The 141395-nt window shown below is 44.3% G+C and overlaps 10 protein-coding genes across 28 annotated transcripts; 6 read left to right on the top strand and 4 right to left on the bottom strand.

The window, feature by feature from the left end:
• The first annotated feature begins 65216 nt into the window (after window positions 1–65216).
• LOC120666274 (ureide permease 1-like) lies at window positions 65217–70063 on the top strand. 6 transcript variants are annotated; one of them, XM_039946091.1, is made up of 8 exons: window positions 65217–65560; window positions 67094–67384; window positions 67481–67619; window positions 68269–68428; window positions 68616–68659; window positions 68740–68846; window positions 69046–69420; window positions 69538–70063. In XM_039946091.1, exons 1-8 carry the CDS (start codon window positions 65327–65329, stop codon window positions 69694–69696), a joined length of 1509 nt encoding a protein of 502 aa, XP_039802025.1. In that variant the 5' UTR covers window positions 65217–65326; the 3' UTR covers window positions 69697–70063. The 6 variants fall into 6 exon arrangements, with proteins under 6 accessions (XP_039802025.1, XP_039802024.1, XP_039802026.1 ...); XM_039946090.1 differs by having other exon boundaries at window positions 65538–65560; window positions 68734–68846; XM_039946092.1 differs by lacking the exon at window positions 65217–65560 and adding an exon at window positions 66252–66551 and having other exon boundaries at window positions 68734–68846.
• Window positions 70064–70171: 108 nt separating this feature from the next.
• On the bottom strand, window positions 70172–73550 carry LOC120666273 (DNAJ protein JJJ1 homolog). The gene is made up of 3 exons (XM_039946088.1): window positions 71799–73550; window positions 70664–70722; window positions 70172–70552 (listed from the first exon to the last, which is right to left on the bottom strand). The coding sequence occupies exons 1-3, from the start codon at window positions 73494–73496 to the stop codon at window positions 70483–70485; spliced, it is 1827 nt and encodes a 608-aa protein (XP_039802022.1). The 5' UTR covers window positions 73497–73550; the 3' UTR covers window positions 70172–70482.
• Window positions 73551–77475: 3925 nt separating this feature from the next.
• On the bottom strand, window positions 77476–87861 carry LOC120666268 (deaminated glutathione amidase, chloroplastic/cytosolic-like). Its single transcript, XM_039946082.1, has 9 exons — window positions 87638–87861; window positions 86651–86787; window positions 80371–80499; window positions 79910–79968; window positions 79081–79193; window positions 78845–78937; window positions 78380–78482; window positions 77994–78076; window positions 77476–77862 (listed from the first exon to the last, which is right to left on the bottom strand). The coding sequence occupies exons 1-9, from the start codon at window positions 87839–87841 to the stop codon at window positions 77818–77820; spliced, it is 966 nt and encodes a 321-aa protein (XP_039802016.1). The 5' UTR covers window positions 87842–87861; the 3' UTR covers window positions 77476–77817.
• LOC120666266 (cyclin-A2-1-like) lies at window positions 87737–98679 on the top strand. Of its 11 annotated transcripts, XM_039946078.1 has the most exons (20): window positions 87737–88103; window positions 88254–88381; window positions 88658–88883; window positions 88972–89142; window positions 89223–89328; window positions 89893–89986; window positions 91442–91591; window positions 91669–91722; window positions 91846–94020; window positions 94893–95244; window positions 95346–95640; window positions 96025–96131; window positions 96324–96416; window positions 97004–97137; window positions 97363–97438; window positions 97528–97604; window positions 97699–97732; window positions 97821–97970; window positions 98053–98187; window positions 98324–98664. In XM_039946078.1, the coding sequence occupies exons 10-20, from the start codon at window positions 94939–94941 to the stop codon at window positions 98378–98380; spliced, it is 1464 nt and encodes a 487-aa protein (XP_039802012.1). In that variant the 5' UTR covers window positions 87737–88103; window positions 88254–88381; window positions 88658–88883; window positions 88972–89142; window positions 89223–89328; window positions 89893–89986; window positions 91442–91591; window positions 91669–91722; window positions 91846–94020; window positions 94893–94938; the 3' UTR covers window positions 98381–98664. The 11 variants fall into 11 exon arrangements, with proteins under 11 accessions (XP_039802012.1, XP_039802011.1, XP_039802010.1 ...); XM_039946077.1 differs by lacking the exon at window positions 91669–91722 and having other exon boundaries at window positions 88972–89076; window positions 92331–94020; XM_039946076.1 differs by lacking the exon at window positions 91669–91722 and having other exon boundaries at window positions 88972–89104; window positions 92331–94020.
• LOC120667921 (phosphoserine phosphatase, chloroplastic-like) lies at window positions 87960–92456 on the top strand. The gene is made up of 9 exons (XM_039947904.1): window positions 87960–88103; window positions 88658–88883; window positions 88972–89104; window positions 89223–89308; window positions 89758–89776; window positions 89893–89986; window positions 91442–91591; window positions 91660–91722; window positions 92331–92456. The coding sequence occupies exons 1-9, from the start codon at window positions 87960–87962 to the stop codon at window positions 92454–92456; spliced, it is 1041 nt and encodes a 346-aa protein (XP_039803838.1).
• Window positions 98680–99830: 1151 nt separating the features above from the next.
• On the bottom strand, window positions 99831–102422 carry LOC120666265 (ureide permease 1-like). The gene is made up of 7 exons (XM_039946069.1): window positions 102109–102422; window positions 101783–102019; window positions 101539–101677; window positions 101241–101382; window positions 101003–101046; window positions 100431–100927; window positions 99831–100279 (listed from the first exon to the last, which is right to left on the bottom strand). Exons 1-7 carry the CDS (start codon window positions 102175–102177, stop codon window positions 100121–100123), a joined length of 1287 nt encoding a protein of 428 aa, XP_039802003.1. The 5' UTR covers window positions 102178–102422; the 3' UTR covers window positions 99831–100120.
• Window positions 102423–103312: 890 nt separating this feature from the next.
• LOC120666269 (glycine-rich RNA-binding protein 2, mitochondrial-like) lies at window positions 103313–106470 on the bottom strand. 3 transcript variants are annotated; one of them, XM_039946083.1, is made up of 5 exons: window positions 106322–106470; window positions 105079–105199; window positions 104914–104982; window positions 104713–104819; window positions 103313–104082 (listed from the first exon to the last, which is right to left on the bottom strand). In XM_039946083.1, the coding sequence occupies exons 2-5, from the start codon at window positions 105185–105187 to the stop codon at window positions 103576–103578; spliced, it is 792 nt and encodes a 263-aa protein (XP_039802017.1). In that variant the 5' UTR covers window positions 105188–105199; window positions 106322–106470; the 3' UTR covers window positions 103313–103575. The 3 variants fall into 3 exon arrangements, with proteins under 3 accessions (XP_039802017.1, XP_039802018.1, XP_039802019.1); XM_039946084.1 differs by having other exon boundaries at window positions 105079–105196; window positions 106316–106461; XM_039946085.1 differs by having other exon boundaries at window positions 106325–106440.
• Window positions 106471–106647: 177 nt separating this feature from the next.
• Window positions 106648–110103, top strand: LOC120666271. The gene is made up of 3 exons (XM_039946086.1): window positions 106648–106980; window positions 109502–109658; window positions 109733–110103. The coding sequence occupies exons 1-3, from the start codon at window positions 106747–106749 to the stop codon at window positions 109885–109887; spliced, it is 546 nt and encodes a 181-aa protein (XP_039802020.1). The 5' UTR covers window positions 106648–106746; the 3' UTR covers window positions 109888–110103.
• A 1710-nt stretch (window positions 110104–111813) lies between these two features.
• Window positions 111814–115721, top strand: LOC120666272 (protein SPIRAL1-like 3). Its single transcript, XM_039946087.1, has 4 exons — window positions 111814–111970; window positions 113195–113436; window positions 114235–114543; window positions 115637–115721. The coding sequence occupies exons 2-3, from the start codon at window positions 113218–113220 to the stop codon at window positions 114319–114321; spliced, it is 306 nt and encodes a 101-aa protein (XP_039802021.1). The 5' UTR covers window positions 111814–111970; window positions 113195–113217; the 3' UTR covers window positions 114322–114543; window positions 115637–115721.
• Window positions 115722–133744: 18023 nt separating this feature from the next.
• Window positions 133745–140265, top strand: LOC120666264 (MADS-box transcription factor 20-like). Of its 2 annotated transcripts, none has more exons than XM_039946068.1 (8): window positions 133745–134007; window positions 138486–138570; window positions 138658–138722; window positions 138958–139057; window positions 139141–139182; window positions 139328–139366; window positions 139667–139758; window positions 139844–140124. In XM_039946068.1, exons 1-8 carry the CDS (start codon window positions 133814–133816, stop codon window positions 139932–139934), a joined length of 708 nt encoding a protein of 235 aa, XP_039802002.1. In that variant the 5' UTR covers window positions 133745–133813; the 3' UTR covers window positions 139935–140124. The 2 variants fall into 2 exon arrangements, with proteins under 2 accessions (XP_039802002.1, XP_039802001.1); XM_039946067.1 differs by lacking the exon at window positions 133745–134007 and adding an exon at window positions 136912–137898 and having other exon boundaries at window positions 139844–140265.
• Window positions 140266–141395: the final 1130 nt, after the last annotated feature.

Here is a 141395-nt window from a genome sequence, read left to right as displayed (position 1 = left end):
GGACACCTAGTTTTGATGCGGCAAGGAATACCTGACACAGGAGCAGCTCCGGATGGATGAGGCGGACAGGTCCGCCTTTGGCATGGGAGTGTGTTAGTTAAATGTTAGTCCAAAAATTCGTAGTTATTAATTGTACTATCACAAATCAACATGCCAAGGCACAAAGTAAACCATCAATAGATCAACTTAAATAAACTTTGTCGAAGATGTCACTGCTACCGTCCATGGGCCTTAATTAGTCATTGACAAGTTGTTGACGACCAAAATTGGCAGACCGGTCTGACCGGTGCCCATAAGCGGTCTGATCGGACGAACCTATTTCAGGTCCGGTAAAGCGCCGACCGGTCTGACCGGTGGGTCTGACCGGTCAAACCGGTCCAACTGGAATCCGAGTACAACTAGGATTTTTTGTATATTTTTTTGCAGGATAAGTCCACACCACCCTAAAAAATATAAAGGGTCACGGCCGATTAAGGGTATCCAATCGATCAATTAATACAAATTTTATATTTTTATTTTTCTCTTGCCGTAGCTTTTTCAATCTACTACTTGTTGTTCTTCCTTCGTCTCTACGGCGATTGAAGGCATTCTAGGTGGCCTGCCGACCCTAGAACACCCCTGCGTGCGCCTGCCCTGACGGGTCTTCCCGGGCTAGCGTTCGAAGGTTTCGTCACCGTTCCAGCCGGCGGCGACCGGTCTGACCGGTCTGTGCGGAGGTGCTGCATCACGTGCCTCTGCTCGCTGCACATTCAAGTGCATTCGTGTGTTGGCCCTAGTTTGCGTCAACATGCTTTTTGGCGACTCCGCTGGGGATAGAATCAATCGGCTGCCATGGCCGGTAAAATTCCTAAACCTAATGATGTTGATGCGCCAACATCAAAAGGCCTACTATTCAACAACTTTCGGCCGAACATCAGAAGGCTCTTGATGACATCCAGAAGAAAATCAGAGAGGAGAAGGAGAAGGAGATCTAGAAGCTGGAGGAAGAAGCTATAAAGCAGTACATTTTGCACTTCTCCATCGACCGTCAAGGGAAGGTCACACCGGATGCCGCCTTCGATGCTTCCCAGTTTGAGGTACAATTCGATGAGAATGAACAGCCTGCTCTTTCTTTAGAAATAGCTAATGCTATAGATGATGCTGTTTCTTCTCATGTTAATAATAAGTTGGAATTTATTGGTCAAAATATTCATAATATATTTGATGATCGCTTTAGCCGAATAGAATCACATCTTGGTATGAAGCCTATCGGTAGTGGTAATAATGCATCTACATATAATATCGATAAGTCAATGAATGATTCGGCTAATTGTAAAACTCCAACTAATGATTTAGTAATTAATTCAGCTAACCAGCGTAACCGAATTAATTATAATTCAGCACCTCATGTAAATGTACCACATGGGGCAGCAAGTTCGTTGCAGCATTCTACGCCGCCGAACTTTGCTCAACATCATGATACACCTATTGTAAATCGGCCTATAGCCGATGATTTTGGATCTGGCAGCATTAAAGATGAAGTGATTAAAATTTTTAGACAAACTTTTGGTATAGATCCAAAAGGGAGATGCCGATCATATAAAAGACCATACCCTGAAGAATATGAGCATGTTGCATATCCACAGGGTTTTAAAATTACTGAATTTGCTAAATTCACTGGTAATGATTGTAGAACTACATTAGAGCATATCGGCCAATTTATTATACAATGTAGTAAAGCTAGTACTAGTGATATTTACAAATTGAGATTATTTCCTTTATCTCTATCGGGTGCTGCATTTACTTGGTTTATTTCATTGCCACCCAATTCAGTTCACACATGGGCCGATTTAGAGCAGAAATTCCATGATTATTTCTTTAATGGTGAATCTGAATTGAAATTGTCACATCTTACATCGGTTAAGCAAAAAATACATGAAGGTGTCGCTGTATATATTAGAAGATTTAGAGATATTAGAAACCGATGCTATAGTTTGATAATTTCTGATAGAGATTTGGCTGATCTAGCTTTTGCTGGTTTACTCGATTTTCATAAAGAAAAACTAGATGGACAAGAATTTCTAGATGTTAGTCAAATTTTGCAAAAGGCTCTGGCTAATGAAAGCCGAACCAAAGAAGCTTTAAAAAAATCCAATGGAAAGTCTAATCATCCTGTTTAAGTTCTTGGTTGTGAATCAAACTGTTCGGACGATGAAAACAATAATATTTATGCTGCTGAATTTGCTTGGCCTTCTAATAATAAATCTTGCACTTGCGGTTCTCTCAAGCCGATTCAGAAAAATCGGCAAGATAATATTAAGTTTACTTTTGATGTATCCAAATGTGATCGCATATTTGATGAGTTAAATAAATTAGGACACATCAAATTGTCTCATGTTATTCCGCCTCTTGAGGAATTAAAGCAGCGTGCTTATTGCAAGTGGCACAATTCATTTTCTCATGCAACCAATGATTGCAATGTGTTTAGAAGGCAAATTCAATCGGCCGTTAATGAAGGACGATTGGTTTGTTCCACAAATGCAAATTGATAACAATCCTTTCCCTATGCATTTGACTTACAGAATCCTAAGATTTTAATTTGGCCAAATCAAGCCAAATCAACAAAGGGAAAGAATGTGGTCATTGGCGAACCAAGATCTGAACAGAAGAAGAAGTTCCTCGAAGCTTCATCAGAAAATTCAACACTCGGGGGGGGGGGCAAGACCAGAAGAAGGGCGCTAGGTCTGTACAGACCGGTTTGACCGGTCTAACCGACCCCCTCTGGAGGTTCAGTGCTCGGGGGACACGAGCAGCGAAAAAAGGACGGGTCTGCACAGACCGGCCTGACCGGTCATTCTCAGAGCTCTAGAAAAAATTCCAGAAATGCTAAAAAGAAAAGGCCGAGTTTCAAGCAACTCTTGGCCAAGTATGAAGAGAAAGGAGCTACTCAGAAACAAAAGAAACGACTAGATCAAGATAAAGGTACAAATCCATCATCAGAGTATCGTGAGCCATCGGCTTCTCATGTGCAACAAAGTAATAATACTTTTGCGCCATATTCATTTGGTGGGCCGGTTGCTCCATGGTCCTGGTCGTATCCTTTCTATTACACACCTTTGAATTATAGTAGAATGTATATGCATCCATAAAATACTTTATTCAATATTCTTCTACATATCCAAGTTATGGTGCCTCTCAAAGACCGATTGTTGCTAGCAATAATCTGGTCAAAAGCAAACTTGATTGCAGCAAGGAAAGTGAGAAAGACATGAAGCAAGACAGCCAGTATTTACAGCCGAGGTGGTGTTCCTCAGGCTTATCTCACACCCAAAAGAGGAGGCTACAACGGATGCGCAAGAAGGAGTCCATGGAACAACAAGCGGAGATTGTACCAGCAAGGTCGGTGACCATGAAGTAGGTATGGAGACCTAAGCAAGTTGTTTCGTCATCAGCTTGAAGAAGAAGCAAGATACGGCCGATAGAATTTATCGCCCTTAGAACAAAATATGACCGATGCATGTTTATCATCGTCCTTAGACAATTTTGGTCCAGAAGCTTGTTTTTCAGCATGCTAGCATTACCAAAAACAGGGGGGCATATGTTGACGACCAAAATTGGTAGACCGGTTTGACCGGTGCCCATAAGCGGTCTAACCGGTCGAACCTATTTCAGGTCCGGCAAAGCGCCGGTGGGTCTGACAGGTCAGACCGGTCCAACTGGAATCCGAGTACAATTAGGACTTTTTTTAGATTTAGATCTGTAATAGGATTCCTTGCGGGATAAGTCCACCCCATCCTATAAATATAAAGGGTCACGGCCGATTGAGGGTATACAATTGATCAATCAATATAAATTTTATCTTTTTATTTTTCTTTTGCCCTAGCTTTTTCAATCTACTACTTGTTGTTCTTCCTTCATCTCTACGGCGATTGAAGGCGTTCTAGGTGGCCTGCCGACCCTAGAACATCCCTGCGTGCGCCTGTCCTGACGGGTATTCCCGGGCTAGCGTTCGAAGGTTTCGTCACCGATCCAGCCGGCGGCGACCGGTCTGACCGCTCTAAGGAACAGGTCTAACCGGTCTGTGCGGAGGTGCTGCATCGCGTGCCTCGCTCGCTGCACGTTCGAGTGTGTTCATGTGTTGGCCCTAGTTCGTGTCAACACAAGTCAACCGGTACTAAAATAAATCATGCATAAGCAAGCTACTACAAAAACCCATTCCATGATATTTTAAAAGATTCTCCATTTTTCCAAGCCCCACATCATCTCCTCTTACCACACCCCACAGTTATTTCCTCTTTTTGTCACTAGGTTCTATATAAGTTTGTCATCCTAAATGGCAGCACTGCTCAACTAGTTGGTTCATGTTGCCTCACTTCCATGTACCCACTTAACCCCCTCAATAGACTGTACCTTGCACATATAAGCTAGCGCCCTGCTCGTCAGACATTGTGCATGTTTGCAAACTATAGATAGGTATGGGAAGCATCAGCAGCTTTCAAGCCACAGTAGAACAGTTGCAGCCTGTTTGGCTCGTTTGCTGACCCACGCCTCAGTTTGGGCGCCTCCCATGACCTTTCCTATGTCCTTGGTGTGGAAGCAACGGCGGGGTGCTAGCAAGTGCAGTGACCCCCCTAGCTCCAGTAAATATTTTGAAACCCCTTCGCAGCAGTAACAACTAGCTTCACTGGTCCTCATACGCAAAAGATTGAGTTACTAATTAATCTTGTCAATTTCCATGAGAATGACGATATGAACGAAGTAGTAATGAATGACACCAGACAAAGGGAAATATTTATTTATGTTGAGCAATTGAGTGTGAAAGAGTTATAGTCTATCAGCGTGTGGCGTCTGGAAGGAAGCCTATGTGTGGGCGACCAACCCCTGCGAGGCTGCGACACGAATCCACTAGCATAACTTTTATTGATTCTTCTCTCATGTGAATTGAGTTTCCATCTCTATCATCTGTTGGAAGGCACGTGTTAGGACCTATTCTCCCTGTCACTTTGTAGCTAGGGTTGTGTACCAGTGAATCGTGTGATGATCTTCTCAGCCAACATCAGAGATGTGATGAAGCTAGCTTCCTATCTCGCTGAACAATTCTACACTTAGATTATGAACATTCATGGTATTGGGTGAAAGCAGACCATAGATTCAACAGTAGATAGGATGCATGCCACTTTGTTATTGCATAATTTACGCCCAAGTTAAGTAGAATCAATAGTCTGTCACCAACTGCTAACAACAGCCATCATTTGTTCGGTCAAGAATGTAAAAGGAACCCAATCATTTTGTCTGACGATGCTGAATTGTTTTTTCAACACCATGAAGTTTCTGACCTGTATCTGAATTTTAAAATGTTGAACTTCGGGGACCTGTGTAGATGAATTATACTTCTCAGCTGGTTAATGAGTGCACCCAGTATCCCCCTTATTAGCTGTTATGATCACTTTGCATTGTCACTATTAAAGTCGTCTACTAACAGGAAGCAGCTACGAGATCATAACTTTTAACATTGATGATCCACTAGTTAAATGATGGAAACATTTGTTTTTCGGCAGATAGTAGCATGGAAACTAAGATCTAAAATTTCAATATGCATTGCTTTACAATATTGTGCCCACATAACATACAACAGTTGCCTCTGTCCTAACCAAAAAACACCTTAATGTGTCATTCAAAAAAGCTTTAGATTCAAAAAACCTTTAGTGGGAAATAATTAAGCTGGTTGAGTGACACAACATAGTTGCAAAAATCATGGACGCCTGTCTAAATGACAATAATGATTTTGGACAACACCAATGTAGGACTTTATATACATATCTCTAACATAGAGGTTTGAGCTGACAAGCATTGGGAGCATATCCGGTGGCTTTCCAGTTCAAGCAGCATGGCTTGAGAAATCTTTTATCTAGCACAAATAGTCTTTTTATGGCATCTTGTCATAGATAAGCTCAACAAGATTCATGGATCTTCTTTGGTCATGCAAAACAGTTAGAACCATCACCAACTTCCTTCCTTTGTGAATGTATGGAATGCCCAATACCTGACGTTGGGAATGTGTTTCATTATTCTAGGACCCTAATAGGACTGCCACTACCTTGCAAAGGGCATTATGCTCTACGCGGTCCAAAACCAGCCTTTATGCATATGGCCTTTGAATGTTTGCAATTTTTATTGATTTTCGTAACATTTACTTGAATGAAAGAATAAGCCATGACAGTCGTAATCATCGGAGATGTAAAAGGTGTGAACTCTTTTATTTAATATAACCACAAGTCCCATGCTTCATTCAATCTCTCTAGCCACGGACTCCACTTATTAGTTCTATCCCAGAATATACTACTTGTGATATTGGCAATTTAGTCGGCATGCAAGGCAAGAATTCGTAAACACAACAATTTTTCACCTATTGGAAATGGTAATTTATGCTTGGCAACATGTGCTAAATCATGTAACAGACAGGCTAAAGCAATACTACCAATTAGGCCAACACCGCACCACATGCAGGACATATACATACAAGAAGCAACAAGATATCATGGCTATCATTTCAGTGGTAGATGACATGTTCATCAACAAATGAAGTGCATGTTTAAACTTTGTAAATCTCACGATCTGCTATCTTAGTCTCTCAGGTGCTCATTGCGGTAGGTGTGCATGCTTGTATTCATAAGTCTGTACTATGCTTTGTAGAAAAAAAAGTAAACATGATTACAGGTTGATGCAAGGACCTTATTTCTGCCATTATACTGTCCACCCTTCTCCCTTCCCTTTTATGAGCATTGTCCAAATATAGTCGTTCTTTCCCCCATCTTGTTAGCCAACTACTTCTTGAGTTCTTGCACTACTACAACATCTTCATATTCATATATGTTTCACCTTCATCATAGCACTACACATAAAAAATGTCTCCCTTATTCATATATTCATGAAGCAAGTTACAATTAAGCATTTTCTAGGAATGGGATGTATCAGCAAGTTACAAAAAACCATAATTCCGTAGCTTAGGCTCGCTATAATAGGGGTAGGTGTGCATACTTGTATTCACAGGAATGAGTGTTCATATGTGTATCTGAGGATCTGCTTCTGCACTATGCTTTGTAGAAAAAAAAAGTAAACATGATTGCAGGTTGATGCAAGGACCTCATATCCGCCATTATACTGGCCACCCATGTGCCTTCCCTTTCGTGAGCATTATCCATATATAGTCGTTCTTTCCCCAGCTTGTGAGCCAACTACTTCTTGAGTCGTTGCACTACTACATCTTCATATTCATATATGTTTCACCTCCATCATAGCACTACACACAAAAAATGTCTCCCGTATTCACGTATTCATGAAACAAGTTGTTGATGCAAAAACCCACCGATCGGACCTCCGCGTTCACATACGCTAGGGCCTAGGAGATCTGCTTCATTCTGTAGTACCTTTCTTACCATCTCGCCTACACATCACTTCTAATGGGAAAATAGATATTTTTCTTTTGAAGTAACCCATGGATGAGCCTAAGGTACCGGTTGGTAACATCAACCGGTACCTAAGGCTCTTAAGGTACCGGTTGGTAACACCAACCGGTACCTAAGGCTCGTCCATAGACACCAGTTGGTGGTACCACCCAGTACTAATGTAAAAGTTACCACCCGGTACCTATGGAAAGCCTTAGGTACCGGTTGGTTTTACCAACCGGTACTTAAGGCTCATCCGTAGGTTCCATCCACCCCAAAAGTACCGGACTGGTATTTTTGGGGTGGACCTTTGGCGTGTTTTCTAGTAGTGTAGCATATCTCATGGGACGACAACTCATCAATTACAGCATTATGATGGTGATCATGGCTACCAACACATTGGTGCCCACCCGTCCTTTCAACTCAGTTTTATATGTATAAGTTTTCTCATATATATATATATATATATATATATATATATATATCAGCAGGGACTGCACTATTAATTTAAGTCTGGTTGTTACTTCAATTCTATGCACCTTTCAAAATTATCTCTCTAGCCGAGGGGCACATACCAACAATACAGCTGATCTTCCAGGACCGGTAGTGTTGCATGTCGGCTTGTATTGTGATACTTTTCTACGAATGGGAAGTATTAGTGAATTTCAGAGGACATTCAGATAAAACTATCAAGATTCATTGTACGCTACTTATCTCTACACTCTAATGGCAGTAGTCCATCTCCACTTGTACATCCACCTCCACCTACACCACATCCCTGAACTGAACACCTTTGCGCCCTCTGAGATCCACATTTGGGGTGGCACTGAATTTTGCAAATAATAACTCCTGGTGGACCAGATCATAGAACCCATTTCCATGCCAAGATAGCACGGTCCTCCATCCTGTTCCTACAGTGCCCTCGAGCTTTATGTAGCATTTGACATCCTTAACATTGGAGCAGAGGACGCAATCTATACCAAATTGTTGGCACAGTTGAAATAAATGGCTCTCAGTTGGAGTGGGATTGATTTGGGTCGACGGGTAGAATTTGAGTCACGGAGAGAAGTGTATAGAGAGAGGGAAAAAGGATGGGCAACTCAGGAGATCGAGTTTGGATATAGAATTTAGAGCGACGGTTCTAATTGTTGGAGCTGACGGTGATGATAAAGCAGTATCACCAGAAAATGCCGAAATCGATATAAGACTCCGTTTCGAGTGTGATTTGATCGAGACGAAAGATTAGAGAATAGGAAATTTGATAGGGAAAGACAAGTTGAAACCGGTTCGGGAAGAAAAGAGAAAAGCTTTCATTTGCCAAGAAGGGAAAATGCATCCTACACCTGCTTGTAGCTACACCCATGTCAGATATGACCTGAGAAATAACCAACGGTGCCTACATTCTCTTATCGGGTAGACCCGATAAGGTCATCGGTACCAGACCATCCTATTTTGGCGTCCCCGTCCCCAGATCCAAATTCTGTCCTCATTTGTAGGACGCAGCAAACCAATCGGCAGGTGACGGCGGCGCGACGATGGACGACAACGTACGAGGTGCTGCTTCTAGCAGAAATTGACGAGGTACAGTGCCGGCACGGCGACCACGAGCTGCTGCTTCTAGCAGAAATTGACGAGGTAGGCATCACCGCATCAGTACATGTGAATTGAATCTTTATCGCTCGCCAGTGCTCAATACATCTGCATATTCATGTGTTTTTAGGCTGGGCGAGATGGGATCATGGGAGCGGCAGCAGATTTGTTCTTGGCTTGTTGCCTGTCCGTATTTGTACGAGTCTGCATTGAGGAACGAATTACCATGCCATGGTCGCACATACCTGATTAATTCCGTCAGGCTCCCCTCCGGCAGTTTCTGTCCTTGCGATGGATCGACATGGCAGCTGCCAAATTGCGTGGCGACGACAGCAACCTTCAGGGGTTCGTCATCATCGTTGATTAATTTGTGGTCACGGACATCCCTGACTTCACCTGCATGTGATGGCTCCACACAGCAGGCACGGCTGCTCGATCATCACGTAGTGCAATCTCTGGCGTGTATGCATTTGATGGAGGTTATTATATTGTTCCATACATAGATTATCTGATTAGTATCACTTGATACTTCTTTCATATTGCGGGTATCCACTGATACTTATTCATATTACAGGATCACTTGATGCTGCGTTTTCACACAGTTCCCGAACTATACGATTCACACGGATTGATTCTTTCATGTTCACTACTTCCCAGCGACATGGCAATTTGCAGGTGGGAGCATGCAGGAGTGAGCGAAAGTCAGGTGTTTTCGATCTGGCTGCCGCACGCCTGGGTGGCTTCGACAAGGTCGCCGGGAGATGAGCTAATTTAGATAATATTAGTATGACGTACTAGCCATGGGCACTTCCTCGGCAAGCTGTTACCATTATTGTCTAGCTTGTTGATGACACAATCAATTCTAGTTAGGCTTCTAAACGTATTCATATATATATACTCCCTGTTTGTATGTACCCATACTTCTTATAAACATATTTATGTATGTAAATACTCTCCTTACACATTCATATTTGTCCTCTAACAAAAATAGTTGCATGCTTGTATACTCACCCACTTGGCAAGCACGTACACAATTAATTAGTATATATATTGGCTATTCCCAGTATGTATGTATGTATGTATGTATGTATGTATGTATGTATGTATGTATGTATGTATGTATGTATGTATGTATGTATGTATGTATGTATGTATGTATGTATGTATGTATGTATGTATGTATACTAATCTCAAGAAAAAGTATGCCCGCATACTAATCTCAAATAAGAAAAGTATGCCCGCATACTACCTGCAAATACTTCCATACTCATAAGCTAACATACTACCTGCATAGATAAATAGTATGTACTCATACTTTACTAGATCCGCATATACTATTATTTGGATGTTTATGGCCAGAAATCTTTCGGCAAGAGTGCAGCGCTGAGCGATTAAAATATTATTTTATGTATTCCTCAATTAAATCAATCCGGTAGTTGCATTTGCATGTGCATGCAAACGCTCGCCTCCGATCCTTAAAATTAGCTGAGCTGGTACTTGGTTTGCGGGTGGAACCCATGCACATACAAAACCCGGTAGCAGAAGGGTGTAACTACACGCAAGTGTAGAAAAAATGCGTCCTTGCGAAGAATATATTTTCAGACTTAAAAATAAATCTAGAAAAGTCTAGATAGATTTTTTTAATCCAAATATATGTATATATATATATTCCAAGAATCCAAAAATTCCAAGGAAAATCCTAGGGACAGTTTGGGACAAGAGAAATCCAAATAAAATACTTGAATCTCGTGAAAAAAGATTTTAGAACTTTCCATCCAATAGATTTAGCTCAAGGGAAAAAAAAAGAGAATATGTGCCAAAAATTCTGGAAAAATTCTCAAAATATTCAGAAGATGGATAATTATATTTTAAAAGATGTTCACATCCCAAAATTGAAATTTTGGGGTGTGACAACCGTTATTGGCACCTTATGATAAAAAAAATGCACTAGTATATTGATGAAGTTTGAAAAACATTTGGTAAACCTCCTACATTGTGTGCTCCAAGAAGTCGCCATTCTGTTTTCAACCTCATGCTGTCACCGAGCAGAGAATCCAACCAGTCAGGGTGCATCTATACCCATCTACTGGAAGCTCTATGTTAGGCACCCTGGTATAAAAACTAGTTCACTAATATATATGTCACAAACTTGTATCGTCGAACCCACGGCTTCTACCGTTGAGCTCCATGGCAAGATCAGGCCCTTCTCTAAAAAAAATGGCATGATCAGGCGATTTTGACCTGTCCCCAACCAGCCGTCGGAGCAGAGCATGACGTGACCCCAGACATGGCCAGCAGCCCCTGGATCATGTTCCTTGTCGGTGCGCTGATCCTGTTCGCTAACTTCATGGTCGCTGTGGACCTCACGTCTCAAAGCCACTAGATGATGCCAGTGGATATCGTCCCACCTGGTGATAAACCATGAACACGGCAGTTAACTTGAGTAGTTAGCATTTCTTTATTGATACTCGTGCCCCTTCATTTCTTGAGGAGTCTGAAAGCAAAACTCATTGAAAGAACTGCATCATTCAGGAAGTTGATTCTGGTTTTTGGATTTGGTTCAGAGATTGTATTTTTGGTGCAGGGAAAAAATGATAGTGCCCTAGGCTACATGACACGTTGTGAGCAACACAAATACACAGTGTGAATTAGCAACCAAGTATATACCGCATACGCGGAACGCGGTGCAGACTAATAACAGCGTCAAGGATGAATGGAAACTCACATGGAGCCCATAAATCACACCTGCAATAACAGCGTGGTGATCATATCAAAGCTGTTCTTCACACTCACCCACCCATTACTGCCATTGCCTTATCACCTGCAGCTTCCATATATACGATCCTATTTTCCTATGTAGAACAAAGACACCTACGGGCACTGCAGCACTACTGCCACAATCCAAATATCATGCTTCAGTTCCATGTCAACCAGGTAGTTGAGCGGTTTGTCGCAGTCTAGTCCTAATTGCTAATATTGGAAATATATATGTCGTGCAATTCAGACTAACAAACTCAGTAGATTTGACAATCAACATAACATTAAGCATGGTAGGCATCAGGAATGGTTTTAGGACTCTTCTACTTCTATTGCTAGATGATCTGTACCTATTGGCCACCCAGAAAACAGTTAGAATGATCACCAACTTCCTTTTCCTGTGAATTTATGGAATGCCCAATACTTGACATTGGGAATGTGTTTCATTCTAGGAGCCAAATAGGACTGCCACTACCTTGCAAAGGGCATTATGCTCTACGCGGTCCAAAACCAGCCTTTATGCATGCGGTCTTTGAATGTTGCAGTTTTTATTGATTTTCGTAACATTTACTTGAATGACAGAATAGGCCATGACAGTCGTAACCATCGGAGATGTAAAAGGTGTGAACTCTTTTATTTCATATAAACACAAGTCCCATGCTTCATTCAATCTCTCTAGCCATGGACTCCACTTATTAGTTCTATCCTAGAATATAGTACTTCATATAAACACAAGTCCCATGCTTCATGAGTCCTTGCACTACTACAACATCTTCATATTCATATATGTTTCACCTTCATCATAACACTACACACGAAAAATGTCTCCCTTATTCATATATTCATGAAGCAAGTTACAATTAAGCATTTTCTAGGAATGGGAAGTATCAGCAAGTTACAAAAAACCATAATTCCATAGAGTGCCTCTCATGGATGAAGTTGCAGAACTTTTTCCATAGCTTGGGATTGCTATAATTGGGGTAGGTGTGCATGCTTTTATTCACAGGAATGAGTGTTCATACGTGTATCTGAGGATTAGGTTCTGTACTATGCTTTGTAGAAAAAGAAAAGCAAACATGATTGCAGGTTGATGCTAGGACCTCATTTCGGCCATTATACTGGCCACCCATCTACCTTCCCTTTTGTGAGTATTATCCATATATAGTCGTTCTTTCCCAAGCTTGTGAGCCAACTACTTATTGAGTCCTTGCACTACTACATCTTCATATTCATATATGTTTCGCCTCCATCATAGCACTACATACAAAAAAAAATGTCTCCCCTATTCACGTATTCATGAAACAGGTTTTTGATGCAAAAACCCATCAGTCGGACCTCCGCGTTCATGTATGCTAGGGCCTAGGAGATCTGCTTCACTCTGTAGTATGGAACCCAAATCGGCGCACGTGGTGTTCAGTTTGACCATTTAACTGACAAGGTCTGTAGTAATGTCGTATCGGCTAATTAATAGAACCATAATGTTGAGCCGATACAAAAAAAACATATGAAGATCTATCGGTTAGATAATAGAATCGAAATACACAAGGCCTAAAATCAATGGCTGATTGGATAGTTAAACATGTATGCGCCAATCGGCCGTTGAATAGAATTAATAAATTTAGCAATCACCGATCAAATAAATCATCATAAATATAACCAGCAAACCGATGACAATTAATCTAGCCACCATCAGTCGGATCAGACCTAATCAAGACAAGACAACGCTAGCAGCAGAGCGATAGACTTAAAAGTCACTAGTTGATGAATCTCAAGATGGCAACGGGTAGAAAAAACCCGCAAATCCGCGGACACCGAACCCGTTGGGCGCGGATTCGGGTCTGGGTTTGTACCCGCTGGCGCGGGCACGGGTACGACTTCAAACCCGACGGGTATTTGCTAACGGATTTCAAAATTTGATACCCGAACCCGCAAACCCGCATAGCCGCTGACATGTGGGGCCAAAACCATGAGTATATATAATAGTTTCTAGGGTTAGCGGTTCCCACTCTCACAGCCGCCACTCACCGCGACTCCAAGCCGAAACCCGCAAACCCAATCGCCCCTGCCCCTGCGCCCCCATCCCAACCCCTTGGGTGCTCGGCCTCCAGGGCCGCCGGCTCCCCTCCGTCGGCGTCTCCCCCTCCGGCCGCTGCTCTCTTCCACCTCCCGCTCTCGGCACCCTCTCCCACCCCAACCAGGCCTCCGCTACCGGCGCCGGTCGCGCCGCCACTCACCTTCCCCGCCTCCCCTGCCGCCGCCGCACACCGTCCCTGCCGCCGTCGCTCCCTCCACCCTCCGCCTTACCTGCCGCCGTTCGCTGTCCCCGCCGCCCTCCGCCTTCCCCGCCGCCGCCCTCCGCTGTCCCCGCCGCCGCCGCCCTCCGCCTTCCCCAATCCCCACCGCCGTCCCCGGTCGCCGCCGCCCTCCGCTGTCCCTGCCGACGTCCTGGCCGCCGCTGCCCTCAGCTGTCTCCGCCGCCGTCCCGGCCGCCGCCGCCCTCCGCTGTCCCCGCCGCCATCCCGGCCGCCGCCGCCCTCCGCTGTCCCCGCCACCGTCCTGGCCTCCGTCGTCGGCCCGTCGTGCCCTCCCAGATCCCAGATCCAGCGGCCGGCCTGGTGGGTACGGGCATGCACGCGGGCATTTGTTACCCGCGGGTAGCGGGTAGCGGGCGCGGGTGTAAGGTGGTGCCCGTTGCGGGTGACGGGCGCGGGTGCGGGCACGGTTTTTGCTCCGCGGGTTCGGGTTTACGGAGTCACTATCCGCGCGGATAATATCCGTTGCCATCTTGAGATGAATCTAGATGCAACGAGATAAGAGTTCGGTAAAAACTTAGTACAAGCCAAGAGTAAGAAATTATCGGCTAATAGAACACACTCTGTTGAATTCATTATGACATGACAATTGAAGCAATGTAATAGATGTATAAGATAAACCAGCCGATAGATCTTATTCCAGGTGAGATAATTTGATGGGATAATTGAGTTATTACTCCTATTTTCAACCACAATTGTGATTTTACACCCATTTTCTTTCACTTTGCATTTTTACCCCTACTGTTTGGATGTGAAGCCTCCATTTGGCCCTATTCTTCACTCCATCAGCCGCAGCAAACATTTAGCAAATTAAAGAAAAGAAAACCCTTCATAATGGTTGAAAACACAAAACTACCCCTTATCTCTTTAATCCCCTCCCCTCACCCTCCAGTTTCTGAACCCATTCCCATCTCGAAGACTCAAACCCTAGCTGGCCGGCGCGTGGTGTGAGATGCGCGGCGAGCAGTGCAGCAGGAGTGTGCGGCGCGTGGAGCTCGATGCACAATGTAGCGTCGGCAGCTGCGGCTCGTCCGCGCGCGTGCAGGGGTGCGTGGAGGAGCGCACGTGGAGGTTCTGGTGCCGGGGGCGACAACTGTAGGGGGCGCTGCGGGTGTGGGCGCGTGGTGGCTGGGCTCGGGAGGCGCATTGAGGCAGGTCGTGAAAGCGAGCTACGGCAAAGCAAGCACGCTCATTGCCATGAAGCCGGAGTCCATAGCCATGGATTTGGTGCCCATGTACTAAATTTTTACCTCTGACTGTGTATTTGCCAATTATGGGATGAATTAACCTCAGGATTTAGATAATTGCTCTAATTTGATTTCAATTGCCCTGATTTGTAGGCCAAATTTGATGAGTTTGAATCTTGTTGTTAAGGTTCGGTCCTTCTTCAGTTTGCCCAATCAGGGACCAGAAATATAGATGCAGGGTAAAACTTTGCCAACTCAAACGGTTGACATCTATAACTATAGCTTGCTGCAGTTGGTTGGTTTCATAGCTGAACACTATATGTGGGGATCCAAACATCATATTACTTTGTGGTCTGAGTTAGAATATTCTATAAAGATAAAGTCTGATGAGCAGCTGCTTGAGTGGTTTCAACTTAATCTAGATAAGGGAGTAGTTCAGATCAATGATGTTGAGGGCCCATTGCAGTGTTCACCAACGAAACATAGGTGCCACCTATCTGTAAGAATTAAAGCACCACCACCACCAATGAAAGAGCCACCGAGAGACCTACCAATGAGAGAGCCACATCCACAATTAAAAATCCGGTGTCAACACAAGTTACAAATAAGCATTTCCTAGGAATGGGATGTATCATCAAGTTACAAATAACCATAATTCCACGAAGTACCTCTCATTGATGAGGTTGCGGAACTTCTTCCACAGCTCGGGCTCACTACATATGGTATAGTGGCGAGAGCGGGCCACCTGCAAGAAGAAGCCATAGGTTTTTATCCGGGTTGGGACATAGAGGCCAGTCATGCTTGGATGCAGTCACAGCAATTCTCACAGTATACATAGTGGCGAGAACAGGCCATCGCTGGAAGTTGCATGGCATCATGAACAGCAGGTAGTGAAGCTGTGGGTGAAAACTCAGGTTGAAACTAGTTTAGTGGTGGTGCGTGCACGTGTAATGGTTATTCCTGGTCGCCCTCTAGCTCCGGATGGCAGATTCAATAACATCCAATAAATATAAGTGAAATGTGAATGAAAAAAAAAGAAATATACTATAACGGACCATGGTGCATGCCAAGGAGTCGAATTGGATGGTAAACTAGTACCTTGAAAGAATCTACACTGATCAGGAAAGGCAGTAATCCTGGTTTATGCGGTAGAAAATTTTTATTTTGCTACCCCAAACTCCAACAATGATAAACCGTGAACAGGGCAATTAACATGAGTAGTTAACATTTCTTTATTGATACTCCTGCCCCTTCATTTCTGGAGGAGTATGAAAGCAAAACTCATTGAAAAAGTTGCATCAGCCAGGAAAGTTGATTCTGGGTTTGTGGATTATTTGGTTTGGAGATTATACTTTTGGTGCAGGGAAAATGGCAGTGCCCTAGGCTACATGGCATGTTGTGAGCAATGCAAAAATACACAATGTGCTGAAATAGCAACCAAGTGTGTGTGTAGGACTGGTCTATTTAGCATGTGGGTTGTTGAATAGCTATTTAACACCCACGGCGGAGCAGCCCCAGAACTCCAGCGAGGGGAGAAATTACGGTGCTTTAATTTGTGGGTAGTAAAATCTCTAGAGCGGGTGTATTTAATGAATAGTTTGACTTTGGCGAGTGGTAAAAGCTGGCTGACAGCCAGGTGTTTTAATGCAGATTTGATCGATGGCCACTGATATAGGAATTCCCTGCTGTTGCCAGCGTCAAGCACAATATTTACCCGCAGACTTGATCGATCGGCGGGTGCAGTAATTTGCGTGTAAACCGGAGAGGGATTATAGGCTGCAGTTACTTGCATGTATGCCGGCTAAACATGCGATGTGTCAGGTAGGAATATACTGTTGTGTTTGGTGCAGAGATATAAAACATATTGAAGGAGTAATTTTCTATCCGTTTTGCTCTCCGCTATGGAGTAATTAACAAAAATTGTTATTCCTTTTGTATGTGGTCGTCAATCACTCTGTTTTCTTAGGTTTATTAAGGTTTGGTCAGTAGTACGGAGTAGAAGGTTAACCTTCCGATAGTAAAAAAAATCAAATGCCACCGTAAAAGCTCAATATTAGTACGTTGGATCGTGGAAGGGAAAAAGAAAAAATGACAGTTCCATTTTCTTACGTGGTTTGGATAAGGGTGTAAAAAATTGAAAGGTACATTGGTGCAGTGACTGTTTTCATGTGGAGCTCATGGGTTTGGATTGCATGTGCAGCATATCTTTCTTGCAATCACGTCCAAAATATGGTTGATGTTGTCTCTCTTCTACGGTGACCAGAAGTCTATGGAGTATTTGCTTTCCTATACTAGAGGGGCAATTTTTGTTTTAGATGAGTAATTTTGTACTCTCATTGGAGGAGTGATCTTGCATATAAGATGCAGGTAATTTGCCTTTAATGTTAGGAGTAATTTTCAATATTGGCCACCTTCATGGACCCAGCCCCTTGTAGGTTTAGCAATGTAGCAGCAATAATGTAGTATTAGGCTTGTAGTAATAGTTTCATACACACAACCGTAACAATCAAATCAAAGATCTTAAAAATCAAACTTCTATTTATAGATGGTTGATACAATAATAAACTTAGAGTGCATCGCGCATGAACTGAATACATATTGCTTCTCACAAATCACGTACGTCAATAATTGTGATGAGATCACGTACAGTAGTAACCATGCTTTCATGAGAATTACTTTTCGAGTTGACTAATGGTAATTATCTCTCGAACTTCTCTAAACCATCTCTCCAAATTTAAATTTTATTCAAAATAAATTATTAAAGCACAAAAGTGTTACTCTATATTGAGAAAAATATTAATCTAAATTTTAAAAAATACTACTCAAAGATGGACAGATACTTCTCTATTTGGGATAAACAGAGAGGATAATAATTAAATGTTAAAACACATGCGTAATATTCCATATTAGATGAGAGTATTTCTCTTATTATGTTAGGGGTAATTTTCCATGTTGGCTGGAGGAGTATTTAAAATGTTAGGGGTTTTTATCAAATGTCAAGAGTGTTATCAAATGATTGGAGTATTATTTTTCCTAATAAGAGGAGTATTTTTCAATTCACAAGAATAGTTTTTAGCTAAATTTTTGGAGTATTTCTCAAATTTTAAGAATATTTTTGAATTGACAAGAGTAATATTCTTCAATTATTAAGAGTATTTTCAACTGACCAGAGGACTATTTTTTCCCAAAATTGCAAGGAGCTTTTTTCCCAAACATTAGGAGTATTTTCCTAACTCCTCAAAACCATCCCTCCAAATTTAAACTTGTAATTCAAAATAATTATTAAAGTGTAAAAGTATTACTCTATATTGAGAAAAATGTTACTCGAAATTGTAAAAAAAATACTACTAAAAATGAACAAAATACTTCTCTATTTGGGATAAACCGAGAGGATAAGTTTTACATGTTACAACACATACGCAATATTCCATATTTGACGAGAGTATTTTTCTTATTATGCAATGGGTAATTTTCCACGTTGGCTGGAGGAGTATTTCAAACATTAGGTTTTTTTTCAAATGATTTGAGTATTATGTTTCCTAATAAGAGGAGTATTTTCTAATTAACAATAATAGGGTTTAGATAAATTACTAGAGTCTTTTTCAAATTTTAGGAGTATTTTTTAATTGACAAGAGTAATATTCTTCAATTGTCAAGAGTATTTTCAATTGACCAGAGGAGTATTTTTTCCCCCAATTGCCATGAGGTTTTTTCCAAACATTAGGACTATTTTCAATGGACTAGAGTATATTCAACTGAATACAATAGAAGTACCTTTTTCCAACTATGAGTTCTTTTTCTACTTAAAAAGATTGATTCTTCAGATAGAAACTAATGTTGCAACTAGAAAAATACTTAAAACTATGGGCAACATTTGGATGAAAGAAAAAAATCCCAAATAGTAAAATGGCCATCACCATGCACCATGCATGGCCCCATGAGGGATGACATGCGGTGCCAGCCCGACGACTGCACACGAGCATGCGGCTCAAGATCATGCCCAAAGGAGTCGTCATCGAGGTTCTTCAGGATGGCGCTATGGAGTGTGTAGGTGTGGAGGTCGAGCACCTCAAGCGCGGCGAAAACGGCGAGATGCTATGGAGATTGTGTTGTCGGTGGTTGATGACGACAATGGGTGGCCTCCACCGAGCGAGGGTCCTGATGGGATTTGCATATATAAAGCGATTCCAACCAATTAATCCCCGTCAAAAGTTAATTAGGCCACCTATATGTGAACGTCGAGCAGTAATATTTCTATCGTCCATTGATTTTGGCCAATTTAATGCACGCATTAATATTTCACATGCTGGTGGGAGGAAATAAAAACTTGAGTGGCGTTTACTCGCGGGAGTTGGGCGGCACCGGCAGGGGTGTTAAATAATATTCAACACCCTAGTGTTGAATAGACTATATATATGTGTGTGTGCGCGTGCGCAAACTAATAAAAGCTTCAGGGATGCATAGTAAATCACATGGGGCCCATAAATCACACCTGCAACACACAACATGGTGATCATATCAAAGCTGTTCTTCACACTCACCCACCCATTACTGCCATTGTTGCCTTAACACCCGCAGCCTCCATATATACGATCCTATGTAGAACAAAGCCACCTACGGGCACTGCTGCATTACTGCCACAATCCAAATGTCATGCTTCAGTTCCATGTAAACTAGGTAGTTGAGCGGTTTGTCGCAGTTGACTCCTAATTGCTACAATTGGAAAGATATATGCCGTGCAATTCAGGCTAACAAACTCAGTAGATTTGACAATCAACATAACATTAAGCATGGTAGGCATCAGGAAACGGATTTAGGACTCTTCTTCTTCTGTTGCTAGATGTTCTGTACCTATTGGCCACCCAGAAAACAGGAACGCGTGCAAGTTGGAAAATGCCATCTTCTGTGCCATCGTCCTATGATCTTCTGGTGGTTTCAGTCCTGGCCTGTCTAGTGTCCGAGGAAATTCCAACAAGTGCTGTTGCCAAAACCGCTTCCCCCACAAAGCATCGTCAACGGACTCATGGAGAAGAATCCTTTGGGCATCTATGCTATGAACTATGAAGAACATGTACAATGAGCCGAAATTAACAAGCAGCTTTGAAGTCTTCAACATGGAATTGTAATTAGAAATCATTGTAGAAAAATAGAATCGGTGTAATTGGATGGATTGTATTCCATTGAGGCCTAGGCCAGTATATAGGGGTGCATGACTTGGAGGGAAGCCTCTCTTACAGTATGGTAGAGTCCAGATACAATCCTAACCTACCTATTATACAGATATCCCAAATATATTATAATATCCCCCTGCAGTCATAGTGGGAACACTACAAACGGTGAGACTAGAGAAGAAGCCGAAGATAGGAACCAACAGACTGACACCCCCCTGCAGACATAATGTCGTTGCAGTACAAATGCTATGACTGGAGAAAAACTAGCGAAGCCTCATGTGGATGATAGCCCTTTGTGCCAATGATGAGGTAGCCGAGACGAGGGTGAATAGCCATTGTAGAGGATGCGGTGCGTAGGGTAGTCATGATCGTCAAAGCAATCGAAGGATGCTGTAGTCGAGGACGCTGAACTCAAGTTAGCTACACATGAAGCCGGGGGCGCACCATGGTGGGCGCTAGAGATGGTGGAGCATAAGAGTTAGCGTCGTAGATGAAGACAGAGACACATCGAGGCAGTCATCGAGAAGGAAAATTGATGCCGAGGATGAGGTCAAAGCCATCATGGTGATGCATGCACAAGGTTTGCCAGACCTGAGAAGGCATCAAGAATGAAGGCACGTACCAATGTTGTCAATACCGGCAATGCAAGGTAGATGGCACAACCAGACACACCATTGTCGGTGGGAACAATAGAGAAGGCCTCCTCACAGGCACAAAAGAACGATGGGTAGAAGATGCCCATGTAGACTGCTTGTTGGAGTAGACGAAGTAGTTGGGGAAGAGACGGTGACGCTGGCGATGAGGTTGTGCTAGATGAGAGTCGGAGAGGGTAGACAGACGGTCTGCAGCAGGGCCGGATGATCCATGTGTAGTGGCGGCGGTGCTTGAAGAAGACAACGAAGAACTCGAACATCTTGATGAAGACCATGAGTGCAGGGCGCAGCAATGCGTAATTGATGATGAAGTGTGGATGTGGTTGGCGGCAGTGAGGATGCAACGGCGAAGGAGACCACGAGTGGCTCTGATGCTGCCCGAATAGGCGAAGCAACGACAGCCCTTCATACTCAGGGAAGAGGCGCATAGTATGAGAATGGACGTCATGGGAGCAAGGTGGATCACGCACGTCGGTTGATCAGATCGAGTATGAGTGAAGTGAGACAATGATGGGTGAAGTTGACGGGTCCCGATCAGCGGAGGCGATGACGAGCTGACGAAGAACGATTTGCGGACGAGGTTGTAGGCGCATGTCAAAGATGACAAATGGTCGGTGAAGTCGACACTGACGTCGAAGTAGAGGCATAGAGTTATGGAGGTGTAAAACAACAATATGGGTCTTATCTTACAATAAGCAGTCCAATGGTGCATTCTGATGGAGATAGAGATGGAGATGGGCAGGGTGGTGTTGATTTTGATGCTGACTGGGATGGAGATGTTGAAGGAGACAGCTTAGAAGGATTTGACCCTGATGAGGAGGAAGCTAAAACAGAATCTCATGAAGAATATGTGGATGGTGACAGCTCAGATGTTGATGAAGAGGCAGATGAGTTCAGGACAGTTGCTAGGAATCAAAGATCTAACCCTGCAGTCACTAAACAATTGCTGTTGGAGATGGAAGAGGTTGCAGCTGAAGCAAATGCATTACAGGATGACAATGATGATGAAGCCCCCGTGATGGATTCATGTGATGAGTACAGTTATGAAGAAGATGATGAGGGTGAGGCAATTAGAAGGAAGAGCAGGTTTCCAAGATTTGATAGTGAAGCAGCTTGTCCCACTTTTGCTCTTGGCATGATCTTTGCTGGGAGGGTGCAGTTCAAGGATGCTCTCATCAAGTATGGTTTGGCTACTAGGAGACACCTCAATTCCCCAAAGGGTGAGAAGGATAGGATCAGATGTAATTGTTCATGGAAGGGCTGCCCATGGATGATTTTTTGCTTCTAAAGACAAAGATCACTTCAAGGTGAAGACATTCAATGATGTTCACCAATGCCCACAGAGAAGGGACAACAGATTGGTGACAGCACCTAGAATAGCTGATAGATTTGAACACATCATTAGGGCTAATCCCTCATGGAGGCTTCTCAATATGAAGGAGACTGTGTTCCTTGAGATGGGTGCAGAAGTTTTTTTTGTCGAAAATTAAGAGAGCAAAGTCAATTGTCATGAGAGGGATATATGAGTCATGTAAAGGAAAGTATGCCAATGTCTTTCAGTATCAAGCAGAGATACTTAGGACAAACCTAGGTAGCACAGTTGCAGTTTGCTTGGATCCTGAGTATGATTTCCCTGTGTTTCAGAGAATATATGTGTTGACACAAATCTTGGTCAACACACGAACGCACTAGATCGTGCGGTGCGAGGAAGAGCTCGATGCAGCTTCTCCTGCATGGAGCGGTCAGACCGGTCTAAGGGACCGGTCAGACCGGTCGCCGGTGAGAGTTGGCGACGGCCTAAGAACGCTAGCCCGGGAGGGACCTCGTCAGGGCAGGCACACGTAGGGTTGTTCTAGGATTGGCAGGCCACCTAGAACGCCTTCATATGTCGCGGAGACGAAGGAAGAATAGCAGATGGGATTGGAAAAGCTAGGGTTTGGAGAAGAGGATAAAAATTAGAGTTTGTATTGATTTTGTTCGATTGGATATCCTCAATCGGCCGTGACCCTTTATATTTATCGGGTGGGGTGGACTTATCCCGCATGGAATCCCTATTACAGATCTAGATCTACAAAAATCATTATTTGACTCGGACTCCTTCTAGACCGGTCAGACCGGTCGGACCTACTGGTTAGACCGGTCGGTCCCTGCCGGACAGGCCACAGTGCCTCGACCGGTCAGACCGCTCGGTCATACCGGTCAGACCGGTTGGTACCAATTTTGGTTGTCAACATATGCCCCCCTTGTTTTTTGGTAAAGCTTGCTTGCCAAAAAACATTCTTCTGAGGCAAAATTGTCTCAGGGCGATGATTATCATTACATCGGCCATTATTTGTGCTAAGAGTGATAATTTATCGGCCATAACTTGCTCTAATCAAGTCGATGTTGAAACAACTTGTTTGGGCCGCCACACCATCTTCATTGTTGCTGACGTCTTTGGCACGGCCTCCACTTATTGCTCCATTACCTCCTTCTTGCGCATACGTTGCAGTCTTCGCTTCTGAGTGTGTGTCAAGCTTGAAGGGCACCACCTCGGCTGTAAATATTTTGAATCTTGCTTTGCATCCTTCTCATCCGCGTTGCTGCAATCAACATCTTGTTGGACTAGATTATTGCTAGCAACAATCGGTCTTCATGGCAATGCATGATTTGGATACATAGGAGGATATTGAATATAATATGACTGTATATGCATCGTACTATAATCTATATGTGTATAAAAGTAAGGATACCAGCAATACCATGGAGCAATCGGTCCACTAGACGAAGCATGATTACCTTGACTCGATTGCTCTTGATGTCTTGACGATGATCCCATATCCTTTGCTTCACTTGGTCGCTTCTTCTGTCTCTGAATACTCCCCTCTTTCTCATATTTGGCCAGGAGTTCCTTAAAACTCGGCCTTGTCTTGATTTTGGAGGAGTTCCCAGATTTACTGGGCGCACCGGTCTGACCGGTCATCGGTCGAACCGGTCAGACCGCCGTTGTGGCCGATCAGATCGGTCGACTTGTTATCGGCCTTCTTCTTCTTGTCTTGCCCCTCGAGTATTTTTGCACCTTGAGGGGTCTTCTGTGTAAGCTTCTTTTCAGGCCTTTCATCACCAATAACTACATTCTTCCCCTTGGTTGATTCGGCTTGACTCGGCCGAACTAGCATTTTAAAATTATTCAATTCCAACATATGCACTGGGAAAGGATTCTGATCAACTTGTATATTAGAAATAACCAATCATACTTCATTAATGGCCGATTGAATCTGTCTACGTAACACATTGCAATCATTAGTAGCATGTGAAAAAGTATTATGAAATTTGCAATATGCTCGCCGCTTCAACTTTTCAAGTGGTGGTGGAGTATGTGACATCTTGACATATCCAATCCTATATAACTCATCGAATATCCTCTCGCACTTGGATACATCAAAAGTATCATCTTGCCAACTTTTGTGAATCAGTTTAAGGGCAGAACAAGTAAATGGTTTAGCTTGAGATGGCCAAGCAAACTCAGCAGCATATACATCATTAGACTCATCGTCCGAACAATCTGAATTGCACTCTAAAGCATGCACACTAGAACGATGATGCCTATAGGATTCTTGAGACTCTTTACTTTGGCTTTCTAAGCCAAAGCTCTTTGATTCACCTGAGTCACAGTAAAGAAATCATAGCCCTCTAATCCTTCTTTAATATGAGAGCACAAGCCATTAAAAGTCAAATCAGCTAAATCTTTTTCTGCAATATTCACGCTAAAGCATTAGTTTTTTATATCACGGAATCGTCTTATGTAATCATTGACAGATTCATCACACGATTGTCTAACTGATGTCAAGTGAGACAATTTAAACTCATCATGCCCACAGAAAAAGTGCTCATGGAACTTCTGCTCTAATTGTTCCCATGAGCCAATGGAGTTAGGTGCCAAAGAAGAAAACCATGAGAAAGCGGTTCCTGTTAGAGATAAAGAAAACAAGCGCACTTTCAACTCGTTTATCGAACCAGCTTCTCCTAATTGGGCAAGATACTGACTAATATGCTCAAAAGTACTCCTATTATCTTCCCCACTAAATTTAACAAACTCAGACAACCTAAAACTAGCAGGGTATGCAACCGAATCAAATGAAGTAGGATACGTCTTTTGGTATGTGCGGTTTTTGCTTCAAACATCCACTCCAAAACTTTCTCTAAGCAAATTAGCCTAATCATTCTTATAATCAGTAAGCATTTTATCAAAATTACTCGAAGAATTTGGCTGTGTGGATGTAGATACCTCTCGCTGGTTTGAAACAAACTGACCGGATGGACCGGTCGGCACGACCGGTCGGACCAGTGGGGGGGAACCGCGGACTGGTATACCGGTCTGACTGGTCTCTGCCGGTTTTGCCAACGCTGTACATATCGGTCGAACATCTCGTCGAATATAGGACCGATGTGTGGCACTAAGTTCTTGGAGATTTCTGGTGGTGTGTACTGAACAATCTCGTTTGTTCGGCTAATGTTGGCCGAACCAGGAATACTCATAATGGGGTCAGTGTATGTGGGTGTCACAGTTTGACCACTGAAATAATTCATCGGCATCCCATATTGAGGTTGACTCGTAGGAGATGCTGCCGATGGTTGAGGAACATAAAATTCAGAAGTAGAAACGAATGGAGGTTCATCGGCTGCTTCTGGTTTCTTACCAGCCGATTCCCTTTCCTTAGAGCTAAGCCAATTAACCCAATAAACATCACGCTCAGCTAGCAATTTCTAAATTTGTTCCATAGTAACACCAGAAGGTGGAGCACTCACAGCAGGTGTTACCTCAGTAGATGCATCCGTGGAGGTAGAAGCGAAGTCGATCTCCTTGATCTTGGTGACTTTGCCGCGTCGATTGACCTTGATGCTTGCAAGCGCCGCTAGTAGATCTTCTTCATTGCGCTTCTTCTTGCGCTCCTCCAGCAGCAGACGAATGTCCTTCGGAAGATGCTCGAATGTGGAAGGGATGATGTTCTCCTTGTTGATTTTTGTGTTGGAGCCCATCTTCTTTAGTGTAGATTAGATCGGTTTTGCTAACCAAGATCTTTCTTCCCCAGCGGAGTCGCCAAAAAGTATGTTGACGCAAATCTTGGTCAACACACAAATGCACTAGATCGTGCGATGCGAGGAAGAGCTTGATGCAACTCCTCCTGCGTGGAGCGGTCAGACCGGTCGCCGGTGAGAGTCGGCGACGGCCTAAGAACGCTAGCCCGGGAGAGACCCCGTCAGGGCAGGCGCATATAGGGTTGTTCTAGGATCGGCAGGCCACCTAGAACGCCTTCAGACGTCGCAGAGACGAAGGAAGAACAGCAGATGGGGTTGGAAAAGCTATGATTTGGAGAAGAGGATATAAAGTAGAGTTTGTATTGATTTTGTTTGATTAGATATCCTCAATCTGTCGTGACCTTTTATATTTATAGGGTGGGGTGGACTTATCCCGCAAGGAATCCCTATTACAGATCTAGATCTACAAAAATCCTTATTTGACTCGGACTCCTAGACCGGTCAGACCGGTTGGTCCCTGCCGGACATGCCACAGTGCCTCGACCGGTCAGACCGGTCAAACCGGTTGGTGCCAATTTTGGCTGTCAACAATATGTTTGCTTTGATGCTTGCAAGAAAGGTTTTATTGCTGGATGTAGAAAAGTTATTGGAGTGGATGGGTGCTTCTTCAAGGGAGCTTGCAATGGTGAACTCATATGTGCTATTGGAAAGGATGCAAATAATCAGATATATCCAGTAGCTTGGGTAGTGGTGGAGAAGGAGACTAAAGACTCTTGGTCTTGGTTCTTTGGTCTTCTGCAGATGGATCTGAACATCCCCATTGGTAGCAAGGGCTGGGTTATAATCTCTGATCAACAAAAGGGTTTGCTCAATGCAGTTGTTGAATACTTTCCAGAATGTGAACATAGGATGTGCACAAGGCATATTTATGCAAATTGGAGGAATACCTACAGGAAGACTGATTACCAAAAGCCCTTTTGGATGTGTGCCAAAACTTCTAATTTGCAATTTTTCAACTATTGCAAGGCAAAGTTGGCCCAATTAACAGCTGTTGGTGCTAAAGATATGATGAATACAAACCCCAAACATTGGAGCAGAGCATGGTTCAACATTGGCTCCAATTGTGATAGTGTGGACAACAATATGTGTGAAAGCTTCAACAATTGGATAGTTGATATCAGGGCCCATCCAATCCTTTCTATGCAAGAGGGGATCAGGACCAAAGTTTACCTGAGGATACAACAAAATAGAGCAAAGTCAGCCAAATGGAACTCAAGGATATGTCCAAATATTATGAAGAAATTGAACAAATATATTAACCTTGCCCAATACTTCACTGCAATATGGAATGGGAAAGATGGATATGAGGTCAAAGACAAGGACAGGAGGTACACAGTTGATATTGGCGTAAAGACTTGTTCTTGCAGGTATTGGCAGCTGTCAGGCATTCCATGCCATCATTCCGTCACTGCAATATACTTGAGCAGTCTGCCGCTAGAGGACTACATAGTTGATTGTTACTCGGTAGTGGATTACAATAAAATCTATGATTATTGCATGCTGCCAATGGAAGGAATGGGCCGGTGGCCGACCGACCCTAGGCAACCTCAGCCTCCAGCATATGTGAAGATGCCTGGGAGGCCAAGAAAGGAGAGGAGGAGGGAACCTGGTGAGTCCAAGAAAGCAACTAAAATCACTAGAGCAGGCAGTGTAATAACATGCAGTAAGTGTAAAAAGACATGCCACAACTCTGGAACATGTGGCCCCAAATCAAAGGCAAAGAGAAGAATTATGGAGAAAGGCAAATAGGCAAGTAATTTCATTAGCCTGATTCCATCCCTGTATGCTTTTATTGTGCACTCATATTATTTTGGTTGGTTGTAGGTACTTGAGAGCAGTAGGACCCTTAAGAAGGCAAGGAAAAATGGAGGCACCCAATGTAGCAGTCAGGCATCTGAATTATCTCAAGTGCAATCCCAGACAACCTCAACACCAGTGAAGAGGAAGGCACAGGTTGCAGCCAAGGCAAGACATAGGAAAGCTTCAACTAGAGAGTGATGTGTCAATTAGCTTGGTTATGTCACTGTGTCAGGGATCTTTCTTCTAGTTATGTTAAACTTAGGTTTGATCAGTTATTTAGTTATGTCAGCTTGCAAACATAGCTGTTGCATTTCCATTTTCTTATTCGTACATCAAGTGACAATTACAGAGTTGTTCTATTCTGCTACTCTAATATTACACCTTCACACACAGTGACATCCACACAAACTTGCAAGCTGTTTGGGTACAATGTACAAATTCTTTAAGTTATTAACATCAACTAGTCACAAATTCTGCTACTCTAATGTTGCTGTTTGTTCCTGTCGCCAAGCCACAAATATGGTTGTCAATGATTTCTGAAACTGTGGCAATGTTCAAAGTTTGAGGTTGATTTTTGAAGAAATTCCCGTGAACACTATAAAAGTTTATGAGCAACAAATGAAATTCAATTATCAGAGGGTAGATTGGTTAAACTGTGATCAAGGAATAAAACCTATTGCTATTTTTAATCGAGGTTTTAAGGTGCCGTCATGGAGTTGCTACTGAATGACTGAGGAAACTGAATGGCTTAAGCCATTCAGCCGCCAGGAACAGAGAAGGGGCCGGTCATAGGCCAGGAAATTGGGGGCCAAATCTGTGAGCTGTGGTACTCCAATTACAAAAGCATGAATCTAAAGATTGAAGCACTAGGATCCAGCTATAAATTTGATTAAAGTTTTGAGAAGAGTTTGGATTCAAGTTTTGATCCAGCACTAGGATCGGGCGTCGAGCATGCAGTAGATATGTCCAAGCAAGCAGGCAGGTGCTGGCAAGGCTCGAGCTCTGCTCTTCTGATTTTTGACACGCTGCCCCTCCCCACCCTCGCTTGGTTGATCCGCCGCCGGTCGCCTTGCTGGTTCGATCCGCCGCCGGTGGAGTCGGTCACGCAGAATTGGGGAACAGCCGAACAGGGATGCCGTCGCTGGGGCAGGGAAAAAAGGAGGGGGTTATGTGCACAAGATTAATTCCAGCAACGTCAGCCTGCTTATGTGGCGTGATTATTTGTGAAACCACCTCCACGTCACCAAAACAGGATTAGATTAGTGCCAAAAAGTGTTAAGTGCACCGGTTTAGAAAACTATCATAGTAAAATAAACTAAACAATTCCTGACGGGGTTATCTGGACAATCCCGAAACCACATGGTAGTAATCTGTTTTTCCTTTAAAAATATATCTAAGTTTTTTTTCTTCCAAAGACGCTAATGCTCACACTCGTCTCTATTGACACCTTGAAGATATATATTCGATGGCTCGCACTCTCGCATACATATATATATATATATATATATATATATATATATATATATCATTGTAGCACATGGCCAATTTTCTGGACGGACGACATAGCAATATAAACTTATTGAAACATCGCTCGTGTAGCTAGGTTATATAAACAATTAGAGCCTAAAGCTGACAAAGGCAAAAAGTTTACGCGGGGCGATGGCACGTGCTTGGACAAATTGCCACAAGATAAAGTTTATTTACACGGGGCGGCGCGGCAGGCGGCACTTGCTTTGACAACTCGCCACTACGCACGTACGCTGTCCAAAGTGCACTACCACCTCTGCTCCATTTTGTATTATTGTCGTTCGTTAGAAATAGATATTTTGTCGTTGCATATGACGGACGTGTCCCCACTATATGTCATGGTGAGCATAACAATAATATCGAGAGAGAGAGAGAGAGAGAGAGAGATGGCATTGCCTGGAGCAAATCAAGCATTGCCAAAACCAGCTAATAATATTCCAAGTAGCAATCAATGCAATAGTAGAAGAGGAATAAAAGAAAAGGAATCTCAACAATAAAAAGCACTCTTCCAACTTGTCCATAGCATTTGCGTTTGTCTGTCTTTTCAACGATAATGGGAATTTCAAATGCGTATATTGTACTTTCAATGGTACAAGTGGGAAAATGGGAGACTTTTGGACATGATTGGCTTTGCGAGTACTGATCGTATCTCAGTCGGCAAATGAAATACTACGTCCATCACGTTCTAGTTTACGGCTGAACACACCTGCTTGTATTCATATGTATCTGATTATTCTTATACATGTCCGATTATTCTTTCAGCGATAGGCGACATCAAAAATCTTCGTACCGTCAATATCTACTGTTTGATCTAGTATTTTTTTTTCAAGACGTTCACAAGATGCAGCAAATACGAGTGTTCACAGGTGAGCCCCGTGCACCTTAAACTTGTGTTCCTTTTGGTGCACCTAAAATTGTTGGGGGGGGGGGGGGGGGGAGAGACTCTGCATTGAGTAGTTTCAGTGGCCCGCAAATCAACCGCGTAGTACGGAGGAGAGCAGAACAAGCCGAGCCGAATGGCGCGGGAATCTCTGAGAAACTGACTGACTGATCATCGATCGGCGCGGCGGCGGGAGAATCTGTCGTTCCAACCGCTCCCCAGATCCGGAGTCAAAGGCCGCCATTATAGCTACAAAGGCAGGGGCGAGCACGGGCACCACCAAGAATCTGAATCTCTCCGCGCAGCTCAAGAATCCGCCGCAGCAGAGAGAGAGAGGACCAGGCCACCCACGCAGGGTTGCGTTTTATAAGCCATCCACCTCGGGTTGTCCGGCACGCCGTCGCGAGTTCTTGGCGGCCGGCTACCTCTCCCAAGGAGACGAAGTGAGGAAGAGGAGAGGAACGCGCTCGTCGCCGTCGGCGTCGGCGTCGTCCGACTCTGAGGTATCTGTCCGCCGCCCCTCCGGTGTTATCCGTTTCTCGTTTCTGGTTTCGGATTCGGCACGGCCGCCACTACTCGCCGTTTCGCCCGCCGGAAACTAACGAGCTCCGGCGAGCGCAGCCGACTCGGTTGTTCCCGATGGCCGGCCGGCCGGGCGACGCCGGCGCCGACGTCCTCACAAAACAACTACCAAATAGTTTTGGACTTGGGGGATTAGCGCCGGTGGATTGGCACAAATTATGTCTCTCCCTATATATATTTAGCCGAACTCTATTCGTTCTTAACCTATCGAAATCGGGGTTAGCGTACCTGTAGGAAATTGACAACATATAGATATATAAATATTCACGACTGGACCCTTCGTGTCAGCACTCACGAACGGCCCCCATGTGGCATATGCAGTTGCCCACATATTCACCCATACATTACCGTTCACTATAGAAACGGCAGCCATATAATTTCCGTCGTATGACCAACGTTAACATACGCCACCGAGATAGCGTATTCACGAGTTCCTTTACTCCCAATATAATCGACTGATGGTCGGTATATTGAAAGCAGCTTAAGTAGGCCACTGCTTGAGCACAGCATTCGGTTCGCTTCACCGACGGGAAGGTCAGACTCCCTCAGCTGACTGAGTATACGTTACTCCCAATATAGTCAACCGATAGTTGGTATATTGGCAGTACCTCAAGTAAGCCACTGCTTAGGGCAGCGTTCGGCTCGCGTCACCGACGGGAAGGTCAGACTCTCTCAGCTGACTGAGGATCCTTACCTTCTTACCTTAGCGTAGGTGCGTCGTTATAGAATTTAAGGGTTGCTTGTGTACAAAAGTAAGGTTGACATAAATATATAGTGCTGGAAGTCAGATATAAATAAACCATAAATAGATAGCCACCTAGCAAAACTCTCATAATTCCCCTAGGGCTTTACGAACTATGCACAATCCTTAACGAACCAACGTATTTGCAATTGCGATTTTTGTAATCAAGTTTTAAGAAAACAGGTTTTTAAGGTTTGTCACACTCTCGGAACTATGCTTTTCCGCTCTGATACCAGCTGTGGCAGCCCCGCCTAAATTAATCCGGCTTAAGTGCGCTAACTATCATCAAAACGATAATCAGGGTTAACACGCACTTAAAACGGAGTAATCCGACAGTGCTGTCGGGTAAAATCCCGATTAAACCACTTGAAACAGGATCGACAAAGCAGTTCAGAGAATCAAACATTCCACAAATTTTACAGCATAGAGTATGAAATTGAATTATTAATATAAACCAAGTTTGAATTGATAAAAGTACAACGGAGTTTAAGTGCGAAGGAGAAATGAACGATATTCTACCGACGAATCAAGACGTCATGATGAAGCTCGTACATGACGTCAACCACATCCTCAGATGTACCACCTGAAAAACAAAGCCACAAGCAAGGCTGAGTATACTAATACTCAGCAAGGCTTACCCGACTAGGGGTATACTTAGCCCTTTATCTAGACATGCAAGGCTTTTGGCTTGAGGGGTTTGGTTTGCCGAAAAGCAATAAGAGCAGATCCTTAATTGCAGGTTTTAGCTTGCAGGTTCTAGTTCAATTAACCATTCTAGATGAGCATCTATCCAATAACATACATGGTGAAAACAATTATCTTTTATCACCCAATCAACCATATTCATCATCATCATCTTTCACTTCTTGCTCTATGTGGCAAAAGGGTTAAGCAGTCATAAACCGTGAGAAGCGGACGATTCGAATCGAATTTGTTAACCTGGCCAGGCAGACCTAACACACACGTATGGGTACCAAGTCACCCACACGACTTTTCCCCTTTCTTTCCGGGTTGGATCAGGGTCACCGTCCTCGACTACAGAGTACGACGACTCTGCACCCGCATGTGCGCGCATGAGAAACGACGTTCAAATAAGGTGAGAGTAAAGTCCACTTGCCGGGCCAATCAGGTACTTAAGCTTACCGATTACCATATTTCTCGGCATGTGGTTAGTACGTTCAAAAGCTTAACCACCACTACCACACATTGCGGCCTTAACCATTTTCACTAAACAGACGGGGCATCACAAGTACCACAACCCCCGCCCGTGAGCCTTATAGTTGCAGTATGTAGTAGACATTCAACTCCTATAGTTCTCGCGAGTGACAGGAAATCACTCGACTTCTACCGAACCATTAGCCTAGCCAACTAGCGAACTACACATACTAGTGTTCAAGCATAGGTACCTAAGATCATGCAGCTACGGTTCCAAGCAACTCCTGTAAACTTAAATGCGCAAGTAGATAGAAATAGTAATAAGTTGCATAAATTTAAAAATAGATAGGACATGCTCCGGGGCTTGCCTGGAATTAACACTAGGTTAGTGTTAGTTAGATGCTGCTGGAGTCGGGATCAGATTCTCAGCGACGTCGGTGAAGTTCACTTGAGCTTCTCCCGGACCTTCTTCCGCTTCAGGCACCAGCTCGTACGTACCGTCGGCGAGAGTAGTTGTGTCTATATGAAATACACATGCGTGAGTGGATGATGATAACAAGCTAAGATTAAGACATTATAGAGTTGTAATTCAAACAAAACCCGAAGTTAAAGAGTGAAACACTTCCACTTATATTTTACTGGGCAATCGTTTATAGGGTAGTAACTCAACATATCTAACTACTCAAGACATCATGATCAACAGCACAAGAAAGCTATACTAACTTCCTAAACAAGTGGGAGTAGTTTCCTATAGCAATTAAATCATGATTGATTAATAAATCAACAACTCAGCACATATATAGTAGTAAATTCAACAAAAATCACATCAAACAGAAGGTAAACAGAACTAGCTATCCTGCAAAATTCATCCCAAAACTTGTAGCCAATTATTCAGAACAATTCATGCAATCAGACAACTCCTAGAACAAGATTGAATTATACAGGTTAGACCAGAGCATAAAATAAGCTCAAACTTTAACAGTAGGCTTACATAGGTATGAATTAGCTACTGCAAATTTTTCAAGATTTTATCTGCACAGAATTAATTTTGAGAAAACAAACAAAACAGACATCATATTAACAAGATTCATTTTTACCTCCTGTTCTAGTCATGAACGGGCGCTCAAACTTTATGTGAAATCTAAACTATTCAATAATATCACTCAGAAATATTTTCATAATTTATCATCAACAAAAACTATTTACCATAATTAAAGTCTACTAAAAAAGGATTAAATAAAATAAATAGCTACACATATCTATAATTAATGAAATTTGGACAGTGGTGTTAATTTAGTATTGGAAATACACAGGTCCGCCTTTGGCATGGGAGTGTGTTAGTTAAATGTTAGTCCAAAAATTCGTAGTTATTAATTGTACTATCACAAATCAACATGCCAAGGCACAAAGTAAACCATCAATAGATCAACTTAAATAAACTTTGTCGAAGATGTCACTGCTACCGTCCATGGGCCTTAATTAGTCATTGACAAGTTGTTGACGACCAAAATTGGCAGACCGGTCTGACCGGTGCCCATAAGCGGTCTGATCGGACGAACCTATTTCAGGTCCGGTAAAGCGCCGACCGGTCTGACCGGTGGGTCTGACCGGTCAAACCGGTCCAACTGGAATCCGAGTACAACTAGGATTTTTTGTATATTTTTTTGCAGGATAAGTCCACACCACCCTAAAAAATATAAAGGGTCACGGCCGATTAAGGGTATCCAATCGATCAATTAATACAAATTTTATATTTTTATTTTTCTCTTGCCGTAGCTTTTTCAATCTACTACTTGTTGTTCTTCCTTCGTCTCTACGGCGATTGAAGGCATTCTAGGTGGCCTGCCGACCCTAGAACACCCCTGCGTGCGCCTGCCCTGACGGGTCTTCCCGGGCTAGCGTTCGAAGGTTTCGTCACCGTTCCAGCCGGCGGCGACCGGTCTGACCGGTCTGTGCGGAGGTGCTGCATCACGTGCCTCTGCTCGCTGCACATTCAAGTGCATTCGTGTGTTGGCCCTAGTTTGCGTCAACATGCTTTTTGGCGACTCCGCTGGGGATAGAATCAATCGGCTGCCATGGCCGGTAAAATTCCTAAACCTAATGATGTTGATGCGCCAACATCAAAAGGCCTACTATTCAACAACTTTCGGCCGAACATCAGAAGGCTCTTGATGACATCCAGAAGAAAATCAGAGAGGAGAAGGAGAAGGAGATCTAGAAGCTGGAGGAAGAAGCTATAAAGCAGTACATTTTGCACTTCTCCATCGACCGTCAAGGGAAGGTCACACCGGATGCCGCCTTCGATGCTTCCCAGTTTGAGGTACAATTCGATGAGAATGAACAGCCTGCTCTTTCTTTAGAAATAGCTAATGCTATAGATGATGCTGTTTCTTCTCATGTTAATAATAAGTTGGAATTTATTGGTCAAAATATTCATAATATATTTGATGATCGCTTTAGCCGAATAGAATCACATCTTGGTATGAAGCCTATCGGTAGTGGTAATAATGCATCTACATATAATATCGATAAGTCAATGAATGATTCGGCTAATTGTAAAACTCCAACTAATGATTTAGTAATTAATTCAGCTAACCAGCGTAACCGAATTAATTATAATTCAGCACCTCATGTAAATGTACCACATGGGGCAGCAAGTTCGTTGCAGCATTCTACGCCGCCGAACTTTGCTCAACATCATGATACACCTATTGTAAATCGGCCTATAGCCGATGATTTTGGATCTGGCAGCATTAAAGATGAAGTGATTAAAATTTTTAGACAAACTTTTGGTATAGATCCAAAAGGGAGATGCCGATCATATAAAAGACCATACCCTGAAGAATATGAGCATGTTGCATATCCACAGGGTTTTAAAATTACTGAATTTGCTAAATTCACTGGTAATGATTGTAGAACTACATTAGAGCATATCGGCCAATTTATTATACAATGTAGTAAAGCTAGTACTAGTGATATTTACAAATTGAGATTATTTCCTTTATCTCTATCGGGTGCTGCATTTACTTGGTTTATTTCATTGCCACCCAATTCAGTTCACACATGGGCCGATTTAGAGCAGAAATTCCATGATTATTTCTTTAATGGTGAATCTGAATTGAAATTGTCACATCTTACATCGGTTAAGCAAAAAATACATGAAGGTGTCGCTGTATATATTAGAAGATTTAGAGATATTAGAAACCGATGCTATAGTTTGATAATTTCTGATAGAGATTTGGCTGATCTAGCTTTTGCTGGTTTACTCGATTTTCATAAAGAAAAACTAGATGGACAAGAATTTCTAGATGTTAGTCAAATTTTGCAAAAGGCTCTGGCTAATGAAAGCCGAACCAAAGAAGCTTTAAAAAAATCCAATGGAAAGTCTAATCATCCTGTTTAAGTTCTTGGTTGTGAATCAAACTGTTCGGACGATGAAAACAATAATATTTATGCTGCTGAATTTGCTTGGCCTTCTAATAATAAATCTTGCACTTGCGGTTCTCTCAAGCCGATTCAGAAAAATCGGCAAGATAATATTAAGTTTACTTTTGATGTATCCAAATGTGATCGCATATTTGATGAGTTAAATAAATTAGGACACATCAAATTGTCTCATGTTATTCCGCCTCTTGAGGAATTAAAGCAGCGTGCTTATTGCAAGTGGCACAATTCATTTTCTCATGCAACCAATGATTGCAATGTGTTTAGAAGGCAAATTCAATCGGCCGTTAATGAAGGACGATTGGTTTGTTCCACAAATGCAAATTGATAACAATCCTTTCCCTATGCATTTGACTTACAGAATCCTAAGATTTTAATTTGGCCAAATCAAGCCAAATCAACAAAGGGAAAGAATGTGGTCATTGGCGAACCAAGATCTGAACAGAAGAAGAAGTTCCTCGAAGCTTCATCAGAAAATTCAACACTCGGGGGGGGGGGGGGGCAAGACCAGAAGAAGGGCGCTAGGTCTGTACAGACCGGTTTGACCGGTCTAACCGACCCCCTCTGGAGGTTCAGTGCTCGGGGGACACGAGCAGCGAAAAAAGGACGGGTCTGCACAGACCGGCCTGACCGGTCATTCTCAGAGCTCTAGAAAAAATTCCAGAAATGCTAAAAAGAAAAGGCCGAGTTTCAAGCAACTCTTGGCCAAGTATGAAGAGAAAGGAGCTACTCAGAAACAAAAGAAACGACCAGATCAAGATAAAGGTACAAATCCATCATCAGAGTATCGTGAGCCATCGGCTTCTCATGTGCAACAAAGTAATAATACTTTTGCGCCATATTCATTTGGTGGGCCGGTTGCTCCATGGTCCTGGTCGTATCCTTTCTATTACACACCTTTGAATTATAGTAGAATGTATATGCATCCATAAAATACTTTATTCAATATTCTTCTACATATCCAAGTTATGGTGCCTCTCAAAGACCGATTGTTGCTAGCAATAATCTGGTCAAAAGCAAACTTGATTGCAGCAAGGAAAGTGAGAAAGACATGAAGCAAGACAGCCAGTATTTACAGCCGAGGTGGTGTTCCTCAGGCTTATCTCACACCCAAAAGAGGAGGCTACAACGGATGCGCAAGAAGGAGTCCATGGAACAACAAGCGGAGATTGTACCAGCAAGGTCGGTGACCATGAAGTAGGTATGGAGACCTAAGCAAGTTGTTTCGTCATCAGCTTGAAGAAGAAGCAAGATACGGCCGATAGAATTTATCGCCCTTAGAACAAAATATGACCGATGCATGTTTATCATCGTCCTTAGACAATTTTGGTCCAGAAGCTTGTTTTTCAGCATGCTAGCATTACCAAAAACAGGGGGGCATATGTTGACGACCAAAATTGGTAGACCGGTTTGACCGGTGCCCATAAGCGGTCTAACCGGTCGAACCTATTTCAGGTCCGGCAAAGCGCCGGTGGGTCTGACCGGTCAGACCGGTCCAACTGGAATCCGAGTACAATTAGGACTTTTTTTAGATTTAGATCTGTAATAGGATTCCTTGCGGGATAAGTCCACCCCATCCTATAAATATAAAGGGTCACGGCCGATTGAGGGTATACAATTGATCAATCAATATAAATTTTATCTTTTTATTTTTCTTTTGCCCTAGCTTTTTCAATCTACTACTTGTTGTTCTTCCTTCATCTCTACGGCGATTGAAGGCGTTCTAGGTGGCCTGCCGACCCTAGAACATCCCTGCGTGCGCCTGTCCTGACGGGTATTCCCGGGCTAGCGTTCGAAGGTTTCGTCACCGATCCAGCCGGCGGCGACCGGTCTGACCGCTCTAAGGAACAGGTCTAACCGGTCTGTGCGGAGGTGCTGCATCGCGTGCCTCGCTCGCTGCACGTTCGAGTGTGTTCATGTGTTGGCCCTAGTTCGTGTCAACACAAGTCAACCGGTACTAAAATAAATCATGCATAAGCAAGCTACTACAAAAACCCATTCCATGATATTTTAAAAGATTCTCCATTTTTCCAAGCCCCACATCATCTCCTCTTACCACACCCCACAGTTATTTCCTCTTTTTGTCACTAGGTTCTATATAAGTTTGTCATCCTAAATGGCAGCACTGCTCAACTAGTTGGTTCATGTTGCCTCACTTCCATGTACCCACTTAACCCCCTCAATAGACTGTACCTTGCACATATAAGCTAGCGCCCTGCTCGTCAGACATTGTGCATGTTTGCAAACTATAGATAGGTATGGGAAGCATCAGCAGCTTTCAAGCCACAGTAGAACAGTTGCAGCCTGTTTGGCTCGTTTGCTGACCCACGCCTCAGTTTGGGCGCCTCCCATGACCTTTCCTATGTCCTTGGTGTGGAAGCAACGGCGGGGTGCTAGCAAGTGCAGTGACCCCCCTAGCTCCAGTAAATATTTTGAAACCCCTTCGCAGCAGTAACAACTAGCTTCACTGGTCCTCATACGCAAAAGATTGAGTTACTAATTAATCTTGTCAATTTCCATGAGAATGACGATATGAACGAAGTAGTAATGAATGACACCAGACAAAGGGAAATATTTATTTATGTTGAGCAATTGAGTGTGAAAGAGTTATAGTCTATCAGCGTGTGGCGTCTGGAAGGAAGCCTATGTGTGGGCGACCAACCCCTGCGAGGCTGCGACACGAATCCACTAGCATAACTTTTATTGATTCTTCTCTCATGTGAATTGAGTTTCCATCTCTATCATCTGTTGGAAGGCACGTGTTAGGACCTATTCTCCCTGTCACTTTGTAGCTAGGGTTGTGTACCAGTGAATCGTGTGATGATCTTCTCAGCCAACATCAGAGATGTGATGAAGCTAGCTTCCTATCTCGCTGAACAATTCTACACTTAGATTATGAACATTCATGGTATTGGGTGAAAGCAGACCATAGATTCAACAGTAGATAGGATGCATGCCACTTTGTTATTGCATAATTTACGCCCAAGTTAAGTAGAATCAATAGTCTGTCACCAACTGCTAACAACAGCCATCATTTGTTCGGTCAAGAATGTAAAAGGAACCCAATCATTTTGTCTGACGATGCTGAATTGTTTTTTCAACACCATGAAGTTTCTGACCTGTATCTGAATTTTAAAATGTTGAACTTCGGGGACCTGTGTAGATGAATTATACTTCTCAGCTGGTTAATGAGTGCACCCAGTATCCCCCTTATTAGCTGTTATGATCACTTTGCATTGTCACTATTAAAGTCGTCTACTAACAGGAAGCAGCTACGAGATCATAACTTTTAACATTGATGATCCACTAGTTAAATGATGGAAACATTTGTTTTTCGGCAGATAGTAGCATGGAAACTAAGATCTAAAATTTCAATATGCATTGCTTTACAATATTGTGCCCACATAACATACAACAGTTGCCTCTGTCCTAACCAAAAAACACCTTAATGTGTCATTCAAAAAAGCTTTAGATTCAAAAAACCTTTAGTGGGAAATAATTAAGCTGGTTGAGTGACACAACATAGTTGCAAAAATCATGGACGCCTGTCTAAATGACAATAATGATTTTGGACAACACCAATGTAGGACTTTATATACATATCTCTAACATAGAGGTTTGAGCTGACAAGCATTGGGAGCATATCCGGTGGCTTTCCAGTTCAAGCAGCATGGCTTGAGAAATCTTTTATCTAGCACAAATAGTCTTTTTATGGCATCTTGTCATAGATAAGCTCAACAAGATTCATGGATCTTCTTTGGTCATGCAAAACAGTTAGAACCATCACCAACTTCCTTCCTTTGTGAATGTATGGAATGCCCAATACCTGACGTTGGGAATGTGTTTCATTATTCTAGGACCCTAATAGGACTGCCACTACCTTGCAAAGGGCATTATGCTCTACGCGGTCCAAAACCAGCCTTTATGCATATGGCCTTTGAATGTTTGCAATTTTTATTGATTTTCGTAACATTTACTTGAATGAAAGAATAAGCCATGACAGTCGTAATCATCGGAGATGTAAAAGGTGTGAACTCTTTTATTTAATATAACCACAAGTCCCATGCTTCATTCAATCTCTCTAGCCACGGACTCCACTTATTAGTTCTATCCCAGAATATACTACTTGTGATATTGGCAATTTAGTCGGCATGCAAGGCAAGAATTCGTAAACACAACAATTTTTCACCTATTGGAAATGGTAATTTATGCTTGGCAACATGTGCTAAATCATGTAACAGACAGGCTAAAGCAATACTACCAATTAGGCCAACACCGCACCACATGCAGGACATATACATACAAGAAGCAACAAGATATCATGGCTATCATTTCAGTGGTAGATGACATGTTCATCAACAAATGAAGTGCATGTTTAAACTTTGTAAATCTCACGATCTGCTATCTTAGTCTCTCAGGTGCTCATTGCGGTAGGTGTGCATGCTTGTATTCATAAGTCTGTACTATGCTTTGTAGAAAAAAAAGTAAACATGATTACAGGTTGATGCAAGGACCTTATTTCTGCCATTATACTGTCCACCCTTCTCCCTTCCCTTTTATGAGCATTGTCCAAATATAGTCGTTCTTTCCCCCATCTTGTTAGCCAACTACTTCTTGAGTTCTTGCACTACTACAACATCTTCATATTCATATATGTTTCACCTTCATCATAGCACTACACATAAAAAATGTCTCCCTTATTCATATATTCATGAAGCAAGTTACAATTAAGCATTTTCTAGGAATGGGATGTATCAGCAAGTTACAAAAAACCATAATTCCGTAGCTTAGGCTCGCTATAATAGGGGTAGGTGTGCATACTTGTATTCACAGGAATGAGTGTTCATATGTGTATCTGAGGATCTGCTTCTGCACTATGCTTTGTAGAAAAAAAAAGTAAACATGATTGCAGGTTGATGCAAGGACCTCATATCCGCCATTATACTGGCCACCCATGTGCCTTCCCTTTCGTGAGCATTATCCATATATAGTCGTTCTTTCCCCAGCTTGTGAGCCAACTACTTCTTGAGTCGTTGCACTACTACATCTTCATATTCATATATGTTTCACCTCCATCATAGCACTACACACAAAAAATGTCTCCCGTATTCACGTATTCATGAAACAAGTTGTTGATGCAAAAACCCACCGATCGGACCTCCGCGTTCACATACGCTAGGGCCTAGGAGATCTGCTTCATTCTGTAGTACCTTTCTTACCATCTCGCCTACACATCACTTCTAATGGGAAAATAGATATTTTTCTTTTGAAGTAACCCATGGATGAGCCTAAGGTACCGGTTGGTAACATCAACCGGTACCTAAGGCTCTTAAGGTACCGGTTGGTAACACCAACCGGTACCTAAGGCTCGTCCATAGACACCAGTTGGTGGTACCACCCAGTACTAATGTAAAAGTTACCACCCGGTACCTATGGAAAGCCTTAGGTACCGGTTGGTTTTACCAACCGGTACTTAAGGCTCATCCGTAGGTTCCATCCACCCCAAAAGTACCGGACTGGTATTTTTGGGGTGGACCTTTGGCGTGTTTTCTAGTAGTGTAGCATATCTCATGGGACGACAACTCATCAATTACAGCATTATGATGGTGATCATGGCTACCAACACATTGGTGCCCACCCGTCCTTTCAACTCAGTTTTATATGTATAAGTTTTCTCATATATATATATATATATATATATATATATATATATATATATATATATATATATATATATATATATATATATCAGCAGGGACTGCACTATTAATTTAAGTCTGGTTGTTACTTCAATTCTATGCACCTTTCAAAATTATCTCTCTAGCCGAGGGGCACATACCAACAATACAGCTGATCTTCCAGGACCGGTAGTGTTGCATGTCGGCTTGTATTGTGATACTTTTCTACGAATGGGAAGTATTAGTGAATTTCAGAGGACATTCAGATAAAACTATCAAGATTCATTGTACGCTACTTATCTCTACACTCTAATGGCAGTAGTCCATCTCCACTTGTACATCCACCTCCACCTACACCACATCCCTGAACTGAACACCTTTGCGCCCTCTGAGATCCACATTTGGGGTGGCACTGAATTTTGCAAATAATAACTCCTGGTGGACCAGATCATAGAACCCATTTCCATGCCAAGATAGCACGGTCCTCCATCCTGTTCCTACAGTGCCCTCGAGCTTTATGTAGCATTTGACATCCTTAACATTGGAGCAGAGGACGCAATCTATACCAAATTGTTGGCACCGTTGAAATAAATGGCTCTCAGTTGGAGTGGGATTGATTTGGGTCGACGGGTAGAATTTGAGTCACGGAGAGAAGTGTATAGAGGGAAAAAGGATGGGCAACTCAGGAGATCGAGTTTGGATATAGAATTTAGAGCGACGGTTCTAATTGTTGGAGCTGACGGTGATGATAAAGTAGTATCACCAGAAAATGCTGAAATCGATATAAGACTCCGTTTCGAGTGTGATTTGATCGAGATGAAAGATTAGAGAATAGGAAATTTGATAGGGAAAGACAAGTTGAAACCGGTTCGGGAAGAAAAGAGAAAAGCTTTCATTTGTCAAGAAGGGAAAATGCATCCTACACCTGCTTGTAGCTACACCCATGTCAGATATGACCTGAGAAATAACCGGCGGTGCCTACCTTCTCTTATCGGGTAGACCCGATAAGGTCATCGGTACCAGACCATCCTATTTTGGCGTCCCCGTCCCCAGATCCAAATTCTGTCCTCATTTGTAGGACGCAGCAAACCAATCGGCAGGTGACGGCGGCGCGACGATGGACGACCACGTACGAGGTGCTGCTTCTAGCAGAAATTGACGAGGTAGGAAGAATAGCAGTGCCGGCACGGCGACCACGAGCTGCTGCTTCTAGCAGAAATTGACGAGGTGGGCATCACCGCACCAGTACATGTGAATTGAATCTTTATCGCTCGCCAGTGCTCAATACATCTGCATATTCATGTGTTTTTAGGCTGGGCGAGATGGGATCATGGGAGCGGCAGCAGATTTGTTCTTGGCACGTTGCCTGTCCGTATTTGTACGAGTCTGCATTGAGGAACGAATTACCATGCCATGGTCGCACATACCTGATTAATTCCGTCAGGCTCCCCTCCGGCAGTTTCTGTCCTTGCGATGGATCGACATGGCAGCTGCCAAATTGCGTGGCGACGACAGCAACCTTCAGGGGTTCGTCATCATCGTTGATTAATTTGTGGTCACGGACATCCCTGACTTCACCTGCATGTGATGGCTCCACACAGCAGGCACGGCTGCTCGATCATCACGTAGTGCAATCTCTGGCGTGTATGCATTTGATGGAGGTTATTATATTGTTCCATACATAGATTATCTGATTAGTATCACTTGATACTTCTTTCATATCTCAGGTATCCACTGATACTTATTCATATTACAGGATCACTTGATGCTGCGTTTTCACACAGTTCCCAAACTATACGATTCACATGGATTGATTATATTCTTTCATGTTCACTACTTCCCAGCGACATGGAAATTTGCAGGTGGGAGCATGCAGGAGTGAGCGAAAGTCAGGTGTTTTCGATCTGGCTGCCGCACGCCTGGGTGGCTTCGACAAGGTCGCCGGGAGATGAGCTAATTTAGATAATATTAGTATGACGTACTAGCCATGGGCACTTCCTCGGCAAGCTGTTACCATTATTGTCTAGCTTGTTGATGACACAATCAATTCTAGTTAGGCTTCTAAACGTATTCATATATATATACTCCCTGTTTGTATGTACCCATACTTCTTATAAACATATTTATGTATGTAAATACTCTCCTTACACATTCATATTTGTCCTCTAACAAAAATAGTTGCATGCTTGTATACTCACCCACTTGGCAAGCACGTACACAATTAATTAGTATATATATTGGCTATTCCCAAAGTATGTATGTATGTATGTATGTATGTATGTATGTATGTATGTATGTATGTATGTATGTATGTATGTATGTATGTATGTATGTATGTATGTATGTATGTATGTATGTATGTATGTATGTATGTATGTATGTATACTAATCTCAAGAAAAAGTATGCCCGCATACTAATCTCAAATAAGAAAAGTATGCCCGCATACTACCTGCAAATACTTCCATACTCATAAGCTAACATACTACCTGCATAGATAAATAGTATGTACTCATACTTTACTAGATCCGCATATACTATTATTTGGATGTTTATGGCCAGAAATCTTTCGGCAAGAGTGCAGCGCTGAGCGATTAAAATATTATTTTATGTATTCCTCAATTAAATCAATCCGGTAGTTGCATTTGCATGTGCATGCAAACGCTCGCCTCCCATCCTTAAAATTAGCTGAGCTGGTACTTGGTTTGCGGGTGGAACCCATGCACATACAAAACCCGGTAGCAGAAGGGTGTAACTACACGCAAGTGTAGAAAAAATGCGTCCTTGCCAAGAATATATTTTCAGACTTAAAAATAAATCTAGAAAAGTCTAGATAGATTTTTTTAATCCAAATATATGTATATATATATATTCCAAGAATCCAAAAATTCCAAGGAAAATCCTAGGGACAGTTTGGGACAAGAGAAATCCAAATAAAATACTTGAATCTCGTGAAAAAGATTTTAGAACTTTCCATCCAATAGATTTAGCTCAAGGGAAAAAAAAGAGAATATGTGCCAAAAATTCTGGAAAAATTCTCAAAATATTCAGAAGATGGATAATTATATTTTAAAAGATGTTCACATCCCAAAATTGAAATTTTGGGGTGTGACAACCGTTATTGGCACCTTATGATAAAAAAAATGCACTAGTACATTGATGAAGTTTGAAAAACATTTGGTAAACCTCCTACATTGTGTGCTCCAAGAAGTCGCCATTCTGTTTTCAACCTCATGCTGTCACCGAGCAGAGAATCCAACCAGTCAGGGTGCATCTATACCCATCTACTGGAAGCTCTATGTTAGGCACCCTGGTATAAAAACTAGTTCACTAATATATATGTCACAAACTTGTATCGTCGAACCCACGGCTTCTACCGTTGAGCTCCATGGCAAGATCAGGCCCTTCTCTAAAAAAAATGGCATGATCAGGCGATTTTGACCTGTCCCCAACCAGCCGTCGGAGCAGAGCATGACGTGACCCCAGACATGGCCAGCAGCCCCTGGATCATGTTCCTTGTCGGTGCGCTGATCCTGTTCGCTAACTTCATGGTCGCTGTGGACCTCACGTCTCAAAGCCACTAGATGATGCCAGTGGATATCGTCCCACCTGGTGATAAACCATGAACACGGCAGTTAACTTGAGTAGTTAGCATTTCTTTATTGATACTCGTGCCCCTTCATTTCTTGAGGAGTCTGAAAGCAAAACTCATTGAAAGAACTGCATCATTCAGGAAGTTGATTCTGGTTTTTGGATTTGGTTCAGAGATTGTATTTTTGGTGCAGGGAAAAAATGATAGTGCCCTAGGCTACATGACACGTTGTGAGCAACACAAATACACAGTGTGAATTAGCAACCAAGTATATACCGCATACGCGGAACGCGGTGCAGACTAATAACAGCGTCAAGGATGAATGGAAACTCACATGGAGCCCATAAATCACACCTGCAATAACAGCGTGGTGATCATATCAAAGCTGTTCTTCACACTCACCCACCCATTACTGCCATTGCCTTATCACCTGCAGCTTCCATATATACGATCCTATTTTCCTATGTAGAACAAAGACACCTACGGGCACTGCAGCACTACTGCCACAATCCAAATATCATGCTTCAGTTCCATGTCAACCAGGTAGTTGAGCGGTTTGTCGCAGTCCAGTCCTAATTGCTAATATTGGAAATATATATGTCGTGCAATTCAGACTAACAAACTCAGTAGATTTGACAATCAACATAACATTAAGCATGGTAGGCATCAGGAATGGTTTTAGGACTCTTCTACTTCTATTGCTAGATGATCTGTACCTATTGGCCACCCAGAAAACAGTTAGAATGATCACCAACTTCCTTTTCCTGTGAATTTATGGAATGCCCAATACTTGACATTGGGAATGTGTTTCATTCTAGGAGCCAAATAGGACTGCCACTACCTTGCAAAGGGCATTATGCTCTACGCGGTCCAAAACCAGCCTTTATGCATGCGGTCTTTGAATGTTGCAGTTTTTATTGATTTTCGTAACATTTACTTGAATGACAGAATAGGCCATGACAGTCGTAACCATCGGAGATGTAAAAGGTGTGAACTCTTTTATTTCATATAAACACAAGTCCCATGCTTCATTCAATCTCTCTAGCCATGGACTCCACTTATTAGTTCTATCCTAGAATATAGTACTTCTTGTGATTTTGGCAATTTAGTCGGCATGCAAGGCAAGAGTTCGTAAACACAACAATTTTTCACCCATTGGAAATGGTAATTTATGCTTGGCAACATGTGCTAAATCGTGTAACAGACAGACTAAATCAATACTAACAATTAGGCCAACACTGCACACATGGAGGACATATACATCAAAGAAGCAACAAGATATCATCGCTATTATTTAAGTGGTAGATGACGTGTCCATCAACAATGAAGTGCATGTTTAAACTTTGTAAATCCCACGATCTGCTAGCTTAGTCTCTCAGGTGCTCATTGCGGTAGGTGTGCATGCTTGTATTCACAGGAATGAGTGTTCATACTTGTATGTGAGGATCTGTGTCTATACTATGCTTTGTAGAAAAAAAATTAAACATGATTGCAGGTTGATGCAAGGACCTTATTTCTACCATTATACTGTCCGCCCATCTGCCTTCCCTTTTATGAGCATTAACCATATATAGTCGCTCTTTCCCCAGTTTGTTAGCCAACTACTTCATGAGTCCTTGCACTACTACAACATCTTCATATTCATATATGTTTCACCTTCATCATAACACTACACACGAAAAATGTCTCCCTTATTCATATATTCATGAAGCAAGTTACAATTAAGCATTTTCTAGGAATGGGAAGTATCAGCAAGTTACAAAAAACCATAATTCCATAGAGTGCCTCTCATGGATGAAGTTGCAGAACTTTTTCCATAGCTTGGGATTGCTATAATTGGGGTAGGTGTGCATGCTTTTATTCACAGGAATGAGTGTTCATACGTGTATCTGAGGATTAGGTTCTGTACTATGCTTTGTAGAAAAAGAAAAGCAAACATGATTGCAGGTTGATGCAAGGACCTCATTTCGGCCATTATACTGGCCACCCATCTACCTTCCCTTTTGTGAGCATTATCCATATATAGTCGTTCTTTCCCAAGCTTGTGAGCCAACTACTTATTGAGTCCTTGCACTACTACATCTTCATATTCATATATGTTTCGCCTCCATCATAGCACTACATACAAAAAAAAATGTCTCCCCTATTCACGTATTCATGAAACAGGTTTTTGATGCAAAAACCCATCAGTCGGACCTCCGCGTTCATGTATGCTAGGGCCTAGGAGATCTGCTTCACTCTGTAGTATGGAACCCAAATCGGCGCACGTGGTGTTCAGTTTGACCATTTAACTGACAAGGTCTGTAGTAATGTCGTATCGGCTAATTAATAGAACCATAATGTTGAGCCGATACAAAAAAAACATATGAAGATCTATCGGTTAGATAATAGAATCGAAATACACAAGGCCTAAAATCAATGGCTGATTGGATAGTTAAACATGTATGCGCCAATCGGCCGTTGAATAGAATTAATAAATTTAGCAATCACCGGTCAAATAAATCATCATAAATATAACCAGCAAACCGATGACAATTAATCTAGCCACCATCAGTCGGATCAGACCTAATCAAGACAAGACAACGCTAGCAGTAGAGCGATAGACTTAAAAGTCACTAGTTGATGAATCTCAAGATGGCAACGGGTAGAAAAAACCCGCAAATCCGCGGACACCGAACCCGTTGGGCGCGGATTCGGGTCTGGGTTTGTACCCGCTGGCGCGGGCGCGGGTACGACTTCAAACCCGACGGGTATTTGCTAACGGATTTCAAAATTTGATACCCGAACCCGCAAACCCGCATAGCCGCTGACATGTGGGGCCAAAACCATGAGTATATATAATAGTTTCTAGGGTTGGCGGTTCCCACTCTCACAGCCGCCACTCACCGCGACTCCAAGCCGAAACCCGCAAACCCCATCGCCCCTGCCCCTGCGCCCCCATCCCAACCCCTCGGGCGCTCGGCCTCCAGGGCCGCCGGCTCCCCTCCGTCGGCGTCTCCCCCTCCGGCCGCTGCTCTCTTCCACCTCCCGCTCTCGGCACCCTCTCCCACCCCAACCAGGCCTCCGCAACCGGCGCCGGTCGCGCCGCCACTCACCTTCCCCGCCTCCCCTGCCGCCGCCGCACACCGTCCTTGCCACCGTCGCTCCCTCCACCCTCCGCCTTACCTGCCGCCGTTCGCTGTCCCCGCCGCCCTCCGCCTTCCCCGCCGCCGTCCCCGGTAGCCGCCGCCCTCCGCTGTCCCCGCCGCCGCCGCCCTCCGCCTTCCCCAATCCCCACCGCCGTCCCCGGTCGCCGCCGCCCTCCGCTATCCCTGCCGACGTCCTGGCCGCCGCTGCCCTCAGCTATCTCCGCCGCCGTCCCGGCCGCCGCCGCCCTCCGCTGTCCCCGCCGCCATCCCGGCCGCCGCCGCCCTCCGCTGTCCCCGCCACCGTCCTGGCCTCCGTCGTCGGCCCGTCGCGCCCTCCCAGATCCAGCGGCCGGCCTGGTGGGTACGGGCATGCACGCGGGCATTTGTTACCCGCGGGTAGCGGGTAGCGGGCGCGGGTGTAAGGTGGTGCCCGTTGCGGGTGACGGGCGCGGGTGCGGGCACGGTTTTTGCTCCGCCGGTTCGGGTTTACGGAGTCACTATCCGCGCGGATAATATCCGTTGCCATCTTGAGATGAATCTAGATGCAACGAGATAAGAGTTCGGTAAAAACTTAGTACAAGCCAAGAGTAAGAAATTATCGGCTAATAGAACACACTCTGTTGAATTCATTATGACATGACAATTGAAGCAATGTAATAGATGTATAAGATAAACCAGCCGATAGATCTTATTCCAAGTGAGATAATTTGATGGGATAATTGCGTTATTACTCCTATTTTCAACCACAATTGTGATTTTACACCCATTTTCTTTCACTTTGCATTTTTACCCCTACTATTAGGATGTGAAGCCTCCATTTGGCCCTATTCTTCACTCCATCAGCTGCAGCAAATATTTAGCAAATTAAAGAAAAGAAAACCCTTCATAATGGTTGAAAACACAAAACTACCCCTTATCTCTTTAATCCCCTCCCCTCACCCTCCAGTTTCTGAACCCATTCCCATCTCGAAGACTCAAACCCTAGCTAGCCGGCGCGTGGTGTGAGACGCGCGGCGAGCAGTGCAGCAGGAGTGTGCGGCGCGTGGAGCTCGATGCACAATGTAGCGTCGGCAGCTGCGGCTCGTCCGCGCGCGTGCAGGGGTGCGTGGAGGAGCGCACGTGGAGGTTCTGGTGCCGGGGGCGACAACTGTAGGGGGCGCTGCGGGTGTGGGCGCGTGGTGGCTGGGCTCGGGAGGCGCATTGAGGCAGGTCGTGAAAGCGAGCTACGGCAAAGCAAGCACGCTCATTGCCATGAAGACGGAGTCCATAGCCATGGATTTGGTGCCCATGTACTAAATTTTTACCTCTGACTGTGTATTTGCCAATTATGGGATGAATTAACCTCAGGATTTAGATAATTGCTCTAATTTGATTTCAATTGCCCTGATTTGTAGGCCAAATTTGATGAGTTTGAATCTTGTTGTTAGGGTTCGGTCCTTCTTCAGTTTGCCCAATCAGGGACCAGAAATATAGATGTAGGGTAAAACTTTGCCAACTCAAACGGTTGACATCTATAACTATAGCTTGCTGCAGTTGGTTGGTTTCATAGCTGAACACTATATGTGGGGATCCAAACATCATATTACTTTGTGGTCTGAGTTAGAATATTCTATAAAGATAAAGTCTGATGAGCAGCTGCTTGAGTGGTTTCAACTTAATCTAGATAAGGGAGTAGTTCAGATCAATGATGTTGAGGGCCCATTGCAGTGTTCACCAACGAAACATAGGTGCCACCTATCTGTAAGAATTAAAGCACCACCACCACCAATGAAAGAGCCACCGAGAGACCTACCAATGAGAGAGCCACATCCACAATTAAAAATCCGGTGTCAACACAAGTTACAAATAAGCATTTCCTAGGAATGGGATGTATCATCAAGTTACAAATAACCATAATTCCACGAAGTACCTCTCATTGATGAGGTTGCGGAACTTCTTCCACAGCTCGGGCTCACTACATATGGTATAGTGGCGAGAGCGGGCCACCTGCAAGAAGAAGCCATAGGTTTTTATCCGGGTTGGGACATAGAGGCCAGTCATGCTTGGATGCAGTCACAGCAATTCTCACAGTATACATAGTGGCGAGAACAGGCCATCGCTGGAAGTTGCATGGCATCATGAACAGCAGGTAGTGAAGCTGTGGGTGAAAACTCAGGTTGAAACTAGTTTAGTGGTGGTGCGTGCACGTGTAATGGTTATTCCTGGTCGCCCTCTAGCTCCGGATGGCAGATTCAATAACATCCAATAAATATAAGTGAAATGTGAATGAAAAAAAAATATACTATAACGGACCATGGTGCATGCCAAGGAGTCGAATTGGATGGTAAACTAGTACCTTGAAAGAATCTACACTGATCAGGAAAGGCAGTAATCCTGGTTTATGCGGTAGAAAATTTTTATTTTGCTACCCCAAACTCCAACAATGATAAACCGTGAACAGGGCAATTAACATGAGTAGTTAACATTTCTTTATTGATACTCCTGCCCCTTCATTTCTGGAGGAGTATGAAAGCAAAACTCATTGAAAAAGTTGCATCAGCCAGGAAAGTTGATTCTGGGTTTATGGATTATTTGGTTTGGAGATTATACTTTTGGTGCAGGGAAAATGGCAGTGCCCTAGGCTACATGGCATGTTGTGAGCAATGCAAAAATACACAATGTGCTGAAATAGCAACCAAGTGTGTGTGTGTGTGTGTGTGTAGGACTGGTCTATTTAGCATGCGGGTTGTTGAATAGCTATTTAACACCCACGGCGGAGCAGCCCCAGAACTCCAGCGAGGGGAGAAATTACGGTGCTTTAATTTGTGGGTAGTAAAATCTCTAGAGCGGGTGTATTTAATGAATAGTTTGACTTTGGCGAGTGGTAAAAGCTGGCTGACAGCCAGGTGTTTTAATGCAGATTTGATCGATGGCCACTGATATAGGAATTCCCTGCTGTTGCCAGCGTCAAGCACAATATTTACCCGCAGACTTGATCGATCGGCGGGTGCAGTAATTTGCGTGTAAACCGGAGAGGGATTATAGGCTGCAGTTACTTGCATGTATGCCGGCTAAACATGCTATGTGTCAGGTAGGAATATACTGTTGTGTTTGGTGCAGAGATATAAAACATATTGAAGGAGTAATTTTCTATCCGTTTTGCTCTCCGCTATGGAGTAATTAACAAAAATTGTTATTCCTTTTGTATGTGGTCGTCAATCACTCTGTTTTCTTAGGTTTATTATGGTTTGGTCAGTAGTACGGAGTAGAAGGTTAACCTTCCGATAGTAAAGAAAATCAAATGCCACCGTAAAAGCTCAATATTAGTACGTTGGATCGTGGAAGGGAAAAAGAAAAAATGACAGTTCCATTTTCTTACGTGGTTTGGATAAGGGTGTAAAAAATTGAAAGGTACATTGGTGCAGTGACTGTTTTCATGTGGAGCTCATGGGTTTGGATTGCATGTGCAGCATATCTTTCTTGCAATCACGTCCAAAATATGGTTGATGTTGTCTCTCTTCTACGGTGACCAGAAGTCTATGGAGTATTTGCTTTCCTATACTAGAGGGGCAATTTTTGTTTTAGATGAGTAATTTTGTACTCTCATTGGAGGAGTGATCTTGCATATAAGATGCAGGTAATTTGCCTTTAATGTTAGGAGTAATTTTCAATATTGGCCACCTTCATGGACCCAGCCCCTTGTAGGTTTAGCAATGTAGCAGCAATAATGTAGTATTAGGCTTGTAGTAATAGTTTCATACACACAACCGTAACAATCAAATCAAAGATCTTAAAAATCAAACTTCTATTTATAGATGGTTGATACAATAATAAACTTAGAGTGCATCGCGCATGAACTGAATACATATTGCTTCTCACAAATCACGTACGTCAATAATTGTGATGAGATCACGTACAGTAGTAACCATGCTTTCATGAGAATTACTTTTCGAGTTGACTAATGGTAATTATCTCTCGAACTTCTCTAAACCATCTCTCCAAATTTAAATTTTATTCAAAATAAATTATTAAAGCACAAAAGTGTTACTCTATATTGAGAAAAATATTAATCTAAATTTTAAAAAATACTACTCAAAGATGGACAGATACTTCTCTATTTGGGATAAACAGAGAGGATAATAATTAAATGTTAAAACACATGCGTAATATTCCATATTAGATGAGAGTATTTCTCTTATTATGTTAGGGGTAATTTTCCATGTTGGCTGGAGGAGTATTTAAAATGTTAGGGGTTTTTATCAAATGTCAAGAGTGTTATCAAATGATTGGAGTATTATTTTTCCTAATAAGAGGAGTATTTTTCAATTCACAAGAATAGTTTTTAGCTAAATTTTTGGAGTATTTCTCAAATTTTAAGAATATTTTTGAATTGACAAGAGTAATATTCTTCAATTATTAAGAGTATTTTCAACTGACCAGAGGACTATTTTTTCCCAAAATTGCAAGGAGCTTTTTTCCCAAACATTAGGAGTATTTTCCTAACTCCTCAAAACCATCCCTCCAAATTTAAACTTGTAATTCAAAATAATTATTAAAGTGTAAAAGTATTACTCTATATTGAGAAAAATGTTACTCGAAATTGTAAAAAAAATACTACTAAAAATGAACAAAATACTTCTCTATTTGGGATAAACCGAGAGGATAAGTTTTACATGTTACAACACATACGCAATATTCCATATTTGACGAGAGTATTTTTCTTATTATGCAATGGGTAATTTTCCACGTTGGCTGGAGGAGTATTTCAAACATTAGGTTTTTTTTCAAATGATTTGAGTATTATGTTTCCTAATAAGAGGAGTATTTTCTAATTAACAATAATAGGGTTTAGATAAATTACTAGAGTCTTTTTCAAATTTTAGGAGTATTTTTTAATTGACAAGAGTAATATTCTTCAATTGTCAAGAGTATTTTCAATTGACCAGAGGAGTATTTTTTCCCCCAATTGCCATGAGGTTTTTTCCAAACATTAGGACTATTTTCAATGGACTAGAGTATATTCAACTGAATACAATAGAAGTACCTTTTTCCAACTATGAGTTCTTTTTCTACTTAAAAAGATTGATTCTTCAGATAGAAACTAATGTTGCAACTAGAAAAATACTTAAAACTATGGGCAACATTTGGATGAAAGAAAAAAATCCCAAATAGTAAAATGGCCATCACCATGCACCATGCATGGCCCCATGAGGGATGACATGCGGTGCCAGCCCGACGACTGCACACGAGCATGCGGCTCAAGATCATGCCCAAAGGAGTCGTCATCGAGGTTCTTCAGGATGGCGCTATGGAGTGTGTAGGTGTGGAGGTCGAGCACCTCAAGCGCGGCGAAAACGGCGAGATGCTATGGAGATTGTGTTGTCGGTGGTTGATGACGACAATGGGTGGCCTCCACCGAGCGAGGGTCCTGATGGGATTTGCATATATAAAGCGATTCCAACCAATTAATCCCCGTCAAAAGTTAATTAGGCCACCTATATGTGAACGTCGAGCAGTAATATTTCTATCGTCCATTGATTTTGGCCAATTTAATGCACGCATTAATATTTCACATGCTGGTGGGAGGAAATAAAAACTTGAGTGGCGTTTACTCGCGGGAGTTGGGCGGCACCGGCAGGGGTGTTAAATAATATTCAACACCCTAGTGTTGAATAGACTATATATATGTGTGTGTGCGCGTGCGCAAACTAATAAAAGCTTCAGGGATGCATAGTAAATCACATGGGGCCCATAAATCACACCTGCAACACACAACATGGTGATCATATCAAAGCTGTTCTTCACACTCACCCACCCATTACTGCCATTGTTGCCTTAACACCCGCAGCCTCCATATATACGATCCTATGTAGAACAAAGCCACCTACGGGCACTGCTGCATTACTGCCACAATCCAAATGTCATGCTTCAGTTCCATGTAAACTAGGTAGTTGAGCGGTTTGTCGCAGTTGACTCCTAATTGCTACAATTGGAAAGATATATGCCGTGCAATTCAGGCTAACAAACTCAGTAGATTTGACAATCAACATAACATTAAGCATGGTAGGCATCAGGAAACGGATTTAGGACTCTTCTTCTTCTGTTGCTAGATGTTCTGTACCTATTGGCCACCCAGAAAACAGGAACGCGTGCAAGTTGGAAAATGCCATCTTCTGTGCCATCGTCCTATGATCTTCTGGTGGTTTCAGTCCTGGCCTGTCTAGTGTCCGAGGAAATTCCAACAAGTGCTGTTGCCAAAACCGCTTCCCCCACAAAGCATCGTCAACGGACTCATGGAGAAGAATCCTTTGGGCATCTATGCTATGAACTATGAAGAACATGTACAATGAGCCGAAATTAACAAGCAGCTTTGAAGTCTTCAACATGGAATTGTAATTAGAAATCATTGTAGAAAAATAGAATCGGTGTAATTGGATGGATTGTATTCCATTGAGGCCTAGGCCAGTATATAGGGGTGCATGACTTGGAGGGAAGCCTCTCTTACAGTATGGTAGAGTCCAGATACAATCCTAACCTACCTATTATACAGATATCCCAAATATATTATAATATCCCCCTGCAGTCATAGTGGGAACACTACAAACGGTGAGACTAGAGAAGAAGCCGAAGATAGGAACCAACAGACTGACACCCCCCTGCAGACATAATGTCGTTGCAGTACAAATGCTATGACTGGAGAAAAACTAGCGAAGCCTCATGTGGATGATAGCCCTTTGTGCCAATGATGAGGTAGCCGAGACGAGGGTGAATAGCCATTGTAGAGGATGCGGTGCGTAGGGTAGTCATGATCGTCAAAGCAATCGAAGGATGCTGTAGTCGAGGACGCTGAACTCAAGTTAGCTACACATGAAGCCGGGGGCGCACCATGGTGGGCGCTAGAGATGGTGGAGCATAAGAGTTAGCGTCGTAGATGAAGACAGAGACACATCGAGGCAGTCATCGAGAAGGAAAATTGATGCCGAGGATGAGGTCAAAGCCATCATGGTGATGCATGCACAAGGTTTGCCAGACCTGAGAAGGCATCAAGAATGAAGGCACGTACCAATGTTGTCAATACCGGAAATGCAAGGTAGATGGCACAACCAGACACACCATTGTCGGTGGGAACAATAGAGAAGGCCTCCTCACAGGCACAAAAGAACGATGGGTAGAAGATGCCCATGTAGACTGCTTGTTGGAGTAGACGAAGTAGTTGGGGAAGAGACGGTGACGCTGGCGATGAGGTTGTGCTAGATGAGAGTCGGAGAGGGTAGACAGACGGTCTGCAGCAGGGCCGGATGATCCATGTGTAGTGGCGGCGGTGCTTGAAGAAGACAACGAAGAACTCGAACATCTTGATGAAGACCATGAGTGCAGGGCGCAGCAATGCGTAATTGATGATGAAGTGTGGATGTGGTTGGCGGCAGTGAGGATGCAACGGCGAAGGAGACCACGAGTGGCTCTGATGCTGCCCGAATAGGCGAAGCAACGACAGCCCTTCATACTCAGGGAAGAGGCGCATAGTATGAGAATGGACGTCATGGGAGCAAGGTGGATCACGCACGTCGGTTGATCAGATCGAGTATGAGTGAAGTGAGACAATGATGGGTGAAGTTGACGGGTCCCGATCAGCGGAGGCGATGACGAGCTGACGAAGAACGATTTGCGGACGAGGTTGTAGGCGCATGTCAAAGATGACAAATGGTCGGTGAAGTCGACACTGACGTCGAAGTAGAGGCATAGAGTTATGGAGGTGTAAAACAACAATATGGGTCTTATCTTACAATAAGCAGTCCAATGGTGCATTCTGATGGAGATAGAGATGGAGATGGGCAGGGTGGTGTTGATTTTGATGCTGACTGGGATGGAGATGTTGAAGGAGACAGCTTAGAAGGATTTGACCCTGATGAGGAGGAAGCTAAAACAGAATCTCATGAAGAATATGTGGATGGTGACAGCTCAGATGTTGATGAAGAGGCAGATGAGTTCAGGACAGTTGCTAGGAATCAAAGATCTAACCCTGCAGTCACTAAACAATTGCTGTTGGAGATGGAAGAGGTTGCAGCTGAAGCAAATGCATTACAGGATGACAATGATGATGAAGCCCCCGTGATGGATTCATGTGATGAGTACAGTTATGAAGAAGATGATGAGGGTGAGGCAATTAGAAGGAAGAGCAGGTTTCCAAGATTTGATAGTGAAGCAGCTTGTCCCACTTTTGCTCTTGGCATGATCTTTGCTGGGAGGGTGCAGTTCAAGGATGCTCTCATCAAGTATGGTTTGGCTACTAGGAGACACCTCAATTCCCCAAAGGGTGAGAAGGATAGGATCAGATGTAATTGTTCATGGAAGGGCTGCCCATGGATGATTTTTTGCTTCTAAAGACAAAGATCACTTCAAGGTGAAGACATTCAATGATGTTCACCAATGCCCACAGAGAAGGGACAACAGATTGGTGACAGCACCTAGAATAGCTGATAGATTTGAACACATCATTAGGGCTAATCCCTCATGGAGGCTTCTCAATATGAAGGAGACTGTGTTCCTTGAGATGGGTGCAGAAGTTTTTTTTGTCGAAAATTAAGAGAGCAAAGTCAATTGTCATGAGAGGGATATATGAGTCATGTAAAGGAAAGTATGCCAATGTCTTTCAGTATCAAGCAGAGATACTTAGGACAAACCTAGGTAGCACAGTTGCAGTTTGCTTGGATCCTGAGTATGATTTCCCTGTGTTTCAGAGAATATATGTGTTGACACAAATCTTGGTCAACACACGAACGCACTAGATCGTGCGGTGCGAGGAAGAGCTCGATGCAGCTTCTCCTGCATGGAGCGGTCAGACCGGTCTAAGGGACCGGTCAGACCGGTCGCCGGTGAGAGTTGGCGACGGCCTAAGAACGCTAGCCCGGGAGGGACCTCGTCAGGGCAGGCACACGTAGGGTTGTTCTAGGATTGGCAGGCCACCTAGAACGCCTTCATATGTCGCGGAGACGAAGGAAGAATAGCAGATGGGATTGGAAAAGCTAGGGTTTGGAGAAGAGGATAAAAATTAGAGTTTGTATTGATTTTGTTCGATTGGATATCCTCAATCGGCCGTGACCCTTTATATTTATCGGGTGGGGTGGACTTATCCCGCATGGAATCCCTATTACAGATCTAGATCTACAAAAATCATTATTTGACTCGGACTCCTTCTAGACCGGTCAGACCGGTCGGACCTACTGGTTAGACCGGTCGGTCCCTGCCGGACAGGCCACAGTGCCTCGACCGGTCAGACCGCTCGGTCATACCGGTCAGACCGGTTGGTACCAATTTTGGTTGTCAACATATGCCCCCCTTGTTTTTTGGTAAAGCTTGCTTGCCAAAAAACATTCTTCTGAGGCAAAATTGTCTCAGGGCGATGATTATCATTACATCGGCCATTATTTGTGCTAAGAGTGATAATTTATCGGCCATAACTTGCTCTAATCAAGTCGATGTTGAAACAACTTGTTTGGGCCGCCACACCATCTTCATTGTTGCTGACGTCTTTGGCACGGCCTCCACTTATTGCTCCATTACCTCCTTCTTGCGCATACGTTGCAGTCTTCGCTTCTGAGTGTGTGTCAAGCTTGAAGGGCACCACCTCGGCTGTAAATATTTTGAATCTTGCTTTGCATCCTTCTCATCCGCGTTGCTGCAATCAACATCTTGTTGGACTAGATTATTGCTAGCAACAATCGGTCTTCATGGCAATGCATGATTTGGATACATAGGAGGATATTGAATATAATATGACTGTATATGCATCGTACTATAATCTATATGTGTATAAAAGTAAGGATACCAGCAATACCATGGAGCAATCGGTCCACTAGACGAAGCATGATTACCTTGACTCGATTGCTCTTGATGTCTTGACGATGATCCCATATCCTTTGCTTCACTTGGTCGCTTCTTCTGTCTCTGAATACTCCCCTCTTTCTCATATTTGGCCAGGAGTTCCTTAAAACTCGGCCTTGTCTTGATTTTGGAGGAGTTCCCAGATTTACTGGGCGCACCGGTCTGACCGGTCATCGGTCGAACCGGTCAGACCGCCGTTGTGGCCGATCAGATCGGTCGACTTGTTATCGGCCTTCTTCTTCTTGTCTTGCCCCTCGAGTATTTTTGCACCTTGAGGGGTCTTCTGTGTAAGCTTCTTTTCAGGCCTTTCATCACCAATAACTACATTCTTCCCCTTGGTTGATTCGGCTTGACTCGGCCGAACTAGCATTTTAAAATTATTCAATTCCAACATATGCACTGGGAAAGGATTCTGATCAACTTGTATATTAGAAATAACCAATCATACTTCATTAATGGCCGATTGAATCTGTCTACGTAACACATTGCAATCATTAGTAGCATGTGAAAAAGTATTATGAAATTTGCAATATGCTCGCCGCTTCAACTTTTCAAGTGGTGGTGGAGTATGTGACATCTTGACATATCCAATCCTATATAACTCATCGAATATCCTCTCGCACTTGGATACATCAAAAGTATCATCTTGCCAACTTTTGTGAATCAGTTTAAGGGCAGAACAAGTAAATGGTTTAGCTTGAGATGGCCAAGCAAACTCAGCAGCATATACATCATTAGACTCATCGTCCGAACAATCTAAATTGCACTCTAAAGCATGCACACTAGAACGATGATGCCTATAGGATTCTTGAGACTCTTTACTTTGGCTTTCTAAGCCAAAGCTCTTTGATTCACCTGAGTCACAGTAAAGAAATCATAGCCCTCTAATCCTTCTTTAATATGAGAGCACAAGCCATTAAAAGTCAAATCAGCTAAATCTTTTTCTGCAATATTCACGCTAAAGCATTAGTTTTTTATATCACGGAATCGTCTTATGTAATCATTGACAGATTCATCACACGATTGTCTAACTGATGTCAAGTGAGACAATTTAAACTCATCATGCCCACAGAAAAAGTGCTCATGGAACTTCTGCTCTAATTGTTCCCATGAGCCAATGGAGTTAGGTGCCAAAGAAGAAAACCATGAGAAAGCGGTTCCTGTTAGAGATAAAGAAAACAAGCGCACTTTCAACTCGTTTATCGAACCAGCTTCTCCTAATTGGGCAAGATACTGACTAATATGCTCAAAAGTACTCCTATTATCTTCCCCACTAAATTTAACAAACTCAGACAACCTAAAACTAGCAGGGTATGCAACCGAATCAAATGAAGTAGGATACGTCTTTTGGTATGTGCGGTTTTTGCTTCAAACATCCACTCCAAAACTTTCTCTAAGCAAATTAGCCTAATCATTCTTATAATCAGTAAGCATTTTATCAAAATTACTCGAAGAATTTGGCTGTGTGGATGTAGATACCTCTCGCTGGTTTGAAACAAACTGACCGGATGGACCGGTCGGCACGACCGGTCGGACCAGTGGGGGGGAACCGCGGACTGGTATACCGGTCTGACTGGTCTCTGCCGGTTTTGCCAACGCTGTACATATCGGTCGAACATCTCGTCGAATATAGGACCGATGTGTGGCACTAAGTTCTTGGAGATTTCTGGTGGTGTGTACTGAACAATCTCGTTTGTTCGGCTAATGTTGGCCGAACCAGGAATACTCATAATGGGGTCAGTGTATGTGGGTGTCACAGTTTGACCACTGAAATAATTCATCGGCATCCCATATTGAGGTTGACTCGTAGGAGATGCTGCCGATGGTTGAGGAACATAAAATTCAGAAGTAGAAACGAATGGAGGTTCATCGGCTGCTTCTGGTTTCTTACCAGCCGATTCCCTTTCCTTAGAGCTAAGCCAATTAACCCAATAAACATCACGCTCAGCTAGCAATTTCTAAATTTGTTCCATAGTAACACCAGAAGGTGGAGCACTCACAGCAGGTGTTACCTCAGTAGATGCATCCGTGGAGGTAGAAGCGAAGTCGATCTCCTTGATCTTGGTGACTTTGCCGCGTCGATTGACCTTGATGCTTGCAAGCGCCGCTAGTAGATCTTCTTCATTGCGCTTCTTCTTGCGCTCCTCCAGCAGCAGACGAATGTCCTTCGGAAGATGCTCGAATGTGGAAGGGATGATGTTCTCCTTGTTGATTTTTGTGTTGGAGCCCATCTTCTTTAGTGTAGATTAGATCGGTTTTGCTAACCAAGATCTTTCTTCCCCAGCGGAGTCGCCAAAAAGTATGTTGACGCAAATCTTGGTCAACACACAAATGCACTAGATCGTGCGATGCGAGGAAGAGCTTGATGCAACTCCTCCTGCGTGGAGCGGTCAGACCGGTCGCCGGTGAGAGTCGGCGACGGCCTAAGAACGCTAGCCCGGGAGAGACCCCGTCAGGGCAGGCGCATGTAGGGTTGTTCTAGGATCGGCAGGCCACCTAGAACGCCTTCAGACGTCGCAGAGACGAAGGAAGAACAGCAGATGGGGTTGGAAAAGCTATGATTTGGAGAAGAGGATATAAAGTAGAGTTTGTATTGATTTTGTTTGATTAGATATCCTCAATCTGTCGTGACCTTTTATATTTATAGGGTGGGGTGGACTTATCCCGCAAGGAATCCCTATTACAGATCTAGATCTACAAAAATCCTTATTTGACTCGGACTCCTAGACCGGTCAGACCGGTTGGTCCCTGCCGGACATGCCACAGTGCCTCGACCGGTCAGACCGGTCAAACCGGTTGGTGCCAATTTTGGCTGTCAACAATATGTTTGCTTTGATGCTTGCAAGAAAGGTTTTATTGCTGGATGTAGAAAAGTTATTGGAGTGGATGGGTGCTTCTTCAAGGGAGCTTGCAATGGTGAACTCATATGTGCTATTGGAAAGGATGCAAATAATCAGATATATCCAGTAGCTTGGGTAGTGGTGGAGAAGGAGACTAAAGACTCTTGGTCTTGGTTCTTTGGTCTTCTGCAGATGGATCTGAACATCCCCATTGGTAGCAAGGGCTGGGTTATAATCTCTGATCAACAAAAGGGTTTGCTCAATGCAGTTGTTGAATACTTTCCAGAATGTGAACATAGGATGTGCACAAGGCATATTTATGCAAATTGGAGGAATACCTACAGGAAGACTGATTACCAAAAGCCCTTTTGGATGTGTGCCAAAACTTCTAATTTGCAATTTTTCAACTATTGCAAGGCAAAGTTGGCCCAATTAACAGCTGTTGGTGCTAAAGATATGATGAATACAAACCCCAAACATTGGAGCAGAGCATGGTTCAACATTGGCTCCAATTGTGATAGTGTGGACAACAATATGTGTGAAAGCTTCAACAATTGGATAGTTGATATCAGGGCCCATCCAATCCTTTCTATGCAAGAGGGGATCAGGACCAAAGTTTACCTGAGGATACAACAAAATAGAGCAAAGTCAGCCAAATGGAACTCAAGGATATGTCCAAATATTATGAAGAAATTGAACAAATATATTAACCTTGCCCAATACTTCACTGCAATATGGAATGGGAAAGATGGATATGAGGTCAAAGACAAGGACAGGAGGTACACAGTTGATATTGGCGTAAAGACTTGTTCTTGCAGGTATTGGCAGCTGTCAGGCATTCCATGCCATCATTCCGTCACTGCAATATACTTGAGCAGTCTGCCGCTAGAGGACTACATAGTTGATTGTTACTCGGTAGTGGATTACAATAAAATCTATGATTATTGCATGCTGCCAATGGAAGGAATGGGCCGGTGGCCGACCGACCCTAGGCAACCTCAGCCTCCAGCATATGTGAAGATGCCTGGGAGGCCAAGAAAGGAGAGGAGGAGGGAACCTGGTGAGTCCAAGAAAGCAACTAAAATCACTAGAGCAGGCAGTGTAATAACATGCAGTAAGTGTAAAAAGACATGCCACAACTCTGGAACATGTGGCCCCAAATCAAAGGCAAAGAGAAGAATTATGGAGAAAGGCAAATAGGCAAGTAATTTCATTAGCCTGATTCCATCCCTGTATGCTTTTATTGTGCACTCATATTATTTTGGTTGGTTGTAGGTACTTGAGAGCAGTAGGACCCTTAAGAAGGCAAGGAAAAATGGAGGCACCCAATGTAGCAGTCAGGCATCTGAATTATCTCAAGTGCAATCCCAGACAACCTCAACACCAGTGAAGAGGAAGGCACAGGTTGCAGCCAAGGCAAGACATAGGAAAGCTTCAACTAGAGAGTGATGTGTCAATTAGCTTGGTTATGTCACTGTGTCAGGGATCTTTCTTCTAGTTATGTTAAACTTAGGTTTGATCAGTTATTTAGTTATGTCAGCTTGCAAACATAGCTGTTGCATTTCCATTTTCTTATTCGTACATCAAGTGACAATTACAGAGTTGTTCTATTCTGCTACTCTAATATTACACCTTCACACACAGTGACATCCACACAAACTTGCAAGCTGTTTGGGTACAATGTACAAATTCTTTAAGTTATTAACATCAACTAGTCACAAATTCTGCTACTCTAATGTTGCTGTTTGTTCCTGTCGCCAAGCCACAAATATGGTTGTCAATGATTTCTGAAACTGTGGCAATGTTCAAAGTTTGAGGTTGATTTTTGAAGAAATTCCCGTGAACACTATAAAAGTTTATGAGCAACAAATGAAATTCAATTATCAGAGGGTAGATTGGTTAAACTGTGATCAAGGAATAAAACCTATTGCTATTTTTAATCGAGGTTTTAAGGTGCCGTCATGGAGTTGCTACTGAATGACTGAGGAAACTGAATGGCTTAAGCCATTCAGCCGCCAGGAACAGAGAAGGGGCCGGTCATAGGCCAGGAAATTGGGGGCCAAATCTGTGAGCTGTGGTACTCCAATTACAAAAGCATGAATCTAAAGATTGAAGCACTAGGATCCAGCTATAAATTTGATTAAAGTTTTGAGAAGAGTTTGGATTCAAGTTTTGATCCAGCACTAGGATCGGGCGTCGAGCATGCAGTAGATATGTCCAAGCAAGCAGGCAGGTGCTGGCAAGGCTCGAGCTCTGCTCTTCTGATTTTTGACACGCTGCCCCTCCCCACCCTCGCTTGGTTGATCCGCCGCCGGTCGCCTTGCTGGTTCGATCCGCCGCCGGTGGAGTCGGTCACGCAGAATTGGGGAACAGCCGAACAGGGATGCCGTCGCTGGGGCAGGGAAAAAAGGAGGGGGTTATGTGCACAAGATTAATTCCAGCAACGTCAGCCTGCTTATGTGGCGTGATTATTTGTGAAACCACCTCCACGTCACCAAAACAGGATTAGATTAGTGCCAAAAAGTGTTAAGTGCACCGGTTTAGAAAACTATCATAGTAAAATAAACTAAACAATTCCTGACGGGGTTATCTGGACAATCCCGAAACCACATGGTAGTAATCTGTTTTTCCTTTAAAAATATATCTAAGTTTTTTTTCTTCCAAAGACGCTAATGCTCACACTCGTCTCTATTGACACCTTGAAGATATATATTCGATGGCTCGCACTCTCGCATACATATATATATATATATATATATATATATATATATATATATATATATATCATTGTAGCACATGGCCAATTTTCTGGACGGACGACATAGCAATATAAACTTATTGAAACATCGCTCGTGTAGCTAGGTTATATAAACAATTAGAGCCTAAAGCTGACAAAGGCAAAAAGTTTACGCGGGGCGATGGCACGTGCTTGGACAAATTGCCACAAGATAAAGTTTATTTACACGGGGCGGCGCGGCAGGCGGCACTTGCTTTGACAACTCGCCACTACGCACGTACGCTGTCCAAAGTGCACTACCACCTCTGCTCCATTTTGTATTATTGTCGTTCGTTAGAAATAGATATTTTGTCGTTGCATATGACGGACGTGTCCCCACTATATGTCATGGTGAGCATAACAATAATATCGAGAGAGAGAGAGAGAGAGAGATGGCATTGCCTGGAGCAAATCAAGCATTGCCAAAACCAGCTAATAATATTCCAAGTAGCAATCAATGCAATAGTAGAAGAGGAATAAAAGAAAAGGAATCTCAACAATAAAAAGCACTCTTCCAACTTGTCCATAGCATTTGCGTTTGTCTGTCTTTTCAACGATAATGGGAATTTCAAATGCGTATATTGTACTTTCAATGGTACAAGTGGGAAAATGGGAGACTTTTGGACATGATTGGCTTTGCGAGTACTGATCGTATCTCAGTCGGCAAATGAAATACTACGTCCATCACGTTCTAGTTTACGGCTGAACACACCTGCTTGTATTCATATGTATCTGATTATTCTTATACATGTCCGATTATTCTTTCAGCGATAGGCGACATCAAAAATCTTCGTACCGTCAATATCTACTGTTTGATCTAGTATTTTTTTTTCAAGACGTTCACAAGATGCAGCAAATACGAGTGTTCACAGGTGAGCCCCGTGCACCTTAAACTTGTGTTCCTTTTGGTGCACCTAAAATTGTTGGGGGGGGGGGGGGGGGGGGGGGGATTGAGTAGTTTCAGTGGCCCGCAAATCAACCGCGTAGTACGGAGGAGAGCAGAACAAGCCGAGCCGAATGGCGCGGGAATCTCTGAGAAACTGACTGACTGATCATCGATCGGCGCGGCGGCGGGAGAATCTGTCGTTCCAACCGCTCCCCAGATCCGGAGTCAAAGGCCGCCATTATAGCTACAAAGGCAGGGGCGAGCATGGGCACCACCAAGAATCTGAATCTCTCCGCGCAGCTCAAGAATCCGCCGCAGCAGAGAGAGAGAGGACCAGGCCACCCACGCAGGGTTGCGTTTTATAAGCCATCCACCTCGGGTTGTCCGGCACGCCGTCGCGAGTTCTTGGCGGCCGGCTACCTCTCCCAAGGAGACGAAGTGAGGAAGAGGAGAGGAACGCGCTCGTCGCCGTCGGCGTCGGCGTCGTCCGACTCTGAGGTATCTGTCCGCCGCCCCTCCGGTGTTATCCGTTTCTCGTTTCTGGTTTCGGATTCGGCGCGGCCGCCACTACTCGCCGTTTCGCCCGCCGGAAACTAACGAGCTCCGGCGAGCGCAGCCGACTCGGTTGTTCCCGATGGCCGGCCGGCCGGGCGACGCCGGCGCCGTATCCTGCTGCGGTTGTGCTGGCCATTTTTTTCCCCGGCGAAAGGCCTTAGTTATTAGTTACTACAAACAAAACAGTCAAAAAGATGGGAGATTTTTATTTTTTTTTCCTCTATGGGAGAAAGTGCAAGGGTCAACAATCAAAGCTTTTCCTTGTTGGATTCGTGCAGAGCATTTTTTTTTTTTGAAACATCAGAGCATTTCGATAGTGCTGCTTTCTTCGAATATGACACGAGCGAAGGAGACATGTTTAGTTGTTTACTTCTGATGATGCTCTGACGGATGAGTGCACTACTCTAATTCCACTAGTTAATACTTTCCTGTATGCTTATTTCTTGGACCAGCAAATCCAGTAGCTTTCCAAACAAAAAAAAGCATACTAATAGTAAAATTATTAATTAACAGCATCATTTTTCTATAGATACAAAGGTGCTCCCTGTACTATATATCATGTCTTCAGAAATGTTCTTTCCAAGTCTTGCTGAACATTGCTTGGACGTGGCGGCCAGGGGGTCACTGTCACCCCAGCAAAAAAGTCCAACGGTGATGAGGGCATTGCTTGTCCGTTCCTTCACATCTCCTCCATTCCCAACCTCCCATAAAGCTCCGACGCCATTGGTGGTGAATCTGGAGGCTGTCGACGCCTCAAACTCGCGTCCGCCGCACGAGTCAAACATGTGCAGATCAAGTTGGACTTTTTCAGTCGGTGGCCTGGTAGTGGTAGGGGATTGTTTTCGCGAGTTTCAGTGCTTGTCGCTGCTATAAGAGTGAGATGGCCATGGACCATGTTCTTGCATGTGCGTCCTCTCCGCTCACTTGGCACGAGGTAGGCGGTGCTTGGGTTCCTTCTCTTCTTCTGCTTCTTTTGCTTCCCCTTTTCCATTTTCTCCCCCCTTCTTGATGTGTTCTTGGATGGGAGTTTGGGGGTGAATCTTCCCCTGCTCTGAAGAATCAAGAATCTGAATCTGAATCTCAACTGTGGGGACTGTAGTTGGAGGGGTGCTTTCTTGTTCATGTCTGGTCCTCGATAATTGGAGTGAAATAAATTTTCTATGCCGCTTTCTTTCTCTCCTTCTGATATTTCTGTTGCTTGTTCTGAAAGTAGGAAGAAATGAACATTTCAGATGCGTAGAATAGCTGAAAAGGGATAAACATCTTCCAAATTTAGGTACGACTTTTGATTCTTCAGTTTGGTTTTAGCAAACTCCATAAGAAAAGGCTGAATGATCAGTTGTGGGGATGACGAAAACCTCCCCATAAAAACAGATTCTGTTCACCACAGAATTCAGCTTCTTCATCAGCTGGACACAAACCAGTGTCCCAAGTCTCTGACATTAGCGAAAATCATTTGCTCCCTCCCTGCTGCAGGTGCTCCAAGGCCCTCTCCTGAGCTCCTTGTCCTCCATCAGAGCCGGCCTCACGATGTACCTGATCGAGGACAAGGGCGGCGCCATCGCCGTCATGCTGGCGTCGCTCCTGTTCCTGGGCACCTGGCCGGCCGTGCTCACACTCCTGGAGCGCCGGGGCCGGCTGCCGCAGCACACCTACCTGGACTACTCCCTCACCAACCTCCTTGCCGCCGTGCTCATCGCGCTCACCTTCGGCCAGCTCGGGGACAGCAAGGACGGCATGCCCAACTTCTTCACCCAGCTCAGCCAGGTAAGAAACACTCTTGCTAACTGATGAGAACATTCTTGCAACGAAATCATCTGCCCAGGGTGCTGATCCTGAAATTCGAATGGTTTTGTGTTGAAGGACAACTGGCCTTCGGTGCTGTTCGCCATGGCAGGAGGTGTGGTGCTCAGCGTTGGGAACCTGTCGACCCAGTATGCTTGGGCATATGTGGGTCTCTCGGTGACTGAGGTTATCAGCTCCAGCATGGTGGTGGTAATAGGTTGGTGAAACCACTCCGCTCTGTCAGGTTCCAACTTGCAACGAGTATCATTGTTGCTGGCTATCGTTTTGGTGATGGCAATGAGGCACTACTCATTCTTATTCATGTCACCATCGTTACTGATCACATGGGAGGGACCCTCAATGATTACATAGACTAGCTTCTATTTTTCTCCTCAAAAAAAAACATTAGCTTCTTTTCTCATACATGGAATTTGCTTGATTCAGAGTCTAGGAATATTCACGAGAAGATGTTGCTTACAAGGAAAAGGAAAATGTTGACACAAATATCTTTTTAGGTGCAGGCAAATCGTGCTGTGGTTATCTGACAGCACAATTTTCTTGAGCAAATTGGCCTATTAGTTGTAAACAAGCTCATTTACCAGGTCAATATGCGTGAACTTAAACAGCTGAAGAAATGTTATTAGCAGCTTACTAAACAGAAATACATCTGTAGTTCGTCTTTTAAAGAGCATCCTTAGAATAATTTTGGGCCAGTTGACAGTTGGTGGGACAAATATCTCAAGTATATGCTGAATTTCTTTTAGAAAAACTAACTACTGTCAATGTGTTAACAGAAATTTTTGTTTGTCTCCTGAGTTTTGGATGTTTATATATAAATCTCATGTGCTGTTTCATGTATTTCTCAGGCACAACACTGAACTACTTCCTGGACAACCGCATCAACAAGGCAGAGATTCTGTTTGCCGGTGTGGCATGCTTCCTTGTTGCCGTCATCCTTGGCTCCGCTGTCCATGCCTCCAATGCTGCCGATAACGAGGAGAAACTCAATGCCTCCAACAAACTTGGGTGGGTAATTGTGTTCCATGTTTTTCTCAGCTTTTGACCTCTATAACAAAGTGTATCTTTCATATTCTTCTCTGTATAAGCCTCTCAGCCACATCTTCAACTGAACCACTTCTGAATTCTTCGTACTGGCCGTAGGCCATTTGCATCGTGTATTGACTGAGCTGATCATGACAACCATAATTTACAGAGAAAATGGAAGTGTGGAACCAAGTAAAGGAGTCCCAGACAAAGGTACATTGTCAGAGTTTTGGATCTACTACTACTCTTGATTTCCTGCAGATGGTGGCTTTTAGTAACTTCTCTAGTTTCAGACGCTCCCATGGACTTGGAGAATCCCTCTGGAACCAAGCATGTTACAAGAGCTGAGGCAGGGACAGCAGAGTACCTCATTGAGCTCGAAGAGAGGCGGTCAATTAAGGTAACCTGTTTTGTCATCTGATTCATCCTATCAGAAACAAGAGGATAGAATCAGTCTTTGTTCCAAACATTGTGTTGAAAACTCCAGTCTTCAGAAACAAAATATTTTGCTGAAAGAAGAGGATGTTTCCATATTGTGAGAAGAGCATGGTTGTTTCCATGCACTGGACTGATCTGCTTGACCAATTTTCTTCACGAAGGTCTTCGGATCAAGCACCTTCATCGGACTTGGTATCGTCTTCTTCTCGGGTGTGTGCTTCTCGCTCTTCTCCCCAGCATTCAACCTGGCCACCAACGACCAATGGCACACACTTAAGGACGGCGTGCCACACCTGGTGGTATACACCGCCTTCTTCTACTTCTCCATCTCGTGCTTTGTCATCGGCATCGGGTTGAACATCCTGTTCCTCTACCGCCCAATGGCCGGTGTGCCCAAGTCCTCCTTCAAGGCCTACATCAACGACTGGAAGGGCCGGCAATGGGCTCTCCTCGCCGGTTTGCTCTGCGGGTTCGGCAACGGGTTCCAGTTCATGGGCGGCCAGGCTGCCGGCTATGCAGCTGCTGATGCTGTTCAGGTATGCCTGAGTGCTTGCCCATTCTTCAAACTGATATCACCCAAAACTCTGAATATTTGAAATGAGCATCTCACAAAAATACTCGTTTATGGAGATTCTGATTGCTGTTTTCATCAGGCGTTGCCGCTTGTCAGCACATTCTGGGGCATACTGCTGTTCGGGGAGTACCGGAAGTCATCGCGGAAGACCTACATCCTGCTCGGTTTCATGCTGTTCATGTTCATCGCTGCCGTGGCAACGCTCATGGCTTCATCAGGTCACAGGAGCACGAAGTGATTCCCCCTTGTTCATCAAGTGTTGTTCATTTTGTGTTTGCAAGCGCAAACGACTCTTGCAGTCAAGACGCAAAAGAAATTCAAGCAGCAAAGCAAAGGGCCCCTGCTTCAGAAAGCAAATGGGAGGGCATTCCATTCCATGCACGAAATTTTCAGTAGAATGAAGATGTACATAAGAAATGTTTGTGTTTTGATTGTTGAAACACAGGACTATGTAGATGTTATTTATATTCTTTCCAAAGAGAAATTGCTGATAGGATAGCAAATGAAACTGTTCCAGAAAGTTTATCAGTATCATTATGTCAATCATTATGAACAGGGTGACAATGTCTAAAACATGAGATATGAAGCCCTTAGCAAGGCAAGTAGACATCTAGCATGATATCAGTGATGCCACTATCTCACGGTACAAATTTGCTGTTGCAGAGCCACAGACCGGCACTGCACCCTTGCAGACACTGATTCACACCATAATGTTCATCAGATTCACGCAGCTCGGTATATCAGCGTGCCATTATACGATTATACCACCGTTTCACAGTACAAGATAAAGACTAGGTGTAAAAGATTGACTGACCATCATCAAACGTTTCTTCCTACCTCTGTACCACAAGGGCGTTGTAACCAAAACAACATCTCCTATCCACACTACAAGGAAGGAAAATTCTGGTCCAGGGTCCATTACAGATCAAAATTGGGCCATAAATAATAGAATCATGCTGTTATGTGCTAACTACCGGAATCAACAAGTGACAAAACGTTCAGGAGTTTTGGCTTATTTCCCTCATCAACGATTCTTCTGTCGCGTCTTTAGCATCGCATGACCTGTTTCTTCCAAGTGAGAGAACAACTTGTTTCTGCAAGGAGACCATTTTCAGCTTAACCACAAATTTCTTACTAATTCTAAGGTATGATCGGAATGTAGTACTGGGAGAGGGAAGAGGGGGGAAAGGACTTCGCTACAATACCTTGATTCAAAAGTTCCTCCACAGGTTTCACAATCATTGCTGGGTGCCTTTGAGACCTCCTGTTACAATAATTAATCAGTTAACAGATATTTCTTGCATATTATAGTTCGATATCAAGGTTATCTTACCATACCCTTAATAGGAGCAAGTAAACTTATGCATGCTCTGAATATGTGCAACACACATTGGATGATCCAAACAAAGTTTCACAAACGTGTACATGATATAAGCTTTCGAATCAAATATAAAGACATATGCAGTATACAATTCATCAGAACAATGAAAACAAGGGACTTTCCCAAATTTCTATGACCCCACAAATCGTGTGGGTTTAGACAGGGGTGCGAAGCGTAAGCAAAATTATAAAACATAACAAGAATAAATTTGTATCTGGACTAGACAAAAGGGCAAGTCAATAACAAAAATGCTGCGACTAAATTTTGTTTTACAAAACAACAGTGGATGAGTGGAATACACTAAAGGTATGTAAAAGGCCACCAGAGCCTGAAGGTTGTTTTACTAAGAGTGCAAGCAAACTGCCTAGTTCAATGTCATTTACATTCTTAATATGCCAGATGACAGTTCTAGTCACCTGGCATTGTCATAAAGGTATAATAGAGTATTACCCAAATGCCAGTTTAAAATGGTTGAAGCCCACACTAAGACTTTAAATAAGGGTACAGCAGAGTAAGAAACTTTCTACATGGCCAGCAAACTACCTCTCCTTAGGGTCAGCTGGCTACGAACTAATCCAATGTGATGCCTTGCTCTATGGTTTTTTTGGAACAACATTATATATTTTATAACTCTTAGGAGTTCACTAAAATCCTCAAATGATGCCTGGCTGAAAACACCTTGTCATATGCACTATGCAGTGCTATAAATATCGGTTCGGAAGTAACAAATACCCTCTCCACACAATTTCGAAGTACAAACATTGAGAATGAATAGTTCAGGGCATTAGTAAGTTAGATGGTATACCGTACACATGTGGTTCAAATTAAAAGCATGGAGGCGAGTAAACAGCATACAGGGTTCTATAACAAATGCAACAGCAAGCTTATTGCAAAATATTGAAGTCAGATTGAAATATGAATGAAGTATTAGCTTGGAAAAGGAAAGATAGTATATGTACCTTTTGCTTCTTCCCCTTTGATGTGCTTTTCTGGTCAGCCTTTGATGTACTCTTCTGATCAGCAGAAAGAGTTTTCTTTTCTGCGCCTTTCTTGTTCTTTTTGTTCTTTTTAGGATTGCTGTTTTTCCCATTCTGCTTATCTTCCTTGCTTGCTGAAGCACCGTCGTCATTAGAAGAGGATGGGCCTTCCATCGTATCATCAACATCTTTACCATGGCCGGATTCCTGAGGCTGAGCCTCACTTTTGCCATGCTGCTCATTATCAGCATAAGTGCCTTCATCTTGTTCCTTCTTCGCTGCCCGTCTCCTGCGTCCTTTCCTTTTTGTGTTATTAACTTCAGAACTTCTATCATCGTCATCATCCTCAGCAGCACCTGACAAAGCTTCCTCTGGAGGAGCCACATAACCACCCTTCCTGTTTTTGCGGCTTGACAGCATTGCCTCCAATACACTGGCCTCATCATATGAACCAACCTCCTGCTCTGCACTATCAGAAACCTTATCATCATTCTCTTTATCATGCACCTCCAAGCCTTCCTCCAACTCTTCAGCCAACTCTTCCGCGGCATCTGAAAATGCACTCTCATCATCCGACTCCTGCGTAGGCTTAAAATCAAACCCCACATCAACTTCATTCCAATCACCTTCCCCTTCCTCCTCTGCCTCCTTCAAAGACTCCTCCTCTTCCTTAAACGCCATTCTCAGCTCAGCGATCTTATCCCTATGCTTCTTCGACTGCTCATGGTTCTTCCACTGCTTATCTGATTTGAACTTCTTATTACACGCCACACAGTACAGCTCCTCCTTTCTCTTGGCCTTCATCTCCTCTTCCTCCTCATCATCATACAGGCCTTCCTCTTCCTCCACCCTCGCCCAATCAGGCTCCTGATACGACATCGCGCGCTCCTTCTTCCTCTTCTCCTCCTCCTTCTTCCTCTCCTTCTCCTCAGCCCTCCTCTTCTCCTCCTCCGCTTTCTTCTTCAGCGCCATGTCCACCACCCTCTTGTCCCTCTTCTTGCAGAACGCGGCGAGGCCCCTGACGGCGTCATTGTACTCCCGCCGCGCCTTGCGCATCGCCTTCTTGTTGTCCTCCTCCATGAGCCTGCGGACGCGGCGGTTCTCCCCGCGCGCGGCATCCCACTCGGCCGCCCACCCAAAGTCCATGACCGAGCCAAACCCCAGCCAGTAATTGTAGAAGGCGGTGACCTGCGCGTAGGGGGAATCGAGATTCCCGATGACCGGCGGCGTGGCGGGCTCGGGGACCCCCATCCGGCGCGCGTAGGCGAGCTCCTGCGCGAAGACCCTGTCGAAGACGTCGCCGTAGACCTTGTAGAAGCCGCCGCCGGTGTCGGAGAAGCCGGAGAAGGCGGAGGAGGAGAAGAAGGCGAAGAGGTCCGGGACCGGGGAGGCGGATTTGGCGCCGGCGGCGGAGGCGTCGGAGAAGAGGATCTGGGAGCGGTGGGAGTCGTAGTAGGCGCGCTCCTGCGGGTCGGAGAGGACGGAGTGCGCGTGCTGGAGCTCCTGGAAGGCGGCGGTGGCGGCGGCGAGGTCGGCGCCGGGGCCCTGCTTGTCGGGGTGGAGGGAGAGCGCGAGGCGGCGGAAGGCGAGCTTGATGTCGGTCGGGGAGCAGTCGCGGGAGAGGCCAAGGACCTCGTAGTAGCAGCGCTTCGGCGCGCCGCCCGCCGCCGCGGACGCCATGGCCGCCGCCGCGCTAGGGTTCGGGCTCCGGAGGTGTCCGGCCTGGGGAAGGGAGAGGTGGTGTTGAGTTGATGAAAATTTTTGGTAAAAGGTCCTATCAAATGTTTGACCAAAAATGGGGAAAGATTTTCGGACACTAATTAAAAAATTAATTTCAGAATTCGCTTAAAAATCGTGAGACGAATTTTTTGAGGCCTTTGACCATATCATTAGCACATGTGGAGTTACTATAGTACTTATGACTAATCATGTACTAATTAGCCTCAAAAAATTCGTCTTGTCGTATACATCTACAACGACATAGTTTTTTTTCCCAAGCAAGTTGGGGTAGGCTAGAGATGAAAACCGAAAGAAATAAGTTCAAGGTTCAGGTACATTGATAGCTAGTCTCCAAGTGCTCCTATCCAAAACTATCTCTTTAGAAATATTCCAATCCTTAAGGTCTCTCTTAACCGACTCATCCCACGTCAGTTTAGGTCTACCTCTACCCCTTTTCACATTATCGACCCGCTCAAGAACCACATTACACACCGGCGCCTCAGGAGGTCTTCGTTGGACATGTCCAAACCATCTCAGCCGATGCTGGGTAAGTTTCTCCTCAATTGGTGCCACCCCGACCCTATCCCGAATAACTTCGTTCCGGACTCTATCCCTCTTTGTGTGCCCGCAAAACCACCGCAACATCCGCATCTCTGCTACACTCAGTTGCTGGATATGTCGTCTTTTTTAGGCCAACATTCAACACCGTATAACATCGCCGGACGAATTGTTGTCCTATAGAATTTGTCTTTTAGCTTTTGTGGCACCATCTTGTCACAAAGGATGCCAGAAACTTGCCGCCATTTCAACCAGCCAGCTGAAATTCTATGCCTAACATCTTCATCAATGTCGCCATCTTTTTGTAGCACCGATCCTAAATACCGAAAAGTATCCTTCTGGACCACCACTTGCCCATTTAGACTAACGTCTCCCCCCTCATGCCTAGTCGCATTGAAATCGCACATCATGTACTTGGTCTTGGTCCTACTAAGTCTGAACCCTTTCGACTCTAACGTGCGTCTCCACAGTTCTAACTTCCTATTAACATATGTCCTACTCTCGCCAACTAGCACCACATCATCAGCAAATAGCATACACCAAGGGATCTCACCTTGTATATCTCTTGTGACCTCATCCATCACTAAAGCAAATAAATAAGGGCTTAATGCTGATCCCTGGTGTAGGCCTATATTAATAGGAAAGTCAGTGGTGTTGCCATCACATGTCCGGACCTTGTCGTGTACATCTAAACTATACAATTATTTTTATTTTTTAACTACATTTAATACTTCATGAATGTGTCTAAAGATGAGGCAAAAAATTTTTGGGTGAAAATTTTTGGTAACTAAACGGGCTCTAACTTATTTTTCCTCTTTGATGCGGACAAGGGGCCTGTTTGGAGAAATAGCTAAGAGCTACTACTTCCGTCTCAAAATTTACAAAATTTAAATATTTGTTGACTTCTGCTGATCATCTTTGACTATTCGTTTTATTCAAAAAAAATTATAAAAATATTACTTATTTTGTTTTCAAAAAATTTGTGAAAATATTATTTATTTTGTTATGACAAGTTTTATCATGGTATATATTTAAAATATATCTTAATTGTTTTTATTTTTTCTTAAATTTTTGAATAAGACAAATGAGCAAACATGATAAGCAAAAATTAACAAATGCTTATATTTTAGGACAGAGGTAGTATTTTGAGAACTGCAAATAACACTCCCTCTAAATAACCCTTGGGGTGTTTAGATCCTTGGGCTATTTTATTTTTAATATATTTTTTAATTATTGGAATCCACCTATACCTGAATCAAACATTCCCCGCCGTAGCCCTTTGTGTGGCCGGCCTGTTATACTTGATGAATGTGTCAGCAAACATTTCGCTTTCCAAGCGGCTCTTTTATAGTGCTTCTTCCTGACTCTTTGGATCATGACAGATGTTAGACCCAGATGTCCCAAAGCCTGGATTCGCTAGACTGCTCTGGAGCTGGGCTCTACTTTGGTTGTGTGCGGTTGGAGAGACCGAAAACTATGCTTTTTTTTTCATTTTTGAAAAAATCCACCTCTCAAGCTCCAGCAAGAGCTCCAGAAAACAGAACCTGCAAAGTGAAAGTAGAATATTCTCACGTTTGCGCCAAAAAACCACTACACAGACGAGTGTTACTGTCACTAGCTAGAGCTGAAGCCAATAGCCATGCAATACACGCTCATCTTCTTGCTCCCCTTGACTCTCCTCGTCCACATCGTCGGCCGTCTCCGGCTCAGGCATGCACCGACGCGCAAGGCAGCCTACGCGCGGCTCCCCGCCTTCAGGTCGGCGCTCCTAAGCAAGCTCCCCACTCTCGGCCTCGGCCGGCCGGATATTTACGTCACCGACCGTTTCGCCGCGCACCGCCTCCTCGTCCGCGGCGCCGCCGCCGCCGGCGCGTTCTCAGACCGCCCTCCGTCCATCGTGGCCAACGCCGTGCTCTCGCGCCGCCGCCACTACGACATCAACTCGGCGCCGTACGACCCGCTCTGGCGCGCCGTCTGCCGCAACCTCACCGCCGAGATCCTCCACCCGTCGCGCCTCCACCGCTACGGTCCCGCCCGACGCCGCGCGCTCGGCGATCTCGTCGCGGACCTTGACCGGCAGCGCTCGTCTGGCTCCGGCGGAGTGGTGCTCGCCGCCGAGAGCCTGCGCGAAGCCATGTTCAGCCTGCTGGCCGCGATGTGCTTCGGCGGCGGCGTCGATGTGCTAGCCCGGCGTCGATGTGCTCCGATGTGCTGGCCTAGGAGATTGTGGGAGGGAAGAGTGGTGGATCCCGTGGCGGCGCGGGAGCGGGCGGAGGCGGCGGCGCTGGGAGGGGGGAGCGGATCGGCATGGAGCGGGAGGGAGGGAGGAGCGGGTCGAGGGAGGAAGGGGATCCCGTGCGGTTGAGAAAGAGGAATAAAGTGGGTCCCATAGAAAATAGCCCTAAATATCACTTTTTGGGTGGAATAATTTTTTTGGGTAGACTATTTTCAAATAGCTCAAAATAGCCCTGCTGTTTGGCTCCTTTTAGGCTATTTGGAGGTGGACTACAGAATAACCCATGGATCCAAACAGGGCCAAGGATATACGGCGACTTGTGGAGTAATTTTTGACGGATATTTCTTCTTTCAAAAAGAAAATTTACCGGATACTTTGGACTTTGAGATGGAATACATCTCTGCTTCTCTCTCCATGAAAGCACTCGAATATTGATATGAATATCGACAGTTCGGCCGTAGAAGCGTTAATAACATTCTCATTCCCTTAATTTGATAGTGGTACTATTAATTCTTTCGGCGTGGAAGATCTATTCTACAAAATTCTAAAAATTTCTGCATAATCCAAAACATAAAAATATAAATAAAATTAAAAACTCAGATTGTGATATAGCAAGCACCCTTGCTATGGATATATTGCAATGTCTTGGTAGCATAGGAATTTTATTTGCTATGGGGTTTTCAGGCTTCTTTGCTGTGGAGTGCTCTGGCTTCTCCCTCCAATGCCTTCATTATGTGGAACAAGTTCCCATGTAAAGTCTTCTAGGTGGCATACCGAGCGTGTACATGCAAAACTTTATAATGCTTCTACGGTGCTTGTTATATCCCAATCTGAGTTTTTTTATTTTATTTATATATTTGCATTTTGGATTCTGCAAAAATTTTAGGATTTTGTAGGATAGATTTTCCACACCCAAAGATTTGATAATGCTTAGTATTAAAAAAAAGCTTTACAATGCTTCTGCGTGCTTGCTATATCACAATCTGAATTTTTTTAAATTTTATACATTTATATTTTAGATTCTGCAGAAATTTTTAGAATTTTGTAGGACATGTCTTCCACGCCTAAAAATTTGATAGTCCCACTCTGTCTCTCTTTCTCTTCATGACATGTGAAAACTTGTGTCGTGACATGTGAGTGTAGAGATTTTTCCTTTGGTGCTTTGCATATAATGATTCAAGCATCTCATTTTTAGCTCATGGTACAACGCCAGATCATTCACATACTCATTGTGGCGTCTGAATGCACATTCCAATACTGTAGCCACTGAAAACTTACAAATTTCCAGGTACTAGTAGCAAGTGTTTTATACTGTCAGACATCAATTTCTACCCAGTGCCGCCGTCGTCACCGCAGCTTATTCTGTGCTACATCTTTGTCCTACTGGAGGGTCCCCAAACAAACTATTCAAACTGTGGCAGTTGTGCATATAAACGAATATGCCAAATGTAGATGTACAAGCAGAGGAAACACAGGACCAGTTCCGAGCTATTGTTCATTTGAGGATTTCCAATCGCTGTCGAACTTCCGGTGCTGCAAAACATAGGATACGCGTAAACTGTTATAGACAACTGTTATAGACGAAAACACTTCTGGTGTTTGAACTTCGAACATATGTTCCTTCACACAAAAGGTGACGGTTGGTCCCTGGAAAACACTAGTACCTCTGAGATTGGCATTCGAGTTCTCACAGCCTCAACTTTTGACAAATCAAGATCTGCAACCGCAAATCCAGTGGAGAGCCGATCTGTAGTCACAATTTTTTTTAATCAATCAGTGCGTCCAATGTATGTGTATAACAGTCGTTTCACATAGTGTTGGGATAAAAAGAACACCAGCACAAATATGCAGTATGCAATACCTGGCCAATTGTATTTTCCATGGCAATCATTTCAATGTAGCGGATGTTGATGATTAATTCAGAGGAAATGAAATTATATATGGCAGTAATGAAATGAAGTATTGAAGTAATCAGATAAATCTTGAACAAACAAATCCCAGTGAAAATAAGCAAAAGAAACCTAACTTAGCAAATCTGTAAAAGGTATACCTGGAAGTCGAGCAATCACTGTTCCCCATGGATCAATAATTATAGAATCGCCATAGCTCTCTCTTTTCTCATTATGCTTTCCAGCTTGAGCCGCAGCAATAACCTATGAATTGTTTGGGGATTCTTTATTTAACTTGCTTAGATCATGCTAGGCCAAACTGATTTACATATTTCAGTATTTTACATACACGACGGATTTTGAAATAAGCATAGCTCATTCATGTTGAATTGGCAATCAGCCAATCACAAATATGCACATAGTGGATTTTCAAATAGATAACGTAGCAATATTGTTTGAAGTTTGAACACATTCTCCATTATGTAAAATTACAAAAAGAAGAACACGCTGTTATTTGTTCAGCATTAACTTTTATATTATCTATTTCATGTTGCAAATAACACAAAAATACAACATAATCGAACAAATACACAAGTAAATGAGATGATAGGAGTTGATTTACATACATAACATTGTGTCTCAATTGCACGAGCACGGAGGAGAATTTCCCAGTGGGCCTCCCCCGTTACCTTTGTGAACGCGGAGGGTACTAGTAACACCTATAAAAAAACAAGCTTATTAAGACAGGACCAGAAAATATGCAATAGTCCTACACTTTCTTAAGGGGGTATGATAGGCAGGCATTCCAATTCCATATAACCAATCATATAGTTTGTAACAGTATATTGGAATGCATAACCACCTGTGCTTCGTGCTTAAAGCGCAAAATTTGATAAAGCTCTGGGAATCTCAAATCATAGCAAACAGTAAGACCCAGCCGTCCAAAAGGACTATCCACAGCAACAATTGTATTGCCTGATAATAAGAGAGATAACACATCACAAAAAATCACATATAAGGAATTAACTGCAATCTTATATTATAACAGCAGATACTACTTTATTGAAGACAGTACTACAATAGCAGTCATTTTTGCAGACAAGTCAACGTGATAAACTTTCTACCACAACTATTTAGCTCAATATAAGGTACTCAGAAGTCAGAATAAACAAGGCGAGAATGATTATAACCAGATTGCTACATGCAGTTCTTGAATAACTTATAGGTATTTGAATGATCTTGGGTTGTTATAACTAGAAGAAATTTATAGAAAGCGCGTAGGGTTGCTTAGGCATAAATTTTATTACAAGAGTAAATTTGTATTGTATGACCATGTTATGTGCATGCTTTGCATAGTTTCATGGACACATTGCCTGACAATATTAAAAAAAGGGCGTACCCAGTGCCGTAGGCTTCCCGCACTGTGCGGGGTCTGGGGAAGGGTTGTTTTTAAGCCCCAAGCCTTACCCACACAAATGTGCAGAGGCTGGGGCTCGAACCCGGGACCTTCCGGTTACAGACGGTAAGCTCTACCGCTGCACCAGGCCCGCCCTTCATTGCCTGACAATATTAATATGGAAAAATTCAACTCATACAGCAGTTGTTTGACCAACACCAAACAGTTTACATATATCATAGATAATAGATCAATCTTTGCCAGAAAACAGATACTCTTGGAAATATACAGTTACCTGCAATTGTGAAACGACTTTCTTTGTACACCATATTGCCAGGTACATCAACATCAAACCTTTGCCACAAAAGAAAGGAAAAAATGATCAGCCACTTTGATACCAAATGTTTATCATTTTGACAGAAACATTTGTAAATATAATTCTGTGCTATGACTACTTAGCTGAGATGTCACCATGTTTTTAAGTTTTATCACTATGAGCAGTGTTTCCCTGGTAAAAAAAACAACCAACTAATAGCACTTTTTTGAACGAACACCAACTAATAGCACTGAAATAGAGAGATGCGTAATCATGTTTCCTTATTGACGCAAACGATAAAAAGAATCTACACTTAACACGTGGAAGATGCACCATAAAGCCCACCTTTTACAATAGAAAACACAAGTGATCTAAGTTCTATCCGTTTGCAAATATTTCTGAAAGGAAGTTTTCATTGCAAATGTGAAAGTTGAACTTACAAATGTATTTTTCGATATGAGCTCCTAACTTTTCCAGAATCATCAATTAATACATGAGTATTGTACTGATGAGAATCATCAGGTCCCTTTTCCTGGAACCCCCCAAGAGATAACCACATGCCTGATTCTCTGCCAAAGTAAAGTTCTGATAAGCCAAGTGCCAATTCCACAAACAGAAAACCAAAATGTCATTGTTAGAGTATATTAGGGATAGAGTAAAATGCACTGGGGGTCCTTAAACTAGTTGACCTGTACTGTTTAGGTCCATGAACTTCGAAAGTGTATTTTTAGGTCCACGATCTAATTAAGTGTGTCAATTGAGGTCCAAAACGTCTCTGACCAGTGTTGACCGCCTACGTGGACCGCCACGTCGGATCTAACGTGGACTGGGCCTGTTGCGAGAGCGGGGCATATATGCAAATCACCCCCTCTCCTCCCCGCCGCGCTCCGCCGTACGTGCTCGCCGCCGAGGGAGCAGGGGAGGGTCGCCGCCCCGCGCCCGCGCACGGAGGAGGATGGGGAACAGAGGGCCACCGCCGGAGCTCGGGAGGGAGGCGGCGCAGGGGAGGGGGAAGGAGGCCGCCGTGCCTGGCCCCCGCCGGCCCGGCGCAGCCCCGCGAGGCCCGCTGCGGAGCTCCATGGGTGGACGGAGCCTGGCGCAGCCCTCCGTGGCTCCATGGGCGGACGGAGCTGCGGCGCTGGGGAGATGGAGCTGCGGCGGCCCCTCCCTCCTCTCCTCCCCTGCGCCGGCTCCGCCCCATCCCCTGCTCCATCTGTCGCCGCCCCCTGTAGCTCACGCGGGGCCATGGCGGCTGTGGCAGAACCGCCTAAATTATCCCGGCTCAAGTGCGTAAACCATCACCATAAAGGCAACATTAGCTTTAACGCACTTCAAACGGAACAATTTTTGGTCTGTCGGGTAACGTCCCGATACAACCACCGATTCTCGGATCGAACAAGCATATCCCGCACGAAGGCGAGTTCAGAGATATTACAACCACCATTTTACAACACAGGCATATTAAAGATTACAAACCAGTTCAAAGGATTATTACAAAACCAACTTAAGTAAAACAGTTATACAAACATAAGTGTAGAATCAGAGTTTAAACAGCGGAAGATAAAACACGATCACTACAACACGTCGCCAAAAGTATACCAAGCTAGCCCAAGCCTGGTATCAATCGTCATAGTTATTGCCGGCCGAAGACGTATCCCATTCTACGGACCAGCCAGGAGGCAACGAGCAAGGATAGGTCAAGCTAGCGACCTGATCCTCAAAAGTCAAACCTGAAAAAGGGTTTCAACAACAAGGCTGAGTATTCTAATACTCAGCAAGACTTAACCGACAACGGGTATAAGTGGCCCACCTTAGCTAGACTATGCAAGGCTTTGTGAGGCTCTGGTTTTCTTTTGCTGAAAAGCAATAAAGAGTATGTCCTTACTTTCAAGTTTTAGCTTTCAAGGTTCTAGTTGATTAACCATTCTATGTAAGCATCTACTAACCAAACATGGTGGAACTTCTAAGCAAACATCAAGATTAATAAGAATATTGTTGCTCTTATTACTCTGTGTGGCAAAGAGATTAAGCAGTCTCATTTCATCGTGAGAGGCGGACGATTCTGAATCGAAATTCAACCTTGCAAGGGTAACCTAGCACACACGTCTGGAATACCGTCGGGTCATTCCCAAACAACCGTTAACCTTTCTTTCCGGCTTGTGGATAGTGCCACTCTCCCCGACTACAGGGCTCCAAGGCCGAACCTTGTCCCTAGAAGTCGTAGTGTTGCGCAACATATAATAAAACCTATCCCTACTGAGAGAGTGGGAGGTATATCCACTCCCCGGTCCAATCGGCTACTAGGCTTGCCGCGTACCATATTTACGGCATGTGACTAGTACTTTCAAAAACTTAACCAGCACTACCACACACCGCGACCTTAGCAAGTTCTTTAACACAGACGGGGTCTCACATGAGGTCATGATATTGAACACAACCCCGTCCGTCGTCCTTATATTGATAACAGAAAGTAAACAGGCAATTCCTATAAAGCTCGCGAGTGACAGGCAATCACTCGACTTTTACCGGTCCTATAAGCTTAGCAAGTAGTCGAACTCAATTCTAGTGTTCAGTACATAGGTTCCTAGGATCATGCATCTAGGGTTTCAATTCAACTCCTATGAACTGTAAATGCACAAGTAAAATATTACAGTAAATGATATTAATTTGAAGTATAGGTTATGTCCGGGGCTTGCCTTCTCGGTAGTTGCTAACTATTTCAGCGCTAGGCTCTTCCGAACTTTGGTTCGGGGCTTCAGTTAGTTCCGCAGTGTTTACTTGAGCTTCGAGATCACCTCCGTCAGACTCCGGAATCAGCTCGTAAGTCCCGTCTGACAAAGTAGTCGTATCTATATGTAATGCAAGAACAACATTATAAACAAACATGGGCAATCGTTTATAGAGTAGTTAAATAACAAATTTAACTACACAAAGCATCATGATCAACAGCACAAAAGAAGTTAACTAACTTCATAAAATTAGTGGTGGCGATTTCCTATACAACTAAGTCATGGTTTGTAAATAAATCAACAAATCAGAGTACAAATAGTAATAAAATCTACCAAAATTACACTAAACAGAACATGAACAAAGTAATCTACCCTGTAAAAATCATGCCAAGACATTTAACCATTTAAACACAATAAATCATTTATTCAGATAACATCTAGAACAAGCAAGAATTATACAGGTCAAACTAGAGCAGATTAGAAGCTCAAAATTTAACATGAGATCTACACAGGGATGATCTAGCCACTGTGAATTTTTCATGATTTTATCTGCCCGGAATTAATTCAGATAAATTAAACTAAACAGACATCAGTTTAGCAATATTTAATTTTTGCTCCTGTTCTAGACAAGAACTAATGCTCAAACTTCCTGGACAAGCTAATATACTCCAGAAGAACACTCAGGAATATTTTCAGGATTTAACAAGAACAGAAACTATTTATCAAGATTAAAGTCTACTAAACAAAGATTAAATCAAATAAATAGCTACACAAGAGAACTGATCATGAAATTTTTATAGCAAAGCTAGTGTAACATGATTCAACTACCACAAAAATTTCAGAGCAATACAAGCTTTTAAGCATCAGATAAGAAAAAGATTAAAGAACAAGTATTTATATACCTATTAACACAAAACCATTTATACAGCAAAAGTTTGCAACTAAAGCCTAACATATTATGGTTCTACTGCATAGAGCTCTTCAAGAGGATTCCAAAACATCAAGATTTGCTATTTTACGAATTTTCTACAAATTGATATTGAATTTCAAAGATCACAGCAAACTATTTCAAACAAGTCCTCAGAGCACTATTCCTCTGAGTCACTGACATCGCAGACAACCCCCTGAGCTTTCTCAAATTCAAAACCGAGGTCCTCGGGTCGGGTCAGAGGGGGAGGCGAGGTTTGACCGGCGGTTTCCCGGCGAGGGGCTCACCGGCGGCGAGGGTGGAGGGGTGCGTGAGCCTCACGGGTTCAAGGCGCACCTCTGGGTGCTTGGAATCGAAGCTAGGGCGGTCGGAGAGGGGGTGTCGACGGCGAGCGGCGGCTTGCGGGCTCGGAGCTCGGCGGCGGGACGGCTCTGGTGAGGTTTGGGCGAGGGGAAAAAGCCTGGGAGCTGCGCGAGGTCGAGGCGGTGCTAATGGTGGGGGATGTAGGGGTAGAGCGGGTCTAGGTTGGCGGCTCCGCGGCGGGGCGAAGCTCGTCGGCGTTCACGGTGGAGCGGCGGCGTGTTCTGGGGTCTGGACGCGGGGAGAGAGCTAAGGGGCGAGCGAAATCGAAACCTGGGACTCTTGTAGTGCTCAGGCGCGCGAAAGAGCGAGAGCTCGGCCTCTGGTTTGGGCTCTCCACGGCGACGTCGCGGTGGCGGCCGCCGGGGAGGTTCTGGGCTCGGCGGGGGCGCGTGGCGAGGGGTGGGGGCTCCAGCGCGAGGCAACAGGAGGGGGAGGAGCTCGCCGGCGACGCGTGGGAGCCAGCGCACGGCGAATTGATGGCCGGGAAAGCCGGGAAGGCGTCGGCGGGCGGCGCTGTCGGTGGCCGGCGGCGAGAAGCAGAGCAGGGAGGGGGAGATGGTCATAAGGGCAGTTTTGAAATTTCCAAAAGTTCCAGGGACCTTTCTGTAAACCAGTGATAACTTTTAAACCAAAGCTCAAATGGAAAAGTGCCCAACATGAAAGTTGTTCAACTTTTCAAGATCTACAACTTTGATGTTGTGAAAAAATTTATTTGACCAAAGATTCAAGAGTTAAAATTAAAATCGTTGAAGGGACTTTGAATTCTAGGAAATTTGTCTTTTTCAACGTAAATTCACTTCAAACATAGACTTACAAGCAAAATTGGTTGTCATGCAATAAATGCACTGAAATTTTGCACAAACACCCTCCATAAAAGCTATAAACACAATTAACTATATAAAGGACCTTGCATAAAATCATAATTACACATATACCCTTTCATAATTACAAAAAGATCCATTTTAAGTAATTCAAGCACATGATGCAAAACAAACCTACACCATTACTGTGCAGACATTTATTTAATTACTGTGCAAACACCCGGGGTGTTACAGCGGCGGCGGCCGGAGCCGAGCGTGCCGGAGACGCGCGTTGGAGCAGCGGCCGGCCTCCTCCGCGGCGGGCCCGCCATGGCCGCCAGATCCGGCCGAGCTCGAGCGGGCCTGCCATGGAGGAGAGGGGCCCGGGCCGCCCTGCCTCCGCCGCGCCGTGGGCGAGCCACCCGCGGGCCGTCCGCACTACTCCGCCGCGCCGCGTGTGCAGGGGAGGGCCGGGGATCCGCGGCGCTCGCCCAGTCGCCTCCACCTTCGCCTCGCGCACGCTCGGCCGAGCAGGGGCCGTGGCCGCCGCGAGCAGAGGGAGGCCCGCCGCCGCCTCCTTGACGCCGCCGTCCTCCGGACCTCCTCCGCGCCGCCGGTGCCAGCGCGCAGGCCAGCTCGAGGTGGGGAGGGGCAGCGAGCAGGGGAGGGGCGGCGCGGCTCGCTGCTCTGCGCGAGCAGGGAGGGTGCTCACCCGCCGCGCGTGCCCGGCCCTGCTCGCCACGGAGCAGGGGCCGCGACGGCGCTCTGCTCTGCCCCCGTGAGCACGAGCGGGAGGGAGAGGGAGGGAGGAAGGAGGGAGAGGGAGGGAGAGGGAGGAGGGGCCGCCGTCGCCATGGCCGCGCCATGACCCGCCATGGCCGGCGGCCAGAGAGATGGCCCGAGCTCGGTCCGCGCTGCCAGGGGCGGGGCAACGCCGCGCCGCACGCGGATCCGGCCGGCGGCGGGGCGCCTCCGCGCCACGGGCCTCCGCGGCGAGGGAGGAGGAGGAGGACCGGGGCGGCGCGGCGAGGGAGGAGGAGGACCGGGGCGGCGCGGCGAGGGAGGAGGGGAGAGGCCGCGGCGGCGCGGAGCTGAGGCCGGAGGAGGGAGGGAGGACGGGCGCGCCCATGGCCGGCGCGGGGAGGGAGCAGGAGCGCCCATGGCCAAGGCGCGGGGAGGGAGCCGAGTAGCGGGGCTACGGCGGCCGCACGGTGCGGGAGCAGAGGAGGAGATGAAAGGACGGGGGAGAATTGAGGAAGGCTCGGCTCGGGAGGGTCAATGTGCAAATATGTTGTCCACGTTAGATCCGACGTGGCGGTCCACGTAGGCGGTCAACGCTGACAGAGACGTTTTGGACCTCAATTGACACACTTGAATAGATCATGGACCTAAAAATGAACTTTCGAAGTTCATGGACCTAAACAGAACAGGTCAACTAGTTTAAGGACCCCCAGTGCATTTTACTCTTAGGGATATCTCTATATTAGGTAGATTAGGATTGTATCTGTATCCTACCAGATATGTAGGAGAGGCTTCTTGCCCTCCAAGTCATGTACCCCTATATATTCAGCCCCAAGGCTCAGGCTAATACAATCCACAACATTACACCAATCCTTCCTACAGTCATAAAAACATTATGGATGCTACCACGGACGCAGTTAAAAGGAAACTGTAGAAGTCTTAAATATACTTGTGTACATGCCTATGAGCTAAAAGAAGTCTTCAAATCAGCTAATAGATAGGACAGGGGAGCATAACACAAAGCCATGGTACAAAGAAAATCTACCCTGAATACAGGTGCATTCAGGGACATTAAATGATTCACTCTATAGTCTATTCACATTGAGATGAGACAGATGTTAAATATAAAAAGAAAAGCAACAATTCTTTTCTCACTCACTTTGCAAGTGAGCAATATCTCTGCATTATTGGCCCATCTAATGGTTCAGCTATCTTAACAGACTTGCCATCCTTGGATCCAATGAATGAGAAGACCTCAGGAAAACAAAGAAATTTCACTCCAGATGCAGCTGCTTCCTAAAATAAAATACACCATGTTAGTCTACTCAACATTATTGATAACAAAAACAGGGCATATAAAAGAAGCAAATTAAGAGAACCTAACATTACAAAACAATAAGCATATTATTATGGTAAATACAATGGGGCTACTAAGGGTACTAACTAGTAACCACTAAAAACTATTAGCCTTATTGACAACGGTTTCGTGAATATCAGATACATTATAGGACAAGGTAATTAATTCATATTTTAAGTAATTAGCTATCCTTTTCATGTATTTAAAAATGGACGGATCACAAAATGGCGTAATGTTCCATGTTTGAAGATTGTTTAGCTCTGTCCTTCTACAGGAAGCAAAGCTGGTTGTGACATGGCAACGATGTACAACAGGAACTGTCACTTCCAAGTTTCAAGCGCCATTCATAAGGGTTCATGCAAATTACAGTTGACACATTAAAAACAACCTACTAAATTTTTCCACTCCGGTTCATTGGCACCTGCACATGAAAAATGGGGGAAATTCTTTTCAAAAAAGGAGAAATTTCTCTTATCCCACATGAACATTTGAACTGTGTCATCCATTTCTCCCATTTCCGTAATCGCAATTATTTGCCCTCCCAAAATTTGGCTTCCACCAATTCAATCGGCTGCTGGGCATTGGCGCTGCATCTTCTCTGCGTCACTGATAAATCTACCCACCACGAGAACTCAACCACCACTTGCTAAGTTGCGAGTAATGTCAGGTAGGAGGGCGCGTTCCCCGCCCTGCTCGCCGCAGCCTACCATCACCTAACAGCGGCGGTCTGTCTACCTAGGGTCAACGGGCGGGAGGGGGAGCGGGGGGGGGGGGGGGGGGGGGGCTTGCCTTGGTGAGGCGGGAGCAGGTGGCGTAGTTGGCGTCGACGTCCCCCACGGAGGTCATCTGCACCACGCCCACCCTCGCCGGCGCGCCCGCCGCGGCGGACGCGGAGGCCATGCCGCGGAAGCTGGGGCGGAATCGGAATCGGAACCTCGCGGCGGCGGCGGCGGCGGCGATGGGGAGCGAGGCCGCGTGGGAAGCCCGGGCCATGCGACAGCGACGGTGTGGAGGTGGAGCCGCCACGTGGGTACACTCGCTCGCACGTGTGCGCGTGGCAGTGGAGCTGCCACGTGGACTCTTACTGGCCGTTGGATCGGAGGAGGCCCCAATGGCCTTGCCTCTGCCGGGCCCACCTGCCAGTGAGCCGCCGCTGCCGCTGCCGCTTTCCACAATTCCACCTGGTGAGCAGAACCCCTCCGACACCACGCCGCCGCCGCTTCCGCTCGCCGGCACGTCACCGGGGAAGTCGGAGGTGAGTTTTTTTTTCTCGTCTTTTTTTCCGGAAGGTCGGAACCCGGGATGAGATCTATGATCTATCTTTACTTCTTTAGAGCATCCATCATCCCATCGCCAGATCGCCTATATTTCCTCTTACCTAATCGGCTAATCTTTGGCCTGATAGGGTGTAGTGGTGTACATGTATTCCTTCCTACCCCTTCCTTCAGAATGTGTGTACAATGCAAAAGAAGACGACAAACTTCTCCGGTGTTCCTCGCTGGCCCGAAATTGCACCCCTTCTAAACAATTCAGGTTGCTTTCAATATGATATCACTGCTGTAACTCATTGTAAAGTGCTATTGGGTTTTCATTTAGCGATTAAACTCAGAATAACATGTTATTGCTAGTTGGTATGAAGCCCGGATTTTTATCAACTAATCATAAGATTTTTTTTCTCGAACAACCATCATAAATACCTTTACCCAACCAAATCAGGTGCCAATAGTCCAATAACTTGTGTGGGTGCGTGTGCGTTTCTGCAACTATCATTAAACCTATGGTATATTTACTTGTTTCAATTTTGTGCAGTTACACACTTACATGGCCCGATTAAATGGAGGGAAACTGTACCCAGTCCAGTCGATTTACAATCCTCAGGTGTCTTCAGTTCGGTTGCCAAAGAATTCAGGTCTACCAAGAAACTTGAGGAAGACTCTGTCCCATCATGACAAGCTTTCAAATCGTCTCACTTTCATACCAGCAGCCTTGTATAAGAGTGCTTCCTCAAATTTGGAGAACCACCAGCCTTCCAAACGTCAGTGCAGTGAGATTTTTTTTTGTGCAGTAACATTGTAGTTCTACTAGTCAAAATCGCATAATTCCAACCTTGGTATTCTCTCCAGAGGTTATCAGGACCTGGTGCGATGCCGACGTGGTGTGCTTTGACGTCGACAGCACGGTCTGCCTGGATGAGGGCATCGATGAGCTTGCGGATTTCTGCGGGGCAGGTCAGGCCGTTGCCCAGTGGACAGCTAAGTAATCAAAAAGTTGTTAGCTTCTGGAGCTGTAGCCAAGTAATCCTTTGCATAATGCTGCAAGCTGGTGTGGAATGTTCAATTCAAGTGCTAATTTAATCTCCGTTTCTTGTTCCTAGGGCCATGACTGGATCGGTGGCATTTGAAGAGGCGCTTGCTGCTCGTCTATCTCTATTCAAGCCATCCATTGAACAAGTACAGGACTGTATAGCATAGGCCACAAAGGTAAGCCCACATGCAAGTTCATTATCTTACTCTTGTATTGATTTTAAGGGATACTCTATTGTTTTCTCGAACGAAGGGAATATTCTATTGTCATTGGGCTATGCTTTTGAGATGGTTAGATCACAGAAGCAAATAATGGATTGTCTTGGATGTTTGTAATCCTGTTTTCCTAGCACATTTTCATAGTTCATTATTTAGTTTCGCAGACCAACCAATTTAACCAAAACCTTAAGCTGATGGGGAGAGGTGGGCAATTCACTTATACTTCAACATTCATATTGCATGAGGAAGAACTTGATAACTTCTTATTCATTTAATAAATGTGGCTTTGTACATCTCGCTGCTCCCACATTATCTGTTTGTTGTAAGTCAACACAAGCCTTCCCTTTTGATACATTTTCTGATTCTTGTGTGTACTTATCGATGCAGCCACCAGATACAACTCTCAGTCTCTCATGTTGCATGGGAATATTGCCCATACCGGCTTACCAATTAGTTGTAGTCTTGTAGCTAGACCTCTCATTTGTTCTATTAGTATTGATGCAAGTGGCATTTGTTCTGTAGGATATCTTCTGGAATAGATGAACTGATCGAGAGGCTAAAAGCTAGAAATACTGATGTGTATCTTGTTTCTGGGGGCTTCAGACAGATGATCAAGGTATAAACAGTATAGCTGTCTAATACTTAATACCTAGTGGCTGGTTATATTTCAGGGGAGTCGGTATGCATTTTATACTCTGATTTTGATCCCTCAAGCTTCCTTTTGATTCAACTTCGTGTTTGTCGGTATTCTGCAGCTGGGGTGCCCACTCCTACTGTGCCAAGACTCGCGTAGTTATCCGTAACTACGCCCTAAGGAGCTGAGCAGCCGGACCCCTGGGGTCTGACTCCATCTCACCGGACCAACGGTCCCAGACCCGCTTCCCGCTCGGGGACGGGTCCGGTGTCACCACGTGTCCCAGAGGTGGAAATGCTCAGCACCTGTGGCCGCGGACCCGGACTCCCGCAGGTGGGTCCGGGACCTCCACGTGCCATCCGGACTCCCGCAGATGGGTCCGGGACCTCCACGTGCCTATCCGGACCCCCGTGAGCTCTCGGCTCAGCTAGCTGCTCGGGAGGGGTCCGGAGCCGCCACGTGTCACGCAGACGCGGGCACGGGCGCAAGCCTTCCGCTGGAAGCTCCCTCACCCACCCGCATTAAGTGCGAGTGGTTGAGGCGGGCTCTGCTGCCTCTGGGCACGGGGCAGCTTTTGTCAGTCCACACTATGGATCGCCAGTTACCGAGGCGGCTCGTCAGTTATCAAGACAAGCATTAAAGACTCAGCGCCGTGCGCATGGGCGACGAGTCATGATGACCAGCTACTGACTGGAGCAATAATGCATGCTGCTACAGTGGACTGAGTCAAGAGTTCGGCACTTCATGATGGCCTCGACGAGCGGCTGCAGAGGCTAGACTCTACTCTGACAGGACAGTTCAAGACCATCCCTGGTCAGAAGCTACGCACGGAAGCCGACGACAAGATCTCCGTATCTGAGGCATTGAAGGCCAAAGTATAGTTTATAATACATCGTCGGGTCCACATGCCGGGGCCCCGCTCAGTGTACGTGCTCCCCTTGGACATATAAAAGGGAGAGCACGCCCGCTAGAACACATATACACACTGACTCACTCTGGACTCGGCACTAGACACGCCGAAGCTCTCTCAGACTCAAGCAATACAACACACAGTGGACGTAGGGTATTACGCTCCGGCGGCCTGAACCACTCTAAACCTGATGTGTTCATCGTGTTCTTCCAGCGAGATCGAACTAGTCCTAGCTAATCCCTCGAGTTCATACTCCCTTAGGGCTTAGGCGGGTGCATTCCGCCACCCGGCTGTGGGTTTGCACACCACGATAATGTTTCTTTAGCCTTACATTCGACACAGTTTCAAAGATTATAGAAAAAACAAAACCACATTCTTCCATTATTTGGGATACATTCTTTTCCTCATAAACTGATATGTGTTACACTCTTGATTTATAAAAAAATGTAATAGGTTTTGGTAATTTTTAAGTTGCTTTCCATATTCAGCAAAATCTGTTTTTACCTACCCATTGCTCATTCTGCCAGCCTGTTGCATTGGAGCTTGGTGTTCCCCTTGAGAACATTTTTGCTAATCAATTACTGTTTGGAACCTCTGGAGAGTATGTGGGGTTTGACCCCACTGAACCTACTTCACAAAGTGGGGGTAAAGCTGTGGCAGTTCAACACATAAGACAGGTATGAATGCAACTCTTACCACTGCACCTTTTTTCAGCTTGGCGCTTGGAACATTGTTGATACTGTAGTTCATGAAGAAATGCAGGTACAAGTCAGTTGTTATGATTGGAGATGGTGCAACTGATCTTGAGGTTATTATTTGTACATTGTACCTATGGAGGCATGGTAGCACCATACTAGCATGTCATTCATTGTCATTTCATAAATGTGGTTCAATCAACACATTGAAAAATGCAAATGTTCCCTGAAAGCAGGGGCGGATCTAGCGTGGGGGCTGGGGGTGCGCCAGCCCCCCCTACGTGCTTGCACATTAAGGAAAAATAGAGGAGGAATGAGGGGAAGAAGAAGAGAAGAAAGAAGGAGAGGGGGGGCTGGAGGAGGAAGAAGTATGTCAGCCCCCCCTGTCCATGAATCCTGGATCCGCCACTGCCTGAAAGGCTAACTGGTTAACTGTTAATAGTTTACCATTTCTATTGTCTTTACATAAGATAGAGGAATGGTAAGAGGGTCTATTGAATTTGCAAGCCTGATCACTTTCATCATTGAGACATGAATGAGTTCGTTCTTCTCATTCTGATATAAGTATTGCAATCTGAAAAGATGATCCCTAGTTTTGATCATACTGATATTAACTCAGTGATGGTTTAGAACTTTATATATTGTTTATCTGTTACTGCTTAAAGGAAACCATCCAGTTGAGAAGCATCTTAAGTTCATGTTTATGCATATGGCCTGTCAGGCTCGGCAACCTGGTGGAGCGGACTTGTTTATCTACTATGGAGGAGTCCAGATGAGGGAGGCAGTTGCGAGAAAAGCCGACTGGGTTGTCTCTGATTTTCACGAGCTGATGGCCTACTTGGCATAATGTTATTTCCAGCAAGACTGATACTGATTCTTGCACTAATTGATGAATAATTAACTATCCGCGGAAACCCCTTAGGTTGAACATCGGGTTCTAGGACCCCTGAGGTGGGGCAAGAATTGGCAGGTTCTTGTGTGTATCCGCTCCACTTTATTTCAAGAACCTCAAGAATGGAGTTCCATGATGGGTGAACCTTTTTTTTTGTGTTGACCTCCATCCTTTTGTCTCGATGTTTAGGGTTTTGGGGGAGTTCTAGAAATAAGACAGTATGAGGGAGCAATTGTTATCCCCTGGACAAAGAAAAATGTGATGTCTATCTCATAATTTGGAGAATTTTAAGTGATCTCTTATCGGTCATGGATATCATCAATCAAGTCGAACATCCGCTACAGTCTGATCAAGTTCACCTTTCATCGCTGCAAACCTTGCCTTCTGTTTGGAGGCGATACATCCACTGCATTTCGAAAACCATCAATTGGAACTGATTGGAGTGTACTTGATTGTGGGAACAGATGGATCAAACAAATGGCACAATTTATTTTGGAGTATTCCCTCCATTATAAATTATAAGTGTCTTTCTGTTCTAGATACATTGTTTTTCTATGTATCTAGACATAACGTATGTCCAGATACATGGTAAAATCTATGTATCTGGAAAATCCAAAACTACCTATAATTTGGAATGAAGAGAAATATACAATAATCAAAGATAAAACAAATTTTGTACCAGCTTTTGGATGGAGGGGTTCGTTCTTGCCGCACGGGGGTGGCCCAAGATGAGCGTGCAACGGCAGTGACTTGGTCGTGTTCCAACATTGGCGGCGCAAGGGGGTGGTGAGGGAACCTGCCATGGAGGACGAGAGCTCACCGGTGGTTCTATTTCTTAAGGTCGAGTGGTGAGGAAAGGACCGAAGGAGTGGGCGCGGAGCTCGCACGACGTCAATGGCAGCTGGGTGGTGAGGGAACGTGCCATGGAGGACGAGAGCTCACCGGTGGTTTTTATTTACCTACATTTAATGCTCCATGCATGAGACAAGAGATTTGATGTGATAGGTGAATAGTGAAGTTTGGAGAGATAAATTTTGGAACTAAACACAGCCTTGATAGTTTTCCAATTTGTTCCCTTTTTAAGGAGTGCCTTCATTTTGCAAAAACAGGGGCAAAATCACACATTTGAAAAAATAAGAGAAAAATTACTAATCCTCTTCGAACCAGGGACAAGAACACCAAATTCCTATGGATGGAAAGAGTCCTAAATTCCTAATCGGCAACAAGCCACAAAAAGATTACTGCACCACATTTTTACTGTGCTAAATTACCGATTTGGCCCTGTTTCAAATGGTGAGTTTGGTGACCCCAGCCCGCCCTAAACGCCTTAAACCCACCCTAACCAGTGGCCTTCACTCCTCGCCTCCACACTCTGCTCTTAAGCCTCACGCCGCCGGGGGCGGCGCTGAGATCTGCAGCCGCGTCTCCCCGCCTCCTCCTCCTCGTCCTGATCTGCGGTGCTAGCGTAGAGCGGAGACGGACGGAGCACCCGTCCCATCCTGGATTGATTTCCTTCCTGGTACGGAAGCCCCCCGGCGATCTTTCTTCAATAAACCGTTTGTCCTTTTTTTTTCCTGCAGCACATTCCCTTCCCTGACGGGCTCTTAAACACGAATCTTTATCTCGCCCCCAATCGGCGAACGGCTCATCGCAGATTTGGTTGGTGCACGGTGGGAATTGGGCACTGTGGTACCAGTTCATCTCCACCAAATAGTCTTAGGGATTAAAGTTAAATCCGCTCACCCATTCAGATTTAGGTTGTGTGCCCTGAAAACTATGGGCTTTGATGTCTCTTAGATTCTGTAGATGCGCTATGTTTATGAGCTTGATCTATTCTGGTGTTGCGTGGGCAAGTGTGGCGGTTGCATTCCTCTCTGCATTGTTGTCTCGATCGGTCTGGAAAGAAAATATTCGTGTCAAGAACACTGTAACTTCTGGAAAAGAGTCTCTTTTTATTTTTTATTGAAGCAAACAAAACAGTTTAACCTGGTTTCACATTCGATTGTAGTTGAAGTTGGTTCTGCAACAGAGCAATCTTTGTTCCATGGCTGTGGGGACTTTTGTTAACTTTTTTAATTCAAAGTTGTAACATGAACAAGTAATTTGTTGGGATGATTTGCAGAATGGAATTTGTCAAATTGCCCATGTACTCTGTATGCCCTGAGATAATTTATTGTTTCTCCGACTTTTGCTCTCATGACATCAGATAATATTAGTTCAACCTCTGCACTTGAGAATAAATATGTCTTGGCTTGCCAAAGAACTGATTTTTATGTTAGCCAGCATTTGCCCTTGTTTATCTCACATTGTAGAATGATGTCATAATATGTACTCTAATTTACTTATTCGGTTCCACAACTCTTCTCACATTATTCCTTTCTTTACCCGCAGTGCACATATCATAATGTCATCATTGTTTTAGCAAATTCAGGCTTACATGGCTGGAAGAAAAGAAAAGCATGTACCTATTGCATGCCACGCAAGCAGTGGTAGAATCACACGATCTAAAGCTGCTGTGAATCGTACAAGATCTGGGGTGGCTCCTTCTATACCACTTCCTCTTAAAGCCGAACAAAAACATGCAGCAAAAGGCAAGAAGAAAAGGGAAGCTTCAGATGAAAATTCTTATGACAATGCTGGAGCTTCAGCTCCTCAACCTAAAAAGCGCATAGTTCTCAAGAATGTAACCAACATAAGCTGCGCTAACGCTTGCAAAAAATGCACTGCTGCAACTAAGTTGCAGGTATCAAGATGTTCAACACATCACTACTTTATCCTGATGATTTGTCAATTTACACTCACCAATCATTGTCGATAGAATAATAAGTTACTCCTTTGTTCCAGTCGGGGCCTTCCCAGAAGGTTGGACGGAGCATAAACAAGCAGTGTTCAAATAAGATCCCCAAGCTTCTCCCTCTAGCTGCTGGGGGGAGTTCATTTGTGAATGATCCTAACAGTGCTGAAGAAACACAAAAGGTAGACCTTTTGGCACAGAAAAAGAAGCAGACTGTTTTGGTTGAAAACAAGGGGGCTCTGTCATTACAGAATATTGAACAAAACAGAGACATTGCTTTTCATGAGGCATTCTTTGAGGAAAGGAATGCCAGGAATAAACTCGAAACTGCTGCCTTAAAGGCTGGTTAGTCAGTTGCATCTTTATTTTCCAGCATTGAACATCTTGATTTTTCTTAGTTAAAAATAGATTTTGAGATGATACATATGCTGGACTCTACATCTGAAGATGCATGCAGCCATAGTTAAAATAAGTTAGAAGTCACAACCACCAAAATGCTTAGGGCTACTTATGACTTGTCATGTTACCCTGAGTGGCTGAGTGGCCTGCATCTTTTCTGAGTATACTCTTGATTATAAATCGGTCATTCTGCAGTCATGGAACACATAAACAAAAAAAACTGTGAGTCTAAATGTGTTAGTAAATTGCCGGTTCTGAGATACTTGTAGAATCTCCATGTCTTATTAAGTAGGTATAGCAGCTAAAATTCTGTATTTTGTTTTGTTACAGGGGGCTCTGATGGTTTAAACATTGTAGATATTGATAAAAATAATGGCGATCCTCAAATGTGTGTTACCTATGTTGCGGAGATATACAGAAATCTAATGGCCTCAGAGGTATTATAATGCTCTTTGGTGAAAAATACAATCTCTTACTACTGTTTAGGCAGACCATTGGTTCTCTCACATTTCACAAGTCTTATGATCTAGAGGAGAAATATTATGTTCGGGATACTTGTTTTCATCTCTGTGTTGCATTGTTGGCATGCTATTCTTGATTGATTGTGTTGTGCTTATCTTATCCCCCAGCTTATAAGAAGACCTAGGCCAAATTACATGGAAACTTTGCAACAGGACATCACAATGAACATGCGAGGTCTTCTAATTGATTGGCTTGTTGAGGTTAGTATGGATCGCTGATAATGAAGTTTAGGCATAAACCGTTCAACTATGTTTTTAGGACAGTACTGGGCCATTCATCGTTTGAATCTCATAGCACAACTTCATGGACACTGATGTGTGTTTTCATATAAACATGAACTATCTAGTTATATACTTATATGTGAGTTCTACATACTGCATCTATGAAAATTCTTTCTTGTCCACATATGTCATAGTTATCTGATGTCAGAGAAGAGGAGAAATTTATGTGAGATAATTGAACCAGTTTGGGCGTGTGTGTGGGTTGTACTCTAAATACTTTCTTCTCCTTATTGCAATGACGTGGAGCTTTACTGCATATTCAAGAAAAAATTGAACCAGTTGATGATGATCGACTTATCGTTTATTCATTCAACACATACAGCATGATTTTTGTATAATGGTTGTTGTCTTCAATTCTTCATCATCAGAATCATACTATATATTTGTTTCATGCTTTTAAGGCATCAGCCTTTTCCTTTTCACGTGATAATTATCCTTTGTACAGATTTGAATCTTTGCTTCTCATAGCTTCTCTTATGAAGTTTTATGCATTGTTCTCATTGCAGGTTTCTGAAGAATATAAGCTTGTGGCAGATACACTTTACCTTACAGTATATCTTATTGACCAATTTCTTTCTCAGAATTGTATCGAAATGCAGAAACTACAACTTCTTGGAATAACCAGCATGCTGATTGCCTCGTGAGTTTTAATATTTAATGTTGAGAATATTTGCACTTGTCCAGTTGATAGAATAATGTATCCAATAGAGGCATGTGGTTTGCCTAGCTGCTGAGGCATCTTATTTTGTAAATAATTCAATGAATAATTACAAACGTATGACTCTGCATTGTGATTATTTTTGCTCATGCCATGGTGCCGGTGATTTCCATGTAACTGGAAATATCATAAACTTTCCTTTTGCAGGAAATATGAAGAGTTCTGTGCTCCTAGTGTGGAAGAATTTTGTATCATAACAGACAGTACATATCAAAAGGCTGAGGTATTTGTTTCACCTGGAGTGAGGGATTGCTGAACATATATGCAAATAGCCATTGAACTCCCAGAGCTGACATCCTCCTGAATCCATAGGTTCTGGAAATGGAGCGTAAAGTGCTTGATGACCTGGGATTTCATTTATCTGTTCCAACAGCAAACATATTTCTCAGGTTACTCTCGATTGCTACACACATCGACATATACTACCTTTTCGCATGCAAAGTTGTTTCTTCACTGACATGCTTGTTCTTTAACTTTGATCAGGAGATTCCTAAGAGCAGCACAGGCTTCTTGTACAGTAAGATCAGCACCCAACCACATTTGAACAATTCCTTTCAATTTATATGTATTATCCTCAACACTAAGTTGCCAAACTACATTTCCAGGCTCCTTCGTCTACATTGTGTTATCTGGCCAATTATCTAGCAGAGTTGACTTTGATCGATTATGGCTTCCTGAAATTTCTTCCTTCAGTGGTGGCAGCATCTTCAGTTTTCCTTGCAAGATGGACACTTGACCAATCAGACCATCCATGGGTTCGTACAAAAAAAAACACATGTCTACGGCTATGTCATCTTAAAACTTGTCTTATATTTAATATGTGGCTTCTCTTTACAGAACCCTACTCTTGAGCACTACACCTCTTACAAAAGTTCCAATATTCGAATGTGCGTGTGTGCTCTACAGGAACTACAACACAACACCAATAATTGCCCCCTCAAATCCATTCGTGAGAAGTACGGACAGCCAAAGGTACAAAATCACGAATTCGCTGTAGCACCCCACCCAAAATGAATCAGAGTAGCAGCTTGCAAGTGAAATCACAAATATCCTTCTTGTCACTGTCTGTTGGTTTTGCAACCTTGTAATAAACTGTGTTCCATTGCAGTTTGAGTGTGTCGCCAACCTGAGATCACCAGAGCTGCTGCAGTCACTCTTCACATGACAAGCTCCCTGCTGATTCAACCATTTGCTGCAACCATCCTAAGACCACATCACCAAACTTACTCTTCGTCGGTCTCCTTGCACTGCCTCAGAGCAGTTATGTTCCCGAACTTTTTTCTGGTCTTGCATTAGACTTAGAATAGAATTATTCGCATTTGTTTCAACCGGCATAAAAATTACCTGCATGTAAAGCCACGTGTGTGCAGGCTGCTGCCCTGAGTTGATAATTGTAGGATTGTACCTACCAATCCTTCGATCGATATAATTATGATGCATTTCGTAATATACCTTCATCGAAAATGTGATCCTGGCCAATCCCTTCTCAAAAGGAAAATTGCAGCAAAAGATTAGGAAGCAACAAACATAACTAGCAAATTTTATAGATCTTTAATTTAATTTGAATGAATGTTGATCAGAGAAATCGAGAGGTCAATTGAGGCGGGTCAATCAAAATTTGATAAAATGGGATAAGCTTAAAGTTCACATTTCTTGTTGAAGTGGTTGAGGTGTGGAAACAATTTTAGTTGTCACCAGAAAAAATACCCCTAGAATGCTACATGAGGGCTAGCCGTCTTCTCTTCAAACTGATACTCTGGAAAATTAAGAAATGCAACATATTTTTGAAGTTTGAACTCGTAAAAGCATTTTACAACTTCAATGTTAGTGAATTTATTATTATTTCCATTTCCTTCTTTACTTTTTTTTAAATATTTGTTAGAATTTTGTACCCCAGGTACACTAGATTGAGAATTACATCCTCATTTGATTTTAAGAACCAACATCCAGATTTTGTGATATCTTAATTAAAATTCAAAAAAATATGTTGGTATATTGTTAGTTTGAAAGAAAATATATGCTTAGTACACTGAAAAAAAACATATGGACCAAGAGGTAACTTGAATTAAGACCATGATAAAAATTACAAAGAACATTCCTTTTCGGACACCGGTTTTCCTAACTTTAAAATTCATTTTAAATGGTAACCTGCCAACTCCTAAGTCCCAACCATGCATCACCATCACTCTTAGCTCTCTATCGGTTCACCCGTTGTCTCCGGCCACGGCGGTAGCTCTCCATGACCGGCAAACATGCCGGCAACAGGGTCCCCCTTCGGCCTCTCCACCCGTAGTTGAACTCCCGTTCACCCGCCTCTCGGACAATTTAATCCTCCTTCCAGCCCCAAGTGTCACTACATTTCTTCCTTTATGAATTATAACCCGTGTAATTCACTGCAGGAAGACATCCTTGGGACAGATTCCTAGTGTCCTTAAATACCCTGAAAATTTGTTGCTTTGCCACCCCCCCTGCTCTCAAGAAACTGGGATATTTGATTTAACCTCTGCACTTAATAGGATGTCTTGTGATGAGCGTGTGAAACAAGACATATTTTTATGGTTCCTTGCATTTTGCCTCTTTAATGATGCATGATTACTGCACGAATCCGAGAAGCATATTGAGAAACTTCTGGAACAAGTTCAGTTGCTATCATATCTTCTCCAAATAGTCTTTAGAAAGAACTGGGAAAAAAAACTATTATACATCATGAATCACACCACAAGCATTTTTTTATTTAAATCCCCATCCTATTGAAAACATCATGAATCGAATTCGCCTTGTTGGTTCCTGAAGCAGGGGCCCTTTGCCTTGTTGCCTGAACTTCTTTGCATCCTGTCGGCAAGGGTACTGGTTTGCTCTTGTAAACACAAGATGAACAGCATTTGAAAAACACAGGGAGCGATGATCACTTGTTGCTCCTGTGACCTGACGAGGCCATGAGCACGGCGACGGCAGCAACGAACATGAACAGCATGAGCCCGAGCAGGATGTAGGTTCTCCGCGACGACATCCGGTACTCTCCGAACAGCAGCACGCCCCAGAATGTGCTCACAAGCGGCAACGCCTGGTGCAAGCAACAATCAGAATCTTTGAAAAACATTCATCATGCAAAAAAAAAGTTGCAAACTTTCCTGCTATAGTATTGTAAAAGAAAAAACTCTCATTTTGAAGATTGCACAATTTAAACAATGGCAGGGACAAGCAAGCAGGCATGCCTGAACAGCATCAGCAGCAGCGTAGCCAGCAGCCTGGCCACCCATGAACTGGAGCCCGTTGCCGAAGCCACCGAGCAAGCCGGCGAGGAGCGCCCAATGCCGGCCTTTCCAGTCCTTGAGGTAGGCCCTGAGGGAGGACTTGGGCGCGCCGGCCACCGGCCGGTAGAGGAACAGGACGTTTAGGCCGACGTTGATGACGAAGCACGAGATGGAGAAGTAGAAGAAGGCGGTGTAGACCGCCAGGTGCGGCACGCCGGCGGGGAGGGCGTGCCATTGGTCGTTGGTGGCCAGGTTGAACGCCGGGGAGAAGAGCGACAGGCACACGCCGGAGAAGAAGACTATCCCGAGCCCGAACAAGGTGCTCGAACTGGACACCTTGATCGAACGCCGCTCTTCGAGCTGGATGAGGTACTCTGCAGTGCCAGCCTCAGCTTTGCTGCTGGGGGCAAGCTTAGCTCCGGAGGATCCGTTCTCCAAGTCCTTGGGAGCATCTGAAACTGAACAAAGTTATGAAAAAGTTAGAATCTGCAACTGATCAGCAGCAGTTCTTCTGACGTATTTGGGCAACATTCCTTTGTCAAGTACTTGTTTGCTTGGTTCCTCAAGTCCACTTGCCCTGCCACGTCATGCGATACAATGATCAGACCAGTGACTGAAAAAATGCAAAAGGGCGCTGAGGAACAATTTCTGAAAGTAGGAGGTAATTCAGTCACAACATTTTTTTTTGAAACAAACCGGCAGGAGAGCTGCCCGCTATATTAAAAAAGAGGGTGCCCGACGGGCAATTCAGTCACAACATGATCAGATCACCTTAGTTTCTCCTCGTTGTCAGCTGAATTGGAGGCGTGGACAGCAGAGCCGAGGATGACGGCGACGAGGAAGCACGCCACGCCGGGGAAGAGTATCTCCGCCCTGTTGATGCGGTTGTCCAGGAAGTAGTTCAGTGTCGTGCCTGCAAACACCAAGAACCACATGAAGATCAAGAACGAGCATGAGAAAAAAATCACCAAAAACCATGGCAATCAATCACATGATCAAGCTAAGAATGAGCATGAGAATCACACCAAAGGCCACATGATCAGGAAGGGGTTGATCTGCTATCCCTTACCTATGACCACCACCATGCTGCAGCTGATGACCTCGGTCACCGAGAGCCCCACATAGGCCCAGGCGTACTGCGTCGACAGGTTCCCGACGCTGAGCACCACTCCCCCGGCCATGGCGAACATCACCGAGGGCCAGTTATCCTCCAGTCCAACACAAAAAAAAAATCAGTCAGATTTCAGAACCGACGATCTCGTACCACTCCATTCATCAGTGAGCAAGAAGAGTAGTACTTGCTCATCACTGACCTGGCTGAGCTGCGCGAAGAAGTCGGGCTCGCCGGCCCCGATCTGGCCGAAGGTGAGGGCGATGAGCACGGCGGCGAGGAAGTTGGTGAGGGAGTAGTCCAGGTACGTGTGCTGCGGCAGCCGGCCCCGGCGCTCCAGCAGCGTGAGCAGCGCCGGCCAGGTGCCCAGGAGCAGCAGCGACGCCAGCATCAGCGCGACGGCGCCGGCCTTGTCCTCGACCACCAGCATCTTGAGCACCTTTTTTTGTTTTGATTTCCACATGGATCCGTCAGAGAGAATCCATGAACAAGCTCGGGCCGAGGAGGAGGGCAAGAGCTTCTTAATACCTTGTTGCGGCAAGTGATGAGCAGATAGGAAGAGGAAGACGAAGTCGCGCAGGCAACGGCACGGTCCATGGCCGACGTTTTAAGCGGCGCGGCCGCCGCTGAGTGACAGGATTCACCAATGGAGTTTATTACCACCTTCAGATTGACTTCACCAATGGAGGATTGGAGGTGGCTAGCTTTACGGGGAGTGCCAAAGGAGGATGACGAGACGCGGGGCAGCAAGCGATGCGCTCGTGTCGCCGTTGAGAAGAATTGGGATCGGCGACGGCGACCCTCGGGGTCTTTTTCCTCCAAGCAAATGGCGGCAAGACATAGACATGCCACACTAACCAAACACGTTTCTGAACAGAACAGATCATGGTATGCGCCGTCCTTCCACGGTTCCACCTGATACTGATACACCATTGTTGGTGTTCTTCGTTGGATTTTTCTTCCTTTTTTCTTTTGTTGTTGTTGTTCCAATCAGGAGCAGATGGATAGGGATTGAAAAGTACTCCCTTTGTCCAAAAAAGAATTCAATTCTCACTTATCGATAAGTCAAACAGTTTAAACTTAGGCTAAATAAAGTTATATAAAAAAGTAATATTCATAATACAAACTAAGTACCATTAGATCATTTGTAGAATATATTTTTATAATAAATTTATTTGGAGAATAAATGCTAATACTCTTTACTATACATTTGGTTAAACTAAAATTATTTGATCAGCACAGATCCTATAATTGTATTCTTTCGTCGACAGAGGAAGTACTGGATTGGTGCTGACTGCAATATCTACCGGGCAACATAAGGATCTCGTGTAGTCGTGTGTCATGTCTCAGACGAATCCATGTTGAGGAGGTGAAGTTGAAGACGAACTCTACGAATCGTGGATCAAAAGGAACGTCCATAATTCTTCCACGTTTAAATGTTAAAGAAAATTCTTACTATGCTGGCTCACTCTACTAATATGCTAATACCACCGCACTTGCTAATTAAGGCCCAAAACAAGAACACTGGCCATCACAAACACTTTCTAATTCCAACTTGGAACTCACAAATGATTGACACTTACCAACAAGATCAACCTTGAGTAGATAAGCAAATCTTACAATATACGCAACTGATGGGTGAGCTCTAGTGATATTAGGCACCAACTCTAATTTTTTTTTCCTATTCTAGAAAACAGAATTTCAGACAGCATAATAAATCAAGCTAGATAGATCAGCGGCACCAAGGCATAGCACTACCAAAAGACCTTAAAGCAGGAATGTTTGCCAGAGGCGCAAACACTAAACAGAGCAAGTCAAAATAAAGCACACTTCGATAGTCTGTTCAACACAAAGTGCTCGTTCCGTTATTTAGACAGAAGAGACCTATAAAGTTAACAGAGAAACACCAGCCACTGCAGATTGTCCTGGAATCTCATCCGGATGATCATTCACCGCATTTTTACTGGTACGCTAGGGTAGCTTGGAGGACAAAAACTAGGCCCTTTTGTCGGCATAGTTGTCAGGCTCGTCGTCATCCTTGAACATATCTTGCATGATTTCATCATTCTTGTTGCTGCTGAAGCTGCCACTAGCAGGTAACTCATCACCACCACAGGTGCCACTGGGAGCACCGAATCCACCAGCAGGGTTTCCAAACCCACTTTCACCACCGAAGTTGCTGCCAAAGCTGTCGCCACCTCCAGCAGCAAAATTGCCGCCAGCTCCACCTGCAACTCCACCACCCCCATAGCCGCCGCCACCCCTGTTGCCATAGTTGCCACCACCATAGCCCCCGCCGCCGCCGCTACCATAGCCCGCACCGTACCCTCCGCTGCCATCGTAACCACCGCCACCACCACCAAAACCACCGCCGCCATAGCCTCCACCACCAAAACCGCCGCCGCCATAGCCACCACCACCAAAACCGCCGCCGCCACCAGCCCGGAAACCACCTGTCTTCTCAGTAGCATGGTTAACCCTTATGTTCCTTCCATGGAGATCCTGGAACCAGCAAGAATTAATCACATAGGAAAAACACTTAAAAAATAAAAAGATAAAAATCACATCAATTTTCGTATGGTGAACTGATTTCAAATGACCGACCAAAAGATCAAACAATAAATCAGAGCAAATAATATGATCCATTTCGAACATACATTAACAGTTTAATATACTGCATCAATGGAAGTTGAATGGTCAATGCAAAAAAGTGGAAGAAAAAACAAGTACAGCATCATAATGAAACAATTCCATTCATGACTGAATATCACAGTTTTATTAACATTGAACGAGTATCAAATTACAGCTGCCCAAGCCAAAACTTCCTGGAAATTATATATAATAGCAGCACACATTAACTAACTGCTCCTTGATACTGATATAACCATAGACTATGAACAAAAAAAACATAAATTTCAATTGGAATATAATGCACAAAAAAATAAAAATGATATTGGGAAGAGAGCTAGGATTAGGAGAACCTGAGCAGAGGTTTGCCTAAACTAAGGTTAATGGTGCAAATTAATAAAATTTAGTTGGTTATAGACAAATCATCCTTGCTGAAACATGATGAAATATTGTTACCATGCCAATCGAAAGGCAGATAATAAAAACTATCAAGTATGAACTAACCTGTCCATCCATGGCAGTGATGGCAGCTGAAGCCTCCTCAGATGATGTGTAAGTTACAAAGCCAAAACCTCTGGATCTTCCAGACTCACGGTCCATGATAACCCTAGCTGGACAGATTGAAGCATATCTAGTCAGTGAAAAGTAGAGCAAAGACAGGCGCAGAAAAAAAAAGAGCCACGAAGAGTGCGAAGGGCATGGTACCTTCAATAACCTGGCCATAATTTGCAAAGGAATCTCTGAGACTCTGATCATCAGTGCCATAAGAAAGCCCTGAACAACATTTTACAGGCATCAGGAAAAAATGGAGCAACAGAAAAAGATTGAGAAGTAAGCAGATGAGCATATAAATTATTCACAGGCCAGAACCTCCAACAAAGAGCTTAGATGATGACATGCATCTGATTGCTTGATAGATAGAAGGATTTGAGCTAGTGGCTTTCTTGAGAAGGCCACCAAGCTTATTAGTCAGTGCCATAGTTACAAACTGCAACAGGAAGATCTTAGTGTTAGCAACAGACATGTAGTACATATAGCAAATAATAAAGGAGAAGCTTTGAGGTACTTTTGTATAATATGTATACAAGAAAATAGATGTTCCAAACACCAATTAATTGAATGGATAGCTTAAAATTTGTTGAAAGCATGTTTTTTTTTATTTTAACTCTAAAAAATTGAACAAGCATTATGACATTTGAGAGAACAGCAAATCAGGGTGGGGAAATAAGATTTCAAACTCATGGAGAAGCTAGGCTTCATCAGTAGCGTAGAAAAGCAATTTCTCCAACTAATAAAGCAAGAACCACCAAAAATCCATGAATCCTCTGAGGTCATATGAGATAAATAGCCACCAAAACTATGAAGAACTACGACAACAGTCAAAAGTTTCCACAAACATCTTGATTTTTGAATCTGGAACAACTCAACTTGGTATGGATCTTAATTTTTTTATTCGATTCTATGGAACATTGATCTTCTGAGTAAATCCTTATAAAAAACAACATTAGAAACAGGTAACTTCTGGCCTTACATGGATCATGACTCAGAGTTACCAAATCTATGACATTTCTTATATCCAAACATTGTAACAGAAAGAATACAAATTATGCACAAACGTTATAAGAGCATCCATCAATTGCGGCAGCAAAATGGAGCATCCATTGGCCCTGGCAAGACCATATGCTATCCGGGGGAGCAGATGAGCCCGACCGCAAAGATGCGCTAGACGACAGCTTCATGCACTCTTACCACAGGAAACGCCAACGAGTAACCTAGCGTCAAGTTAATCACCCAAAGCAAAAGCGCGACGCCACAAAGCGAGGGCACCAACCAGAGATCGGTTCCCACCACTCAGCCATCCACGCAAACCCTAAACCCCTCGCCGCGGATGGCCACCGATACAACGATAAGCGGCAGCATCTCCTGGTCCACCCTACTCGCCGACCGTCCCCAACAACGACGCATCCACCAAAAATCCTCAAGAGAAAACAAAAAAAAAACGCGGATCACCACCGCGCGCACCATTCCACGCGACGGATCGCACCAACCCGACCGCAAACAAGCTACAGAATCATGGATTTTTAGCCGCTAGGGTTTAGGCGCTTACCTGAGGAGGAGGAGGAGGGGGCGAGAAGGGTTTAGGGGAGAGGAGGCGGCGGCGACAGCCGAGGGTGCGGGGGAGGAGAGGGAGATATAGGGCTCGCGGGGGCGTCCTCCACCGTCGGATCGGCGCGGGCGGGGGCGGATCCAGCCGTCCGATCGCATTGACTTTTCAACGCCCGCGGGTGGGCGCCGGATATTTCCGTGGGGAGAGGCGGCCACGGGAGCCGACTGCGTGGAGCGGCGATGACACGCGGGGCCCACGCGTGAGGTGGTCCCGGGTGTCAGTGCCCTGGCGGGGCTGTCCCTCGTCCGCGATTTCGGGCAAACCTCAGGGGCCAAAGCGCAAAAGGGGAAGGAAAGGGGAAGCTAAGCCGAGGCGAGCCCAGGTAGGCGGCGGAGGCGGACTCCGCCGAGATCGGCGGCGGGGAGGGGATCATGGCGGCGCAGAGGGAGAAGTCGGCGGCCGCGGCGTCTCCCTCGTCGGAGCCCGGCGCTCCGGCGGCGGTGGCGGCGTCGGGGGAGCGGTGGGGCGCGGCGATCGGGAACCTCGGGGAGCTGGGCGCCAACGTGGACGCGCTGCAGAAGCTGCTGGCGCGGAAGGCCGTCTTCGTCGACGAGGACATCTTCTCCAAGGCCTCGCTCGCCGCCGACCAGGCCCGCACCATCAAGGTATGGTATGCGGCGTGCTCCCCAGTCCCCGCCGGGCGTCCTTGAAAGGCAGAACCCGCAGGCGAGAAAGCAGTCCTTGAGCTGGGTGTGATTTTGGGTGTTCGAATCATTCGGCCCTTTTGGCAGGCATGGGTTTAGAGAGCTAGCAGGAAATTTTTGGTACCGAGTCCAATCAAATGGAACTTGGTTGTTTTGAGGGGATGCAAAAATTGATTGGTAAAACTGAATGCTAAAATCTGGTACTCCCACTTTTGCCAATGGGACTTCTCAACTTTCGTCATTGCTGTAGAATTGTGCTGGGCTTGACACTAAGATTTTGCACTCCATATACAATCTTGTTGTTTTAGTGCCATATGCCAACAGTGACATGATGTTTCGGTACCTTGAATGTAAAGATACATGGATGTCTTTTGTCAAAATGAGCATTTATGGCCTGGATTTTGGATGTAGTGGCTTGATGAACTATCACAAAAATCAGGAGAGATGGATTTATGTGTCCATCTTTAGGATAGCCAGCTTTACATGGTCACGGGTGCGGCTGTGCGGGTGTAGGTGAATGATTCGGCAGATTCTTTGGGGACATGCCAAGTATCAGTTGGATCTGACACGGGTACTGGGTGTCTGACTCAGCAAATCAAATTAGGGCACGGGTGTCCGGACAACACACGACATGTTCATCCTTTGTAGATATATAAATGTGTGCATCTACCTGATACTATTGACACTAGCTCTCAACTTTTGCTCCTCTGAGTTTCACATAAATTGTCAATTTTGATAATATGGAAGACATTACATAATCTCCAGAGTCCATAAACTGAAGTTCATGCCATGCTAATGCTGTGCTAATTTATTAAACTCTATTGTGAGATTGTAGGTTATGCACCTTAATCGGAGTCTGTTGAAGCATAAGCTTAAGGCATCAGTATTTGGTTGCTTTGTTCTAAAATCATCCTTTTCTATATTGAGTTTAAAATAAAGTTAGTTCCTTTGGAGTGCCGGACATTTATACATTTTGGGTTCTCCATAGCAATAGTAATTGATAGGGCTTTTTATTAATAGCTATTAAAGTTTGTGTCGTTTAGTGCATCTGTAGTTATAAATCTGGTGTCTGCAGCAATGTGCTATACTAATTTTAACTAGTTGTTATGAAACAATGTATGGTACAAAACCAATGCATGTTATTTCCCTGATTTGCATGTACTTTGAGATTTATTTGTATCCAGAGGAACTACATAAATGTGAATTTCATTGACCATTTGACTCTGCTGCACGCTCAGCCGCTCAGGTAGAATCTGTATTTAGTGCCTGTTTGGATGAGCTAAAGTTGAGTGCTAAACTTTAGCACCTATTAGCACTCATACTTCCATCTAAAGTTTTTGAGTCTTAGCTAAAGTGTAGCCCACCCCATTAGCACTCATGTTTGGATAAGCTAGTGCTAAAGTTTAGCACTTTGAGATTCTAGCACTTTGAACCATCACAAAAAACAGGAAAGGTGGATTTATGTATCCATCTTTCGGATAGCCAGCGTTACATGGACACGGGTGCGGGTGTAGGCGACTGATCTGGCAGATTGTTTGGGGACATGCCAAATATGAGTTGGAATTTGACACGGGTACTGGGTGACTCAGCAAATAAAATTAGGGCATAGGTGTCTGAATAACACATGACGTGTTCATCCTTTGTGGATGTATAACGTGTGCATCTGTTGATACTATTGACACTAGCTCTCAACTTTTGCTCTTGTGATTTTCACATATACTGTTAATTTGATAATTTGATAATATGGAAATTACATAATCTCCAGAAACAGGAGTCCATGCTATGCTATTTTGTTGAACACTGTTGTGACATTGTAGGTCATGTACCTTTGTCTTTTTTGTGTTCTATCACAGATAGCTTAGAGTCCTTAACTCAAGCTTATAGCAATGAAATCCAGCCTATATCAACTTAATTGGAGTCTGTTGAAGAATAAGCTTAAGGCATCTGTATTTAATTGCTTTGTTGTAAAATCGTCCTTTTCTATATTGAGGTTAAATTGAAGATAGTTCCTTTGGAGTGCAGGACATTTTTACATTTTGGGATCTCCACAGAAATAGTAATTGATAAGGCCTTTTTATTAATAGCTATTAAAGTTCATGTCGTTTAGTGCATGGTATAGTTATAAATCTGGTGTATGCAGTAATGTGTTATACTAATTTTAACTAGTTATTATGAAATGGTGTATATGGTACAAAACAAAAGCATGTTATTTCCCTACTTTGCATATACTTTGAGATTTGTAAAGTATTCATATTCAGAGGAACTACATAAATGCGGGGGCTTCCCCCGCTGTATAGCTTCCAAGAAAGAGGAACTACATAAATGCAAATTTCATTGACCATTGACTCTGCTGCACCTGAATCCATATTTATCCTAGATGGGGAAATAGGTCATGTTTGTTGGTTTTCTGGCTTCAAGTTGACCCGAATCCATATTTATCCTACATAAGTTATCTAAGTTTGTACTTGTTGCTGTGGATTAGGTTCTTGACCAGAGGGTTCAGTCTCTGGAACGCGAACTCGATGCTGCCATTTCTGCTGCAGCTCGAGCTCGTACAGAGAAACGCCAGGCTGAAGCTGCCCAACGAGCCGCAGAGTTACGGGCACAGGAGGTCACAAAGGAGTTGGAGAACACTGCAAGTATGTACTGTCCTGTTTCTACAGTGCATTTCCGAGAACTGAATGCTGTCTTTGATCACGATTACATCTTGCAGGAGTGTTTGAGCTACACATGGAGGAGCTGCGGCTGAAGCAAGAGGAGATTGCAAAGAAAGATAGTGATATCAAGGTGTTAGAAGCAATAATACGAACCCTTAGTAGCAAAGATGACACTCTTAGCAGCAGAGATGACGATGGATCCAGCGAATAAATGCCATACACTGGGAGCAGGCTAATATCAAGTATCTCAACGTGTGTTTATGATCATATTTCTTTTTCTGGGTTTGAGCCCTTCTATCACTCAGATGGCTGTAAATGGTATTAACAAGATTGAAATTCAGAGAGGTATCTGATGGAACATATGCACCAATTGGTTCCCTTGTTTATAGCAATATACTAATGATATGTTCACCGCCACTTTTGGACCTGTGCATAATGGTTCATCTGTCATTATCTGTACGAGGAAGAGAGAGATGAGACTATGAGAGATCTGTTGTGCTGCTACCTTTTTCTACAGGAGTTGTCCCCCCCTCTTCATTAGTTGGGTTATATTATTGAACTCAACTGTAGATTACAAAGGTTGAAGGATCAGGCATCATAATCATTATGATGTTTTGATTTACCTGGTTATTTATGTGTTTGTGTATGATCCCCTTTTGCCCCCCTTTTTATTCTTTTTTTTCCTTGAAATGTACTAATTGACTTTTGACGTTGAGCAGATGGAGCCTCCATCCATTCGATCACTATGTCAAGCGCGTGAAATGTGCCTTCAGCATGATCAAGGAATTAGTCATTCAAATTCCAAAACAGAAAGAAAAAGGGAGCAGAAAAATTCAACGCACAATTTTTGACAACTTTATATCATCAGAGAAGAGGGAGAGAGGCACGCAGGAGCTAAGTAAAAACAAATTTGAAAAGAAAAAAGTAGCAAAGGTAAGCTGTATTGTATGTATGCTCTAATTTTCTTTCCCACTGAAAAGAATAGAGACTAAATTTTGTTGGATCAAGTAACCATCTTCTTGTGCTCCTGGCCCCACGAGCATCTAGCTCTCCTAATCCACCGAATCCAGCTGCAACCAGTCACCTTTCAATCTTTCGTCATACCCACCTGATGCAAAACGGCAACCTGAATGCACCCAAACAGTAGGGCCTCTGGCCATCAAATCTATAGCAAAGAAGCTAGGACAATGAACGTGCTCTTATGTGTGGCCATAAAAGCCTGAATAGAGCAACAAAGCTGTGTTAGTTTCTTTTAAGTCCTCACATATAAAAAATCTTTAAAACGTTTTCTTTAGAGTTTATGGATCTACTAGTAGGTGAGAAATTGGGAAAAAAAGTTGAAGCTGCATTTTTTTTACTCCAAACATTACACACTGTGGCAGTATACATCCAAGCATAGAAATAATCATTTGTGTGGTGTTCTATTAGATTGATGGGTACAAACCAAGAAACCATTGCAGCTGTTATTTCAATGGTTGTTGATTTAAAATGTAGACTTTGGCAAGCAAACAAACGACAATTGTTAGAGACGGTGTTCTGTGAGTGGCAGCTAAAATAGAAGTGATCTGATTCAGATGGCCGGTAATTAGTAGGCTCTATACTTTACAAATCAAAATATGGTTCAATTACAATCCATATAAAAATCCTTATGGCACAATGTCACCTAGCTCTACTGGTCAATCAAATCCACCACAACCACTCTTCATTGACCCACCCATTGCCCTACATCATACCCACCTCTGATTGTAAACCATCACCCTAATGCACCTGACAATGGGGCCTCTAGCAGGTATACTCTAATGCATCAAATCACATTGCAAAATTCCACAATAAACTTGACTTTGTGTGTGGCCGAGATAGAGATCACACTAACAAAACGTAATTAGTTTTTAGTCCTTACTTACAAAACATTCACAGGTATAGATAGCCATCTACATCCAAATCCAAACATGAAAAGCACGCGGAATATGCACAAACAAGTCAAGAAGCAGTCTTTCATCACATCACTAAATAAGTTTTTGAGCTGAAAATAAATAAACAAAAAAGCAGGCTATAAATCATCAATCACCATTACCCCCCGGTTACCTTGTCAACATCAACTGCACAGCACCGGAATCTGATTAGTGGTAACTCGAGGGACTGTATCGAAAAAGCTCCCCCCACTAAAATAAGGCGCGGCGAGCCAGCCAGGGGAGGCTCCCCCCCTCCGTGCCTTCCTCACCTGCGGCTCTGGGCGGCGAGCAGCGGCGGCTGCGGGATCCCCCGCCTTCCCCTGCCCAGATCCGGCCACCGAGGTGCGTGATCTCCCCGAATCTAGCTGCCCCACGAGCTCCGGCGCCGATCGCGGCCGCCATTCCCCGAGATTCGGCGGGGATTTCCCCGCGAAACTCTTGGCGGTTGGGGCGGCCTGATGCCGCGTTCCCGGCGCGCTGGGCCGCGGGTTTTTGAGGTTGCGCGAATTGGGGGGTAGGTTCTTGTGGCGCGTCGGCGTCTGAGCCTTGCGTCCGTCTAGCTGCCTCCGGCGGTGTGATCTGGCACCGCGGCGCGCTGATTCAGGCCTTGGTGTGGGCAATCGCGCGCTGCGCGGTCCGGTTCATGCTCGAGCTTGCTGATCCTGTAATCTGCCATGGTGGTGTTCTCCGATCTGTTGCTCGGTCCGCTGCGGCTCCACAGTTGAGTACCGTGAATTGCGCACCGGAGATTAGGCGCAGGGATCCCGCGAAGCGAATCTGTTCCTTGGGTGTTACGGTTTCTTTAAGAAGAATGGCAAGGGGGTTCTGTTTGTCGGTGGTGACGAACCACGCTCCATGGGATTTAGTATTTGAAGTTTTGAACTTCGGAGAGTAACTTTACGCAATTGGCGTCGCGCGTGTCGCTATAGATGGGGGATTTTGTAGTGCCATCTATGTGTCGTTTCCTGCCGCTGCCAATGGCTTACCCATCAGGGGGAAGTTGAGGTGGATACATCAGTGGGCTGTACTGGACCAAGTTTCTTTAGTTGGCTTGCACTTTTCTCTGGACCAATAATTGAGCAAATCTTGTGGCACTAGCTTGGTACTGTTTCTTGTATAAGTGATTCGACGCCATTGCTTAAAAAGGAAGGAAGCGGAAGTAGCAAGCTGCAGACAAGTATCAATTTCCCTTTTAGATTGTGTCACAGTCATATGGATTATAGTGTCTTAGGTTGGGTAAAACTGATGGTTCATCCCGTGGTCAAAAGTGTTCCTCTATTACTACTGGTGTTTAACTACTCTTGTTTACCTAAATATTAGCTAGCTTGTTATGCACCAAAAGTGTTCCTTTGCTTAGGAAATTGAGTCAGTAGTTGCCAACATCTTGAAGTCCTTCACTTTATTGATGATGAAGTGCTTGTAGGGTCGAACAAAACTAACGCCAATGGAAATCCTTTTTTTGTTTTAACCATGAATGCTATCTTTCGGATTTTATAATCATGCTGCATGCGCTTTTTGGGTCCTCTGGGAATAACAGTATCCTTTTAACTCAAACTAATTTTGCAGAGTAACTGACAAACTTCTGTAAAATGGGCCGTGGTGTTAGCAGTGGGGGTGGTCAGAGTTCCTTGGGCTACCTCTTTGGTGGTGATGAAGCTCCAAAATCAGCTGAGAAGCCAACACCTGTTCAAAAGCCTGCACCTCCCTCCACTGCTGAGAAACTAAAAGATATCCCAGCTGGTATTCAAAGTAGTAAAGCAAACAATTACATGAGAGCTGAAGGTCAGAACTGCGGAAATTTCCTTACGGTCAGTATTCAATGACTTATGAACTTTTTAATTATGCAATTTTGGTCTAGCAATTGAGTGTTGTGCAGGCGGGGAAGAAAAAATTTATATTCGTTGTCATACATAATTCGCACTTAGCGTATGATCTAGAAGTACTCGTTTAGGTTTAGGGTTTGCAGCAAGTACCCTTGAGAATGTGATTGCAGTGCTGTGTTCAGTTACATTTATATGAAACATGGTTACATTGACAAGCTCTCTGTGCTGACCTCACCCTTTTTGTACTTTTGTGTTTAGCCATTTTTCACTCTGGTAGAGGACATCATAGTAAATCACTGACGAATATAAGAGGCCAGATCCTCCTTGTTATTTGATACTATAGCCATAAATATTTGTAACATTTTATCACAATCATAGCTGTTAAATCCTAGTATGCCATTAATATCAGTTAGAATAATCTCTGTCGCCTGTTGTTATGTGGTTTGAACTTTTAACAGGAGCTCGACTTTTGGGTTAGTAATGCTTTGTGGTAACCCAAAACATTCAAGTTTCTTCACATGTAAATGAAAATGTCTTGTGCTGATGCAATTTGCATGAATATATCTGCTGAGTAAATTGCATGAACACTTCTACTGTGGTAGTGAATACTTTGTTAAAATGCCTTATATATGGAAACCAAATGTTCATGATCATTTATTTCAAACAGGTTGTTTGTTAATGTACTTGTTTGTGGCTGAAATGCACAATGGCATCTACAAAATCTGTACGTATCATGAAATATTTGTGCATTTTATGCTTAGTAGCTGCCGTGCAATGCTGCAGGACCGTCCGTCAACCAAGGTGCAAGCTGCTCCAGGTGGTGGCTCTTCACTCGACTATCTTTTCAGTGGTGGCAAGGATGGCAAGTGATGCCACCTTCTATTAGTTCAGCCATGAGCTTGGAAGAAAGGTTCCTGCTTAACAAAAAACCTTGTGTTCCCATGAGTAACTATCAAACTGGTCATGGTATGTATGTTGCTGGGATTGCTTGTATGTGTGCATGCGTTTGTGTGTGTTGTCTGTCGATCAGCAGCTACTGGTACTAAGAGCTGACCTCTATCCTTGTTGATGGAATTGGGTGTTACGGCTATGTTGATGTCGGTATCCTGTAGCAGGGATACTCACTCCTACTGCAGCAAGGCAGGACTCGCGTAGTCATCCGTAACTACGCCATAAGGGGCGGAGCAGTTGGGCTCCACGAGTCAGGCTCTTACCTCACCGGGCCAAGGGCCCCGGACCCGTTCTCCGCTCTGGGACGGGTCCGGAGACGCCACGTGTCCCAGAGGAGAGGAAGCTCCGAGCCAACAGCCGATGGCTCGGACCCCCATAGGGGTCCGGGACCTCCCGCGTCCATCAGGACCATCCACGCGCGTAGAACCAACATACCGCCGGGGGGGGGGGGGTTCGGAGGCGCCACGTGTCCCGCAGGCGCGGACACGGGAGCGGGTCTTCCGCTGGAAGACTCGCCCACTCATCGCATTCAATGCGGGCGGTTGAGGCGTGCTCTGCCACCGCGGCACGCGGGGCAGCCTTTGTTAGGCCTCACTGTAGACCGCATATTACCGAGGTACACAGTGAAGCCGCATGCGCCGCATCCGCGCAGAGCCTGTCTGCCGCATTAAATGGATACGATGGCACGACACTTTTCCATCATACCGCCTACGCCGCAAACTACACGCCCCGTTTAGCTACGCTGCAGGCAACGCCGCAAGCTACACTCTAGCGCCGTATCGACAAGACAGGGCATGGGTATGCTGGACGGAGGATTCCCAGGAGCAGAGCAAGGAAATCCAGAAATGAGATCTTCTTCGCCTACAACGCCATAATGTATGAACAATATGTTATTTTATACTACATCGATTGGGCCCACCTGTCGGGGACCCAACGGCCATGTACGCGCCTCCCTTGAGATATAAAAGGGAGGCGCTCGCTGCAGATTCTCAGACTCACTCTGGACTCAGCACTAGACACGCCAATACTCTCAACCTTTTGAGAGCGCAAGTAATACGACACACAGTGGACGTAGGGTATTACGCTCCGGCGGCCCGAACCACTCTAAACCTGCTGTGTTCATCGCATTCTCCCACCAAGATCGAACTAACCCTAGCTAACCCCCGAGTACTCACCCTCTGGGTTTAGGCGGGTGTACTACGCCACCCGGCTGTGGGTTTGCACACCACGACAGTTGACATTATTGTGAGTGATATTTTGATGTATAAAACTGTTCTCCAAGTTGTGTCGTATTGAAAATGTGTGCTGTTTAATGCTCACTGGTGTACTAAAGTTGTCCAGAGTTCTGTCCAGCTTCAGAAACTTCTTCCTATACAGGTGAGGGTGAGGTGATAGATAAGTCACTGCGTAGATGTTGAGCTGCAGTAGATGAATGTGCAATATTTTCTTGACCAAAGTCTAACGAAATAATCGCATGATATCGTACTATGGTTATCAAGTTATTCATCATTCGGTGATTTGACAGATTTTATTGAACTTCTATTTTTTTCCTATTTATTTTCTTGTAACTTGGGTATTTTTACCTTTTTAGACTAGCTTGCTATGACTTGCTTTAGGTTGCAGAACTTAGGTTGAGGTGACCGTAGTGATGTGGCACTTGGCTCTAATTAACGTGGGTTAGTGTGCATCGTGTTGACAGTTGAAATTGGCAAATACCAAGGTTGACCGGTCAAGCTTGTGTAGTTCGAGTAGATTTAGATTTGTAATTAGGAATATTTTTATAAATCAACTCGTGAAGGGGTAGGACTTTCCTGGTCTAGAAATATGAAGGCTAAGGCCGATTGAAGGTAATCTCAATTGTTGCAATACAAATTTCACTTAACTTTTTATCCTCCAAACCCTAGATTTTCTAACCCTGTTTCTGTTCTTCCCGCGTCTCTATGGCGTTTGAACTTTGAAGGCATTTCTGAGCGGTCTGCCGATCTCAGGACAATCCTAGCTCCATTAGCTCCGACGGGTCCCTCCCAAGATCGTGGTTTTAGGTCTTCGCAGTCCCCCTGAAGGAACTGGTCTGACCGGTCTATTCAACCGATCTGACCGGTCAGCGCAGATGGGCTGTTTCTGAAGATCATACGCGATCCACGCGTTCTAGCGCATTCGTGTGTTGACAGATTTGTGTCAACATAGTTTTTAGTGACTCGACTAGGGAAGAAGAAATCACCATCGATGAATATGGCAGGTAAAGATTAAGACAACACGAAGGTCGACCCAAGAATATCGTCGACGTCGAGTACAACGACATGGAAGAAGAGAAGCGCCAAGCCCTGGAGGCCCGTCTCAAGGAACTTGAGGCAGAGTGCAGGAAAAAAGATGGCCTCATGCTTCGAAAAGATTCGGCAAGGCATGGTCGAGAAGGAGAAATTCATCATGACGACGCTCCCATCTAAGGTAACAAGTGATGTAAACATCTCATCTCCTAGCGTGGTTGATCAATTCGCATCCATCTTAGGTGATAAGATGAATGATTCACAAAAATTCTTACACAAATTACTTCTTAATCTTGTTGGGCAAGTGGAAACTTTGAATAAGGGCAAATATGTAGATCATAGTTTTTGCACTGAAACCATTAAAAGGTGCAATTCATGAGAGATCACAGTTCTTGCACTTAATCTTGTTCATCGGCTACACTAGCATCTGCATCACAATCATTGAATGTAATGCTGACAACTATTTTGCAGGACAAACACCACCACCACAATCAGTACAGCCGAGTTCGGCTAAACCGGTCAGACCGGTCCAACAGATCGGTCGGACTGGTGTAATGGTGGCCAGCTCGGAGACACTAGCACCGCTTGCATCGATTCCTTGTTCGGCGGGCCCTAGTCGAACGAATGAATTGGTTAATTTTGAGCCTCCATATACCACTAAAGTGTACATTGTGCTGCCTATTCCTCCGCAAGGATCGGGTGTCCCTCATAGACCAATTCCGGATGATGTGTTCAATTACTTGTTGAAGCACGCACCTTTTAGCTTTGTACGGACAATGGATGGGGGTCTCCGCGTCCCCCTCACACGATTGTCGATGCCGCTCCACACCATGCCGAAGTGTTGAAGATTTTCCGATGAGCCACCAAAGCTCCAAGGGGCCGACAGACCGAGATAGAAGTTTGGTTCACTTTAGAACTAGCACACAAGGCACAACACCTTGCTCTCTCTCACTCTCTCATGATCTAATCTAGCACTAACACTCTCAAAGATGTGCTAAGGTCTAAGGATGTGATCAATTGGCACTCTTGTGGCTTGGAGCTGTTCTTCAGGGTACATGTGACTTCTCTCAACTCTAACAACTCCATAAGCTGTTGCTAGCCGTTATGCTGTCAGTGCACTAAGCATCGGTTAAATCGGTCAATTGCATCGGTTTAACCGGTCACACAGAGTTCAAAATAGTAGCCCTTCGACTTCTGATAGCCTCCTGCTGCTGACGTGGATGCACCAATGGTTGCACTGATCTAACGTCAGTTTAACCGGTCCTGAAGGCTTGTTCTCCTACTGCTTGACATGCTCTTGGCAATGGCAACACGAATGCACTGACACCTCTTGTTTGCACCGTCGGTTTAACCGGTGCCTCTATGACTTCTTCATTTCATCGCCGCATCACCTCAGCAATGCACCGACTTCTAGTAGTGTGGGTTCAATAGGTTCTACTGGGCTTCTTGCCGTAGCAACTCCCAATGCACCAACCAAGCACCGACCCGTTATATTTTGATGCTGTCGGTTCAACCGGTCACCTATCTTCTGATGAACTCATCCAAATTGATATTTCTTTGAGTTTTTTCATCCTTTCTTGCTTTGCCAGGCTTTGTACTTCATCCTTGGGACCTAAAATCATTTGCTTGACATACTTGTTAGTGAAAGGTACTTGATGTCGACTAGAGGGGGGGTGAATAGTCAAAACTGAAAAATTAAACACTTAAAACAATTCTGTTAGTTACCTTCGGAGTTTCCAGATATTTGTCCAGAATCTCTCGAAGTTTCCAAAGATTCCGATGAAATGTCCTGAGATTCCGAACAAATCAACTGAACTAAATCTCGACTACTCAAACCTCAACCAAAAGTGGATCTTGTAGTTTTCCAAGGTTTATGATAACTTTTCTACCGCTTCTCTTCAAATACCTGCCATCAAAACCTCTCGAACAAGTAGATCAAGAGCAAACCCTAGAGAACAAGTTTGAACCAAGAACTTCAACAAATCTTAAGAAACGAGCAAGAGTACACAGAGATTTGCTTACCGAAGTTTGGTTCCACTAAACCTATGTCTCCGTTGAGGCACCCAAGAAGAACACTTACTTCTTGAGCTATCTAGCCTCTGCTTAGCAACCAAGGTCACTAAGGATACATACTCAATCTCGTAGACGTACAAACTTTAGGGGCACACCACAATCTTGGGTGCTCGACGGGCAAAGTCTAGCCGGCTAGGAGCTTGAAGATCCAAGAGTAACAAACACGAAATCCATCGGCTTGACCAAGAATGAGGTGCTCAAGAGATGGGAAATCACTTGCTCTCCCAACAATTTTCCTTCAGTCCTCTCACCAAATCTTGAATGGAAGTCAAGGAGGAGTGAAGTTAGGGTTCTTGAATGCTCAGGACAATGGGAGGCATGAGTTAGGTCGGAGAGAGTTATTGTGAAGGGGGTGAGGGGGTATTTATACCTCAGCCCTCAAAACTAGCCGTTGTGCTGTTAAATTCTGAAGATTCGAGAAATTCGGAAACTTCGAACACCAAATCTCTGGAGACTCCAGAAATGTCCGGATACTCTGAACATCTGGAAAAACTTCCAGATATTCCAGACTTTTTTGTAGAACACACTCTAAAGATATCCCACGTGATGTGCAAGTGTGAAAGGCCCTTGTTTGATTTTGGTAATTGAGTGACAATTTAGGTGGACTAATAAGTGTTCATGTTGAAATACACAGGTGATTAGTCCACACAAAGACACTAGTATGAGCAACATGTGCCATGGAGGAGAAATGGCTAAGGGTTGATGCTATGCTCATATAGTGTGATGAAGGAACTCATTGCATATGAGACATGATATGGAGTCGTGTGGCTAGATGGAGAAGATCAAGACAAGGCTTTGCGTCAATGGACCGGTTGCAAGTGTGAAGGGCAAGTTGGAGGCTTTGAAGCGACAAACCGCATGTGGCAGGGAAGCTTGAGCAAAGACTTGGCGCCAATGGACCAAGGCAATGGTGAAGAGCAAGTTAAGTTGAGATCGATGAACCAATAGGTCACATGATGATGTGAAGTGGATCATATCATTCAACGAAGATCAAGCCAAGTGTTGACTCATGATGATGATCAAAATGTTTGATGGAGGTTGGTGCTTGTGTGGTATCAACACTTGAGAAGATGAAATGGAATGCGCAAGACAAAGGTATAACTTGTAGGGCATTTCATTTCACCGGTCAAAGGTTGTGTAGAGAAGTGCATGACCGGATTTAGGATAGATGGTCGTACTATCAAGAGGAGCAAACTTGTTTGCATATCGGTCATCTAGTGTCACTTGGAGCAATCTAACTTTGCGATATGTTAGGATTGAGTGGCGCCGTGAGAGCAAGTGAAAATCCTTTGAAGAATGTTTGTGACAATGCTAACTAAGGCTTAAAGGTGTCGATCATCCTATGGGAGATCATTTGGAGTTGTCATGGTTTGCAAAAATGGTTTTTGTTGTGCTCCTAACTATGGGTTGGATCTTGGAATGGAATTATGGATTGATCCATTTTGTTTTGGATCTTTTACTCAGTTGGGTTGTGTAGTCCTCTGAATAAGCTTTCCATAGAGTCCAAGATCACCTAATTTGGACATCGGAGCTAAGAGTTATGGCCGCCTTACCGAGGACCATTTCTGCTAGAAATGTACCTGCGGACGGTCCGCTTTAGTATGGCAGACGATCCGTCATTGTCATGTTTGAGCTCGAACAGAACCGTTCTTGGCTCTAGGTGGTGGTCCAAATTGTACTATGGACTGTCCGGCCCTTGGGGGCGGACCGTCCGCCTTTAAAATCTGAAACGGGCGCAGAAACTTGGTCTTTCTGTATTGGGTGTTCAAATGAACTGCGGACTGTCCGCCATTTGTGAGGCTGTAACGATCGACTCCGAGAAGCAGTTATTGAGGATATAGCCATTGGGTTTGATATGGCGGACCGTCTGGGCCCTGTGGGGCGGACTGTCCGCGAAAACTCTGTTTTCACGGGATTTGAGTGTAACGGCTAGTTTGGGGCCTCCCACTATAATTAGAGGTGGTGGCCGGCCATTTGAGAAGTTGAGCACCTTGGGGACTTGGTGTTCTTGTGTGAGAGTTCTTGAGAGCCCTCCAACTCACTGGTGTTTAGAGCAAATCATATCCGCTAAGTGAGAGAGCGATTCTAGTGCGTTGCATTGAGAGATTGCAAGAGTTTGGCACTAGGTGATCGAGGTGCAAGCCGGTGTTGCTTGTTACTCTTGGAGGTGGCCACCTCCTAGATGGCTTGGTGGTGTTTCTCCATTGTGAAGCCCGCAAGAAGATTGTGCGGTGCTCTGGAGAAGTGATTGTGAGGGGTATTGTGCTCACCCGCGGGAGCCGCGAAGAGCAACTCTAGTTGAGCGAGACGCAAAGAGCAACAAGTGGTCCGGCCGGATCATGTGCTAGAGCTCGGTGTGAGCACTCCACATGGGAGAGTGTGACTTGAGAGTCGCCACTAGCAAGAGGATCAGCGGCAATCTTGGAGCTTGTCTCAACGGGGATTAGCTTGGTGGCAACCAAGTGAACCTCGGCATAAAAATCACCGTGTCAATCTTGTCTCTCTTCTCGGTGGTTTGCATTCTCCAAATCACAAGCCTTGTATTTACATTCATATATATCTTGTGCTTGTGTAGTTGCTCTAGTGATTAGTTAGCTTGTGTAGCTTGCTAATCATCTTCTTGCTTGTGTAGCATACAAGTAAAGATCCTAGTGTAGCTAATTAGTTGCCGTGCTTAGTTTGTGTAGCTAAGTTAGTTTGAGCCCTTGGATTTGGATTGTGTAGCCTTATCCTTTGTGCATCTAGTGAGCTTAGGTTTGCTTTGTGCTTTTGCTCATTAGAATTGTGTAGGGGCTCCCCCGGTGTGTGAAGTACTAGTGCTTAGATTTGAGTGACCTTGCATTAGAATTGGTTAGATGAACTCTAGCTAGCCTAGCACTCCTATTGCTTTGTGTAGGATCTTTTGGAGGTGCCTTAGAGTTATAGTTAGATGGGTGAAGTTTTGGCTAAGCGAATAGTTTCAACTCCGCATAAGTTTCGGTTAGCCGGCGCAATTAGTTTTAGAAAGAACTATTCACCCCCCTCTAGTTTGCCATCTCGACCCTACAAAGTGCAAAAGTGTCTCTCATAGGTTTGTTAGATCATCTTGAGAACCTTTTCTACACAAGTCGATAGAATCCATGTCCCTCTTGATAGTACATCATTTCTAAACTCAATTTTAAAATATAAAAGAATTTAAATCCTCATGAATTTCTGCTTTTATCCTTCATTTCCTTTTTGGTGGTCACCTCCATGACTCAATTCATATATTCTTGCTGACACCTTCTTATCATTCTCAATAATATCATTAGTTCCACCAGCGTGCATCATTAATCAACCTAAACCCACTAAACGGGTCTATATGTTCTTTTAATCCCCCCTTTTTGATGATTGATGACAACACACTTGTGGCTCACAAGAGATAGATCATTTATGAACAAAGCAAGGGTAATGAAATCTGCCCCCTTAATGTGTGCAGTATGCATTGAATACACTAAGACTTTGACAAAAGTCAACTTTTGCACAAATTTAGAAAAAAGTCATCACACACCTGTAGTGGGGTGCCTATGTGTGTGCAGGAATTATGTGTGAGATGCAATATGACAGCTTATGTAAGGATGACAATGGACGGAAAAAATCAAGCCCCGTCCCACCCTTATTTCTATATTTATCCCATCCATTTCCGTATTTACAGAAAAATACGGAAATGGGACGGGAAGCGGAAAGAGGTGCATCCTGTCCATATTTGCAGGATCCAATTTTTATCCTGAATAATCCCATATTAGTCCCGTATTTATAAAATTTGAAAAAAAAAATATTAGACACACCGTATATCCTCTTTTTTTTCCTCAACATCATTTGGTACACTTCACAGGTTTAAACATAGGAAACATGAAGCCTTAATCATATTTTCAAAAAAAAAGCTCGCGCAAGAGAGTGTCTAGTGTTATATTCATGTGAGGTGAATAGTGATTACACAATAATGCATTCTGGTAAAGTTTCCTGTTCTTGCCCATTTCCGTAACCCGTATATCTTGTTTCCGCTCCCGCTTTCTGTAATAAAATATGGAAATGGAAGTGGTTGAGGGGTTTCTCCGTTCATTCCCGTCCGTTTTCATCCCCAAGTTTATGACTAAAAGACTATAAAACGAGTCCAATGACACACTTGTTTTCATCTCCAAGTTTATGCACTAAAAGACTATAAAACGAGTCCAATGACACACTCTTCGGAGTTTCCAGAGAAATGTTCGGAATCTCTAAAAATCTTCCGGACAATTCTTTGGATGCTCCGGAGAATCTGTCGCTTGATATCCTTTGGAAATGTGATATTGGTGACTCTCTCAATCATGTACATGATGTATGTTGCATAAGGAAGATGCTTCCTTGAGTCATCCGTCACTCGCCTTAGCTCATTCCACATATAGTCAAAGATATTGAACGAACGGCCTCCGGGAGCAAAGCGATTGAGCAGATTTACTACAAAGACATGCAGAGATGAAGTATCCCCTTTCTTGGGATCAATTGTCCATCGAAGCATGAAGTTGACATAATAATAATAGGGCAGAAAATCCTTGATCTTCCCTTCCCATGCAACAATAGTGTTGAAGTACATGAAGAGGCATCTGTTGGGCTTGAGCTTGATGCCGCCGGTTCAACCGGTCGCCTATCTTCTGCTGAACTCATCCAATTCGATATTACTTTGCTAGGCTTTGTACTTCATCCTTGGAACCAAAGATCACTCACTTGACATACTTGTTAGTACCGTGATCATGTTGTCACATAATCACCAAAATCACGAACAGGCTCGTAGCAAGTTTTTGACGCTCCGGTGCGAAATACAAAATGATGCCCCTAGATTTAGAAAACACAAATAACTAAAATATATTTAGATTTTATTACGTTCGACCTCGGGTTTGTCCTCATGCTAAGCCGCTAATTGCCTATTTGTCGATCATGTTGTTGTCATGCTACGTCGGTATCTTACATCGATCGAATGCAAGCATAGGTGTGTTCGCGACTCAAGGCTCTTTGGTGATATGTAGTATGCATTTGGCAGGCCGTAGAAAATTAGAAATTAACCTACACTTAGTTGAGCTAACCACTGATTAGGGGCCCTCAAATTTAGGGGCCTGGTGCCGTCGCATCTTTTGCGACATATAATATATACGACCTGATGATGAACTCACTATGTCAGAAAACCATATTAGTAACGGCTGTAAACCCTCGTTAGTGATGGCTGAAATACGCGTCACTAAACTTTCGTCACTGATGTGAACCACATCGGTGACGTGCAAAAACCCGTCACTAATGACTCTCATTAGTGACGGCTGTTTAGGTATACGTGTCACTAATAACTCTCATTGGTGACGGTTGTAGAATACATGCGTCACCATTGTCCAGAAAAGGTGACGGCTGTAGAATTTGCGCATCACTAATGAGTAGAAAAGGTGACAGCTGTTATTTTGCGCGTCACCAATGAGTAGCAAAGGTGACGGCTGTTGTTTTGCACGTCCCAATTTTTGCATATGTACAACTGAAATATTGACGCCTACACAATAAAGATGTCCAACCGATTCCACATTACTCATTGATTCTACAATTCACATCTTCGACATATGGCAAATAGATTATTCACAGAAATAAAGTATACAAGGTGTCACAAACTCATCTACTTAGTGCCACATAGATTCACTTCATACAGAAGTAGATAGGTTCACAAAGTCATAACTTAATGCTCTAGCTAGTTGTTTAGTTCAAGGAAGCTGGATTGGTATAATGGAACTCTCCCTTCTTGTTGATGACTTGGGACAATATGAAGCCGGCTTGTTCTTCCCTAATGCTGCACAGTTTTTCATCTAGTGGATCGGTGGGCACTTCGAAGTTCTGCATGTTAAGGGAACAAAATCACCCATCAAGACTAAGACTTTAGACATAACAAGATATATGTTCAATATGGATAAACCCAAGAATCATAAGGGCATTTACATCACACAACATTCTCAGAAAATGAGCATCTAAATAAACTATAACATCTAAATAAATGGATATATACCATCTGAACCCTTTTTGTTTACAACTTTAGGACAGCAAAACTACACTCAGGATTTAGATAAATTAACTCCATCTTGAATTTTAATGCTAAATGAGAAACACCGTAAGTTGGCAAAATACTTTTGCAAATACTAATTGTTCAGTGACAGAACTTTTGTTAGCTATGACCTTTTCGTAACATCAACTCAGCAAGGAAGGCACAAGTACTTATTTCTAAACAAAAGACAGGATAAGCTATAATTTCTAAAAAGAAAGAAAGCAGCACACAATCTCTCAAATACTTATCAATCAGTCCCTTCTCGAATTCTGACCATGCCGTTGGATGTTTGCTTTCTAGTAGTTCCTTCATGGTCATTCTGCAAAAAGGGAAGTCTGAGAATGTGATAATAAACACCAGCTCAAGGACATGCATATAAGAAACTAAAAAGAAAGATATGCAACCAAGGGAAAAAGGCTCCTTGTACTTGCCTTCTTATTGTGTTCATTCCACGCTGGAGAAGTATGTTCTGTCATCCAAGACCCATGAGCTACCAAATATAACAACATTGATCTATTATTTCCACCAGTTCTTTTCTTGAAAAGGAAAACAATCTTACTATTCTGTCTATCTCAAAAATGAATCGAATCATTGGGCTGCAAAAGAACAGACATAGACCACTCAATTCAGATCAAAATTCTTTAAATTCTGTTCCACAGAAGCAGATGAAAATGCTTCACTCCTATTTGTAAAACAGCATATAACCTCACAATGTGCGAAATGACCAAAGCGAAATATATCAAGAATTTTAATCAAGGAACCATGCCAGTTTATATATCAGTCCACAAGAAGGAAAAATAATATCATCCAAAACGAGGGAAAGTTCCATTGAATCTGTCTATTCTATAACTGATGATGTGGTCTATGTTAAGCCAGATGCCTAGCAAAGTATAGTTTTCTAGGGCATCGGGCTTGCAACCATGCATGCTTAGTTATCATCTAAGAACAGGTATAGTTTTTTAATATAACAAATATGTAAACCTAGAGAAACAAGCACCAGATACCTGTGGCCTATTTTCCAATTTCATTTCAGTGAGTCAAAACCAGATGGTTGCTGGCTTGTTACTATTATACAGGCTGAGAACATCAACGAGGTGTTGAAGCACTCATAGTCTAACAAATTAATGATTAATTGCACATTTGACTATGCGTCAACAGATTTATAGAAAATGCCCCTCAATTCGCAACCCAAGCCATTTACTTATGAGCATAAGCTGAAACAACGATGATCCAACTACAAAGCCATAGTGATTATGCAGTACCCCTATCAGAAACATTTACACAGAAATTCACAAACTATCGTGGTGATTTGGGGTCAGATGCAGACGGGCGATTCCACGATCAACCAGGCGTCATGATAGATCTAGGTTGAAGCAGAGCGAATCAGTTTCATCAGATGGGGTTTTGGGAACTGGTACCGTCGGCCCGGAAGATCGGCAGTAGCCGCAGGTCGTGCAGCGCTGGCCGTAGTCAATCACCACCTACTCGCCCCGTCTCGCGCACCACCGCCGCTGCTGGCGCTGTTGGCCATCACGCGGGCCTGGTGACTCGTCGTCGCGCCGGAGCAAGGAGGAGCGGGGAGGCGAGGGAGGGGAAGATGGCTCAGCGCCGCCGCAGCGGGGGAGGGTGCCGGCACGGAAGGGCGCGCCGCCGCGACTCCACGCCGATGTAGCGACCCCTAGCCCCGCGCCGCTGCTCCAGCCACAGATCTAGGCCGATACGCCGCTGCCCCGCAATCGTGCTATAGATCTAGGCCGCCGCGCCAGATTTTGGGTACAGGAGAGCAGGGGCAGCCATCTGTACAAATAGATATGCACAAGTGAGTGATGGCTAAGACAGATTTTGGGTAGTGCACGAAAACGAGTATAACGGGAAGCACATAGCTCTAAAAATTCTCAAAATTTACAGGAACATCCTTTAGGTTGTTAGGCACAACTTTTCTAGTCAACTCAAGAGCGATCAGAGCCTAAGAAGGTCCTATCCTTATAGTTTGCTGTGCTGTCAGCCCAGAATTTTCAGTGACCAGAGAGCTAGTAAACTGAATGCTGAGAACAAACCACTAAGCCTAAAATCACCAAATTTTCACAGAAGCTTGGTGAGTAAATTGGGCACAAGTTTTGTGTTGAACACATCTACAGAAAACATCTCTAGGCAGGCCTAACAATTCGTGCAACCCAAGTGCTCAAAGCTGACAGAAAAACAGGGTGTCAAAGTTTCTAGTGTACCCCAATGTATACAAGTCGAAAAATTCTAAATTTTACACAGCAGCTAGTAGACAAGTTTTGGGGCAAAATCATCCACTGGCACTTCTACAGATGGAGTCATCAACCATGTCAAGTAAATCCATCTTCCAGGGTATAGCAGAAAGGACCGATTTCTAGATAGACCTTAATCAAGAGAAGATGGACTGCGTTCAAGTGCAAACCTTAACATTCCCGACTAACCCATATATGTTTTCATTGGTTCTCAATTTTATGAGCACGATGCATGCACGACCTAATCGTCCTCTCAAGGAAAACAATTGCCAAATAGCTTTGGACTTACGGGGTTAGCACCGGTGGCATGGCACAATTTACGTCTCTCCCTATATATATATATATTTCTAGTCGAGTTCTAACCGTTCTTAACTTACGTAACCGCGGTTAGTGTACCTGCAGAAAAATTGACAGATATATTCATTGAACCTTTCATGCCAGCACCCATAAAATCCCCATACATTACCGCTCACTATAGAAGCGGCATCCATGCGTCCAACACTGCATGGACAGCGCTCATACGCTACCGAGGTGACGTATTCACAGTTTCTTTTTTACTCCCAATATAATCGACCGATGGTCGGTATATTGGCAGCAGCTCAAGTAGGCCACTGTTTGAGCACAGCGTTCGGTTCGCATCACCGACGGGAAGGTCAGACTCTCTCAGCTGACTGAGTATACTTTACTCCCAATATAGCCAACTAATAGTTGGTATATTGGCAGCACCTCAAGTAAGCCACTGCTTGAGGGCAGCGTTCGGCTCGCATCACCGACGGGAAGGTCAAACTCTCTCAGTTGACTGAGGATTCTTACCGTCTTACCTTAGCGTAGGTGCGTCGTTACATAATGTAAAGTGCTGAATTTTAAAGTACAGAAGAAATGTACTGGAAGTCAGTTATAAATAAACCATAAGTTAGATAGCCACCTAAAAACTCCCATAATATCCCCTAGGGCTTTACGTACTATACACAATCCTTAACGAACCAACGTATTTACCAAACGCGATTATGTGGCTAAGTTTTGGAGTAAAACTTTTAACATCTAGTCGCACTCTCGGGTGTGCGCTTTGTTCGGCTCTGATACCAGCTGTGGCAGTACCGCCCTAATTAATCCGGCTCAAGTGCGCTAACCATCATCTTAAAGATAATCCCGGCTAACACGCACTTCAAACGGAGTAATTCGGCAGTGCTGTCGGGTAAAGTCCCGAAGAATCCACCTGAGCGTCGACCGAACCCAAAGCTTACATGCAACCCACACGAAGGTGAGTCCAGAGAGTACAACATTTCACAGATACATTACATTACAGAGTCTTAACTTAATTATTACAAACCAGTTTCGAAATCTCCGAAAGGTATTTGAAGTTCGAGATGAAAGTAGTTCAGAGTTCACTGCAGCGGAAATAAAACGAGTTCTAAACGACGATACATGATGTCATGATGAAGCCCGTACATGACATCACTCGGCATTGCCATCGTTGGCCGGAGTCGTATCCCACTCTACCGACCAACCAGGAGGCAGAGTACACGGCCAAGTCAAACTAGCAATCATGTCCTCAAAAGTATCACCTGAAACAAAATTGAGCCATAAGCAAGGCTGAGTATACTAATACTCAGCAAGGCTTACCCGACTGGGATATAAATTACCCTCTAACTAGACATGCAGGGCTTTTGGCTTGAAGGGTTTGTCTTTGCCGAAAAGCAATAAGAGTAAGTCCTTATTTTCCGATTTTAGCCTTCAAGTTCTAGTTAGATTAACCATTCTACATTAGCATCTACCCTAAAGCATACATGGTGAAAAACAATTATTTTCCATCATTCAATCATATTTCTCATCATCATTGTTCCACTTCTTACTCTATGTGGCAAAAGGGTTAAGCAGTCTCAATATCCGTGAGAGACGGACGATTCGAATCGAATTTGTTAACCTGGCCAGGCAGACCTAAACACACGCATGGGGAATGCAATCACCCACGCGACTTTTCCCCTTTTTCCCCGGGCATGAAACAGGCCCACCGCCCTAGGGTGCCCTGCACCCGTGCGTGACCATAGACCAGACAGTGGGGAGTATGTTCCACGGCCGGTTCCAGCAGGTACTTAAGCTTACCGATTACCATATTCTCGGCATGTGGTTAGTACGTTCAAACGCTTAACCACCACTACCACACACCGCGGCCTTATCCATTTTCACTAAACAGACGGGGTATCATGAGTACCACAACCCCGCCCGTAAACCTTATATTGCAGGGCGTAGTAGTCATTCAACTCCTATAAGCTCGCGAGTGACAGGAAATCACTCGACTTCTACCGAACCATTAGCATAGCCAACTAGCGACCTACACATACTAGTGTTCAAACGTAAGTACCTAGGATCATGCAACTAAGGTTCCAAACAATTCCTGCAACTTAAATGCACAAATAAACAGGAGTATGAATAGTTGCATAAATTTAGAATAGGTAGGACATGCTCCGGGGCTTGCCTTCCTGAGCGGAGCTAGCCTTGGGCTCTTCTGAACCTTGGTTCAGGTCTTCAGTGGCTTCAGTTAGATTCACTTGAGCTTCACACTGCTCACTCTCAGACTCCGGCACCAACTCGTACGTACCGTCGGGGAGAGTAGTCGAATCTAAACGAAATGCATAAGCATGAGTTACTTTAGTGAAAACGATTATTATTCTTCACTATAGAGGTGTAAATCAACGCAACTTAAGATGATTGCAAATATTCTGTTGCATCATTTTGGGCAATCATTTATAGAGTAATAATCGTTATATCTGACTTTACAAAGTAACTAGGGTGGATTTTACCTTTTCTTCCTATGCAGCAAAAGAATGGTTTTTCTCATTTATTGCTAGGTTAATCATGTCCTTATCATAAATAAAGTTACACAGAGATTCTGGGTTTGAAATTTTTATGCAAGGTAAATATCTGAGTAACTTGCATACTGTGAAATTTTCAGCCCATTTCATGCAGCCTATTAACCATGAAAAATAAAATAAACAGCTGCTGCTAGAAAGAAAAATTAATTTTACAGATCAAACTATGCAAGTACTGGTAATGAAATTTTAACTGAGTGTTTTTTACCTAAATATGAGCTTGCCATAAATTTTTCACAGTTAAACAAGCATTGTACAGGGCATGAAAAATAGTACAATGTATTGCTCCATGGATCAAAATTAAATTCCACAGGCTGTTATAGCAAGTTCCAGAGCCTCATATTTTACCATCATGGTTATATACTCAAGGTTAACCCCTATAAAAATTATCAGATTTTTCTATGCAAAGAAACTATTTTTCTTGATTTAGTGTAAATATCTATACTATTAATTAGTTGGACTGGTTCCACCTATCTAAAATGTCTCAAAAATTTTGTACAGTAACTAAACATCAATCTAAAGGCACTGTAAAAGTTTGAGCTCAGCAAACCAAGTTAAACAGTATGTACAAACAAAACTAATTAAACAAGGCATAAAGCAAGATTTAAATAAACCGATAGCTAGGCATGTCAAATGTCTATGAAACTTTTACACAAGGTTACACATCTAACATGTAAGCCACTGACCAAAAATGGCTAACAACTCATGCTTGTAACTTGAGATATAATATAAAGTAGATTTTCTTTGTATTTTAAATGAAGCAAAAAATATTGAGCAAAAGAAAAAGTGTATGTAACAAAAGTTGTATATATCTTTGCAAGTATTCCAGAACAGTTGAGTTTGTATTTTTCTGATTTTTCTACAATTTTTAAACGAATTTACAAATTCACTGGAAAATCTAGAAAACATAAACACAGATTTGTAAAGGGGCCCCTGAAATTTTCACAAACCCCTCTGGAAACCTAAAACTAATCGCGCAGGGATCCTTGGCCGGCGTTGGGGACAGAGGAGGCGGCGGCGGCGGCGTTTCCCGGCGAGGGAGCTCGCCGGAGGTGGGGGAGATGCGGGGGAAAAGGAAGAGGGGACCGAGAGCTACCCCGTGGTGGGTCGAATCGGGGTCGGGGTGGCTTGTGGAGGGCCGGCCACGGTGAACAGGGAGCGGCGGCGGCGGCGGTAGCGGGCGGCGGCGCTCCGGCGGTCCGGGGCGGAGGCGAGCGGGCCTGGGAGCTTCACGGAGGCGAGTAGAAGCTATCTAGGGGGTCCATGGGAGGCGAGGAAGGGCGGGGAAGGGGGCTCCGCGGTGAGGTGGTGCTCGGCGGCGGCAATGGCGTAGGCGGCGGCGTTCCAGGGCAAGGGGAGCGGAGGGGGAGCTCGGTTTGGGGTGGAACGGAAAGGGGAGGAGCGGGAACGCGGGGTGGCGAAGCAAAAAGGGGAGGAGAGGGCTGCAGGGGGGGCTTGGTAGTGGAGCTCAGGCGGCGGCCATGGCGGGCAGCGGGCGGCATGCGGCGTTCCTGGGCAAGGGCGAGGAGGAGTGGCTCTAGGAGAGGGAGGGGAGTGGAGCGGGGATGCGAGAACGGCTCCTGGGAAGGCAATTAGAGAGGGGGAAGCTCAGCAGGGGAGGGGCGCTGGGTGAAGGCACGGCGCCGGCCGGGCTCGCTTGTCGCGACGGCGGCATCGCTGAGCGGCAGCAGGCTCATTCCTCGCACCCCCGAGGTCAACGGCGTGCGTGCGGGGCTGGGTGGGCAGTGGCGTGTGGGGAGAGGGAAGGGAGGCGTCGGTGGCACGGCCGGGCGGCGGGGCAGTAATGGCGCGGCGGCAGGCGCTGCGATGATGGCGAGCGGGTGCCGTGGCGGGCGGCGGGCGCGCTCGAGTGGGGTGGTGATGGCGCGGCGCGGCGAGGCAGCAGCGAGGCGGTAGCAGGACAGCGAGCACGGGCGGCCAGCGGCGCGGCGAGCGGGTGGCAGCGGCGCGTGCTCTGCCGCGCGCGCAGGGAGGGGAGAGTCAGCGAGGGAGAGAGAGAGAGGGGAGAGAGAAAGGGAGTGGAGAGAGAGAAAAGAAAGTCCACGGTTTGACTTAGCCCAAACTCGAATTTTTTTTTCAAAACTCGAAAAATTTTGAACACGAAAGTTGTTCAAAATTAAATTTCCTACAACTTTCCTTTTAGGCACAACTTCGTTTGAGCAACGGTTTGAAAGTTTAAAATTCAAATTCAAATTTCATGAACCCACTTGTCTTTCGGGGCTAACTCAAAATTTCATGTTGTAACTTGAAAAACTTTGAACACGAAAGTTGTTTATTTTGTCAAACTCTACAACTTTCATTTTGGGCAAAAGTTCATTTGAGCAAAAGTGTGAGAGTTGACTTTTTGGCGTGTTTAAACGGAATTTCGGGCTTTTAAGTAATTGAGAATTGGGGGGGGGGGGGTTTAACGTGTCATTTTATGTTAATTGCATGTTTAAGACAATGCTAAACACCGGAGGTGTCACAGCGGGCCGCGCGAGTCGCGCCGCCGGGGCCGCTGCCGCGCTGCTGGCCGGGCGCATCGTGCCGCCGCCGCAGGGGGCTACAGGGGGACGGGAGGGGTAGGGCGGCAGGGAAGAGGAGGGGCAGGCGGCGGAGGAGGTGGCGGCGCGAGGGAAGGGCGGGAGTGGATGCGGGCGCTGCTAGGGTTAACGGTGCGGCACTTTTGGGCCGGGTGGAAGGCCGCAGCGGCCCAGGCCCAGGTTGTAGTCCTTTTGTCTATTCACATATACAAAAAGCTGATTGGAGACATTGGTTAAGAAAAACGCGTCACCAATTAGTTCCAACATTGGTGACGTGTCTAAATAAAAGCCGTCACCAATAAATGTGTCATTGTGATAAGTGACGTGCAGTGAGGAGACCCGTCTCCAATATGGTGATGCAAGATGCTTAGGTAAAGATATTAGTGACGCATCCAAATTACATTTGTCACTAATACTAAAGTGGTGACGCGTTTTAATTCCACGTCACTAATTAAGGTGTCTTCTTTGTGCTGTTTTGGCATAGTGCATGTATGGTTTGATGGGGTCATATTTCTTACACTGTAAATTAAAATGGAGCTTAGATTAGCAGATCGATCGTCACGTGCATGAATATTGTGCAGGAGCGAGCTAGCTTAGATCCACTTCGATCTGTTTCCTTTTTCTTGCTCCAAAGACCACACTACTGGTCTATGCGGAATATTTTGGAGACGGAGAAAGCCTGCTGCCTGCTGCCTGCTGCCTGCTGCCTGCCTGCCATACAGCAGTTGCAGATACAGATGTAGCAACACCGCAATGGCCATAAAGGATGGATGGATATATACCTCAGGTTCTCAACTACAGTAAGTACCAATGCATTGTTTGTTGGCCTGCCCAAGATTACATTTCCGGCATTTTGATTGTATAGGAGTACATAAATTCTGAACAAATTTCATTTCATCCACAAATAATCCGCACGCACGATTATATTTGGTATGATTCTGAAGAAACTGAAAAGGAATCAGAATGAGGACCTATACATACATCCCAGGACGTGCATTGCCTGTGGCCATTGATTTGGGCAGACAAGAAAAGAGGATCCCTCCTATCAGCAGAGACGCCGCATTGTTGCTGGCAGGCGGAGGACGGGGAATCTGGCTGTTCCTCCGGCGGGCCCCCGGCCCCCCTCGTTACGGCCGCCGGCCACTCGCGCCGCGCCGTACCGGAGGGCGCAGGCGCCGCGGCCAACCGCCGGTCGACAGCGGCGCATGCAGCTGGTGGTCGTCAGGCGACGACGCTCCCGCTATAAATAGCAGCCAGGCTCCTATGCCCGCCTACCTATAGCTCCAGCTAGCCAGCTTTGTATCCGATCGCCGGCCGGCCGGCAGGGCAGCCGGAGATGGGGCGGGGGCGCGGCAAGGTGGAGGTGCGGCGGATCGAGAACAGCGTGAGCCGGCAGGTGACCTTCTCGAAGCGGCTGCGCGGCCTGGCCAAGAAGGCGCGCGAGCTCGCCGTGCTCTGCGACGCCGACGTCGCGCTGATCGTCTTCTCCGACAAGGGCAGGCTCCACGACTTCGCCGCGCACGACGGCAGGTAACAACTAACTGCTTCCTCCGCAAACCAAGATGTATGTGAAATTACGAAATTGCCCTTGTAAATATCAGGCGCAATGACATCTTCTGGACAGCGGACGCTCATGAACACCCGCTCCTCCTTGTCCTCCTCAATTCACCGTCTCCGTGCACGCTGTCCATGGCCCCCTTCTCTTGGACCCGTTCGTGCCCTCGTCCGTCTCCTAGTCTTGCCATGCTGCCGCGGCGCTCCGTCCGGCTCCGTGCTTGCTCCCCCGTGTCGTTGCCATCGTCCTCGGCGTCACGAAGGAGTCCACGGCCGCACATGGACCGACCCAAAGCAACGCGCCTTAAACGTCGACACCAGCCGTCCAGCCCCCTGGTCGCCGCACGGCGTCGAGTCTGCCACCATCAACGTCGGGTGAGGTGATGACGTGGCTAGCCTCTCACTTAGCTTGTCGATGGCAACGCCGAGCCACCGCCGGCGATGCAACACAGTGAAGGAGATGTGCGCGGGGAGCCGAGGATGGAGGTCGATCTGGGCGAGGGACGAGAGGTAGCAGGGAGGAGGAGCAAGTGAAGGGGATGCAATCTTGATTGAATGGGAAGGCCGAAAGAATGCTGAGCAAGCTAGCCTCTGCGAGAGTATTCTGGAAGACGATGAATGAGTGGACGAGAGCGCTCCACGTCGGTCTGCTATTTCTTTTTTTTTACCGGAGCAGTGCACTGCAATTTGTCGGCCGATCGCCGACGTCTAGTCTGCATGCATGGCCGCCGCCGCCGCCGCCGCCGATAACGATCCATGCCTTTTTCTTTATTCTTGTATTGTACTATACTATACTATATTTTGTACGACGAATTTAGCTAATTTGGAGGCAGCTGGTACGCACTATTTTTGGAAGTATAGTACAACCTTGTACGGCACTGTGCTTGCTGCTGCCATCGGGTCCGGGTGTACTCTACACACCTGTCACTGCACTCTCACTCACCTCTGCACAGGCATCACATTCAAACACCAGCTTTTTAGGTCAAAATAAAAACATTGCAAAAAAGCTCCTGAGGAAAGGTCTATGTTGCTGTGCGTGGAGGGGAAAACATGTATGTCCTTGTTCGGAACTTTGTGCCACTTGCGTACGTACACGTCCTATAGACTGTAACAATTCCAGGATATCTCTAGTTAAATCCAAACAGGTTATTACTTTGTGCTAATTAAGTGCATGCTTCTAAATGTACTTTGCTGCTGTGTTTCTCAAAGTAAAAAGATTACTGTTGCAGCATTCTTGCTTGCAGATTTTTTTTTCTTTTGGGTGAAGGTGGTGCTTATTAACAGGTTAGCCGGGAACTGTTCGCATAAACAATACGGCGGCTGTTTAGCCTGTTTAAAGCTCCGTTAATTGATGATTTATTCTGTCTAACCATGTCCGTTTAACCTGCCATCTATCTCGCTCGTTCACCGTTTGATGATAGGTTAACATGTTTAAATAGCAGCTTAGTCCGCATAAATAGCTAAATAATAGGTGACCGACTAATTAACGTTTAGGATAATGCTATAGGGAAACTGATTATTATAAATGCACAGTATGTATTTTTGCAGAGTCCAGTAACACCTACCGTTTTTCTCTAACAAGTAACACCTACCTTTAGTCCTTTACACCACACTACGGCGCGGTGCTTGCACATGATGCTTACATAATACTGTATTTATCCCTGCACCACATGAATAAGGTGGATATAGGATATTTTAAGTTTGCTCATGCTGGAAGATGGTTGATCCAATTTAAACACTACAAAAAATGCAACTTTGACCTAGCAACCACAAAAGACAAGAGTCTCCAGAAACTTCTCGTACATAAGACAAGTCAATGTCTAGATTTTTCTTACAAAAGATAAGGGGCAATTTGGTAATTTGCACCTAGCATTGATTTACATATTCAGTCCTAGAATTGCATTTATTTTGGGACGGATGGAGTACTATATTATACTTTGTACCTAAGGTTCCTACGACCGACTGGTCGGCTGGGGCTAGCGGCACCCCCGCGGCGCGGGTTCGAGTTCTGGGGGACGCGAATTTCCGATGTCGCGGGGTAAAAAATCCCTCTCGCTGGTGGGCCAGGATTCGGGGGTTTCTCGGTCGGGTTGAGAGCCGAGGCAGTTGTTTCCTTTTAATGAAACACGAGTGGGGACCGATAGAGTTTTTTTTCTCTATACTATACTTTGTACGACGAATCTAGCTAATTTGGAGGCAGCTGGTACGCACTATTTTTGGAAGTATAGTACAACCTTGTACGGCACTGCTGCTGCTGCCACCGTCCGGGTGTACTCTGCACCACATCAATAAGGTGGATATAGGATATTTTAAGTTTGCTCATGCTGGAAGATGGTTGATCCTATTTAAACACCACTTTACACTATTGAAGAGATTTGTTTTTCTGTACATGTGGTTACTGAAGTTTGGTCATTATATATCTCATTTAAGTATTAATACCAAGGCATCTTGCATTACATATATACTATTCTCTTATGTCACGTTTTACATGCCCCTAATTAGGCTTTAACCAATAACAACAAATAGGCCTAATGGTAATAGCTTTAAATTTGTTTTCATTGCATATATATGGGTGAGCTGTGGCAACTGACCACATTGACCTGCGTGTAACTAAGGGTGTGTTTAGATTTTTCTGGCGTAAATTTTTAAAAGAGAATCTTACTATTTCGGAGCACTAAATAAAGTCTATTTATAATTTTTTTGCACGGATGGGTTGTAAATCGCGAGACGAATCTAATGAGCCTAATTAATCCATGATTAATTCATAAATAGTGGATAGTTACTGTAGCAATACTGTTGCAACCCATGGATTAAGTAGGCTCATTAGACTCATCTCGCGATTTACAATCCATCCGTGCAAAAAATTTTGCAAATAGATTTTATTTAGTACTCCATGCATATGTCCAAACATTCGATGGGATGTTTTTGGGTGTAAAATTTTGGGATCTAAATATTCGATGTCACGTTTTGCAAAAGCTGTTTCTCTGGAGTCCGGCAGAACAGTGCCCCCCACTACCTGAAATTATTGAGAGTTGGACGTCAGCTGCAAGGACAACCCCATCTTGCTCTGAAATCTGAACTGCGTACTGGATTTCAATGATCTACCGTGCTATGCCTTATTGTACCTGCTACTGCAACTGACAAAATCAATATTTCTTCATAGCTCAGAGCAAGGGAAAAAAACACAATTGCAATTTGCAAACTTGCCTATGTGGATCACTTCACTCAACCCTTGATTGACCAAGTTGTTGGATGTGATTGGCTTGTACCCTAACATGTCCTCCTTGCTCCGTCCCTAATCCAAATACTATTATAGCAATTTCAGCAATAGTTCCTACTTTAACATTCATACTTTCTAAGTAGAGGCTGTTCTAATTTTTTAGAACTATAAATTTAATCCACAACTCCAGCTGTAGACTCTGCTTTGTACTCACTATTTTTTATATGGAACCCTGAGTTAATTAATTAATTATTTTTTTATTCCCCTCAGCCCACACCCTTCTCTCCCACCCTCTTCTCTCCCTCCCCGCACTCAAATCTCTCTCCCGAACTTGGGGCTTGGGCCACCCGCTCTCCATGGCAGCGCGAGAGGTGGTCGGGAGCACCAAAGCAACGCCGTCCGCGCTTGGACTATGCACGCATGCTTGGGCTTGGGGCAACGACAGGCAGACTTGAGCCCGGGAATGGCGGCGACGAGCATGCAGCAACATGGGATTGGCAGCGAGCGTGCCGCAGCTTGGGCCGGTGGGCCACAGCGCAGCCGCTGCAGCTTGGGGGCGCGACGCGGGCGCCACACCTCGGATCGGCTGCGAGCGTGCCACAGCGCGGCGGCGGCGGCGAGGTGTCGCAGCTCGGCGAGCTCGCAAGGTGAGAGAGAGGAACGCCGTGGGAGAAGGGGCTGACATGGAGGGTAGATTTGGAATCCTCCTAAGTAGGGGGGTTCAAATAGGAATTTATCGTTTTTGGGACAGTAGTGTTTTCTTTGCGTGCAGATGACATTAGGGGCGGATCCAGCGGTGGGTCTGGAGGAGCTCCAGCCCCTCCTACCGCCGCTGGATCCATGGAGCCTCTCCTAAGCCTCCCCTGTAATTTTTTGACATAAATACACTGCGAGAAAAAGCTAAAGTTGTTTAGAGGTAGAAGAAAGCCCCTCCTAATAATTATCCTGGATCGGCCACTCACATATAGTTTTTTATGCTAAACTCCGGTCGATTGGCGAAACCTGTTGCACATCGTATTGACATTTACATAACTCAATTATTGGCAGATAGTTCATCATGCCTGTCTATTGTCTCTTTTAAAAAATAAAGTGATAATAGGATGGCAAATAAGGGTTTATGGATGAGAAAGTTGGAACAAAATTAAATAGTAGAGTGATATATTTATATTACATATATATAAATATATTAAATATTAATGACTACCTGTTTCCTCAATTTCTTCTTTCAATATAGCATGGAGCGAATCCTTGACCGATATGAGAGGTATTTACTATGTGAAGGTGGGGATGTGATGGAAAACCACCCTGAAGAAATGGAGGTAGGAATTTAAGCTGGAATCTGGGTTCAGATTTGTAAGTTGTACCCGGCCTTGTTCTTACTAACCACGCACACTTATAATTTGCAGGGCAACATGAGCTATGAACACATCAAGTTGAAGTCCAAAGTTGAGGCTCTACAGAAGAGCCAAAGGTAAGAAACTAACAATGCAAGCTGCAAATAAATAATGACCAAAATGACTGTTAAACAGAAGCTTGATTTATTTGGTTGCATCAAATTAACCAGACAACCTCTGAAAAATACATGTGCATTTTCCAGAGGAACTCCAGTTCACCTGGCATGTCCCATGCATATGTAGCCCTGATACAATGAACATATATATGTCCCTTCTCTTGTCACACCTGTCATGTGCTATCCAATGGCTCAGGAATCTCATGGGGGAGCAACTTGAGTCCCTGACATTCAGAGAGGTACAGCAGCTCGAGCAACAGATAGACAGCGCTCTGAGGAACATCAGATCCAGGAAGGTACAGGTCACATGCACGCTGAATGTACATGTCTATTACTCACACGTCAGTGCTTGCAGTGACTTTTTGATACCAACTTTCAGGACCACGTCTTGTTCAACTCGATCGAGGAGCTCCGAAAGAAGGCAAATGCCAAATAAAGCAATCGCCATTTTGTATTTCTAAATTTAAAAATCGATTTTGATTCTTCGAATTCTTGAATGTTTGTGTTAGTTTTCTTGTTCTTTTTTTGGGTGAGATGTTAGAATAATCAAAATCCCCTTCTTGCAGGAAAGGTTTCTGATGGAACAAAATACTCTTCTTGAGAAGGTAAAAATCTTCTTATACTACTCCTATGGAACAATAAGCGCGTCCTTGCTTCCTTGGTATATGGCAGCACATAATTTTCAGTACTCTTTATGAAATTGTCTCTGAAGGAGTATTTTACACACACACATGCACGCAGAGAGAGAGAGAGAGAGAGAGAGAGAGAGAGAGAGAGAGAGAGAGAGAGAGAGAGAGAGAGATGATTCGTCAGTTATTACCTCACAGGGCATGTTGATGGAGTTTGAGCTCTGTGGCACCCGATCTGAATTCTGACCTGGTGTGCTTCTGTGTTCATATGAGAAGGAGAAGGCTGCATTGGATCCATCCCTGCACGCCAAGAACAGCGCAGCTTCCTCTACATCAGCACAAGGCGCCGTTCCCAACCTGAACATCTGGTGAGCATGTTCTTCGTTCACTTCTTTCATCTGGAAAAAAGGGGTAAAAAAAAGGAAATCTGAAAACTGGCCCGGTAAACCCCAGTGCCGGCGGCGGCTCCGACGACGAGCCGGCACCGCCGGCGGCGCCATATGGAGCAGAGGCCGGTTTGCCGTGGTGGATGCTAGAGGCCTAGGAGCGCGTACTGATGAACTGCATGCAGGTGCTCAACAGATGATGCGTTGCTCTAGCCTCTCACTTTCTTGGTTCGTGATGAGCTTGCTGCCTTGCTTCAGAACATCAATCTGCATTCTGCTCTCTAGTTTGTTGTAGTTTCTGTCTGTCTGTCTGTAACATACACTAGGTTTTTTTTTTTTTGAGAGTCTGTAACATACACTAGTGTGCGGCTTGCTGTCCTTCATGTCATTTGGGCTGTTGTTTTCGCGAGCTCTGTCTGTGTGCTGCTGGCCCAGCCTGACAACATCATCTCCTACTAATTAACAGCCAGGCCCAGAGAGGGTCCAGGATGCCTTTGGTATATGGGCTGAAATTTGGGTGCACATGGACCAACATCGGAGGGTGAATTTGAGCTGGGCTAGCTGGGCCAGGGAGCTCTATTTTCATCCTCTTATCCATGCTGGTGCCCTTCCTAAAGAAAAGAAACAATTATAGCACACAATTATATACTAGATAGATCTTTAATACAATATAATGTTATTTGCAGCTCAAAATAATGTAATTATTATAACATTAAATCTCCAATAATTAATTTAGACCATGAACCAAACAGTGGGTTGGTTAAATTTTAGAATTTTAGAATAGTCCAAATTGTGATGTGGTGAGCTATATTATTGCTGCTGGCTGCTGCCTTCCCTTGTCGGCACTCTAGCTAGTCACTGAAATCATTTGCTAGATCTTGACCAAAGTTGATAGGCTGATGCTGACATTTGGCACAGTAGCAAATGCTAGCAAATTAAACTTTAATATTAAGAAAAATAATGCTATAATAATAATCCTCATCCTTCTACTACATATTTAATTTCATGAATAGAGAAAAGGACTTTACAAAAAAGGATCCTCTAGGATATTTTGTAAAGAGAAAACAAATCCCAAGGAAAACACGCATTCATGAATAAGCTTTTAGGAAGACTTCTACCACATCATAACCAGGCGAATGGAACCTTGGGGCTATATATGATGACCTTTGCCTCCCTATTTCACGCTAAAGCTGCCATAATGTTGGAATTCAAATACCAGCAGCTTCTAGTGGCACATCCGAGTCTTATATGAAAAGTGCCATCATGATGCCAGCAAACGTTTGTTGAAATAGTCTGTCCCCGTCTTGCACACAAACATAAACGAAAACACCACTAAGGTCCCTATCACAACAATCACCAGTTCACCACATACATGGTGCTATCATGAGTGGATATACCGTGGACTTTAGATCCGTGCTGGACCTGTCGGTGACTGAGCACAAACAAATAGAATATGCTACTCCGTTCCAGAATATAACAACTTTTAGACTTCGTCAAAAGGTAAATATTTTCATCTTTAACCAATAGTATTTTCAAAAATAATTACTTTTAATAGAAAAGGTTAGATGTTATGATAATTGGTTTGCTTACGTATAAACTAATATTATTTTTATATTGTC

This window comes from Panicum virgatum, chromosome 3N (assembly GCF_016808335.1).
Source record: "Panicum virgatum strain AP13 chromosome 3N, P.virgatum_v5, whole genome shotgun sequence".
Taxonomy (NCBI): Eukaryota; Viridiplantae; Streptophyta; class Magnoliopsida; order Poales; family Poaceae; genus Panicum; species Panicum virgatum.
The sequence above is the reverse complement of the archived record's forward strand: the minus strand, read 5'-3'. Positions and strand labels throughout refer to the sequence as shown.

Coding starts and splice junctions, on each gene's coding strand:
- LOC120666271 (XM_039946086.1), top strand. CDS start 106,747: ATGGCGGCGCAGAGGGAGAAGTCGGCGGCCGCGGCGTCTCCCTCGTCG. Junction 106,981..109,501: donor ACCAGGCCCGCACCATCAAG/GTATGGTATGCG, acceptor GCTGTGGATTAG/GTTCTTGACCAGAGGGTTCA. Junction 109,659..109,732: donor GGAGTTGGAGAACACTGCAA/GTATGTACTGTC, acceptor TACATCTTGCAG/GAGTGTTTGAGCTACACATG.
- LOC120666268 (XM_039946082.1), bottom strand. CDS start 87,841: ATGGCCCGGGCTTCCCACGCGGCCTCGCTCCCCATCGCCGCCGCCGCC. Junction 80,500..86,650: donor AGATATTGCTCACTTGCAAA/GTGAGTGAGAAA, acceptor TTACTTTGGCAG/AGAATCAGGCATGTGGTTAT. Junction 78,483..78,844: donor CAATTGAGACACAATGTTAT/GTATGTAAATCA, acceptor AACAATTCATAG/GTTATTGCTGCGGCTCAAGC.
- LOC120666272 (XM_039946087.1), top strand. CDS start 113,218: ATGGGCCGTGGTGTTAGCAGTGGGGGTGGTCAGAGTTCCTTGGGCTAC. Junction 113,437..114,234: donor ACTGCGGAAATTTCCTTACG/GTCAGTATTCAA, acceptor GCAATGCTGCAG/GACCGTCCGTCAACCAAGGT.
- LOC120666266 (XM_039946080.1), top strand. CDS start 94,939: ATGGCTGGAAGAAAAGAAAAGCATGTACCTATTGCATGCCACGCAAGC. Junction 96,132..96,323: donor GAAATCTAATGGCCTCAGAG/GTATTATAATGC, acceptor CTTATCCCCCAG/CTTATAAGAAGACCTAGGCC. Junction 97,439..97,527: donor GTACATATCAAAAGGCTGAG/GTATTTGTTTCA, acceptor CTGAATCCATAG/GTTCTGGAAATGGAGCGTAA.
- LOC120667921 (XM_039947904.1), top strand. CDS start 87,960: ATGGCCTTGCCTCTGCCGGGCCCACCTGCCAGTGAGCCGCCGCTGCCG. Junction 88,884..88,971: donor GAACCACCAGCCTTCCAAAC/GTCAGTGCAGTG, acceptor TATTCTCTCCAG/AGGTTATCAGGACCTGGTGC. Junction 89,987..91,441: donor GCTTCAGACAGATGATCAAG/GTATAAACAGTA, acceptor TCATTCTGCCAG/CCTGTTGCATTGGAGCTTGG.
- LOC120666264 (XM_039946067.1), top strand. CDS start 137,672: ATGCTTGGGCTTGGGGCAACGACAGGCAGACTTGAGCCCGGGAATGGC. Junction 139,058..139,140: donor GGAACATCAGATCCAGGAAG/GTACAGGTCACA, acceptor ACCAACTTTCAG/GACCACGTCTTGTTCAACTC. Junction 139,367..139,666: donor AAAATACTCTTCTTGAGAAG/GTAAAAATCTTC, acceptor TCATATGAGAAG/GAGAAGGCTGCATTGGATCC.
- LOC120666274 (XM_039946091.1), top strand. CDS start 65,327: ATGGGCACCACCAAGAATCTGAATCTCTCCGCGCAGCTCAAGAATCCG. Junction 65,561..67,093: donor CGGCGTCGTCCGACTCTGAG/GTATCTGTCCGC, acceptor TCCCTGCTGCAG/GTGCTCCAAGGCCCTCTCCT. Junction 69,421..69,537: donor CAGCTGCTGATGCTGTTCAG/GTATGCCTGAGT, acceptor TGTTTTCATCAG/GCGTTGCCGCTTGTCAGCAC.
- LOC120666269 (XM_039946083.1), bottom strand. CDS start 105,187: ATGGCACTGACTAATAAGCTTGGTGGCCTTCTCAAGAAAGCCACTAGC. Junction 104,983..105,078: donor ATCTAAGCTCTTTGTTGGAG/GTTCTGGCCTGT, acceptor AATGTTGTTCAG/GGCTTTCTTATGGCACTGAT. Junction 104,083..104,712: donor TCACTGCCATGGATGGACAG/GTTAGTTCATAC, acceptor TGCTGGTTCCAG/GATCTCCATGGAAGGAACAT.
- LOC120666265 (XM_039946069.1), bottom strand. CDS start 102,177: ATGGACCGTGCCGTTGCCTGCGCGACTTCGTCTTCCTCTTCCTATCTG. Junction 102,020..102,108: donor TCATCACTTGCCGCAACAAG/GTATTAAGAAGC, acceptor AAACAAAAAAAG/GTGCTCAAGATGCTGGTGGT. Junction 101,383..101,538: donor CAGCATGGTGGTGGTCATAG/GTAAGGGATAGC, acceptor TGGTGTTTGCAG/GCACGACACTGAACTACTTC.
- LOC120666273 (XM_039946088.1), bottom strand. CDS start 73,496: ATGGCGTCCGCGGCGGCGGGCGGCGCGCCGAAGCGCTGCTACTACGAG. Junction 70,723..71,798: donor CAAAGGGGAAGAAGCAAAAG/GTACATATACTA, acceptor TTATTGTAACAG/GAGGTCTCAAAGGCACCCAG. Junction 70,553..70,663: donor GGAGGAACTTTTGAATCAAG/GTATTGTAGCGA, acceptor GTCTCCTTGCAG/AAACAAGTTGTTCTCTCACT.